Raw genomic sequence first — 142,349 nt, forward strand, 5'->3', positions numbered from 1 at the left:
CCTAGGGACCCTACTCGTGCACAACTTTCGTGCACTGGGCCACTAGTTAGAAATAATAGTAGACAACGTCAAATAAAACATTTGAATAAAAGTAGGCTATGGTACAGAAAGTAGGAGATGGTACAGAAAAGCATAAGAAATATTATGTAATTTATATTCCACTTCCATCCATGACAGATCAGGTGATACAGACTCAGCTTTACTCCATTAAGTAGAAAACTGGATAAAATATATAAAACAAAATTTTGGAGTCTTTTGTTAACTGGCCATCCAAGACTGCAGTCCCTGAGAGGCAGGAAATAAATTAGGTGGCCCGGTGACCAGCTCACCCCTTCCTCCTGGAGGTATTACCCAGACTGGGGCGCAAGCAGTGGGTCCCAGTGGTGCGTGGCAGCCTTGCTGAACTGAGGACACAGGTCAGAGTTGAGCAAGGTGAGGTGGCGGAATTCGCAGAGCAGTTCACCTGGGAGGAAGAAGCTAAGCTGAGAAAGGGCTCCAGAAAGTTTCACAGGATCCTCATTGCATATCTGGCTGAAGATTAAGCTGCACATTCACGATGTGGAACTCCACAAAGTTAGTGAGGGAGTATTGCTGTGTGGCTGTGAAATGAACAATTTCTGCTGCTCACACAGCTGGAAGATGTTTGAATTCTGAGTGGCCGAAGTGGCCTTATTTAACTCCAGACCATTCATCAAAGTCATAAGGAAGAATAACACAAACAGTTGTGGAGTTCATAACATGTAATGGAGTAAAAGGACTGAAGATAACGAAAGGGTGAAAAGTGAAAACTGAGTACATTGTTGTATGTTTTTTATATTAAGTGTAAAGCTGTATACTATTTGAAAGCTGACTGTGACATTTTAATTATGCATATTCCCTATAGCCTCTACTAAAAAACAAACAAAAGAAAAGGTTTTGCTAATAAGCCAGTGGGAGAGAGAAAATGAACACTAGAATTTCTCAATCAACCCAAAATAATGGTAAAAAAGAGGAAAAGTAGAAATAAGGTAAGAACAGATGGGGAAGAAAAAGAAATGATAAAATGGTGGACTTAAACCTAACCATATCAGTGAGTACGTTAAATGTAAATTATCTAAATAGTATTGGAAAGGCAGAGATTATTAGACTGGGAAAATGCAACATAACTCTATGCTGTCTTCATGGCGTATATATTTTATTTTATTACTAGAGGCCCGGTGCACAAAATTCATGCATGGGTTGTAGGGTCCCTAGGCCTGGCCAGCAATCAGGCGATCGGGGCCATCCTTCTCCCGGCTGCTGGCTGCTGGCCAGGGCCTTCCTTCATTCCACACTGCCCCCTGGTGGTCAGCACACGTCATAGTGAGTGGTCAAACTCCCGGTTGGTCGAACTTCCCAGGGGACAATTTGCATATTAGTCTTTTATTATATAGGATTTTTTAATTTAATTTTTACAATTAAAAGCATTACATATGTCTCCTTTTGTATATTTTAAATATAAAAAGTAGAAAGATGATGACTTATGTCATGGAACTCTTACTGATACAAGAGCTGGAATGGCTATATAATTACTAGATAAAACATTACAGAAGGAGGAAATATCTTAAGAGATAAATAAACTTTCACAAGAATAAATGATAGATTCATCAAGAAGACACAGCAGTTTTAAGTGTGTATGCACCCAATATCAAAGTCCAAATACTGGGAGAGTAAATACTCAGAATGTCATGGAGAAATAGAGAAACCAACAGTTATAGTTAGATATTTCTCAACTTGTCTCTAAGTTATCTAAGAACAGGTAGATATAAAATTAGTAAGGACACAGGAGACTTGAACAGTGCTAACAGCCAAGTTGACTTAGTTCTCATTGAATACTCCACCCAACAATAGCAAAACACACATTCTTGCCAAGTACACATAAAACTTTGCCAAAATATACTATACATTGGGCCAAAATGAATAAAAATAAATTTAAAAGGATAGAAGTCATACAGGTTATCTGCTCTGAACAAACTAAAATTAAATTAGAAATAAATAAGAAAAATGTCTAGAAAATCTCAAGTACTTGGAAATTAAAAACCTTTTGTACTCAATGATAACAGAGCATATCAAAATTTGTGGGATACAGATAAAACTGACATAGGAATTTAGAGTTTTAAATGCTTATATCAGGGAATAAGAAAGTTTTAAAATGATCAAAACTTCTACATTAAGAAATGAGAAGAGAAACAATATGAAAACAAAATATGTAAAGGAAAGGAAGTAATGAAGATGAAAAGAAGTAAAAATAAAAAATGAACAAAAACAGAGGAAATAAATGAAAAGTGATATTTAAAAAAAACACAATAGCATTGATGAGCCTCTACCTAGACTTATTTTTAAGAGCAGGAAAAATGTACATATTGGGAGTGAAAGAGGTGACATCGCTATACTAGGTAGCTCCTACAGACATTAATAGGGCATTAGTAGGAACAACAGTATTCCAATAATCATAAAATGATAGATAAAACTGTCAAATTCCTTAAAAATAGTAACATTCCAAAAATCATACAAAATAAATACCTACTAATATACTTGGATTTATAATTAAAACCCACTCACAAAGCAGACTGCAGACACAGGTGACGTTCATGGTGAATTTTATCAAAAGTTTAGGAAAGACATAATACCAATATTACATAAGCTCCCTCGGAAAATAGAAGATGGAACACTTTCCAACTCATTTATGAAAAGAAAGTTCACAAGAAAAGAAAGCGAGGACCAATATTCCTCATGAATATAGATATAAAAATTTAGCTACATATTAGCAATTCAAATCAAGCCATATATAAAAGAATAACATATTATCGAGTGGTGATTATTCTCAGAATGCAATTTAATTTGCCATGTTAAAAGAAACCTTTTTTTAAATTGACCTCAATATTATGTGAGAAATGCATTTCATAATGTCAATCCACATCCGAGCCTGGGACTCCTCGCCTACTGAAGGGCCTGATGCGGACGACTGCCCGGTACTCGCTGACCTAGCTCAATTCATTTAAAGTTCCCAGGCTTTCTCCTTTCCTGAAATTAGTGTGGGCCCTCTAGTTATTTTAAATTTCATACGATCATGCCACCTGATTTTAAAACTTACGATGAAGCTGCTTAAGAAACTGCAATTTCCGGGATGGATGAACAGATCAAATAAATGAAATATAAGGTCAAGCTAATTCAGTCTTGAGAACAAAGACTTTTAAAATATATATATATTTTATTGATTTTTTACAGAGAGGAAGGGAGAGGGATAGAGAGTTAGAAACATCGATGAGAGAGAAATATTGATCAGTTGCTTCCTGCACACTTCCTACTGGGTATGTGCCCGCAACCAAGGTACATGCCCTTGACCAGAATCGAACCTGGGACCCTTGAGTCCGCAGGCCGATGCTCTATCCACTGAGCAAAACCGGCTAGGGCGAGAACAAAGACTTCTTGGGAGCCTCGGCCACATTGAGGAGGCCCTCTGAGGTCCACCACTCCCCACGCGCTAGGAGAGCGCTGTGAAGGACGGTCCACGTCTGGACTCTGTAAGTTAACCTGGGACTGGAACCACCTCAGGAGCATCTGTCCAAGGAACATGGCCCTTCTCTCCTGGCCCCCACCCACCCAGCATGAGCTAGCTGTCCTCCTCTCGGCCCCGGGGGAGACGAGGGGTGGGCCTTTCACCTCAGTGTCATTCAGGGCACAAGACACACATAACACCAGCCCCAGGGGCTGCGCAGCTGGAGTGTGAACACCTGCGACGTGCCAGGCCCAGCGCGCAGGGATGCCGCTCCAGGTCCCAGAGCGAAGGCGAATCCGAGCCAGGACGCAAGTAGGCACGCAACCGAGTGTAGAACGTGGCGTCTCCTAAAAGGGACATTCTGCGTCCTGTGTAGTCAGACAGACGTGCGCCATTGCTCACAAGTCCGCTCGGAGACCGTCGGCACAACATCCTGGGAGGCTGTGTTGATGCCAAGTGTTCACTCTCACGGGCGGGCCTCCATGGTTGAGGTGGCTAGTTGTCATCCAAAAGCCCATTTCTTTCCTATGAAGTCATGGAGGTGTTTTCTCTTAAAGGTTTTGATTGATTTTTAGAGAGAGGGAGAGAGGGAGATAGAAACAGCGATGAGAGAGAAACACGGATTGGCTGCTTTCTGCACGGCCCCCACTGGGTCAAGGGCACGTACCTGGGTTGCAGGTTCAATCCCAGGCCCAGTTCCGGGCACGTGGGGGAGGCAACCAAACTGTGTGTCTCTCTCACATGGATGTTTCTCTCCTCCCTCCTCCCCTCTCTTCCCCATCTCCCTTTCCCCCTCTCTCTTTCTCCCTCTCTCCCTCCCTCCTCTGCTCCCTTCCTTCCACTGTCATTGAAGGATCAATGGAAAAAATGTCCTCGGGTGAGGATGAGCAAACAAAAATGGTGTGGAAAATCAGCACACATACTGTTTTTCAGTGCCTTTGGATCCCACCACCCGCCCCCATACATATTCTAAGTAACTTCCAGTGATCACACACCAACTGTCCCCGGTGCTGGGCTTTGCACAGCCACCCCTTCTTGGCACTTTGTGAGCGAGGATGACACAGCGTGGAGGCGGATGGTAATTAATGCCTCCGGAGAAGCCTGTCCTCGGCCTGAAGCACGATTTCCTCCCCATCAACGCAGGGAGTGTGGGTGCTGCGGCCCTGGCTGTGGGGCTGGGTGGGTGGGTCTCAGGAGGGCTTTTGAACCCTCCCACTTGATGCCCAAGCAGCTGGGAGACCCTTTTTGGTTTTGAAATGGCCTAATGAATACTCCGTATTATTGTTGCGACAAAGCTGATTTTGGCTTGCTGGAAAGGAATTGGGGTGTAGACTCCCAGATTAAAGGAAGAACAGTGCCGTTCACACTTTGCTGAAGGTGTTTACCTTTTTGTAAAAAGAGATTTTGCGTCTTGTTTATCGATAATTTCTGGGAAGGGCAAGAGTGTGCATTTACATGCTAGCCATGTATCACAGGAGTTACACTGACAGAATAAAATGGTTTCATTTGTTCATTCATTCATTCACTCATTCATTCATTCTCTTGTCACTCACTAATGTTGCACAGCGATGGGATGTGCAGCATTCCCGGGTCCTGGGGAATTGCAGGTCTTCCCATTGGGGTGGGAAGACCACCCTCTCGATGTTCCGTGGCCACCTGTGCCAATGCTCTGTGAGTGAGAAAGAGACGGTGGCCAGCTCGGTCTGGAGGTGCCAGGCGCCCCGAAAGCCACAGGGAGGTGGACCTTGGAGAGAGGGAGGGTTGATGTGGATGAAACAGCACATCCAGGACAGGAGCGCAAAGCCCCAGACTGAACCAAGGGCTGCGGGACGAAGAAACCGCCCTCTAGGACGTCCCCTGTGGCTGCCCAGGCCTCACCCTGTTTCTCCTGCAACGCTGCCTCCTCCTCCTCCTCCTCCTCCTCCTCCTCCTCCTCCTCCCTCCTCCTCCTCCTCCTCCCTCTTCCTCCCCCTTCTCCTCCTCCTCCTCCTCCTCCTCCCCCCCTCTTCCTCCCCCTTCTCCTCCTCCTCCTCCTCCTCCTCCCCCCCTCTTCCTCCCCCTTCTCCTCCTCCTCCTCCCCCTCCTCCTCCTCCTCCTCCTCCTCCTCCGCCTCCTCCCCGGACTTCTCACCCACGAGGCTGGACCACCCTCCTCTAAAGAGACTCGTCCTCTGCTCGCCTTTTCTGTGGGTCCTGTCCTCACTCACAAAGCTCGTGGGGAGAAGGTCTTGTCCCATGGAAGCATCCAGAAGAGGATGGAGGAGGAAGCCACAGCGCTGCTCACACCACGCCTTCTCCGGGACTTCCACGGCAGGCTCGCACACGCACGGGCCTCTCGTGGGGCGCTCCCGAGGGTCTCTCTCTCCCTCAGGAGCGTGTCCTGCTGCTCCCCGCCAGGTGCGGGCTCAGTCCCCTGAGCAGCCTGCCCCACACCCAGTCGGGGCCAGGATGACTTGGTCCAGGAGCCGCCTCCCTTCCGCAGCGAGCTTCAGGGCGGCAGGCACAGCTCCGAGGCCCCCCGGCTCGGGAAGGGGCTCAGGCTACCTGTGCCAGGCTCCGCCCTCCGCCCTCTGCCCCCCCAGCCGCAGCCAAACCCAGGGCAGCCATGGCGCTTGGCATCTTTTATTCATAGGATCTTCGTGCGGCAGGCTCCCACGGGGCAGCAGCGGCAGCATGAGTGATGGTGTTTAAAAGCGTCGTGCCACTTGATAGCAGAAGTGGAATTATTCTTGTAGAGCAACTCATCAATCTGTAAATATGGCTTTTTAATGCGTTTTCCTGTGGAAGGTCAAGTTTGAACGGAACAGCAGGAGTGGCGTCCTTGGGGGCTCGTTGTAGGTTTACTGATTGTGCTTCTTAAGGACTCTGAACGGGACTTGCTGTTGGACGTCGTCCAGCAGAGGGTCCTTCTGCCGCGACAGGGCCACTGCCCGGGGCTCCCGGAGTGGAGGAGTCATTCTGCAGGAGCCACCGGAGTGGAAGGACAGGAGCCGCGGGGCCGGGCCCTCCGTCGGAGCAGGGCATGGTCGCCAGCGGGAAAGGATCTCCCCAGGGCAGACAGGAGGCCCGAGCCCCGCCGTCCGGGGTCACACCAAGTACAGAAGGTGGGCCCGGACCGGCCTCGTGTGCTATTCAAATGCGGGTCAGAATGAATCATGGACTTAATGGAAAATGGGTACCATGAATCTTTGAGAATGAAAAAACGGCACAGGAGAACTTATTTGGTGTCCAGGGCTTGGCAGAGAGTCCCTCTTGACACCAAAAGTGCGGCCCACAAGAGGGGAAGTGAGACAATGGACGCGTCGACGTGAAGTGTTCCGCTATGAAGACCCTGTTAGGAGGAGAGAAGGTGAGGTAAACGCCGAGAGAAAATGTTTGCAAATCACCTGTTCCACGAAGAATTGTTACCTAAAAATATACAAACAACGCTCGAAACTCAACATTAAAAACACCAACGATCCCATTGGAAAGCAGTCAAAGATATGAAGAGACATTTAACCAAATAGCATGTACCGACGGCAAAAAGCACGTGAACACAGATCGTTTCTTGAAAAGCTGAGCTCTCAGAGGGCCCACTATCCCCACTCCAGAGGCGCATCGTCAGCCCCGAGCATGCCTTCCGGGAGCCCCCAGGGCAGCCGTGGCTTCCCGAGGACGCCCCTCACTAGGTCTCTTTCGGAGCACGTGGGGCCTGCCCTACGTCCAGAAACGGGGCGTTGCCACCTCCGTCAATCCCGGGAGATGTTTGGCCGTTGTCACCCGAGTATCGCCTCTCTCCGTCGTCTTTTCATTCTTTCATCGCTTTCTGGAACTCTCACTGGACATTCGCCTCTTCACGTAAACACCCATGTTTCTTGGCCTCACTTCACACCCCCCGATGCCGTCCCTCCGGTGGTGGTTTCTGGGTAATTCCTTCATCTCTCCCCGTCCACGAAGTACCTCTTCAGCGGGGTCTCCTCTGCCTTTCAATGCACGGGTTGTGTTTTAAACCTCAAACACCGTCTTTCATGTCTAAAAGGTTTATTAAATCAGTTTTAAAAATTCACCTGTTGTTTTTTATAATCTCTCTTCAGCTGCAACTTGAGTACATTATTTTAAAATATTTTAAAAGAGCGCACTAAAATATTTAAATTTTATTTGACTGTATCAAGCACACATATTTTATAGCCCATGTGCTGGGACTCTAACACGTTCTGTCTTTGGGGGTTTGGTTTTTCTGTTATAATTTTTCCCACAAACCTCCGTCAGGATGGCTTCTTTCCTCCTGGCTTTGGATCCGTCCCTGTGGTCTTCCTCGGGGCCTATGTCGGGGGCCTGGATCACCAATGTCCTCCTTCAGTGGGTGCCTAGTCTTACTGCCAGGGGCCTGGGGCCACCTTGCGTCCCATAGGGAATGTGAATTCTGACCCCAGCGCCCAGGAGGTCAGCCTGCGGTTGTAATGTTCAGAGGCGGCCTTCTCCTCCCGCCACCTGGGATCCGGTGTCCAGGGCCGCAGCGGGGCCTTGGTAAGGAGGTATGTCCTTGGGCTCCCGCCCCACCATCTCTGGGTGGATTTGGGAGCCACATGGTAGGGTGCCTCCTCTCCCGCAAAGTCAAGGCCAAGGCGGCATCCACCTGGGGGATCCTGGAAGGCATGCTCAGGGCTGGCCTGGGTTCTGGGGGGCACGAATCTCATATGAGCATGCGGAGGGAGCTCCCTCCGGGCAGAGAGGGCCGTGGGAGCCCAGACGTCTCACCTCTGCCCTCTCCAGGGGCTATTTTATTTATATTATTTTATTGTTTGCCTTTTCCTCTGAATATGCCCAGGAAGTTGTCCCTTCTGAGGCAGGGGAGGCCCCAGAGGGGTGGCGGAGGGTGGCCTGCGGGTACCTGACAGGGTACCTGCGGGGGGCAGGGCTTCAACCGGGCCGGTGAGGCTCTGAGCTGGTCGCTGGCTGGTGCTCTGCCCTCACACCACAGGGCAGGAGGCCCCTCGGGCAGTGCCGCTCCTGGGCCCCTGTGCACTTTGTGCTATTTTGGGATGGCGCTCAGCACGCCTTGCACACGCACTGTTCTGGCCTGATGTTTGTGTCTCTGCCCCCAAAGCCATGTTGAAACCCAGCCCCCAGTGTGATGGTGTTGGGAGGTGAGGCCTTTGGGAGGTGACTAGGGCTGGATGAGGTCGTGAGGGCGGAGCCCCCAGGACTGGCGTGGCGTCCTGCTAAGGGTCCCGGAGGACTCTCTCTGCCATGTGAGGATGCAGCGAGACGCCGCTGACGGCGGACCAGAGAGCAGGCCCTCAGCCGGCTTTCTCTGCCAGCACCGTGACCTTGGACTGGCCGCCTCAGAGCTGTGAGAAGTGAAGGGGTGTGTGTCCCCGTCTGTGGTACTCTGTTGGAGCAGCTGCAGTGGGCTCGGACACAGGACACTCTTTTGTTGAGCTACTGCGTCCCAGGCACCGCTCTAGACCGTGGGGGCACTGCCATGACCAAGGAACAGAGGAAGAGGTGAACACGGGACACCTGTAGTTCATCCACTTCAAGGACACCCCACCTCTGCGCCCGGCAAACAGCCCCATGCGTCCCTCCTGGTGCTCCCGTGGGAGCCTGCTGAGTGGCTGCGACTTACCTCTGGCTTCCTTTTGGGGAAACTGCACCACAGAGGTGGCAGGACTTCTCCAAGGTCACAGGTCCCCCCAGGACAGAGCAGGGCCCAGACTGAGGTCTTGAGGTGCCGCCTGCCGTGTGACAGCCATTGGTGGGGTCAAACCTCTCTCACGAATGGGCACGTGAGGTCCAGTGACATCAGGGACCTGGTCAGGTGGACACCTGGAGGGACAGCATCCTTATGACCCCCCATAGGGCTTGGAGGTGGGGCCATGAGGCGTCTGTCCCCCCCACTTCCCGTGGGCCCTAGGAAATGGCTGCGTGGAGGGAGGGTCTGCCACTTAGCTGAGTCCTCGCCACCTGCCTGGTCCTGGGGCAGCTCAGACGCTCACAGGGCAGGCTTCTCAGCAGCGGGATGGCCTGGCTGTCCCTCTACCAGCGTCTTCATGAAAAACCTCACTCTCGGGGCCCCCGGTTTCATGTATGCATGCCTATTTTACCACTTAGCTCCTTAAATAATCACAACGTTTGCCCTGTCTAATTTTGAACATGGAAAAAGGGCAGAAGTCGGGTGCCCCCGAGATTGGTCCTGGAGCCAGTATATTTCCATATGTTTATTAATGAGTGGAGAGTCAGAGGGAAGGTTAAGTGGCAGAATCGCTGAGCGCACAGAATTATTTAAGCTAACAGTCCAGGGAAGAAAACACATGCGATCTTCTAACAAATTCTATTTTTTTTTCTCTCACCCTAAGAATATTTTATCAAGGAGAAATATATTAGGACAATCAAGGGTGTGACGTTAGTCATTGCCTTATTTATTTATTTATTTATTTTTTCTGCTGTCAAGAAATAATTTACAATCAGGAGTAGGGAGTTTGGATGAAAGGGAGTCTGATTGCCGAATGCAGAGTCGTCACCTCGCAGGCGTTGGAGCTGGTGGGTCAAGTCAAAGACTCATGGCCCAGGCTCTCCGAGGAGGAGGAAAGCGTGGGAGCCTGTACGGAGGCCAAGGCCGGCCACGCCCACCTGGCTTGAGCATCCCTGGCCACTGGGTCTGTCAGGGGACCCCCTTCTGCCCTGTCCTTGGTGCTCTGAGCTCCGAGTGCCCCCGCACTCGGGCGGGACTCAGATGTCGATGGTCACGCTGCCCAGCGAGCCTGCGTGGGGACATCCGTCGGGCGGCTCACGTGCTCCACCAGGGGAGGCCTTTGGTGACCGACTCAGTTGTGGTCAGCTGGGCACATGCAGGCCGATGCGAACCGCCAGGAGCCCCGCATCCCGGCTGGCGTCTCCCCCAGATCTGCTCTCCTGGTGCCACTCACCCAGGTGCCCGGGGCTACGTCATGAGATCAGACCTTGCCCTTTGCAGTTGGTGCTGATTTGAACCTGGTTGGAGTCGGGGGGGGGGGGGGTAGCCAGTGCTGAGCTGCAGAGAGAAACGGGCGCCTTCAGTGCTCACGGCCAGGGTCTCGCCTGCTCCGCGGTCGGCTCCGCGGGGCTTCCCTTGATCTTGATCTCCCGTTACCTCATCACAGCGCGACGGCGTTGGAACGGCATCCGTCACCCACCCTCCTCCCCAGCCCAGCCCAGGCCGCCGCTCCCGAATTATTTCCAATTAGCGGATTTGTCGTAACACGTGTCCAGCCGTGGCCTCTCTTACATGTCAGCATGTGGCACGGCCACGTGTAATTAGGCTGAGTGACGGCCAAACGTGACTCCCCACAGGGACAGGAATGAAGGCAATTCCCACCCACGGGCCTCTGCCTCGTCCTTATCTGGGAGCCCAGCCACTGCCTGTGGGGTCTGATTTGACAGCGGCCTTACTCTGCCCCACACAGCCTCTACGCACTCCAGCGTGCAGGGCGCTCTGCGTCTGTCTTAGAGAGACAGACGGGAAGGTGATGGACAGACAGACACTGTAAACTGTGTGACAGGCTGTGGGGTGGGATGTCCCCGTGGTCTGTCTGTCCCACAATGGGCTACTGAATTTCCAGTAGAAGCTCATTTACCTGAACTCCTGGATGTCCCCAGTGAGGTATTATTCTGCTATGGATAAGGGGAGAGGGAGGGATCCTCTAAGAAACTTTCAAAATGAGGAGATACCCTCCTGCTATGATATCGAGCGAAAAATGAGATTTAAAGGTCTGTATAGGACAAGCTGGAATTAAAACTATTCATTATACAATGCAATTTTATTAGACAACCAATAACTAATATCTAATCTATACAGAATGTATTATCATATTATCTAGGGAGAGAGATTAATAGGAAAAAAAATACTGGGGAGGGGCGGCCCCCGAGGGTCCACACTTATCTCCCTGCACGAGTTCGATTCACTGAGCCTTCCCGCGTCTTCCACATATGCTGCCGTAGCGCACGGCCAGTAGAAATGACAATACCGCCCCTTTTCAAACAGCGCCCTCTCGTCCATCCGCAGTGGTTTCGTGGCCACCGCCTGCAAAGGTTTACCGTTCTGTGTCCCCATCTCCGGACCCCATGCATGGCCTCTCCTCTCCCAGTCTGTGCTGGCCGGCGACCCTGTCCACACCGTGACGAGGGACAGCCGTCCCACTCAGTTCCTGTGCCAATTCCAGTTCTGTCTCTCCATCCAAGGCTGTGCCCTGAGCCCCAGACGGAAGCTTCCACTGTGACCCCGGTGGCCCGGGGCTTTCAGAGTCACCACAACCAGCCTTCCTCTCTTTTCTGACATCCCGCCCGCCCCCCCCGCCCCCCGCCCCCCCCCCCCCAGGCCCCTCGCGCGGGGAGGGGTGCTTGGCCGCGCTTACTCCAAGTTGAGCAGAACTGTGGGATCCGCTCCCCCTCATCTCCTCACGCTGATGAGTCAGGTATCAAACTGCCAACTCTCCTCCTCCCGCGGAGATGCCTCCCGCTTGCCTGCATGGCTGTCACCCAGGGCTCCGGGTCCCACAGTTGGAGAGTTTTCAGGAGGGAAGAACCCGGCGGGATCAGCATTTGCTTGGGAAGTAGTTCTGGTGGAGTGGGCAGAAAACCAGCACTTTCATCTCTCTCTCCTTCTGATTCTTATATTTTACTTAAAACAACAGAGTAAAGTAATTTGAAAGGAAAACCTTCTACAGGCTGCAAAAATCTTATTTCGTTGATCTCTCCCTAACACCCAACATTATTTTTTCCACAAAGTAAAAAAAATGAGCATGGGTAGGTGTTCACGTGTGTGGATCTACGCTTGCTTGGGTGCTATTTGCTCACCTCAGCTGGGATTTCTGCTGGTGTTGCCTGAAGAATATGGACAGACTTCAGGTTGTTTTCATTGGTTAGAGGAAGCCATGGGCCCCGCCCAGGTCTGGCCCCTGGGGGTGCTGACAGGTCAGTAGACCTGCCAGCCAGCAGCACAGGTCTGCCCGGCACCGAGCCTTCTGCTCACAGATGGGCTGGCTCCGACCTCTGGTCCTCTGAGGCAGTGGTCGGCAAACTCATTCGTCAACAGAGCCAAATAGCAACAGTACGACGACTGAAATTTCTTTGGAGAGCCAATTTTTTTTAAACTTAAACTTCTTCTAACGCCACTTCTTCAAAATAGACTCTCCCAGGCCGTGGTATTTTGTGGAAGAGCCACACTCAAGGGGCCAAAGAGCCGCATGTGGCTCGCGAGCCGCTAAAATCCCCGTGGGGATGCGTGTCTCCCATCCACGGGGGGTAGGGCTGTTTCTGGGTGTGTGTAGGGGGTCCCTGAGATGAAATGAGAGCCAGAAGCAGGGGAAGAGCCCTTACCCCGGGTGCCCCATCATCTCACTTCATCGGTGGAAACGCCCTGCACGTGTCCCTGGAATTAGCACGCAGCAGGGTGCAGAGGGGTCCAGAGCACGGTGTTAAATGACACAGCTCAGCCCGCGGCAGAAAGGGGCAGAGCAGTGTGGCTGCTTGGAGGTTCTCTGAGCGAACAGTCACTCGCGACTTCCGGCTCTGGCTCGGCTCCGAGTCTAGCAGCTGCCCAAGGCGCCTTGTGCTCCGGGCACAGGGAAGCCAGGGCGGGCACGTGGATCACCCGCTGACAAACGCAGACTTCAGCAGAACCACCCCAAGGACAGCGCTGCGTGGGGATGGGGTGAGACCCCTCCCCCCCCATCCCCAGTGCCTGAGGAAGCCCCCACAGATGGCTGAACCCCGCCTTCCCGGGAGCTTGGGGTCCGTGCATGTAGCGCTTTGTGCAGAGAGCACCATGCAGGCCGGGCTTTGCCAGGGGTCCCCAGGCCCAGCTCCCAAATGAGGGAGAAGGGTAAGTAGCGATTACTCAAACAGGGGCCCCCATTAACCTGCCTAAAGATGCCCCCTCAATACCTCAGTCTGGCTGTGCCCATCAAAGTTAAGACACATCACATTTGTGGGCACTTACAAACATATGCACACGGATTAAAAGCTGAAGTTGAATAGTAACAGGCTTCAAATCTGCTGAGCTTTCTGATTTTAGGTGAGAGAAAAAAAACACAAAATCTTGCCAGTACTTTTACATCAAAGAGAGAGATAGATTTGCTAATTGAAAAATGGAGAAAAATATGGAGATGCCAGCTATGCAAATTAACATATGCCCAGATCTAAAAGAAATCATGCCAGAGCGGGAGGAAATTAAGCAAATTAGGGTTATGTGGAAACATCCCTAGAAGAAAAATGAGAGGACTCAGGTGACTTAGTTTGTACCTAGGAGGGGGGTGTGGACCAGCTCAGAGCCGGTGTATGGAGAGTCCGGCCCAGGTCAGGGTGAGTTTTTCTATGTGCTCTCGAATGCAAGCCTCATAATCCCCCTTGAAGCAGCAGGAAGCCCTTCACCAGGCCTCCTAAGGAGCACTGGGTTTGAGCTACAGGTAACTGGCTGGGCTTCTCCACTTAGCGACCTGAGGACCTAATTAGCACAGAAGGAAGTCTCCATCCCGCCCCCAGCACAAATCGTCCTGGACTGGGCTACATCCCCAGAGCTGCTGTTGCTGCCCAGGATCACAAGGCAGTGATTGGGCCTCCCAGGGACCAGGTCTGTGGCAGGAGGAGGGTCGCGGGAGCTATTGGGAAGCTCGCCGCCTGGCGGTGACTGTTCTTAGGCAGCGCTGAGCCAGGCTGTGGGCCAGCCAGGGTCCGAGGAAGGGTTTGTCCTTGGCCCCAGGCAGCTCATGGTGCACTGCGGAGGCCAGGTGCGGCGGGTAAAGCCGGAGCACAGCTCTGTGCCGGCGGGACCCCACAACTCGTTTACAGTGGGCTTCTCGCGAGAACTAGGGCGTCCCGTGCAAAGGCCCGGAGGCGACCTGCCTGGTGCGTTGCACAGAAGTTAACGGAGCGTGGGGTAGGGCCTCGGAAAGAGGACCCGCTGGGGGCTTAGGAGAGTGTTTGGCACATTTCCCCCAGAGAAATCCACTCATCCCCAGCGGCAATCAGCGCCGCCTAGCGTCGGGGTCTGCAACCAGCATCCCCTCGGGCCGTGCGCCCTTGACCCAAGTAAAGCCCGGCGGAGAGCGGACCTTGCGCGGTCCCGTCTGGCGCCCCCAGCCCCGCCCGGCGGCGGGACGTGCCCGGCTTGTGCGCGGCCACCTGGGCCTCGGCTCGCCACCGCGCGTGGATTCCGGCTCCGGGCTCCAGCGCTTTGCGCACCGTTGCGAAGGCCAGCGGCTTCCAGCGGCCGCCCGAGAGCCCGGGGGCGCTATCCGCGGGATCCCGGCCAGGCGCGCCCTCAGCTCCCAGCGCTCCCGCCCGCCCCGCCTGCCCAGGGGTCCAGAGGCGCGGGCGCGCCGAGCCGGGGAGGGGTGCAGGCGGTCAGGCGGGGGCCGGGAGTCTGGGGGCGCGGGCGGGCGGGCGGGGCCCGGGCTGAGGTCCGGGGGGCGGTGGCTGCGCTGCGGCCGCGCTCGGAGGGGAGGACGGTGGGCGGGGGGAGGGGCTCTCCGCGCGGGGCAGGGGCGGAGCGAGCGGCGGCGCCGCGGAACCAAGTGAGTTCGCTCCGGAGCCCGTGCTGTGGCCGGCCGCACCTCCGGCGCCCGCCGCCCCCGCCGCCCCCGCCGCCGCCGCCCGCGTGGGGATGTAGGATGCTGGTGGGCTCCAGGCTCCAGCGGCGGCGGCGGCAGCCTCTCCTTTGGCCGATGAATGCAGACCCGCCGCCGCCACCCTGGGTTTGGATGGTCCCCGGCTCGACCGGGCTGCTCCGGCTGGGCGCTGGGGTCGCGCCCCCGCCCGTGCTGCTCGCAGCGGCCCAGCCCCCCGCCGCTCCGCTGCTCCCGGGGCTGCCCGGCTGGCAAGCCCCCGGCGAGCCCCTGCTGCCGCTGGTGCCGCTGCCCTCTGCGCCAGACCACGCCGCCGCCGCCACCGCCGCCGCCGCCGCCGCGCACTGCTACCCACTGCTCCACGGGCAGGTAACGGGTCCCCGCCCCCGCCCCGGGCTCGGGTTCTGGTCTCCGCGCGCCCCTGCCCTGGGCGCGGCCCTCGCTGGCCCGGGCGGCCCCGGCCTGGGGCGCGCGCTCTTCCGCCCCTGGTGGTCCAGGCTCCCCAACCCACAGCACCAGCCTGGCAGCCGTGCATCGGCCACAAAGTTCATGCCGTGACGTCCCGCTCTGCCCCCAAGCAGTCTTTCCGTATTTTCCGCGGTCTCTCAGCCCAGCATTTTGGGGACCAGCACCCCAACCGAGGCCCGTGTTGGGACCGAGGCGGCCACAACTTTCGCGGGGCCGGGGTCGCTGTCCAGAGAGCGGTGCTGAAGTCGCCGCCGCCGCGGGAGCCGGCGTGGCAGCCGCGCAGCGTGGCCGGCTTATCGCAGAGAAGTTAATACTTTTACAGTCTCCGCCAGACTTGAAAATCAAGCTGGGAATCAATAGCTATTTCTGATTCTGATCTGGTTGGGGTTTGTGTTTTTTTTTTTTTCCATGTGAAAATAGACTCAGGACAATGCTTAAGAGAATTCAAACCAATGGAAGCTGCAGGGAAATCCTGCCTTTAATACCGAGAAATGTTGCCGGTGATAAACCGACGCCCCCACCCCCCAACCGAGGTCCACCCGAGCCCGCCTCGTTAGCTAGCTCGTGCCATACTGCACTTTGGAATACTTTGGCATTTAAAACCCGGAATTAAAAAGGAGAAGTGACTGTACCTTTGATGAATGGTGCAACCGAGCAAGGCAGGCTGGTTTTGGCAAGATCCATTGTTTGCTCTCTAACTATGCAGATGCATTTAAATCAGGGAAAAACGCATTTTATTCCAAGGATAGTCTTCATTAGCATATTCAAATAAGTGGTATGTTAGAATCCACCATTTAATTAATTTTATTCCTATATTATCTTGTGAGCTTTCCTTAAAGATGTTGTTAAACTCCTCCCACACTGGTCTTTAGACCTAATGGCACATCACACATGCAGTCCTAGGTACCTATTTTGATGTGCGATGCAGTTCATATTGGGTTTTATTGAATAAACGGTGGTAGCTTTTTTGGCATTTTCAGGAGGTTGCTGTATCAGAGTGCTACCACTAGAGGTATATGATGCCCAGGAACTACATTTTTTCTCCCCCCTATATAGAACGCTGCATTTTTTGGGGGTGTCCATTTAAAAATGTATTTTTAAAAATCTTATTATTCTTCTTTTGAATATTTTTGTGCCACATGTTTTCTGTGAAATGACAATATTTAGAACCAGAAGGACATTTTCACGTAACAGGAAAATTAGAAAGAAAAAAAATGCTTTTATGATCTGAAACGAAGTAGATGTGGAAGCATTCCACATCACGGAGCAACGATTCTGTCAGTTCTCTGCTCGTGACGATTCGGTTATTTTAACGAGGGAGCCTGTCTCCGAGACGGCCTGCCCCTTTCGGTGTTCGCTCGTTTCCTCTGTGCTTTGGGATCTTCGGTTATTGATGAGCTACCCTTTCATCTCCTTTGCCTTGGAATCTGTCTGCACTCGTGAGCCGTGGGCAACTTTCAATCTTAACCCCTTGATGAATTTCATTTTGAAAATATTATTTGTGTTTGTCTTTTAAAAAGATAAGTATAATTCATACAAAATGTTATCCTGACAGGACTATCATGACATACAGCTCTCTGCTTGCTTATGAAAAGAATTCAAGAACCATACAGGGACTACCCGGCATCTCCCCTTTCCATTGTGGTTCCTCCTATCTCAGGCAGAAACCCACTTCTTACCGGGTTCTCGTGGTTTTGTCCTTAGAAGTTCTTTCTCAGTATCAAAGAGTGCAATGTGGGTAATGCTTTGTGATGGTTCTGATGGGAAACCTTATACATTTTAAAAACGTGTGGTTTTTTTTTTTTTAAACTGGGGAAAGAGGAGGTTTTTCTCCTAGTTAAATACATATATTTTTGAATTTCCTTTTTAAAAAATTAAAAAGCAGCTGCCCCCGTAGCTTACGGGACAAACTAGAGTTGATTGACATGGGCTAACAAGCATTCCCTCTCTCTTCTTGGGTTTCAGTGGCTATTCGGTGGCCCTTCTCCTTCCATAGGACTCTCCCCCTCTTCCACTGTGGAGCTGGTGCCCATTTTCCCACATGTCTGCCCATCTGCTCTCCCACCTCCTGTTGGGAAAGGTTGGATAGACAAACGGATACCCAATTGTAAGGTAAAAATGCAAGTAGTTTTATTGGATAAGTGGGAGTGAATTATGAAGTTGTTGGGTATTTCCATAACAACAGAAAACAATGTGTTTTCTCTTTGCTTAATTGCACTAGATTGACCTTCTAGGTCTAAAAAGGGATCTTTTCAGAATAAGATCAGTCTGTTAAACGCCAGCGGACTGGGGGGTGGGGGGGGGAGGGAATGGCATTTCGTTTTAGCTTAATATATTTGGATTCCATAGAACAATATAGAATTCTCCATTGTGAATCAGAATCTACTCTTTACAATGTTCAGTTTTTAAATCTGTAACAATGGGTCAACAGCTGTCCTTAAACATGATGTAATTCAAGTATAAATTTTAAAAGCGAGCTTTTCTTGAGATGATCGCTTTAAGTGTTCCTCTTTCTGGTGGTTTATTTTGGCGTTTGAATTCAAATGTACTAATTACGCTTTGTTTGAAAACTAAAAAAAAGAAAAGAAAAACTATGTGGTGACTTGTCTGTGCCACACAGCGGACCTCCTGGTGGCGGTTCTTTAGTCTGTACACGGGCTGCTGTGCTGAATTAATCAAGTCAATAGTGGAAGCCCAGCGCAGACCACGGTACCTTCATGGTGATGGATATTGGAGCCCCGTGGATCTTTAGGTTGGAGAAGGATGCTTTTATAGAGTCCCCACTTATAGGCTCTCCAATATTTGATCAATGTAAGACAAGACAAATATTTTACAGTAGTCTTTAGTCTTTCTCATGTGCATGGTCTGAATTGTTACACTTGCTTTCTTTTTTGGACAGATCTTTTTAAATAATTCCTTTGCTCTGGACTCAACGTGGATATATCCCGAGGAATCAAGATTGTTCCATGGGTATGAAAAGCCTCATTTATTGGCAAATCAAGTAGCTGTGTCTCTGTCCAGGCCAGCGCCTGCCTCCAGGTCTCTTCCCACAGTGGTGTTAGCACCTCAGCCTATACCAGGTTGGTGCCCAATTAGCCGTGCCGGTGTGCTTTTTCCCCCCGCCCCTCCTTTTTGTTCTAGCCACAAGTGAGTCAGTTCTAGGTATGAACACTGCATTTGTCATTTTAATGAAACAATTCTTTTAAATTCGTTCAGTAACGTATCATTTCTTTTCATTGGCATGTTTCCTTTTGATAAAGAAATGGAGTTTGGGGTAACTTCACTGTGTTTGGGGGGGCATGGAATTTGATTTAAGATGAAGAGATGGCAGAAGGGATTTTCCAGGACCATATTTTTGGTGCTTTATTTTTAGAATTGGACCACAGCTTCTGCTGGTAGCTCTTAACAGGGGCACCACATGATCAGGACACTCATTACAAAATGTTTCTTGGGTGGGGTGAGGTGCATGCGTCAAAGCTGCCTGGTCTGCAGGACATGCGAGGTTTCTGTGACCTCACATTGCGGGTGATGCTGGGCATGCTCTAGAGAAGCACATACTCTTTGTAAGATGGGTTTTGTTCTGTCTTTGGAGTCTTAGTGACCTGGAAGAACACTTGTCTTGGAATAAACTCCCTTGAAATAATCCCTGCATGAAAGATTGTGTAATAAACCCATATAGTAACAGGAGAGTAAAATCATCTTATGAATTTTTAAATTGATTTTTAAAATCACCTTAACATACGATCATATTATAAAAGCAAATGTTGCCCGTGCCAAAATTACCTTGCAACACCTTCCATTATGGAATATTTTATGACTTCAGAATTACATTAGCTTCCTGTAATTTCCTACCTACCACGCTCATCTCAACGGGTGTCTCTAAAATTTAGTAATAAGGACATGCCCTGTGGCTAATGTGATGGCTGAGGAGATAGATCTGTGTGCTTCTCTGTTTGCCTACCTTACGTATTCTAATTTGCTATGGATCTTGTTTAGTAATAAGTCAGGAAGAACAACTCCATTATTTGTGTGGTTTTTTTTTTCATGGGCCTTAATGATTCTTGACTGAAACTTGCCTTCTGTCCTTGCCTGGTAACTAGGCATTACCGCGTTATTAAAATCCGTGTGAGCAACATCTACACGTGCATTTATAGACATTTTTCACTAAGATGATTATGTTTCCTATTTCATGTAATGATGATGAAAGGTGGTTAGGCTGCATGTGTTCACACAAGGATTCGTGGCTGTGGCTGCTGGTGGCTCTTTTGGTATACGTAAGAATAATATTTCCATTTCCTAGTGCATCAGCAATAGCTGTCACCCAAATAATTAGAAATTAAGTTTAAAAATAGATAAGTTAGTTAAACCAGTTAGGCAGAATCTTTGCGTCAGCTTTCCACCTCTCAGCTCCTCCTTGAGTTTCATGGACATTTTGCAGTGTGCCTTAACCCTCTTCCTAGAACACTCCTACTATGAACACACTAAATATCTCTTCAGTTGAAGAAGCTGTCGATGTAAGAGACGTCCAAACCTGTAGAGAATTTTTAATAAGAGTTTATTTGAGCGAAACTGATGACAGCTGCCGGGAAGCAAGATCTCAAACACTCCTGAGATAATCGTTTTGCAGCTTCTTTTTATGCATTTGAAATTACAGAGGGAACCCGGGGAAGATTAGAGAAAGCAAGGCGGGGATCGGATTACAGAACAGTTAATAAGATTATGTACTCTTTGGAGGGCGGTAATTACTTTTGTTATTTCAAAGGTGTACTAAGGTAGATGCACAAGAACAATGAGCAGGGCTGGCTTAAAACCTTTCACTAAAGAAGAGGGCAAAGGGGGGATAAATGGCGGCGGAAAGAGATGTGACTCTGGGTGATGAGGGCACAATGCAGTGGGCAGACGATGTGTTATTGAGTTGTATACCTGAAACCTGTAGGGCAGTGGTTCTCAACCTTTTTAATGCCGCGACCCTTTAATACAGTTCCTCATGTTGTGGTGACCCCCAACCATAAAATTATTTTCGTTGCTACTTCATAACTGTAATTTTGCTACTGTTAATGAATCGTAATGTAAATATCTGTGTTTACCGATGGTCTTAGGCTCTACAGCAGCGGTTCTCAACCTGTGGGTCAGGTTTTATTAACCAATGTCACCCATTTTTCACTAAGATGATTATGTTTACATAATCATACATTTAATAACAAAGAAAAAAAGAAGTTAGAGGCCTGGGGTGTTACTCCCCACCATGACCTACACAGTTAGGAATTTATGGTCAGTTCACTGTGTGAGGTTACTTTCTGTAGAACCCATTTATCTTTCACAATTCCCCTTTTCGATTATAAATCAATCTGAAGGATGCATTGATGACCAACCTTTGGTTGGACAATGTGGTCTCACAGGGCTCGGAAGGCTCAGTTCTAGGAAGTCTCAGTATCAACGCTTGTTGAGATGGTGGACCATTGGGCATGGGGCAATGCTATAACCATGAGATGTGAGGCTGAATTTTTCCCCAAAAGGGAAGGGCAGGTGAACAGAAGGCTTTTGGGTCCTATGGCTTTCACTGTGAAGAACATTGGACCATTTCTATCCTGTGAACTGTCATGATCTGAGTTTTGCCTTCTGCCTCATTTTTTTCTATATTTGGTACCTAGTAGTATGACATTTACGTAAGCCATGAAAGAGAGTATTAAGTTATTTTATACACGTTCAGTCATCAGGAACAGTTGGACTACAATGAAGAACCTCCAAAACAAGTATAACTATTATTAGGACTAATGTCCTTAGCAAACTGGTAAAGACAACCAGTTGTTTTTGGTGTTAAACATCTATCTGTAGGTGTACAGGCCTTGTCGATGTCGTGGGTCAGCTGTCTAACTCTGATGTGGGCAGTTTCTCATCCTCAAGGAGTCTTGGATGTCGTAGGCGGAGACATGTATGGAAGACAAGGCTAGATATTCATTCCCAGTCAGGCACCTGATAAGCCCTTCCAATGAGGTTGCAGAGTGTCTTTAATTTTGTCCTTTCCAATAAACAAAATCTCCAGGTAGCAGTCAATGAACCCTAAGTCTGTGTCTCCTGCGAGTTCACTGTGAAAGGAAGTGGCTACCCATTTGACATTTTCTTGAAGTGACTTTATTAAACCTTGATAATAGCTAAGATGGCTCCTTTCAATAATGTCAATTCATAAGTTACTTCACCCAAGTCCATCTTAAAAGAAAATAGGGTTTGCCAGTGAGCATGGGAAGAACCAAGCAGCTATCTTGGGTTTCCAATAACCCGACTATTCATTTAATTGACAACCATTATTTACCCATACAATATACCCTGGAAGTTTTCTATCACTTATTGTACAATGATTTCCATGCAATTTAACATAAAAACAGAACTTGGAGATATTCCAGGGGCTCTTCTAGCTGCAAAGGTATTCCTACATATATTGAGATTTTAACAGTTAAAATCTCAATCTCTAATGAAAACTAAGAAGTAAACAACTAGCATTCTTTAGCTTGGCAAATTTGTGAAGATATTTCATAACCTCTAGAAGCATATTCCATAGACATCAGAGTCAGTTATTGACATGGGCTTATTTTTATAAACTTGGGTAAAATATAAATATTTTATTAATAATTCAAAAGACACGTCTGTTCTTGAACCAACAAATTTAAAATAGCCTTTGTTTAGTACGGATTAATCTTAAGTTGTGAACTTGAAAAGCATTTGAGTTAGTTTCTATATTTCTGAGAATTTTAGAATATCCAATTTTTACCAGTGCTTGCCTTCCCATTAATTTTAACAATATCAGCAGAAGTTGAAAATTATCTGACATTTACAACATGCATACGTAGGCATACACAGACAGACAAACAGAAACATATCTTTTATCCATGAGAAAAACTCATTAGTTTATGAAAAAACAGTTGGCTCCACTTTTTGTATTGGAGGCATTTACAATTTATATCTGTCCTGGACAAGTCAAGTTCCAAATGACCATCCCCTTTTAACATAAGGACAGCCATTTTTAATACCTCAAAGAACTGGGTTGACACCTAACAACATCATTGGTTGATCTATTTATCTAAATCTTTCTTTTAACGCTTTGAGAGACCAATTCAATATGTTTTCCTAATTTTATAGTCAGTTTTTATTATGGTGCATACAAAAAGATTAATCTAGAAGTCACTTTAGTATTAATGAAAGGCTGACTGTCCTGGGGCTTGTCGGCCTTGAAGGCATGATTTCCCATGTTAATTTTAGTGTTGTGTGGTTTTTTTTTGTTTTGTTTTTTTTTGAGATCCATAGAGTCTGAACAAACTTCTAGGGAAAACCAGCTTTTATATGCATGTCTCCAGATGAGCCAAATGTGGTGGATATCCTTATAGGATTGCTTCACACCCCAGAGGGTGACAGAGATTCTCAGATACCAGGAATACCAAGGGCGAGGGAGAGCTTCTCAGACTCCACCAGAACCATGATGTTTTCCAAGGATGGGAACTCTCTCTCAAGGTGAACATCCATTCATGATTTTAAAAAAACAAACCCTCAACAAATTGGGCCTGAAAGAAACATACACACCTCAACATAATGAAGGCCATAGATAAGAAACCCACAGCTGACATCATACTTAATGGTGAAAGATTGAAAGCTTTTCCTCTAAGATCAGGAACAAGACACGATGCCCACTCCCACCACTCCTAGTCAGCATAGTATTGGAAGTCCTAGGTAAAGCAGTCAGGCAAAAATGAAAGGCATCTAATCAGAAAGGAAGAAGTAAAGTTGTCTTTATTTGCAGGTGACATGATCTTATATATAGAAAATCCTAGAGACTATACCAAAACACTGTTGGAACTAATCAACAAATTCAATAAAGTTGCAGGATACAGAATGAGTGTTCAGAAACCAGTTGAGCTTCTATACAGTAACAATGAAATACCTGAAAAAGAAATGAAGAAACCAAACCCATTCACAGTAGCATCAAAAACAAGAAAATACTCAGGAATACATTGAACCAAGGAAGGAAAAGATCCAAGCAATGAAAACTACAAGACTTGGCCAAAAGAAGTGGAAGAAGACACAAACAAATGGAAAAATATCCTGTGCTTTTGAGTCAGAAGAATTAATATTAAAATGTCCATACTACCCAAAGCCATCTATAGATTTGATGCAATTCCTATAAAAATTCCAATGGCATTTTCCACAGAAATAGAAACAAGAATCCTAAAATATTTATGGAACCATAAATGACCCCGAGGAGCCAAAGCAATCCTGAGAAAGAACAAAGCCAGAGGCACCACACTTCCTTATTCAAACTATAATGCAAAGCTATAGTAATCAAAACAGCATGGTATTGGCATAAAAATAGACACGTAGACCAATGGAACAGAATACAGAGAGCCAAGAAGTAAACTCCTGTATACACAGTCAACTAATATTTGACAAGGGAGCCAAAAGCACTTAATGAGGAAGGGGTAGTTTTTTTTTAATAATGATGTTGGGAAAACTGGATAACCACATGCAGAAAAATGAAGTTAGACCCCTATCTTACACTGCTTATAAAAATTAACTTGAAATGAATGAAAGACTTAAGCATAAGACCTGAAATCACCAAACTGCTGGAAGAAAACATAAAGAAAAATCTCCTTGACACTGGTCTTGGCAACAATTTCCTGGATATGGCACCAGAAACATGGGCAACAATAGCAAAAATCAACACGTGGGACTGCATCAAATTAAAAATCTTCTGCACAGCAAAGGAAACAATCAAGAAAATGAAAGGCAACCTAGGAAATTGGAGAAAATATTTTTAAATCATATATTTGATAAGGGGCTGTTATCCTATATATTAAAAGCCTAATATACAAATTGACTGAACAGCGGAATGACTAGTCGTTGGGGGCCGGAGCTGGCGAGCAGGCGGTGCCAGGTCAGCCAGGGTGGGTGCCAGTGGGCAGAGGGAGGGGACAGTGGTTGGGGGGCAGCGGCCACCGGCAGTGGCGGAGGGGCGATTGGCGGGCAGGGCCTCCGCTCATTGGCCAGTGTTGTCCCCGGATTGGCCCGCAGGTCGCCTTCCACAGAAGTGCAGGACTAAGCTGTCAGTCAGACCTCCCCTTAGGGCTTCTGATCTGTGAGAGGGCACAGGCCAGGCCGAGGGACCGCCCCCAAGTGCATGAATTTTCATGCACCGGGCCTCTAGTTCAAAAATATAAAGGACTCATACAACTCAATAACAACCCCCTAAAACAAACAAAACAATCTGATTAGAAATTAGGCAGAAAAACAAAACAGATATTTGTCCAAAGAAGACATACAGATGGCCAACAGGTACAAGAAAAGATTCTCAATATCACTAGTCATCAAGGCAATGAAAATCAAAGCCACAATGAGATATCACCTCACATCTGCTTGAATAACTATTATCAAAAAGATAAGTGATAACAAGAAGTTGGTGAGGATGTGGAGAAAAGGGCATGATGGCTGGGGAGGTAAATTGGTTCAATCATTATGGAAAACAGCATAGAGGTCTAAACAATTAAAAATAGAACTGCCATATGATTCAATGATACCACTTCTGGGCATATATAGGAAGGAAATGAAGGCAGGATATCGAAGAGGTACCTGCATTTCCATGTTCATTACAGCATTGTTCACAGTAGCCAAGATGTGGGAGGCAACCTAAGGATCCATCTATAAATGAATGGATAAAGAAGATATAGTATATGTAATACAATTGAATATTATTGAGCCATGAGATAGGAAGAAATCCTACCATTGGGGACAACATGGATGGACCTTGAGGGCATGAGACTAAATGAGAAAAGCCAGGCACAGAAAGACTAATCCTGGAAGATCTCACTTATATGTGGAATCTAAAAAAGCCACATCTAAAAAAGCAGAGTCCAGACTGGTGGTTGCCAGGGCTGGGAGAAGCGGACGTGGGTAGATGCGAGTCAAAGGTACAAACTTGCTGTTGGAAGACGAACACGCTCTGGAGCACTAACGCACAGCCCATGATTATAGTCAACAAGACGGAATCACCTACAACAAAGCTGCCCAGAGATTAGACCTCAGACGCTCTCACAAAAACAAACAAAACCCCAAACACCTCCCCCCCCCAAAAAAAACACAAGAAAATTCTCAAATCAACGAGCTAAGCTTCCATCTTAAGAAACTAGAAAAGGGAGAGCTAACCTGTAAGAAGCCAAATGGAGGAAATAGTGAAGATCAGAGCAGGAATCAAAGAACCTAAAACTAGAAAAATATAAAGAAAATCAGTGACACCAAAAGTTCTTTTTTTTAAGAATGATCAGTACCAGTACAGTCAAACCCCCCTGGCTATAGAGTATAAGAAAAAAAGAGAGACAACACAGATTGCTGAAGTCATGATGAGCAAAAGGCATCACTATAGATTTTAGTCCTAGAAATTTAATAGGAAAACCATACAGAGTACTTCATGATGATGAACTTAACAGCCTGGAAGAAACGGGCAGAGTCTTTGTAAGTCACCCCTACCTGTGCTTACTCAAGAAGAAACAGAAAGCATGGATAACACAAAAGCACTGAGTCAGTTCTGTTCTTCCAACAGAGAACAGCAGGCCCAGACAGCTCTGCTGCAGCCCTCCCCAATGTGTAAGGAGGAAAGAACACCACGTTTAAGTAAACTGCTTCAGAAAATAAATAGCATTTCACAAATTATTATTATTTTTTAGGTCAGCATCCCTCTGATACAAAAACTAAGTAGATATTACAAAAAAGACAATTACAGGCCCATATGCTTCATAAACATTAGTGCAAAAAAAAATCCTCAACATAATATTAGTAATGTACACAACTCACAGCACACCATGAGCCAGTGGGGCTTTTTCTAGGAATGCGATGCTGGCCCAGCGTTAGAAAATCAATGTCATTTACTTTACAGAAACAACGAAGAAGAAAAACAGCAGGATCGTTTCAATAGATGCGGAAAATACATTTGTCAAACTCAAAATCTATTCAGATATTAAAAAAAACACAAACAAACCTCTAATTCAACTCAGTATTAAAGGGGACGTCATCAGACTGACAAAGAACATCTATGAAAGGCCCACAGCTACAGTCATATTTCATACTGAACGCCTGATGTTTTCTGAGATGGAGAACGGGACGAGGATTTGTGCTCTCAACACTCCTATGCAGGCCTGTGCTGGAAGGCCTACCCAATGCAATAAGGAACAAGAAAAAAGAACGAGGAGCATGCATACAGATGGCAAAGGAAGAAATGAAACTGTCTCTCTGTGCAGACAAAGCGAGGCATGCAGACCATCCCTAAGAGTCTACTGAGAGCGGCTAGTACCAATAGGTTGTTTGTCAAGGTTGCAGGCTACAAGGTCAATGTGAAAATTCAGTTGCAGTCCTGTATTGCTGGTGGAGAACAATTGGAAATTAAAATAAAATAATAGTACATTAAAGCACCCAAAACATGAAATGTTTACAGATAAAGCTAACAAAATATGTACCCAGAAAACTAGAAAACATTGATTAGAGAAATCAGACATTAATAAATGGAGAGAGATTTTGTGTTAATGGGCTGAAAGACTCAATAATGTTAAGATGTCAATTCCTTCCAGGTTTACCTATAAGTTCCATGTGATCCTAAATAAAACCCCAGTGTCATAGTGGTTTACAAGCTAATTCTATAATTGGTATAGGAAGCCAAAGGAAGTAGAGTAGCCACAACAGTTTTGAGAAAGAAAACTAAATGTGGAGGAAGCATAAATAAGTGATTTGAATGCTTGTGATAGAGCTACAAGAATGCGGGCCTTGTGGAATTGGCAAAAGTATAAGAACAAAGATCAATAGAAATAGTAATAGACCTTCCAGAAATAGGCACACACATACGTGGTCAATTGATTTTTGACAAAGGCATAAGGGCGATTCAATAGAGAAAAGCTTGATTTTCCATAAATGGTCTGGGGACTGGTCTTTAAAACAAAAAACAAACCTTGTCCAATACCTTGTATCATCTACAAAAATTAACTCAAAGTAGATGAGAGGTGTGATTATAAAACCCCAAACCCTAGAACTTCTGGAAAAAAAAACACACCACACCACATAAAAGAGAAATTTGTGATCTTGAATTAGGCAAAGGTTTCTTAGATATGACACCAAAAGCATGATCCATCAAAGAAAACGCATGGACGGACTAGATTTCATCCATATTAAATGCTGCCGCTCTTTGAAAGTACTTCGAATCCAATGAAAAGAAAAGCCAAATACTAAGAGAAAATACTCGCAAAGCGTATATCTAATAAATAATTGATATCCAGAATACACAGAGAACTCTCACAAGTCAAGAACAAGAAAACAAACAACCCAACAAAGTGGGCAAAATGTGTTACCAGACGCGTCGCCAACACAGATGCGTGGACGGCAAACGAGCGCGTGCAAAGATGCTCGCTGTCCTCCTCGGGGCCAGGCACCCTGAGTCCGCAGCGAGAGCCCACACACCTCTCAGAGGGGCTGTAACTTCAGCACGCGGGGAAGCGGCTGGCCCTTCCAGAACTTGCTGGTGGGAATGCAGCCACTTTGGGGTCAGTGTGGGCGTCTCTCACAGGCACACCCACATCCGACACCCAGTAATCTCCTGCCTACACAGTCACCCAAGAAAAACAGATATGCCCACCCGGACACCTGTGCACAGCTGTTTACAGAGGCTTTGTCTGTAAGCAGCAAGGCCCAGGAACAATGTAAAGGTCTGTTACTTGGTGAGCGATGGACGATGACGGAGATAACGAGGCACGGCTTCTGGTACCAGCAGCCAGCGGTTGGACCCTGAAACCGTGATGCTAGGTGCAACCATCCACAAGCAAACATCCGCGTCATAGGCGCTGCCCTTTTCTGACTTAAGACCAGACACAGATGGGTGGTTTCCAGGGTTAGGGTTTGGAGGAAGGTATTGATGATGGGGGGCCCGGGGGGAGAGGTTAGGGGTTGTGGACAGGTATCTGACTGTGGTGGGTGGTTACATGACTGTGTTGATTGAAATTCTGAGAACTGTGCACCTAAATGCAAATTTTTCGCGAGTGCACCCAACATTTGTTTTTTAAAAGGAAGAGACGTAAGAGACGTACCCAGTACTACGTGCGAAGTTTATCTGACCGCGGTTTGAAAGAAGAAGATGGAAAGACAGCTGGAGAAATCCAGACGCGGACTATGTCTTGGATAATATGAGGGAATTATGTTCATCTTGTCCGTCTGGAGGTGTGGCAGGTGTTCTGTGCACTTGAGAGTCGACTACTGCAACGGGAGGATCAGCTCAATCCACGACGCGTGCGCTTGAATCCAGGTGTGCGGCTGGGGGGGCGCGCGTGTCATGAGGAAACACGCCCACCGCCAGCTGGTGACTGTGGATGGTTGTGACGCGATCACGGGGCTCCCGGTGCTGTTCTCCACTCCATTATCGTTGGAAGTTGCCATAATAGCAAAGAGAAAAAAAAAATAGCGCCATGAAACACACTTCAAAAAAGTGACAGAGTGATGGTGGGGATCGCACCTGCCTGCCACGGTGCAGTGAACGTGAAAATGAAAGATGAACCCTAAAGAGACACCCAGCCGCCTGGAAGTTACAAGAACACCAAAAATGAAGGAAGGAAGCACGCCACGATGACAAAACTAGACCTTTTACGTGAGAGGCAAGCACGATGTGTGCCTATTAGGAGTGGTGAGTTGTGGGCAGTGGTGCTAAAGAGCAGATCCAAAGCTCGAAGTGATGATGGTGTGAACTATGAAAGTGTGGGGACCAGCGTAAATGCACCTTCAAATCAAGGCAATAGAAAGTTAGAGAAAACTAAGGAAAACCCGAGGAAGCAAATAATAAAGGCAAACATTTATAGTTTTAAACACAAAAATAAATTCAATTGATTAAAAATGCTTTCCTCACTGATGGTTATAAAAACAGAAATACATTAACTGGAATATCTTTTCTCAATATTAGTAAATTTTAAATGATTAGGTTAGCTATTTCCTGGGAGGTGGTCAACTTGGATCAAGATGGACACCTGCATAAATGCCCACAGGACTCCTGCCTCCTCTGAGCGGACTTCTGCTCGGAGACCTCATTCTCCCCTGCCCCTTAGCCCGAGTCCCCTCTGAGCCTGGCCCCATCTCAGTCTTCACCGGTAAAGTCTCCCAAACTCCAAGGAGAACCCTTTAATAACTATAGTTTGTTTCAGGACATAGAAAATGGCGACATGCTAATATAGATTATAGAAGTTATTTACCCGTTTTACCAGTGTTTTTAGAAAATAGAAAACAAACAGAAACAAGTAAATTATATGGTCAGATTTCAGTTGTAAAGGGAGCTGTAACAATCCTAAAAGTATTACTGAAAATGTAACAGTATGGTAATGATAACACCTGCCAGGACTCAGTGGAGCGCATTTCATCGTTGCAGAAATTGTATAAAAATAAGAAAAGCATGGCAATGACATCACATATGTGGGTTTAATAAGAAAAAATATATTCTTTCATTAGGCTACTAGAGGCCCAGTGCATGAAATTTGTGCACTGGAGGGGGTCCCCTCAGCCCAGCCTGCGCCCTCTCACAGTCCAGGAGCCCTTAGGGGATGTCCAACTGATGGCTTAGGCCTGCTCCCAGTGGGGAGCAGGAAACAAAAAAACTAAGAATTTGTGGAATTATTTTCAACTGGAGAAACTCACTATGGACTTGAGTAGGAAAAATGGAACATTGTGAGATATTAATTATTTTTAAATTAAGTTATGGATGTAGTACAATGCTAATTATATTACTTTTTGAAATCTTTTAGAAATCTTGATCATGGAATATACACCTGAGATGAACAAATATAGGATGCCCCCCAAAACTGTGTACACACACTTTGAATAATTAGAAAGGAAATATTTACTAAAACACATTTAATTTTCAAAATCGAGCTACCAGCTGTTAAAGTGTATACATTTTTTGGGGATACCCTGTATATATTTTTAAAAAATCTGTAAGAGGGATTTAACTTATTCTAAAGTTACATCAGTTTTTAAAATGTGGTACTGATGTACTAATCTACATACAGATTAATGTAATAAGTTTTAAAAGAATTGTTAGGGAGGACAATGTTCTAATACCATAATAAAAAAATAGATACAAAGAGATGACTCACAGCATAATTATAAATTATTATTTGTAATTATGATTATTATGCAAGATGTGGTTTACTCACAGGTAATTCAGGAAATGCAAATTTAAACCAGCAAATATAACATTCTCCTATTATGTAAATTGGCACAGGTTTTCAAAAACCTTGGCTCCACTTCGTGTTTGCAGTAGAGAACAGTGTTTATTCTTCCACAACTATTAGAAGTAGTGTGTTTTGAGTCATGCGATTGGACTTTCAGATCCTTTAAAATGTTAATATAGTTTCACTCAGTGAAATTATGTATATGGCCGGTTACAGAAAGAGCATGTGACAACTTATAATCCCAAGAGGAAAATTTAATCTTAAATGTCCTTGACTAGATAAGTGTCAAGTGAATTGTGAGACATCACTATTTAAAATACCTTCCACTTTTAATAACATCACATTTGGAAGATTATTTAGACAAAAGCAAATGCTTTTATTTTAGTAAATTTTTAAAAGCAGGGAACAAACCATTTGAACCAGATGATCTGAATTCTTGGAGCACCAGACACACGCTCACACTCATGCGCACACTGACAACAGGAGACACACCAAGATGTTTTTTTTTTTTTTAAATATATTTTATTGATTTTTTACAGAGAGGAAGGGAGAGGGATAGAGAGTTAGAAACATCGATGAGAGAGAAACATTGATTAGCTGCCTCCTGCACACCCCCTACTGGGGATGTGCCCGCAACTAAAGTACATGCCCTTGACTGGAATCGAACCTGGGACCCCTTCAGTCCGCAGACCGACGCTCTATCCACTGAGCCAAACCAGTTAGGGCACCAAGATGTTAATAGTGGCTATTTCTGTTGCTGTATGCTGGGGTGAGGGGTACTTTTATTTCCAACTCTATAATATCTTTTATTTCCTTTTTTGTTGTTGTTAATCCTCACCCAGAGGACATTTTCCCATGGACTTTTAGAGAGAGTGGAAGGCAGGGGGAGAGACACACAGAGAGAGAAACATCAATGTGAGAGAGACACATTGATCGGCTGCCTCCTGCACACGCCCCTACCGGGGCTGGGGATCAAGCCTGCAACCGAGGGAATGGAACCTGGGTCCAGAATGGAACCTGGGTCCCTTCAGTCTGAGGGCCGACACTCAATCCACTGAGCCAAACCGGCGAGGGCTTATTTTCCATTTTTAATGTACATGTATTGCTTTTATAGTCAGACAAAAGCCATAAGATACATGAAAGTGCTTCTCTCATCCTCATGCCATTGAACATGAGAGTGTTACCTGCTGCTGGGGCTCGTCCCCCCGAGACACCTACAGAGGAGATAATGGAGCTGGCCCACTTGTCCCACAAGGGCGCCGCCTGGTGCGGGCGACGCGGGTGTATCTTTAACCACACGTCAGGTCAAGGGCAGCGTCCTTGAAGGACCAGGCGTCCGGGGGAGCCCGGGAGGGAGGTCTCTCACTGCTTCCTTGCAAACATCCCCTGCGGATCCTTGGGTTCCAGCAGAGGTGGCAGCACCAGCTTCCCACACAGAGAGCGTCCCCACAGAGCGCCCATCCTGAAGGCATCCGTCTGTCCCCACCGGAGACCGACCGTGTGTCCGGGAGCTGGTGACGCGTGAGAGTCAGAAGTCAAGTGTCACCGAAACCGGTCAGTCCTTGTCCGGAACCATCCAGCTCCCCGGAAGCCATCCTGTGACGTCGCGCTCAAACGGGGCGCCTGGTACCTGGAGATCTGGAGTCATAGGCTGCACAGAGAAATCTTTGGGAACCCCCCAACATTGCTTAGCGAGTTGGGGGAGACACGCTGCTTCTCTGTGATGGAAAAGCAGGTATTTTAGCAGAGGATGCAGATGTGTTTGAGTCTCAGAGCTGCCCGGAGGGGGGCCTTTCAGGCTGGTGGGGGCCGGGCCGGGCTCTGCCCTGTGGTCTGTGGGTTTGTTCGCGCTGAACTCCAGTTCCAGAGAAAATGACGGGGCGATCCCAGAGGCGCTGGAAACCGGGCCATCTGGGAGAAGTCAGAAAATACCGGCATGTGGAAAACGCTTACTCAGCCTCCCCTAGCAAGTGGTCTACAATTCTGCTTTGAGAGAAGGGAGAGCACAGCACATTCTTTGATGCCAGTCTGCCCGGGTTCAAAACGGTCCTGCCACTCGCCAGCTGTGTGCTAGCTGTGGGCACCTGAGTGCATCACATGAGTGGCATCTTCCGTGCTGGCGGTACCCACCTGCTCTCACAGATAATCCCCACAAGACGCTGCTCCGGACAGGAGGGAGGCGTCTACCCTCCCCCAAAGAACCGGGCGAGCAGTTCCCCCGGTGACTGCTTTCTATTTTGTCTGTATCACACGTACTTCAAGGCGCCATTTGTATGAAAATTGGTTGTGTCTCCAGACCCAGTGGTAAATTATTCAGGCATCAACCAAAATTGAGAGACTGCCTAGATAATGAAAAACTTAAATGAGGGCTGTGTTTACCAACACAACTTATATCATTTTAAAAAATGAGGAATTTATGTCTGGCGATCTTTTTTTCCCCTCTTGAATTTATGGGTGACATTCCACAAAGTAATGAATCAATTCGATGCAAGGTGACAGTTCTAAGTCACAGATGTGATTCAGATTCTTTATACTAGAGCCGAGATGGGGCCGAGGAAATGACAGAGATGTCAGAATTCCATAAAAGTGGACTTGGGAAATTAGGGCTATCGCCTCACTTTCATCTTATTGGAAGTTTCCAGATGTTGGCGCCTACTTTAAAGCAGCACTCTCTAGCGGAAATACGATGTGAACCACATGTGGAATTTAAAATTTTCTGGTACTCATATTTCAAAAGGTATAGCAAGCCAGGCCGCCATGGCTCAGTGGTTGAGCGTTGACCTATGAACCAGGAGATCATGGTTTGATTCCCGGTCAGGGCACATGCCCAGGTTGCGGGCTTGATCCCCAGTGTGGGGCATACAGGAGGTAGCTGATCAGTGATTCTCATTATTGATGTTTCTCTCTCTCTCTCTCTCTCTCTCTCTCTCTCTCTCTCTCCCCTTCCTCTCTGAAATCAATAAAAATATATATTTTTAAAAAGACATAACAAAACAGGTGAAATTCATTTTAGTCATTTACTTTATTTAGCCCAATATCCAGACCATATCACTTCACCATGTCATCAACATAAAATTATAAATGAGACAGTTACCCTTTCTTTGGTTTTGTTCTTGAAACCGAGTGTGTCCCAGAGCACACCCCAGTGCGTGAGCCACAGTTCCGGGCTCAGTAGCCACCTGTGGCCAGTCTCTCCTGGTGGGACCGGGTAGTATGAGAAGCTAAATGTGTCTGTGGGGCTCTCAACAATGTATCTGCGAGTGTACCTTAGAGAAACGGCTCCATCAGGAGTTTAAATCAGCATTTCAAAGAAATGTACTCAGGGCCCATTCTGTGAGCAGCGTGAATTCAAACCTCACGTGACCTCTCTCTGTCTAAGGTCTTATAAGAGCCCGCCTGCCCCCGCCCCGCCCCCTCTGTGTTGCTTAGGCCAGTGGAGGTTTCAGTAAGTGAGCATGCCAGCCGCTGGCAGGGGCTCCTGTGCATAGGGCCCAGGTGGGTGCCAAGGAGAGTCCTCCAGATGCTGGGGTGGCCCGGTGTCTCAGAGGGGAGGGGCCGGCCTGCAGAGGGCCTGGGGTCAGACACAGCGTCCTGGTGCTGGCATGGTCCCGGGCCTGCCTGAAGTTTCTTAGACCTCCCCGGATTGTCGTCTTTGGCAGCAAACAGGTATGGATGGCTACCAGGAGGTTCCTCAGGACAAAATGTGCCCACACAGCTCTTTGCGAGTGTGGCCCCGAAGGAGGCAGATGGTGATGATAAAAGGGCGGCGCAGGCCCAGCGCGGAGCTCGGCTCCCGCAGCCACCGGCCAGCTCGCCTCCCCAGGCCGCCGCCGAGGGAAGCACACGGTTAATCACTGTTTTGCTTAAAACATTGATTTTTTTATAAGTAATCCTTATGGGATAGCATCTCTGGCGTATCTCTTAGCTGGCTTAGCAGTTTTCTTATTTTTTCTTTGGCTGGACCTCTCTTATCTCCCTGTTATTTACTCAACTCAGGGATTGATTCTCTGCGGTCCTTGGGGGAAAGCGAGTTATGCTAATTATTTATCCTTCGGCACAATTTATTGAGTGCCTGCTCCTCTTCCAAGAGTCAGCTCAAGAGGCCCTGGTGGGGGGTGGGCAGCTGGCATCCCAGGGTGCCCTTGGCTCCGCGCACCGCCTGGCTGGCTCCATGGGCAGCTCGTATATCTGTGTGCATCGCGCTTCCTGCGGCATCGTCTTTCCGTCCAAGCCTTGCAGATGGGTGAGCAGAGGTGCTCGGGAGATGCCCGACCGTGGCGGGGGCGCAGGAAAACACCAGCCCCACCCCACCCCCGTTTCATCTTGCACACCCAGGAGCGGGAGTTCTCCAGCACCCGCCTCCCAGCGTGCCCTCCGCTCCCCGACCAGGCGCCCTGCGTCTGAGCGCACGGCTGCTCTCTGTGCTGGCGGTGGGAGCCAGGCTCGGCTCCCGCACAGGGCCCTGTGCTCATGTCAGCACTCCTCGCTCCTGGCCGAGGCCTGGGGCCCCCTCCCAGCTCACCCCCCAATTCAGAAAAGAATTTTGTCGCTATGGGTTATTGACTTTCTGTCTCCACTGATAATAGTCGATTCTGGGAACTCATTGGAGCGGGTTCGTAACCTAATGAATGCAAAACAAGCCCCGAACTATCTTTCCACGTGTTTGTTTTTAAACAGGCAGATCAGTTTGCTTCCTAATTTTCCTTTTCAGTTGACACATCGTTTTTGACAACAAAATCGTCACCCGGGAATAGGAATGTCCCCACACTCCCATTTACAAAACAGCTTGCGCCTTAGCATCCGTCCTTTAGAACACGGCGAGTTTATCCTTCACGGGCAAACCTCTGTGTGAACAGGAAGTGACGTCCATGCATGGAGTCCCTGGGTGGCAGCCCGGGGTCATCGGGTTTGGTGCTTACCATTGGGCCACAGCAGCAGACCTGTCCCTGAGCCGGGCAGGCAGGTGGGTGAGTCCCCGGGAAAACACCTGCGGGAGCCTGAGGGCGAGGCGGATCGAAGCAGAAGCGTTTGAATGGGGCTTTCACCACCTCACGGCATCGGCTGACACAGCACGCATGCCTCAGAGGCTGGTGCTGCTGTGCACATCACGGATGTTTATGGTGGACAGCACCTAGTGTGATGGGCTGGTTAGGGGGATGTGGCCAGTGTGTGTGGGGGGTCCCTGACCCGGGAGACTGGGCTCTGATTCATAGGTGGATCTGGGGAGGCCCCGGGATGAGCAGGGAAGTGTATTTTGTAACCCCTCATGATAAGGGCTTCCTGACAACCTCATGGAAAGCTGACGCCCACCTTCCGATGCTCAGTCCTCTCTCCCCACCCAGTGTCTCCGCGGCGCCATCAGCCTTCATGTAAAGCAAACCAACAAGAAGAGCGTGGACCGCGTGTGCGCCCCGCCTGGCAGGTGTGCTCCTGAGGCGGCCTTCTGTGGGCTGCGCTCTGTCCCTGGGAGTAAACATGCGTGGCATCAAGCCAGCCAACGAGGCACCGTGGGCCCAATGACATGCCCTGCGGGCAGAGGGTTTTTTTTTGTGATCTGCTTTGCTCACTGAGCACATCGGAGCCGTCCCTGTGCACTGTTCCTCCCCACACGACCGTACCGGCTGCTCAGTCTCGCTGAGTGGACGCACATACAACCGTGTGCCTTTCGCTGATATTTCTAGTTTCTTGCTGTAAACCTCTATGTTAAGGCATCAGGCATGGGGATGGATGACAGGAAGGGAAATGCCCGATTAAAACTTGTGAACTGTATTAAGATTTTTAAAAACACATTTCCCGATTGCTTTCCAGAGCTGAGCACACGAGGCTTCCACCAGCAATATAAGCTGGTGCCTACACAATGTTTCTTAGAAGCCACAGTTATTCCAGGGACTGAGGGTTCCTGTATTTATTTATTTATTTATTTATTTATTTATTTAAGCTTTACAGAGACAGCAGAGAAAAAGACGGCTTTCAAATTCTCCTTCAATGCCAAAAAGTCCCAGCTGGAATCTGTATTTGCAGCCTGACCCCTCACAAGGAGCTGCCAAGCCGAGAGGGGTTGGGTCTCCCCACGGTGGTGGCCAGTTGGGTGCCAGCCACGTGCCCAGGGCCCTCTCCACCCCAGCACAGCTCCCCTCTTTACCCCCTCGCCCCCCACTGCCTGTGCTGGTCCCTGGCCCCTCTCAGCTCCTGCCCCCAGCATCACCTCTGATTTTGCACAGCCCTGCATCCCGGCCGCTTCTCTGAGGAGCTGGTGACTGTCCGCGTGGCGGCCCACTGGCCCTCACAGAGCTGTGTCCCCTGCCACCTGGACAGCGGAGAACTCATCACTTTCTCTCTGGGACAGTGGCACACGGTGTCCACTTCCCAGAAAGAGGGCTGGCCTTCACAAAGCTCATGTTTTCTGTGCTCGTGTGTTGCATCATGAAATGGCATCTGTCTCCCCCGGCCCCTGGTGTCCCCTGCTGACCTCCTGTCCCTCTTCCGCAGGTGGTTGCCACAACAGCCTTAAGCCCGTCGGCAGCAGCCCCGCCATCGCCATCGCCGCCACTGCCGCAGCCATGGTCTCCGTGGACGCTGAGGGACTCGGGGGCCCGTCCCCCTCCAGCGCGCAGCCCTGCCACTTCCTGACGCTGGCGCCCATCAAAATACCCCTGCGGACTCTCCCCTTCCCTGGTAAGCAAGAGCACGGCTCTCAGAGCCTCGAATCGGTTCCAGAATCCACAGTAAGGAGCATGAGGTGGGACCAGCCAGCCCGCAGGTGCCCGGCTCCCTGAGTCCCTGAGCTGTGGGGCAGCCAGGCTTGCCCAGAGGTGGGGCGGGGCAGGAGGTATACAGGTTTGCTCATCATCCATCTACACAAAGGGACGCGGGTCCACTCAACAAGGCTTTGTTAGTCATCCCGGGCCTTTTCTGCCATGAAGCAAAGTTCCCAGTGTCTGTCTGAGAAATGCCACTTGCCTTGCTAACACGTTAGGGGAGGGGACACGTGGGGGACAGGGCACGGCACTGAGAAGTTGGAGATTTCCTTACACGGACACGAAGGGAAGCAGGGCAACGTGCTAGGAGGTAGGCAAGCGTTTCAGACAACACAACACGAAGATGTGCGCTGTGGGTGCGTATGGAGCGCTCAGCCGCCTGTGTGACCAGCTGGCCTGGCAGCTGGGCCTGTTCAGAGCGCAGGGTTGGGGTCCCGCCCACCAGGCAGGACCTCTGTGGAAGCCCCCCGAAGCCTGTGGGTGTGCAGGACGGGCCGCGATGGCATCAAAGGCGTTGAGTCCGGGCGCCGTGGGGGTGCTCTTCTGAAAAGTCCTCAGGTGGCTCAGGGGCGGACCTCCTCGTGTCCTGCGCGGTGCCCGATGCCTGATGCCTGCGGGGGCTTAGGAGGGGAGAGGGAGGCCTGGTCCTGACTGGTGGAGACTCCATTGTCCACACGTGTTCACAGTGTACGTGGGCGTCTGTGAACTGTGACCGCTTCGTCATGTGTCCACGCCATCCTTATGAACGCACGGTTAGGTCCCTTCCTTACACGTAGCAAAAGCCACGCTGATTTGGAATGACATTTACTAAGTACCCAAGTCTCCTGGGCAAGTGCTCTTTAATTTTAGCTTTTTATGGGATTTGATAAGACTTAAACAGAAATTCTGCAGAGTTCTAATATTGATTGTACCCTGGAGATAATGTTAGAATTCTTTTTTTTTTTTTAAATATTTTATTGATTTTTTTTACAGAGAGGAAGGGAGAGGGAGAGAGAGTTAGAAACATCGATGAGAGAGAAACATCGATCAGCTGCCTCCTGCACACCCCCTACTGGGGATGTGCCCGCAACCAAGGTACATGCCCTTGACTAGAATTGAACCTGGGACCCTTGAGTCCACAGGCCGACGCTCTATCCACTGAGCCACACTGGTTAGGGCTAGAATTCTGTTTAAAAAAATATGTATTTGTATTGATTTCAGAGAGGAAGGGAGAAGGAGAGAGAGACAGAAACATCAATGATGAGAGAGAATCATGGATTGGCTGCCTCTGCACACCCCACACTGGGGATCGAGCTCACAGCCTAGGCATGTGCCCTGACTGGGAATCGAATCATGATCTCCTAGTTCATAGGTCGACGCTCAACCACTGAGCCACGCCGGTTGGGCTAGCATAGTTGCTTGGTTATCAGTAATAACGAATATCACTAGATTGTTACATGTATGAGTTCTAGGTAGAAACAGAAATAGCCTCGCTGTCTCCGGTGTGGGGAGTGCTTCAGCTTTGCTCACCTAGTTTCTGGTAACTCTAACGTGTCCTCCTCAGCACGGGCCCCTGGCTTCCATGGTTCTCTGCCAGGTTGATAAGTTAGCTGGTCAGCAGAACATCGTACTCTCAAGAACAGAATCTTACTTCTATTTCGGCATGTTACTGAGCATGCATTTGGCGGGTGATGGGGAAATGAGTAAACCACAGAGATAATCTCTTGCGTGGAACATAATTTACAGCCGTGTCAAGATTTTGGTTCAGATCCAGCAATCCATTGGCGCTTATTAAGGACGACTTACTGTGTTTCAAGCAAGTTACTCTGAGAGAGAACTGAACACCGTGGCGCCCAGGGGTAGCTTCACTCCCGGGTCTCTCACGGGATTTATAAAGTGGCGCCCTCACCAGGCACCTCTCCTGGCTGCATCTTGTAAGGCCCTGTAATCACCTTTGCCATAATGTGCCTTCGGGTAGAAACCAGAGAGGCCTCGGCTTGGCGCCATCTGGTACATAACTGCCCAGACGCTGTCAGAGAGATGGAAGGGGCGGGCTCACAGGCGGCTTCTAACATGGCCTTTACAGTATTGGCCGTGGTCTAGTTCCTGCAAACCTGGCTTTCCCGAGGAGACACCTGGGTGATGCTGACATGCAGGCTGGAGGCTGGGTCTGGACCAAGGACCCCAGCCACGGCTGGTCCCCGGGGCTCCGGGGCTCCTCCCCAGCATCAGGGGTGCCAGGTGCCCCCAGTGAGGGGGTCTTTGGGCGATGCGACTTCCGAATAGTGTTTTCCTGGCTCTCTCCTCTTGGCCTCAGTGGGAGGCGTGGGAGTGAGACTGGCCAGGGTCCCGGTGAACACCTTTACACAACGTCCCTTGAGAGCCAGGGCTTGAGGGACATGGCGGGACCAAGGGGTGTCTGTCAGGGCTGCTTTGAACTGTCAGCAGCCCCACCAATGAGGTTCTGTGAGACGGAAGAGCTGACTCCCCTGGTGAACATCACCAGTGGGGTTCGGGCGGCCTGCTGGCCATCCCTGCCGCCCGGAACATAGGGGGCCTGGAGGGGGCGGGAGGAAGCGAGGACGGCGTTGCCAGCACAGCAGAGCTCATAAACCACGACTGTGCAGATCTCTGTGGGATTTGCTCCACATTCAAGCTGATCTTCTAAAAGCACGTGAACTTTAACGTCGCTGCGTGAATAATCCTGTTTGCACTTAGAAGATCACTTCCATGAGCCAGGTGGCTTTGGAGCCCCACACGGTTCAGCTTTGGGGTTCTCAGCGGGGCTGGGGGCTGGGGATGCTCCCCCCCCGGGGCACATTTGGCAATGGCTGGGGACATTTTTGGGGGGTTGCTATTGGGATGTAATTCTAGTGGGTAGAGACCAGTGGTTCTGCCCCACATTCTACAATGCCCAGGACAGCCCCCCCACCCCCCTCCTCGTGGTGAAGAGCTATCTGGCTGCAAATGTTAGCGGTGCCTCTATCGGGAAACGGCGGTGTGTGTTCTAGAATTCCACGTAGATGGTGGGAACCTGTATTGGGGTGTGGACGGTCTGCCCTCATCGGGAGAGTCAGTGACCCAGTGAGTGAAGGGCTTTGAAGGAAGTAGGCGGGGTGCTGGGAAGGCCAGCATGTTGCTCTAACATTACACGCCTCTAGCGTGACTTACAGTCCAAAGAGGGTACGTGTTGAAAGAACCCATGACCCGTTCTGGCGTCCGCCATCAGCTGTGCTTCCTCTGCCCGCGTGGCTGGCCCTGGCAGCTAAGCTCGTCCCTGCGGTTGCTCTGCTCAGGGACCCGTGCTTTCCTGGTGCCTGCTGGCCTCCTGCTCACCTCAGTGTGTTCACACCTGTCCCCCGCCCTAGGCTGTCAGTCACCTGCTGGCGGGCACACGTCGGCTCCACGCGTGACTCCATGGCAGCTTCCCGGCTCCCGTGACCACTCTCCACTTTGTACATCAGCAGGTTGTGTAACCTATTCAGCTTCTTCACAGAATTTCTTTTATTTTTTTATTTTTATTCCTCACCCGAGCATATGTTTTTATTGGCTGAGAGAGAGAGAGGGAAGGAGAGAGAAACATCGATGTGAGAGAGACACATCGATCAGCCAGTTCCTGCACGCACCCAGACCAGGGACAGAACCTGCGACCTGGGTGTGTGCCTTGACAGGGGACTGACCCCAGGACCTTCCAGTACACGGGACAGTGCTCAACCAGCTGAGCCACACTGGCCAGGGCCACAGAACTTCGAATGCTCCCTCAGCTAGAGGGGACTTGGGGGCCCGTCCCCCTCCAGGTCTGCCCCTGAATCCGAGGGGCGGTAGCAGGAGGCGGGCACAGCGGGGTTACCTGCGGGTGTGGCCTGTGACGGGGGAGCTGGCCGGTGGGGGATGGTGGCAGCGGGTGCCTCCTCTCTCTTCTCCTCAAGCAGGTCTCAGCGACACAGCCTTCCTCATTTCTGACCATTCCCTTACGCCTTAGAACTTCGGGTGCAAGCACAAACACTTTCGGGGTGAAACGTATCTGGCACCCTGTGTATTTGCTAGTGTGTAAGGGGAGGTGCAGTTTCCCGAGGGGAGGAAGACAGACCGCGGGAGGGTTTGTCGTAGAGCACGGCCCACTGTCCCATCTCTGGGAGGGTCCTCAGACTCGTCATGTTTACGTTGTTGTTGTTAATCCTCGCCCGAGAATATTTTTCCACTGGTTTTTAGGGTGAGTGGAAGGGAGGGGGAGAGACAGAGAGACAGAAACATCGATGTGAGAGAGACACATGGACTGGTTGCCTCTTGCACACACCCCAACCAGGGCTGGGGTTGAGCCTGCAACTGAGGCACGTGCCCTTGACCGAAATGGAACCCAAGACCCTTCAGTCTGCAGGCTGACGCTCTACCCATTGGCCCGCTAGGGCCAGGCCTGCGTCTTGAGTGTCCACAGCCGCCCTGGCCCAGGTAACAGAAGGAGATGACATCGCTGGGGCGAGCCTCGGGTTAAGAATGACGGTGGCTCTTTTTAACCCTCTGCCCACCATTTCGTCAGCGTTCCAGAGAAAAAGGGAGGATGTGGGGGGAGTGGCGGCCACCGTGGAGTCATTACCACCCCGCGCAGCGAGGAGGCAGAGCCATCTGCCCGGGAAGCCGCTCGCCACCTGTCCTCTGCTCCGGGGCGCGTGAGTGGCTGACTGTGACATCCTGTCCTGCCACCGAGCAGCTGGGAAGTGACTCTGTGTCTCCCCGTCTCCGTAACTCACCCACCGAGCCACACGGTGAGTCAGGAAGCCGCGATCCATGGCTGTCGCCGCCTCATTGGAGAACCCGTGGGTGGGCAGCAGGCACCGAACAGCCACAACCCGGCGCCGGCGGATGCAGCCTCTTCCTTTTTGTTTTTTTATTAAATCCAGGAATTGTTTCCTCTCCCCTGCAATGAAAAATGTCATAATACATATTAACATTTCAGAGAGGCTCAGAGATAAAAATAGCATCGCGGCACAATTACTCACACTCCGGAGTGTCTGAGCCTCAGCTGGCTCCTGTGGGAAGGACAGCTGTGTCTAACACGGGGAGGGAGCGGTTCTCGGGAGGAAAAATATTGGACTTAAACAACCTGGAAACAAAGACTGCGGCGAGCTTGTTTCCACGAATGAACTCCTCTTAAGGAGGCGAGCTCCGCGTGGCCACGCCGGCACTGCCACCCTTTTTTCTCCTCGCCTGAGGATGTGTTTTTGTTGATTTTAGAGAGAGAGGAAGGGAGAGAGAGAGAGAGAGAGAGAGAGAGAGGGAGAGAGAGAGAGAAGTGCACCTAAGGCTTGTAAGGTGCAGAATTTTCTAAATGGGGAGCCCCTTGCTGGAACCCAAAAGGACTGTCAGCAGGGGAGTCTGTTCTTGCTCACCCCCCTCCTCTGCCGGTGTCTGCCCGCCGGGCTCCATTCCGTGGTAACTTCCTGTGGAGGGAACTCCGGGCTCGGCCTTAGCCGTCTCCACGGTTAGCTTCCAGCCACTGTAGGAAAAGAAATTGGAACTACAGCACGCACGGAACAGCATGCACGTGCTTGTGCCAAGTGTACAAAACGCTGGACAACAGGCCCGAGCCGTCCCTCTGAGCCTAAGGAAGGGGCGACTCCCTGCCCTGGCGCGGGGGGCGGGGAGCCCCGGCTCCTGCAGGCCAGGGACAGCCGCTCCCTGGAGGTGCCGGTCACCTCTCCAGCCTTAGAAACAGCGCCCTCTGTGTGCGGCTCTAGCAATCGCTGCGGAGCGGCGGCTTTCCTGCGTTTCGCATCAGTGTGATCATAGTTCACGCGTTCCTCTGTGGTGGCCTTTTTTCGCTCAAAACGATGTGTCTTTAAAAAGCCATCGCCGCCCGTGCTTCCAGCTGTAAGGCGGCCACGTTCACGTTGGTGTTGCATTTGTTTGGTCCTGTGACTCCGCCCAGGACCTGGCCCTTCTGAGAACAGTTCATTCCCGGTGAGAGGTGAACCCAGGCTGCTACTATGGGGACCTCCAGAAGGAGAATCTGTCACCCCAACTAAACGGTGTGCCCGTGGGAGCACGCACGTCCTCACGTGCGCGCTCCCGAGTGTGAGGGTAAGTGCGTGGGCTGGGTGTGTTGTCGGGTGACTTGGGCCACGCGGGGCGCTGGTGACAGGTGCTGTGTGTGTGTGTGTGTGTGGGGGGGGGGGGGTGGTGGTCAGAGGGAGGCAGATTGGAGAACCATTGGGAGACGTGTGAGGGCCCAGCCCCGTGGTGGATCAGGATGGACGGCGGGCGGAGTCGGAGAATCGGCGCTGAAACCCGCTGTGGCGCCTGCTAGGGCTCGAGGCCTCGTCTCCGCTCATGCTCATCCCTGTCGTCGGATCTGGTGTCATTTCCGGTTGTGAACGCCTGTGTCACATACACCTGGCCTTGCTTCTGTACCTGAGGGGCTCACCCAGGTGGGCGTCCTGTTGGTGGTTAAGGTCCTTTAGGGCGAGAAGCGTATAAACACAGGTCAGGCGGAGTGGGTGCTGCTTTACACACACGTTTCAAAATGTGATGATCGTGGGCAGGAACGTGCCGATGTTCTTCCCACAGCTCACGCACAGGCCTCGCTCCCCAGCCCTCGCTGAAGAGGGGTGGACGGAAGTGAGCTCACCCGCGAGCCATGCTCACCTGCTGACAGCTGAGCTTCAGAAACGTGCAACCAGGGGCTTGAAGTAACACTGTGCCCATGGGGCCCAGACCAACTAAAGCACGGGGTGAGGCTGACAGGGGGCACCCTCAGTCTGCACACCGCCCGCCACGGGGGCTCCACCCCCAGGCCTCCCGCTGGGTCCTGGGCGGCCGTCCTGACGCCCCTCGCAGCCCAAGGAGCACAGCCCCCTTCTCACACGGGAAGGGTCGGGGAATGTCTCCCCAATTTCACAGCACGCATGTGCACACACACACATGGACACATACATGCACACACATGGACACACATGGAAACATGCACACACACACGCACACATGCACACATGTTGCATCCCTTCCATCAAGGCCGACCTCAGACCAGCTCTTCGCTAGGACACCAGGTTTAACTGTTCACCAGAATGACTCCCCACGGCCGCCTCGGAAGCCCCACCTCTGGTCGGGCTGTTGCCCTTGAAGGCGTGTCCTCTGGGCGGTCACGGCTGCTGACGTGGAGAGCCGTGATTCCGTGGGGTGAGCACGCTCATCGAGGAGGAGGCACCCCCCTCACAGTGAGCTCACAGTGGGCGCTTCGCCGAAGCCGATGTAAACCTCTCGGTGTTTCCCCAATTTATTATTTTAAGCCTGTTAGCAAGCTCCGATGTTGGCTGTTATTTCCAAAAATAATTAATCAGGGACGAGTCCAGAGAATCCCGAGGAGGTTAGGCTTGGCAGGACTGCCTGGCGGATTACACACTGCAATTAGCACGGCTCCCGCAGCCGCCGTCCTCGCGACCCTTTAATTACGTTTCTCCGACACGCTCTCTCGTCTGCGGTGGGGTCACGGTCCCTGCTCCGCACGCCGGTGGCGGTGATGCCCACGGCACCCCTCAGAGGGTGTGGGAGGCCCGCCAGCCCTTGGTCAGCGCAGATGTGTTCTGAGAAATTCGGGTCCTTTGCGGGGAGGATGGGACTGAAGTCAGGCTCAGTGCCAGGCCTGGGCCCGTGCGTGATTGACAGTGAGGCCACCACAGGGTGGCCCCGTCTCTAGGGCCGGAGCTTGTTGGTTCCAGGTACTCAAGAACCGGCCCTGGTGGGTTTCTCTCCACCCCATGCCCACCAGCAGTACCCGTCCTGGTCCCTGCAGAACCCGCCTCATCCTGTGCTCACCCCAGCTCCGCCACGCTGCTGCCCCAAGGCCGGAGTGTCCTTGGGCAGGAAGACAGCTGACCCTCCTGTGCTCAGGAGAAGGGAGACGTGCCAGGTCGTTCATGATTCCCAGCCTCACCCCGGGGACGGCGCTGAGACCAGCTCAGCAGCCGAGCAGGCGGGGCGGGGGCCACCTGAGCCCCTTAGTCCGTTAGCCTGTGAAGTCATGGAGGAAAAGCATGTTCAGATTGTGACGTGATTTTTCAAAAAAATATGTTTTTATTGATTTTTTAGAGAGAGAGGAGGGGAGATAGAAACATCAATCATGAGAGAGAAACATCATTGATAGGCTGCCTCCTGCATGCCCCCTACTGGCGATTGAGCCTGGCATGTGCCCTGACTGGGAATTGAACCAGCGACCTCTTGGTTCATGGGTCAACGCTCAACCACTGAGCCACAGCGACCGGGCGAGATTGTGACATGATTTTAGATGTCATAAATATTAATTAGAGTCATTCATATTAATAAGTGCTGTTCCACGAGAGTCCCAACCTCAGGACCACGCTTTGGCATCTGAATCCAGCGGACACCTTTCCTCGTCTCTCATTGTTAAAAACCCAGCAGCTGAGGCCAGGCTTCCTCCAAGTCTCCCTTTGGTTGTTCCTGATTCTGTGCTCTTGCGTGTCCCCAGGATATTCTTCCCCGCACCTTTCCGTTCAGTTCCTCTTCTCTCCCCACACCCCGGTCCCCGAGGGCCTTCCTTCCTCAAAGCATCCATCTTCCCGGATCATCCCTCCTGCATCCCGGCAGCTGCGATGCGGGCGGAGTCTGCTGGCTCACAGCCAGGTCTTGGGATGCGGCGTCTCCACTCCTAGTTCACAGCCACACTCGCCTGGAGCATCTGCTGCCTTAATGTCCCAATAAAAGGAATTTCCAATCTCTTTGATGTTTAAAATTCTCATTTGCCTTCAAACTTGACTGATAGGTTGTCAAGTTTGCACAATATTGGCTTGAGTAGTTTTTCTCTTTAAGAAATTGCTCTAACCGTCTTCTGTAATCGGGATTCGCGAAGGGAAGGGCGAGCTCTGTCCATGTGAGTGTGCAGGTGTGTTTTCTTTCTGGAAAAACACTGTGGCAAGGGCACCACGTTTCGCTTTGATCTATAGTGATGTTCTGAGGGTATCTACACATTTAAAAATATTAATTCTGTGGAAAAGTCTGTGGGCCTTGTCAACACAAAAATTCATTGTTCTTTACTGCGGGGAAATTCTCTGATTCACACACACACTCAGACATACACACACAGGTGCTGTGAATATAGATTATAGATTGTATTTTATATTGTGCTACACATTATACTATATACTAGAGGCCCGGTACATGAAAATTCATGCATTGGAGGGGGGATGGTTCCTCAGCCTGACCTGCCCCCTCTCACAGTTCGGGAGCCCTCAGGGGTGGGAGGCGACCTGGTGATCAGGGGAAGGCAAGGCCCCATCACACCTCTGCTGCTGCCACTGCCAGCAGCGCAAGCCTCGGCCGGCCCTGGTTACCTGAGCCTTAGGCAGCTCTGGGAGGCTGGGCAGCTGCCATCTGAGGCTTGTCTGTGCCTTAGGCCGGCCCTGGGCGGCTGGGGGGCTGAGGAGACTGGGCACCGCCATCTTGTGGCTGTGGGTGCCGCCATCTTTGAGGGCGTGACAGTAAATTAGCATATTCCCTCCTTATTGGCTGTGGGCGCTGCCATCTTTGAGGGCAGGACAGTCAATTAGCATATTCCCTCCTTATTGGCTGTGGGTGCTGCCATCTTTGAGGGCAGGACAGTCAATTAGCATATTCCCCCCTTATTGGCTGTGGGCACCACCATCTTTGAGATGGCATGAGGGTCAATTAGCATATTCCCTCTTTATTAGATAGGATTACAACATATGCCATATAGAGTATAATGTGAATACACGGAGTGTGATAGGAATGACATATAAGAGAGTATGATGTATTCACGTGATACTCACATCTATTACAAACATACTATATGTCACCCCCTCCCCCGTGGGGATGCTTTGTTTCTGGGGTCCCAGCAGGAGGCTGTCAGCTGTCGTGGATCGTCCCCCCTCGTGCCTTGTTATCTTCTCTCATCTTCTGTGTCTCTGACTTTCCCCCACTTCCTGGGAGGCCTCTGGACCTGTGTTTTCAAAGTGCATTGAATCGGGAGGGAGCCCTTTGCCCCTAGCACGCCTGTCTGCCCTCGATCGCCATCTGCTCTGCCTGTGGCACCTGGGGCATCTGCTCACCTGTGGATGCAGCATTTGCCCTTTCCTTTTCGCTTCTCTCTCTGACTCACCTGCCCCCACCCCCTCCCGGGGCTCCCATGGATCACTGTAGTCCGTTCTCTGTTGCCGTCTGGCTGGGATGTTGTCCTCCGTGATCTGGGAAGGTTCTTGAAGACCCCGGCCCTTCTGAGGGCAATCAGGAGCCCAACGTCTTTAATATGTGTGTGTGTGTGTGTGTGTGTGTGTGTGTGTATATATATATATATATATATATATATATATATATATATATATATATATATCTGTGTATATATATATTTAATTTCAGAGTGGAAGGGAGAGGGAGAAATATATAGAAACATCAGTGGGGAGAGAGAATCATCGATCGGCTGCCTCCTGCATGCCCCCTACTGGGGATGGAGCCTGCAACTTGCATGTGCTCTGACCGGGAATCGAACCCTGGTCTCCTGGTTCATAGGTTGACGCTCAACCACTGAGCCACTCCGGCCGGGCTCCCTGGGAGGGCCTTGACTCCCACCTGAGTCTGGAGTGGTGTCTGCAGGTGATAAGGGACTCAGCCTGGTCATGCAGAAGCTGGGCATTCGGTCGTGCGGAGGATTTCTGAGAGCTCTCTCCCGGGTGTGTGATGTCACGGTCGTCCAGGTCGCCCCTGAGCACGGGCAGGTGTTGCCCGCTGCCCTGCCCTCTCCTCCGGGCCTTGCTGGGCAGAGCCAGCGCTTGGGCCATCCCTGCGGGTGGGAGCCACTGAGGGTTTGGGTCTGATTATCACCCAACTTGTTGGCGCTGTTCGACCCCTTGTCCAAATCTGCAAACAGCTTTCTTTCGAGATAACAAATAAATGAACAGATAACCGAGGGACCTACTCATTGTCCCATATGCCTTTATTCTTAGGAGATAAGATGAATGTTGACATTTAATTCTCATTTTTATTCTGGGCGTTGCATGAACGCCTCCTCGGCGTGGATGCTATCTGCATATCTCCGCTTCCCATATCAGCAAACAGTTTACGGGCTGTTATTTACTTTTCTGTGTCCAATAAAGGCCGCATTCAAGCGAAGGCGTGAAATTACATTTCCTCAGGCAGCTGCAGATATGAGGTCCGCTCTGGGTGAGAGTGACAGGCCGTGTCCACGCCCCGCTCTGGGCCCCGCTCCGCCCCAGCTTCCCGGATCCGCAGCCGTAGTGGACTGTCCTTGGCAAGCGCACTTGGACGGGAATGGGCTGTCCTTTGGTGACATCAGATGAATAAGTACAGGAGGGGTGTTTGCTTTTTTTAAAAAATATTTTTATTGATTTCAAAGAAAAAAGGAAAGAAGGATAGAAACATCAATGATGAGAGAGAGTCATTGATCGGCTGCCTCCTGCATGCCCCACACTGGGGATGGAACCTGCAACCCGGGCATGTGCCCTGACCAGGAATGGAACTGTGACCTCCTGGTTCATAGGTCGACGCTCAACCACTGAGCCACGCCGGCCGGGCAAGGGGCATTTGCTTTTAGGTTCCCAGAGTTCAAGACTGCGGCAGGCCAGGAGACCGGGGTGCAGGGGCACCTGTGCCTGGTGCGTGGTTTGTGCCAGGACACCCTCCTGACCAGGAAGGATGGCTTCCAGGACTGCCGGGCAGAGGCTCCGGGCACCACATGCTGAGCCAAAGCTGCAGCCAGGCCTTCCCTCCCCCCGCCCCTTTCAGCCCAGCCGCCCTGGTGGCACGAGGGTTGGCTCTCTGGGGGCAGCTGCCAGGGCTGCTTCCTGAGGTTGTGCGGTGGGCAGACTTGCAGGGCAAGGCTGACCGCGGTCGGGGTGGCAGTGATGGGGGAGAGGTCGAGGCTGGGTTGGGGGGGGGGGCGGTGGTGGAAGGAAATAGGAAAACCCTGACATCACTAATGCTGCTTTGATTTTCAAAACATGAGAGTATTTTGACGAAAATAAAGCAATTTCCTGTACCCTGCTTGAGTTAGCAAAGCCCGGAATTAGGGCTTTCGGGGCGAGAGGGTTGCCCAAAATACTCTCGCTCCCGAGTCAATCGGATTCCCAAAGGAGGAGCCCAGGCAGCAGCAGCCCAGGCTCAGGAGAGAAGGGCGTGAGCCCTCGCCCTGGGGCCTGGGCGGGCCCTCCGCCTGCAGGGACCTGGGGGAGAAGCGCTTTGCGCGGCTGAACCCCAGCATTGGCGTCTTTCCACCAGCTCCTCAAGCAAAGCGGGCAGAGGCTTCCCGAGGCCGGGGAGGTGGGGAGCTCACACTCAGCCACACTCTTCCCTGGCCTGCAGGTCGGCGGCTTTCCCGTTGCGTTAGTGTGGCCCAGGGCCTCCGTGGGACTGCCCTCGCCCCCTCCGGCCTTGCTCAGAACATGGCTCAGCCAAGCACCACGCGGAAGTGCTTTTAACCCTCCCTTCATCCAACGGAGACGTACTGCCCGGTGGCCTCGCGTCGCACAGAGGGCCTTCTGGTCCCTGGCCTTGCCAAGCACATAGTTCTGCAAATAATGTCAACCTCCCCCACCACCACACACACACACACACACACACACCCATCACCACCAGGAGGGTCTGCTTCGGTGATGCTTGAGACATACATCCCTAATGTGGGAAGCATTCACACCGTGTGAAGACTGTGTGACAGGGTGACGTTTTATGCCAGCCCCTCCAATTACCCATCTTCACCAGGTACAATGCACCGACATGTTAAATTGGCAGATGTACTCATTTATCTCCCTTTATTTACTCATTGACTCATTTCAGCAAACATTCCCTAGGCACCTGCTGTGTGCAAGGAACCGTTTTTGGTACCTGGCAAACCTTGAGGAACAAAATAAAAACCTCTGTCCTTGAGGGTGTACACCTATGGGGAGAAGCAAACCCTTGACAAAAGATGGGGCACGCCAGTGAGCGATGTGGGCGGTGGACAGTGATCAGTGTTGGAAAACAGACATGGCCGACAAGAAAGGACGCTCGGCAGCAAAGGGGGCCGTCACGCTGTGCGTGGCGTGAGGAGGCAGGCTCACTGGGAAGAGACCTGTTGGGCAAAGCTGGGAGCGGGTGAGGGATCCCGCTGGGGGACTGTCTGGGGACGGAACATTCCAGCAGAGGGAACAGCCGGCGTGAAGACTGCGTCGGGGTGAGCTTGACATGAGTATGAGCCGCCGGGGAGGCGCCAGATGGGCGTGGTGGGAGGGGCTTGGGCAGAGGATGGGCAGCGGGGCCACGAGGGACTCACAGGAATGAATGTCTTTACAGCAGGTGAACTGGGACTTTGGCAGCGTTTGGAGCAGAAATGCGCCAGAGATGTCTTCTGGTTCAAAAGGGCCCCTGGCTGCTAAGAACAAGCCTTTGGGCCACACGATGAAGCAGGTGTCGTGTGTGAGCGGATTTTCAGAAAGTCCGGAGGATGGATCAGGCGACGTTATTTGCAGCAGCCCCTGGGGACGCACAGATGTTCTCCCTTCTCTGCCTTCGACTTTCCGGCTCAGAGGACAGGCTCCGGGCGGCGTCCCCTTCCGGGCACAGTGGCCTCTCTCAGGGTCCGCACTCCTGGGTGGTCAGCTCTGACCCCAGGTCCCCCGGGTCATCCTGTCCTCGGGCGGGAACCGCCGCTGTCTCGAAACTTGCCCGGAAAACGGTCTCACTGTGCTCCACAGGTTCCGAGTTTGATTCCGCGATTTCAACAACGTGGTGTGCTTAGGGGCTGAACTAGAGCCGTCACTCGCCAGGTGGTATTAGGAAAGTTAGCGTGTTTTACTACCAAGTGTATTTCCAACAGCGCGCGTGACAAGTCTCTTAGGTGCGGTGTGGCGGGAGGGGTGCATGCGGGAGGGATGAGCCAAAATAATCACAACGAAAACACTGGCCATCCGCTTCCAACAATCTTCCAGGAAATGAAGTGATTTTGTAAAAGTTTAATGGAAACTAGAATGACAGGTTCTCTTTTTAGTGCTCTTTATATTCCATAGCTTCAAAATTGATATTTTAATGTAGCACTAAATGGGTTATAAAATCACATATAAAAACAGCGCTAACTAGGGAAAATATCTGGACAGAAAAAAAAGCCAGTAAACTGTAGACAGGAGAGAAAAAAGTCACAGGAAAGACTGAGACATTGGAATGAATACTCTAAATTTTGTATGTGTGTATGTACACACACACATATAGATACACTAGAGGCCCGGTGCACAAATTCGTGCACAGGTGGGGTTCCTCAGCCTGACTGGCGATCGGGGCCAATCAGGGCCACCTTGCTCAGTCCCAATTGGGGCCAATCGAGGCCAGCAGCCAGGGAGAGGGACTGCAGGAGGTTGGCCGGCCAGGGGAGGTTGGCTTTGGAAGCACACTGACCACCAGGGGGGCAGCTCCTGCATTGAGTGTCTGCCCCCTGGTGGTCAATGTGCATCATAGTGACCGGTTGTTCGGTCGCTTAGGCTTTTATATATATATACACACACTAGAGGCCCAGTGCACAAAATTTGGGCACTGGAGGGGAGTGTCCCTCAGCCCTGCCTGCACCCTCTCACAGTCTGGGAGCCCTTGGGGGATGTCCGACTGCCAGCTTAGGCCTGCTTCCCACATCCTTAGTGCCGTGGAGGCGGGAGAGGCTCCCGCCACCACCGCTGTGCTTGCCAGCTGTGAGCCCAGCTTCTGGCTGAGCGGCGCTCCCCCTGTGGGAGCTCACTGACCATCCAGGGGCAGCTCCTGCGTTGGGTGTCTGCCCCCTGGTGGTCAGTGCGCGTCATATCGATCGGTCGTTCCGCTGGTCGGTCGATTTGCATATTAGCCTTTTATTATATAGGATAGATATATTATGCACCCACATATATGGACACTAGCTCTTATTTAAAAAACGCAATGCCACGAATAAAGGGATCCAGAAAGTAGAAATATATGACCTAATAAAGATACAGAATGGGTGTAAGCTTGTTACTAACAAAGAATGCCAATTGTAGCAATGGGACCTCAATGTTACTGTGTGACCCCCCTTCCTCCTTCCACATTATGTTACATTGTTACCCTGCGTTACGGAGACAGACTCAGACCCTGCTGTCAGCAGGACAGAGTATCTTTCTGAAGACGAGTGTGTATCATTCTCCTTCCTCATTGATGTCCCCTGACCTACCGTCCCCTTTAGGGGAATTTAGTCTTAGGATGCATGCACTTTACTCTGGGTAGAGCTATTTGTGACACTAAAAACATTAGCAGCGACTTGCATCTCCCGTGGTGTTGTAGGTAAGATGTTCCGTGAAGTAACTCTTCCATGGAGCCTGTAGCCTTTTACAGACACTATTTGTAAAGACCACAGTTTACCGTGAACTGCTGACCACGTCTTGTGTTTCAGAGGCAGAGAGAGACGAGGAGGGTGAGGAGATGTTCACGAGATGGGTCTTGCTTCCCCCTTCTTCTCTGGGAGACGAGGAGCGTCTGTGTGGACACCCCTCATCCTTTGCCCAGCCCGCCAGCCACGCTCGAGGGCTGGCAGAGACATGAGCGGTCGTAAGCCCACGGTGCCCGGGCTTAGGCAGCGAGCTGCCCCACATCCCCTAACGAGCCATCGCCCCACGTGACCGTAGGAGAGTCAGGGATGAATGTTCCAGGGGCATGTTGACAGTTGGCACGTGAGGGTGGGACGCCTAACACATGGGTGTGCCATTGGCTGCCAAGACTTTTCTCAAAGGTCTTGATATTCTCTGAGAAGGCATTTCACTTCCTCTCCGACCCGTCTATTTGGAGAGAAATAAAAAATCGGGGTGGAATTCTGAAGGAAGAATGAGTTCCCCAGGCTCTGTCCCCTCCCCGAGCGTGTGTCGGGCTGGGGAAGTGTGGCCCCAGGTCCAGCCTGGGAACACCCGTGACCCAGGAGTTACACGAGGAGAAGGGACTGGCGGGTCACGGAGCGGCACCTCTTCTGGACGCTGGTCCTTAGGGAACGGTCCAGGTGAACAGAGCTGGGATGCTACAGCCAGGCTCGGGGGCGGGCAGGAGAGGTGGTGGCCTGAGTGGGGAGGAGAGAGTCAAAAGTCCGGTCTCAGAGACAGACAGACAGACAGACAGAAAGTGCATGGTGACGGGGGTGATAGGACCGGCGCCTGGAATACGAATGAGCCGGAAGAAGGGTCTCCCGTCGGCGCTCGGGTCTGGTGCCGAGTACTGGCGTTAAGGATGATGGTGCTCAATGTAAACGTTATACAGATATACCGTAAGAGGCTCCCCGTTCTGTGAAAAAATGAGACATGAGGAGCGTGCCCCGTAGGTGATCAGTATCTGAATGAATGGCCGTAATCTCTGCACTAACTACAGAGCGTAGCTTGGACCCTGTGCTCCGGTCTGTCACCCATTCATCCAGTCGGCTGCAGGGACCAGGTCAGCCGGACCGCCAGCTGGACTGACGGCCAACCTGCGCTGGGCAGGAGGACTGGCTGCGCTGCAGGTCAGTTCGGGGAAGACCACAGGTGTGTGTGACGCAGAGGTTTCCCGAGCCCCCTCGGAGCTGAGCGGAGGACCCCAGGGGGTGCTTGCCTGAGGTGTGGTGGGGGGTACCCTCCTGCCCGCGCCCAGACAGGAGGGAAGCTGAGGTCGGCCTGGGACCAAGCAAAGCCTGAGGCCACTGTGTGGGGCTGACTCCGTCCACCTCTGCCCACACCCCTGGGCCCCCTAAGTGCACCCTGAAATTCCAGTGTGCAGCTGCAAGCCCAGCCCGGGGGAAGGAGGAATGGGGTACCTTTCGCTGGGCCACATGCACAGGCATAGAGATGGGGTCCCTTCCACCAGCCACGGCATGTCCGGCCCTGGTGGTGACTCCAGGCAAGCTCCCTTCCCATGGCCAGTGGCCACACTCACGGAAATTCTGGAAGGCGGGCCTCTGAGTGGGGTGTTGCTTTCTTCTGGGGCCTTGAGGGCAAAGGGCCAGGCCAGTTTTCAGCGAGGCTGTTGAGAGGAGGCCGGAGGCAGGGAACACCCTGAGAGAGCGGCCAGCCCCTGGGAGAGGGGAGGGGCCATCCTCGCTGCCCGGAGCCCACCTGGCCAAGCCGCGGGGCGGGGCCCAGGCTGGGGGCTGAGAGCCCAGGGGTGCAAGAGCCTCCTGCATCCAGGTCTTTGTTTTGCTTCGGTGCTTTTCCTTGAAGCAGGAAAGCCTCAGTTTCTCTACGTCCCGCACAGACATGAGGAGACAGCATTTTACCTGCCCCTCTTCCCCTGGCAAGGACGGGAGGCCTCTTTTTTTTTTTTTTCTGAATGAACGGATTTTGTTGCCTGGCTTTTACACTTATAAACCATCATTAGTTTTGATTACACGTATTTAGCAGGTGGCTCATTTCTGTCGAATGCCGCGAGCGTGAGTCTGTGGCTGCGTTTCTGTGCCACCAGCTGTCCCAGTGACGAGGTGTCGCCTCCTTGGCTTGTGGCTCCCAGGAGACCAGCGTCGGCTCTCCGGCCAGAAGTCTTCAGTTCCCGGGGCTGAGGGGCAGGACTGACAGGGAGCCCCTCCTCCGATGGAGATGGGAGCCTTCCCATGATGGCATCTGTGGTTCATGAGTGGGCTGGCATGTCAGAGAGGGCTGGAGGCATGTCAGGGAGCCCCTCCTCTGATGGAGATGGGGGCCTTCCCGTGATGGCATCTGTGGTTCATGCGTGGGCTGGCATGTCAGAGAGGGCAGGAGGCATGTCAGGGAGCCCCTCCTCTGATGGAGATGGGGGCCTTCTCAGACACTGAATTTCGTGCACAGAAGCCGGCACATTTTTCAGGCCCCGGGCCCATTGGCATGGCACTAACTCACATAAGAACCCAGCGCCGTTCAGCACGTAGCCATCGCTGTCCAAACAAGCGCCGTTTGCGGGTGATGTCGAGGCACGCGTTGGGGGCGGGACGCTCAGGGCCGCATCGGTGACTCATTGTTTTGATGGACGGCCGCCTCCGCGGCGCTCGCACCGCACGCGCAGAGAAACGGCCACCTTAATGGCCCGGAACCTGCGAGGCTGTGTCATATTTATCGCGTCATATGTTACACAGTGGCGCTCTAGACTGAGCGAGGCGATTCTCTCACGGGTTTGGGTTATGGATGAATATGACTTCTTCCGAGGATTGGAAGGGTTTGTGCGTTCCCACGTTCCCTGGAGGAACGGGACTTCAGGGCGCGCGCAGCCGGCTCCCAGGAACAGGCAGACACGAGGACACGCGTGGCCGCACGGCCTCTCCCCTCGGCCGCAGGTGGTGGTGACAGGACTTGGGTGACCACCCGGGGGCTGGGCCGCTGGACCCTGCCAATGTCCCAGAGGCGCGTGGTCTGCAGAGGCTCGGCCGCTGCTTCCCGAGGGTTTGAAGGCGGCAGGACCGCGCATCCGGACCGCCCTCCTGTGCGGGCAGGACCTGTCCCAACGCGTGCGTGTGTTTAGGGAGCCCCACGGCCTCGCGGGGGCTCGGCCGGCTCTGGAAAATGCTCGCAAACAAGTTAATTTTGCGGAGAACTGTAATGTGATTTTAATGAGTCATAATAACAGATGTAATTTTAACCGATGCGTGGCACATTTTTAAAATGTATTACTTTTCAACGCTACATCCCTGTTAAAAGCTTTCGGAAATTTCCCATTTGGAGACATGGGCCACGGTGAGGAGACCCCGTCTCTTGCGGGCTGCCCTCCCCTTTCGGGGGAGGGAGGCTTCCCGGGATCATGCGCTGACGCGGGCAGGGTCTGCGGGCCTCCTCAGGGCACCTCCTGGCGGTTTCAGTAGAAGAGGGCTTTGAGGAGACCTCGCTCTGTCCGTGTGCCTCCTCCCTGCACCGAGCCCCTTCGCACGCTTCCGCTCCCTGGCGAACCACAGTGCATTTCACAGAATAAAAGGAGCTTCGGCCCGGCCGGCGTGGCTCAGTGATGGAGCACCGACCTATGAGCCGGGAGGTCGCGGTTTGATTCCCGGTCAGGGCACATGCCCGGGTTGCAGGCTTGATCCCCAGTGGGGGCCGTGCAGGAGGCAGCCAGCGATTCTCTCATCATTGATGTTTCCCTCTCTCTCCTCCTCCCCCCTCCCTCTCTGAAATCAATAAAAATATACTTTAAAAAAAGGAGGTTTGTGTGTAAACTAGACTAGTGTCCCTCAGAAGGGCTAGGGTCCCAGTTGACCAACAGGACTCTCCCATTCCTTGCCCGGATGTCACAGCTGCAGCCCAAGGGACCCCCAAAGCAGCCTTTTGTGCTTGTAAATGAGTTAGCCTTAGACTGTCCCCAACCCGCCTGCAGTCCTCATCGCTCCTTTACTGAAGGCCCCGCCCACCCCTCGGGGTCTCCCCGGCCACCCGCACAGCCCTGGGTTCTCCGTGAGGGTGGCAGTTATGGGCATGTATGGCGGGGTCGGGGCGGGGGGAGGGGGAAGGAAGGGAGGACCTGGGTCAAGTGAGGACTGAGTTTAGAAGCCGTGCTGCTGGGCACCTCTGGGGCCCCCTGGCCACGTCCCTTCTCTCTGGGCACCGACTCCTTCCCCGCACGCGACTGGGACCCTCACCTGTCTGTGTGCACGGCTGGAATCACCCCACGTGTGACTGTCAGGGCGCCGTGTGTCATAGGCCTGTTGTCATGGCTGTGCCCTGTGGCCAATGTCCAGTACAGGGCTCCTTCCCGTGATGGCATCTGTGGTTCATGCGTGGGTTGGCATGTCAGAGAGGGCTCGTTTGGCCGGGGCCAGTGGGCGGAGGGAAGACCCCCCTCTCTCTGGAACCCGGTCCTGGACCCACAGACACGGGATCACAAAGCTGAGTGCACCCCGTGTTGCCTTCCAGAGCAAGCCAGGCAGCACATGAGCAGGACTGCGCGAGACAGGCGGCGTGTCACGCCCTCAATTATGGACGGGTCAGCGTGCGGGGGAGGGAAACGTCGCCGGTGTTTTCTGAATGGCCAGCCCCGCCCCCTGCACACGGCCCGTCCGGAGACTCGGGCTGTGTCCTCTCCAGTCCCCAAGCCGAGGGCCCCGGGACAATGCTGGCCCGTGTCAGGCACCCTCCTTGGCGGGCTGCTCCTCTCTCACTGCCCGGGTCCCGAGGGCAGCAGGCGCCCTGGCAGCGAGGTCCCGGCCTCAGCACTGCACGGTCAGGGCACAGGACGCGTCCCCACGTACCGGCTCAGAGGCTGCAGGAGCCACAGGGCGAGTGGGGAGCCCGTCCTGGGCTCTGTCCTGTGCCCACAGGGGGGGCCTGTTCCACCCCATGGGAGCCATGTGGAGCGCCTGAGGCCCCTCATTCTTCCTTCCATCCACCTCCCAGCGAGCAGACAGTCCTAAGGACCTCTTCCGTTCTAAGCTCTGGGCTGGGCCCGGGCCATCGGAGCTCCATGAGCTGGGGTTCCACTCACATCCCTCCAAAGAGGGGCCGAGGCGGGCAGCGGGCAGCGTTTCAACGACAGCAGTTATTGTAACAACGGACTCTAATTTTACCTCTCCACCCATCACATGCACTGTTTTCTCTTAGCAACCCTGGTGCAAATTGCTTTTCGAGGAATAAATGGACAATTCTGGTTGATGAGTCTTAGCTCCCGTGGCACGGAATTCGTCCTTTTAGAAAAGCCACCAGGCTCTACTTCTCCGCCGTGGTCCGCGGAGGTGAAACCCAGCGTCCTGGGTGACGGGCAGGCTGTGTCCCGTTCACCCTCCTGCGGTCCCCACTGGGGCCCAGTGAAGCGGAAGAGGACGAGGGAGGTCAGAGAAATGGGTTCTTGCCCCGCCTGTGGCTGGGAAGACTCAGTTTCCTCCTCTGTGATAGGACAACGGCACAAGGAAGCCGGCTTCAGAGTTTCCAAAGCGGGTAGCTGTCCATTTCATCCAAGATTCTCAAAACAACCCGCGGAAGAGGAAGAACATGGTCGAAGTGAAGGCCTTGCTGTCGTGGGCGAGCCGGCAGCTACAGGCCTGGAGGCTGAGTACTTACGGAGAGGCCCGAGGCTCTGCCAGCCCCACGCTGCCTCAGTCCCCACCCGGCCCTGATGTCTCACACCCGACCCACTTCTGACTTTAGGTGTCTCCTCGGGCTCTGTTCATACGGTTGGGACTGCTTTTTTTCCATTTCTTCATCTTAATCAAGGGGAGACTGAACGGGAACGGACTCATTGATGACTCCGGGCTGGATTTTGCCCAAGTCAACTGTTTTACCTTCCAGTGAACTGATCTCCTCCCGTCCGCCTCCACCTGCAAGGCCACCAGGGACAGAGCCATCCGCCCGCGTGTCCTGCCTTTCCCTGTGGCCTGTGCGGGTCTGTGTCTGTGTGGGGCCAGGCAGCACAGGCTGGGCCGGGCCGGGTCAGGTCAGGCTCAGGCAGCAGCGATCTGGTGTTGCTCTTTGCACTGTAGGCCGGTCCCTGTTTTTCGTGGGCGTGTAATTTTGCTGTGGGGAGGTTTCTGTGTTTCCCTGCAACCCTGGTTTCCCTTCTCGGTGCCGTTTCTGACCCACGAGAGGTCAGAGGAAATGCTTGGCCCGACCACGCTCTTCCGAGCCTCAGCGACGTTCTCGACAGCCCGGGCCTCAATGTCCTTCCCGTTCACCCTCCATGGCCCCTCTGACCGCAGCCAGCCCTCCCCCGGGGGCCGCACTCCCCGTGGGCTCGTGCGCCAGGCGCCCTCAGAGCCTGCGTCTCCATTGGTGTCCTTACGAGCACCTGCCCCCTCGGGCCGGGGTCTGCACAGCTGGGGCTCCAGCACCCCCGCTGGTGACCCCTTTATCTCCTCCGCAAACAGGGAGCCTCCAGGAGCGGGGGGGGGGGGGGGGGGCGTGCTTTCCCCAGTGATGTCTATTCCTTTCTAAATTGGAGTTAAAATTTCCATTTATATTTAAATAGACATTTTAAGGTAATTTTCTCTCAGCAGCTCATATGCTGATCTAGTGGTGCGTCCCCCATTTGAAACGCTGCGATGGGCTTCAATATCATCGGGTCTGATTAGCCGTTCGTTCCCGGCTCCCGAGGGCGATGTGGGCCCAACATGGGAGCCAGGGAAGGCGGCGGCAAAGACCTCGGGCGGCTCTGGCCCAGAGGTTTGCGAAGGATCAGACATCGTTGGTGGGTCGGGACCGGCACTGGCTTTACATGAAGTAGCACCGCTATTGGGGTCTCCCACTCAGAAATGACACGTGGATGTTGGTTCCAGGGGAGGATGCGGAATGGACCGGGCCTGGCTGGGCCCCCCTGCTTGGACCACCACCTCAAGTGTTCGAAATCCTTCTTTAACCCTTTGCACTCGCTTGCTTTTTTCTCGATTCCTGCTACTGATGCTAACCGTGTCGAGTCACACTCGACATCTGAGTGCAAAAGGTTAAGCTGAACTGAAGCCTGCTTTACCCCCCTCACCCCACCCCCCATTAGTATTTGGCACTTCCTGTGACCCAAAAGCAGTGATAAACTTCGTGGGAAACGTTGAAATGACAGACACAATGCTTTTCGCTCCCGACGCTCACTGTTTGGGGATCTAGAAGGTGAGGACCAGGACAGCAAACCCTTATGAAATAATACGAAGACTCCAGCTTCCTAAAAGAGGGGTCCTGACTCAGGAGGGGCGGGTGCTTCCAATCTGAGAGGCCGATCCCACGGGTGAAGGTGTCGGAGACGGACGTGAGCTGAGCTGAGGCGCCTCCAGGGGAAACCGGATTGGGTGGGGAGGGGAGAGATGAATGGGGGCAGCCGTTCCCCCATTCGACAGCCCGGGCCTCACGTCCTTCCCCTGCGAGGTGTGTCCGTCCCATGGAGGCAGGCTGGCTAGGCTGGACCTGAGTCCTGGGCTGAGGAGCGTGTGTGGGGACGATGGGAGGGACCCTGGGGCTGGGATTAGCTGGCTTCACAAGCGAAACGCAGCCCCTGCCCAGCTGGCCTTGGCCTTGGGCCCTGGCCGAGCTCCAGGCCCTCGGGCCCCAGCCCTGGGCACAGGCCCCAGGAAGCCAGGCTTTTGCAAGGAGCTGTGGACGCGCCAAGTGTGACGGGCTCTCCAGCCAGCGGCTCCTGGTTGGGTTTGGTTTTGTATTAAAAACTTGTCCTCATCCTGACACACGGGCCTCTACCAGGTTCAGTTGATTCCCTTCCAACCGTCCTCACGGGTGCCTGTGAGAGCTTCTTGGGACCTGGGTAACCTCAGGTCTCCACTGTCCGGGGTCCTGTCGGGCAGGGGTCTGCCTTTCTTCCTGATTTGTCCGGCGCAGGAGCAGAGCTAAGCACAGCAGTAGCCTAAGCTTCTGCTGAGCCGAACGCTCACGTCCATGTGTAAATTGCTCTCTCAATTAGGCTTTGCCTGGGCAAACAGAGCAGAGCAGGAGACACAGATCCCATTTGTTCAGGGCTTACCTGGAGCAGGTGCTGCTTGGAGTGCTCGGCATAAATGTGCCCCTGGGACCGGCCCAGCGGGGTGGGGGAGGGGGAGCAGCCCCGGCTATTGTCTCCAGGCCGTGGGTAAGGGGCAGGAGGACAGCCCGGCCAGGCCGGCAGGGGGTGGCCAGCTGAGCTGGAGTCAGAGCTGAGGCTGCAGGGCTCTCGAGTGCGTCGCTGCTCTCTGATATTTTCCTAAGAATCTGAAGAACAGAATTACATTTCAACACCTTCTGGGAGTTTACAACCATCCGATTCCAGTGAAAAGTAATTTTATAACATGAACTACCGCGCCAAGTGTGTCTGTTTTCTCTCTCTGAGTTTCTGTACAAATGTCCAACAAGTGGGCCGCCTGGACTACCAAGGTCGTGGGAAGGTCATGTGCAAGTGTTGATTCTGCTGAGAGTCTGGGTGTTCCTTCTGCCCGCCCTGAAATGTGCCATCTTCCCAGGCGCCGGGGCTGCACTGGCCACCATAGGAGCCCACGTAGCCTCTAGGTCCGTGGTCGGCAAACTGAGGCTCACGAGCCCCATGCGGCTCTTTGGCCCCTTGAGTGTGGCTCTTCCACAAAATACCACGGCCTGGGCGAGTCTCTTTTGAAGAAGTGGCATTAGAAGAAGTTTAAGTTTCAAATATTTGGCTCTCAAAAGAAATTTCAATGGTTGTACTGTTGATATTTGGCTCTGTTGACTAATGAGTTTGCCGACCACCGCTCTAGGGGGCTGAGGACCAGCCACAAGAAGTTTCCCATCATGCATTTGGCTGGATGTCACACTCCCTTGTTGCTGATGGAGCCTCTGATTGAGGCTGATTAGGAAACAGTTTTCTGGGCCGTCTGCCTTGCAAGACAAGAGAAGGGCACGTCCAGGCTGATTAGCGATTGAAGTCCTCAGCTCCAGCATGCCGCTGCAGGTCGCACTCGCCAGCGAGAGGACAGTGCGTTTGGAGCCTTTCTGTAAATAGGGGCTCCGTCGTGTGGCCCAGGCGGGGCACCTCCATCCCCTGTTAGAGCGCGTGTCATCTCAGGCCTGGACCAACAGCCTGGCTTACACCATCCCAACTACTCTCGCTCGCCTTAGCTCCTTTCAACTCTCAGTGTAAAATGATATTTTATTTGCATCTGTGTTCGCTCACAAACATTTCATGAGTTAATTAGTTGTGTTATTAGCCAGTGGTAAAGAGGCCTAATTTGTTAGCTTCAGGTGTAATTAAGAACCTTGCAACGGCAGACCTTGCAATTCCTGAGAAACCTCAAAGCATCATCTACATGCATTTGTCAAATCACCCGAACCGCCTCGCTTTTATTTACTGTTCCACTTTGGAGTCTAAATGTAATTATGGACTCATTAGGTGAAGTCTAATACTTTTGATCTTACAGATGCCAAATCTAAATTAATGGAAGTTTCCATCCTATATGTAGCTCGATGCATGATGTTTCCCGTCATGCATTTGGCTGGATGAATCAAGTTTCCCATCATGCATTTTGTTGGATGAATCAAATTTCCATCGTGCATTTATTTGACTGGATGATTGACATTTCCCATCATGCATTTAGCTGGATGAATGAGGTTTCCCTTCATGTCTTTGGCTAAATGAATGAAGTTCCCCATCATGCCTCTAGCTGGGTTATTGACGTTTTTCATCATGTGTTGGGGATACTCTTAACTTTACGGCATGAACGTGGACACTGAGAAGGACTTTGAGAGGCCTCCACTCAGACCTTGCAGAATATACTGCACCCGGGGGGGTGGGGGGTAGGGGCGGCTCCCTTGGCCAGTCTATGAGTCAGCGGCAGAGGGAGGGGACGAGGCAGACACAAGCTCAGCTGAGCCTGCCCGCACTCCTGTGCATCACTCGGAGGATGAGACGGACGGTCTCTCATCCACCAGAGAGGTGAGGATATCTTGGCCACACTGCACCCTGGAGTCACCAAGTCTTGGTTCTGTTTGTCTTTGAGTTTTGCTAGACTGAGGGAGAAGCCAAGAGTAGGTCTGGCTGGGAGATTTTAGCAGAGGGTGCAACTGTATGCTTCCAGCCTGGGAATAGAACTCTCTGAGCTAACTCGGGCTGCTCGGCGGCGTTCTTACATTGATCTAGGTTTCATTTGCGAATGTTTTTACTGACCCCGCCCAAGAATAACAACAGTAGTAAGAGCAATCCTTGGGCAGGCAGGGATCCAAATGCTCCCCCACCTTGCTCTCCTTGCACCCGCAGGGAAGGCATGGTGAGGTATCTTCTGATGCCCTCTCCAGATGAGGGATGCCCTCTCCAGATGAGGGATCTGAGGCACAGAGAGGGTGTGCCTCTCTCCTGCAGCCACAGAGCCAGAGGGCAGAGCAGCTTCTCTGTGGCGTCCCTCCCTGCCCTTGCGTGTCCCTGAGTGTGTTGGGTACATGTCTGCACAGACCCTAGACAGCGAGTGTCATACCTGCCATTGCCTCATAACCTGGGAACGAGGAAGAGCTACGAATGTTCCCAGACCTTCTCAGCAACAGCAAAAGGATGGTCTGGCGTAGGCTGAACGCAGGGGGAATTTCGGTCCATTCGGTTACTTCGATGGCTTACAGTTCCCACATAATCCTTCTCAGTCAGAGGAGAAGCGCGTCCTGCCAGCCGCTGCGCTCTCCAGAGGCGCCTGAGGGCCAGTGGCCGGGCGGCCAGGTCACCGGCGCGCCGTGGGCTGGAGCCCGTTGCCGGCCCCGAGGCCGCACGCCGGGGCCCCCTGCGCCACCCGTGTGGTTCCCGTGCTTGGCTGTGCAGTGCGGAGCTCTAACTGCTGGTGATGTGCACTGAGTGCGTGGAAGAAGCCGCCCTTCTCATCTTTCTGCCGAGTTTCCTCCGGCGGCTGGAAACTCGGGCGCAGCCTGGCTCTGCCTGGGGGTCTGGGAGGTGAAGGGAGGCGGTCTGTGGCCGGGCGTACTTGCCATGGTGTTCGCCAGAGGTCGGGAAGCTGGCTCCTGAGTTCTGGGCGCTGCAGCTTTCCATCACCAGGGTCTCCCATTGTGCTGCACCGCCCGCACCCCGGCTCTTGCCGAAGAAACCGTAGCAGAGTCCAGTTCCTTCTTTAATGCCTACTGGTCTGAACTGAGCCACAGCGTTGCTGCCCCTGCACGGGGCCTCCGCGGGGGTGAGGGCCGGGCTCCGAAACAGGGGAGACAGCCCGTGAGACCCTCTCTGCCCGTGGCCTTGGGCGCTCTGGTCCCCCCGTGGGGAGCCCTGCTCTTTCGTGTCTCTTACCTGGAGATGCTGAACCGACGGCACGGCTGCATCATTAGCAGCTGGCGCGCCTCCAGCAGTCGTTTGTAACTCGTCCAAATGCAGGTGATGGCTGGCTTCTCTGTAGCACTTTGCATGTCAGCTGATTTTATTCTAAAACTGTCTCCTTGCTCCTGGCGTGCGAGGCTGTGGTGGAGGTGGCCGCCTCCCAGCCTTCTGTTCTTCCTGATGTATTTGTGTCCACATGTGAGCTGATGGGGCAGGGAGAGAGACAGACAGACAGACAAAGAAGCAGAGTCAGAGACACACACACACACGGTGTGGGGGGGAGAGAGACAGAAATGCAGAGAGACAGGGAGAGAGGCTCGCTGGGCACGGGGACCGTGGGAACCTGGCTCTCACACTTCCCCCCTCACAGCATCCTTGCTGGGTCTTGGCGGAGGGTGGGCGCTTTCTCCCTGGGCACCCCGACCGCAGCCGCCCTGACCCTGAGGCTGAGGGCCGGCCTGTATCTGTTTCCAGTTGCGTTTTCTTCTTTGGCCCTTGAATCCTCCCCGACCCCGTGGCTCTGTATTCGGTCCTGGGCCATGTGTCCCTGAAAACCATGCCGAGCGTGACAGTCACGGGGGAGGGCAGAGCTCAGGGAGTCCAAGGGGCTGGGAAAAGCCAGCCGAGGTCGGCAGGCATTCAGAACCGGCTCGCGGATCTCTCTCTCTCTCTCTCTCTCTCTCTCTCTCTCTCTCTCTCTGGGGATGCCAGCCACTGCCCAGAGGACCAGGACACTGTAGTGTGGGTCCAGGGCTCACAGAGGGGAGTCAGGGTGGCAGCCTTGCTTCCCGCAGTCAGGGCTGGTACTAGAAGCAAGGCACCTGGCCCAGAGGCCAGAGGAATGAACGGTGGGCACTGGGCAGTGTTAGGGCCTGGCAAGTGGTTTAGGGCTTAGAAGCCATGGTCCATGAGCCAGGCTCAAAATTAAGCTTTATCCCGTAAAAGCTGTTGATCTTCGGAAAGTCACTCAACTTCCCTGTGCCTGTGTCTTCACTATAAAATAGATGTTAAAGGTGTGGTTATTTCTAGTGCAGAGGCTAGATGGAAGAATGACATGAAACGCTGGATGCAAGGATGCTTAGTGGCAGGCCTTGTACAGAGTAAGGCGCAAAAGCATTAGTAGTTGTCGAGAGGATGGTGATGGCGGCCGCAATGGTGGTGATGGTGGTGGTGATGGTGATAGTGAAGGTGGTGGTGGTGATAGTGGTGGTGATGAAGGTGATGGTGGTAATGGTGGTAGTGATGGTAGTGATGGTGGTGGTGGTGATGGTGATAGTGGTGGTGATGAAGGTGATGGTGGTGATGGTGATAGTGGTGGTGGTGATGGTGGTGGTGATGGTGATAGTGAAGGTGGTGGTGGTGATAGTGGTGGTGATGAAGGTGATGGTGGTGATGGTGATGGTGGTGGTGGTAGTGGTGGTGGTGATGGTGATGGTGATAGTGATGGTGGTGGTGATGATGGTGATAGTGGTGGTGGTGGTAGTGGTGGTGGTGATGGTGATAGTGGTGGTGGTGGTGGTGGTGGTGGTGGTGATGGTGATAGTGATGGTGGTGGTGGTGGTGATGATGGTGATGGTGGTGGTGGTGGTGGAGGTGGTGATGATGGTGATGGTGGTGGTGGTGGTGGTGGTGGTGGTGATGATGGTGGTGGTGGTGGTGGTAATGATGGTGATGGTGATAGTGATGGTGGTGGTGATGATGGTGATAGTGGTGGTGGTGGTGGTGGTGGTGGTGGTGGTGGTGATGATGGTGGTGGTGGTGGTGGTGAAGGTGGTAATGATGGTGGTGGTGATAGTGATGGTGGTGGTGGTGGTGGTGATGATGGTGATGGTGATGGTGGTGATGGTGGTGGTGGTGGTGGTGATGATGGTGGTGGTGGTGGTGATGGTAGTGAAGGTGGTGGTGGTGGTGGTGATGGTGGTGGTGATAGTGATGGTGGTGGTGGTGGTGATGGTGATAGTGGTGGTCGTGGTGATGATGGTGATGGTGGTGGTGGTGGTGGTGGAGGTGGTGATGATGGTGATGGTGGTGGTGGTGGTGGTGGTGGAGGTGGTGATATGGTGGTGGTGGTGGTGATGGTAGTGAAGGTGGTGGTGGTGGTGGTGATGGTGGTGGTGATAGTGATGGTGGTGGTGGTGGTGATGGTGATAGTGGTGGTCGTGGTGATGATGGTGATGGTGGTGGTGGTGGTGGTGGAGGTGGTGATGATGGTGATGGTGGTGGTGGTGGTGGTGGTGGAGGTGGTGATATGGTGGTGGTGGTGGTGATGGTAGTGAAGGTGGTGGTGGTGGTGGTGATGGTGGTGGTGATAGTGATGGTGGTGGTGGTGGTGATGGTGATAGTGGTGGTCGTGGTGATGATGGTGATGGTGGTGGTGGTGGTGGTAGTGATGATGGTGGTGGTGAAGGTGGTGATGATGGTGATGGTGGTGGTGGTGGTGGTGGTGATGATGGTGGTGGTGGTGGTGGTGGTGGTAATGATGGTGATAGTGATGGTGATGGTGGTGGTAGTGAAGGTGGTGGAGGTGGTAGTGATGGTGGCAGCAGTGGGCGATATGTGGCCGTGCTGGTAGGAATGTTGTGGTTAAGAGCAGGGCCCCCAGCACAGCACGGGGCCAGAACAGTAGGAAGCTCTCCTCTGCCTGCTCCCGGCACGTTAGTGGGTAAGACAGAGCTCTGGTTGCCGGCATATGCAGGTGCCCAGTCTTTCCCCGGGGTCACCAGACACTGTCGGATTTGGGGGATCTAGTCTAATGCTAGTCCTACCTGCTGGGAACTCAGCATGGCTCCTGATCCCTCCAGACCAGCCTGGTTCTTGCGTTTGCAGGGGAGGGCTGTGGGGCCTCCAGCAGGACGGGCCCGGCCATGCTGGGCGGGACTGTGGAGTTCTCCCCCCACCCCCGCCCACACAGCATCCCTGCCTCTCTTCCCCGCCTCTCCATGACCCTGTGCCGCTGTCCCCAGAGCTCAGATGCATTTGCCGTGGGCCCTGTCCAAAACCCAGCACTCAGAAGGCCCCGGAGTGAGTCTGCATCAGAAAGAGAGATTGAACGGAACGTCTCTGGACATTTTATTTTGATTAAAACATTAAAGTGCACCGCAGCTCTCATGGAAATTGTAAATCTTTACTGGAGGAAAATGAGAAACCAGGACCGACGTGGAATAATGGCTTGCAATGCCTCCTTGATTTTACATGGGAAACTGCGTGTTGTCGCTGCCAAATTAATTTTTGGAAAATGAGTTATTGACTGCAGTTATAATTTATTACTAATAACAGAATATGTTTGTAACCTGGGCCTGATGGGGTAGTTAGCAAAGCAGGGGAGAGGAATAATAAGGGGGAGGGAGGGGTGGGAGGGAAGGAAGCCCAGGGCCCCGCAGGACAGACCTGACAGGCTCCTGGTGACACGTAATGTCACCCTGGGACGCTCTGGGAGCTGAAGTGCATCTTCGGGGCCCTCAGTTTACCTCCCGGAGATTAAGTGACTCGGCAGAGCATCGTTTAGCAGCAGAGCTGGAGGCCACAGTGCCCAGGGCTTCCGAGGTGGCCCTTTCTCCTGTTTGACCCCCAGCACGGCCATTTGGCTGTCTCCCTGCGGAGGGCGCTGTGCGGGGAGCCTGGGCCAGAGGCAGCTCTGGTCACAGCAGCGACTAAAGCAAGAAGTGGGGCGGGTTCTGGGCTCTGCTCAGGGCGCCCTGGAGGCACACTGGCTTTGGTGTCTGAGCTGACATTCCCTGCAAAGCTGGGGACCTCGAGAGAGCCCTCGACCAGTCTCCTCCTCTGCAGGATGGGCTCAATGACAGCCCTCGTTGCTTCTGGAAGTCAGGGAACAACAAGAGAGAGAGAGAGAGAGAGAGAGAGAGAGAGAGAGGAGGATAGAGAATATGACTATGGAGATGTTTGGAGATCTGCAGAGCTACCCTGAATTGCGGGGCGGGCCTTCTAGCTCCTCCAGGTGGCCTTCATCTCACTGGCGCTCCTTGCTTAGCCAAGCATCCATTTTGAAAACTCGGAAAAGAAAAGCATCCTGTAGATTTTAAATCCTCACCTTCGTGGGTCTGACCAGCCAGTGAGGTCTGGGCAGCTCCAGGCACAGTCTGACCCGTGAAGGCTGCCGCTGTAGGTGTGAAATGTGTCTGTAATCTGGCGATTTTGGTTATCTCACCATTAAGATTCTGGCGTGCGAGGCAATAATATTTAGAAAGCATTTATCTTTGACAATTAATATTAAAACATAAAGTCTTCTTCCAGCTTCAACTGGTTTAAATACTTACATTTAACCAGATAGTTCCGAATGGTTATGTTATAATTTATTTTACTGGGGTTATATATACTGGTTATGTTATAATTTATTTTACTGGTTTAAATACTTACATTTAACCAGATAGTTTCGAATGGTTATGTTATAATTTATTTTACTGGGCGTTTACACAATGATAACAGTAGTGATCATGGGGTGCTCTTCTGTGGTGTCCGTGGAAGGAGGACGCTGGGCTGGTGGGGTGGGTGGGGCGGGAGGTCGCCTCAGCCCTAGTCATCAACCGCGACCTGGACTCTGTCCGGGGCCCCCGCTGCCTCTGGCGACTCGTGCAGGATAGAAACAGCCAGGTCTCCGCCGCGCTGGGCCCGCAGGACGAGGCCTTCAGCGAGGAGGCCCTGGGGGAGCAGCACCCCTCCAGGGGGTGGCCCCTCCCAGGCTCCCATCTGGGCGTGGTCTGCACAGCGAGGCCTCAGAAATCGGGCCCTGCCGCTGGAGCTGTTTTGTAGGAAGTTGTCATTTCCCCCCCGAATAACAGTTCAGCCTGGGAGAGTGTCGGGGTGAGGGACAGGCTGCAGGAGGCGGCTCCGCGGGAAGTCGCGGGGGACGAATTCACTCCTACCGTGGCTCCTGGGGGAGGCCGCCTCGGCGCCCCGCTCCGTCCCCCTTCCCTCTCACTTTCTGATTTTATTGCCGTTTTTTGACATCAGAAGAAATTGAAACCCTGTTTAGGTTTCATGGCTTCACATTTCAGAAGTCGGTGCTGCAGCCCGGAGCCGGGACGCGTCTAATTTATGCCGCGCGACCCCCCTTCTTAATCCGGCAGCCTTCCACCGAAGGGGTCTGCTGGGACGGAGGGGAAAGTGCTAAGATGTACATTTTCGTTCTCTTTTTATGGGAACCACTTATCAGGCACAAAAGGCAATAAAACCAGGTGTGATGAGATTGGATCGAGAGGATGGGCCTGGTTAGGGAATGAGCCATTTGACGTGACTCAGCGCGGCTCTCGGAGGGGCCCCGGGAAGAGCGAAGGGGCAGAGGCCCAGGTCCCCGACCGGATCCCGACACAGACTGGCTGAGCCCTCAGCCCGTGGGCGTGACCCTGGGCTTAGGGGCCGCGATGTTTCCCTCCTGGGCTGGGAATCTCTTCGCCTCCCTCGGATACAGTGAGCCCGGAGTGGGTGAGACCGACCCCCACCTTCTTCTTGGTATAAAGGACCAAGTAACAGCCTGACCTTCGAATATTTCAGTGTTTCCATCTGTGGCTGTTTTTTTGTCTGTTTAGTTGTTAATCTTCACCTGAGGATATTTTTCCCATTGATTTTTTAGAGAGAGTGGGAAGGAGGGGAGACACAGAGAGAAACATTGACAGAGACACATCGACTGGTTGATTCCTGCGTGAGTCCCACCCAGGGTCGGGGATCCAACCTGCGACCCTTGAGTCCACAGGCCGACGATCTAACCACTGAGCAAACAGGCTAGGGCTGCTGTTTGGTCTTCGTGAGCGTATGTGACTATGCGTGTCAGGTCCAGGAACAGACTCAGACCCACGGGCACCTCTGGCGACGAGGAAGGCACTTCGCATAGGGTGGAAGGGGTTAGTGGGGTCACGGAGTGGAGGAAACAGGGACGCCGCCTGGTGGAACAACGTCAAGGTGTGTCCATACCACGCACCTTCGCCTGGACAGAGCCCGGATGGACATGGGAAAATTGCACCCTGGAACGTCTAGAGCAAATCGTGGCAGAACTGTGAGGTACTTTGCAGTGAGGCGGCTTTTATCCGACACCACAACACAGACCCAGGAGCCCCCAAAGACCAGAACAATCCACGTGCCCCCTTACCAATAAAAACCTGGGCACGAAACCATGATCGCCACGCAAGTCAGAAGGACAGCAGCGCCGTGCTGGTCTGTCCCAGCCCAGAGAGCCTGCACACCTGCCAGGCGGAGACAGCCCCGCCCGGGAGGGACGCGGGCGGAGGTAGGAATGAAAGTCCCCGGAAGAGGAGAGACAGCACAGGGGTCTCTTCACCACGGGGGAGGAGGTCGGAGGCCGTCACACTGATTGCCTGTCTCCATCAGCAGTTCCCCGGGGCAGGGATGTCACCTCTTTGGTTTCCTCACCCTCCCCACACCACCCCCACCCCCGGCCAAGAACGGTGCCTGGCACACAGTAGGTTCTCCATAAACATTTGCTGACTGGAGGCACCCAAAGCTGTGCAGCCTCCAACCCAGCCACTCCCCTGTGGGATTCACCCTCACGTGGACTCCCCGGCTGCCAGGAGAGGGGGACGCAGGGCTGCTCATGGACAAGGACTGTAACAGGAAATGACTAGAACGACCTTTGTGTGCACCCCTGGGGGTCGGTGCAGATGCTGGCCTCCCCTGGATATTGTTAAAAAGCACGATGCGTGCGTTACTAACCTGGCTCTCCAAGAGATACCACTAGATTTCTGAAAAAGGTGCGCCCTCGCTGGTTTGGCTCAGTGGGTAGAGTGTCGGCTTGCAGACGGAAAGGTCCCGGGTTCGATTCCGCTCAAGGGCATGTACCTCAGTTGCAGGCTCCTCCCTGCCCCAGGCCCTGGTCGGGGCTCATGCAGGAGGCAACCAATTGATGTGTTTCTTGCACATCAATATTTCTTTCTGTCTTTCTCTCTCTCTCCCACTCTCCCTAAAAATCAATGGAAAAATATCCCTGAGTGAGGATTTAAAAAAAAAAGAAAAGAAAAAAAAGGAACAAAGCAAGTATTTATAAAGATATGTTTGTGTACAGAAAAAAAATAGAAAGCATGTGTACTCGTATTTGTCTGAGAATGCATGATTATCTGAGGCAGCTCACCCGGGAGCGTGGGAGCATTCATTCATTCTAAGGACAGATGCGTGTCTGGATTTCGGAGCGCAGGCAGACAGTTCACGCTTTTACATTTTTTGAAATTTGAATAATTAACAATGGATGCATCACCTGCTAAAATTTGCATTGATTGGGAAGGACACGCACAGAGCCACGTCCCGTGTGTGTGTAACTCGCACACACAAAACATCCAGAGTCAAAACCATTGAAACGTGTGTGAAGCATCTTCGGAATTTTCTGTGATAATTGTCCTGAATCGATGTAAATTACGTGCGCATTATTGAACGCAGAAGCCACTGGAAAGAGAGATTCGGCTTTGTTTTCGCGGTGCTAATTAGATGTTGGCTGCTTGCGAGTGGAATTGTTTGTGCATATATTTGCTGTTTGGTTCGGAAGCTCATTTGTCTCCGACACGGCCCGTGTGTTTCCGTGTGGATGAAGGGACTGTGCAGGCAGGAGGAAACGTGTTTCCTTGTGGGGACTTCGGGACCCGTTTCCTAGTTGCTCTGCGTGAAGCGGGCCACGCACCCTCGTTCCATGGTGTCCCTCCTGTCAGAGGGACTTTGAGTCCCACTGTTTCAACTCATAAACTTTCCTGTCAATAGAACGACTTGCATCGGAAACAGCCGGGGAGGGGAACCTCACAAGCATTCAGAACACGTATGTAAGGCCACCGGTGAACCTTCCGGACGGCCAGGCCTGCCTCTCCTTGTCAGCAGCCCAGTGCTCCCGGCGCTGACCCCGCCGGAGGCTGGCGATGGCGGTGTCTGCCCAGCTCCCGCTGGGCGTGTGCTGGGGACAGAGCGGAGGAGAGGCCGCCTTTCAGGACAGCAAGAGCGTCCGAGGTGCAGAGCCTGCGTGTAACTCCCTTCCACAGGGAGCCCTTGCCCTCAGGCGGGCAGCGACCCTGGGCAGGTGCGGGGACTGTGGGGACCTGGAGGGAGGCCACGTGGCACCTGGTGGCATCCTTCCTCTTCTCACCTGTCCGTCCACCCCGAGTTCCCCGGACTCAGTGCTCTGTAGGGGCAGCGGTAGGGCCTGCAAGACAGCTCCGCGGCAGGACCCAGTGGCCCAAACCTCGCCGTGTAGGGCAGTTTTGTGTTTGCGGGACAGTGGAGGGAGCAGGCTGGAAGCCGGGAAGCTCAAGACCTAAGCGGGCACAGCAGACAGCACTGCCCGCAAAGGCAGATGCTCCCAGCCTTCGAGTTCCCATCAGTGAAGGACAGAGCTGCTCCGTCCTGACCGAGGCCGTCGGGCTGAATGCCAGCAGAGCGAGGGCCGGGTGGAGTGCTCTCCGAGGCCTCTGGGATGCCCCTCGTTGTGTCCTAGACAAGGGAGAGTCCAGCTCAGGTCAGGATTCGTTTGGACGTAGCCTGAGGTCATGTAGCCCTAGCAAATATCTGCTCCTCACTCATTGCGCTTTTCTTCATCAGACCCTCCTGGGGTGGGGGTGGAGTGATAGTGAACTTGACCTGTGACCCTTGTCATCACTGAGGTCACTGTCTTTGGTATCTTGAGCCTCTGCTCTCTATTCAGCTTTTGGCCTGTGCCTCTCTGTTATCCTTGGATCTGGGGTGTGTACCCCGGTGGACTTGCTGAGTCATAAGGATCAGAGCTGTGCGTAGGACAACTGAGGGCATGGGCAGAAAGGGGAGGACCCGCGGGGGTAAAGGGCAGCTGACCACGGGGTGGCAAGTGTGTGGTAGGGGTCAGATGGCAAGTGGCTGCGCCCTCGGATGAGGTCTCATCCCCAGCTTCCGACTCAGCAAACCTCCCCCACCCTGTGTTAGTCTAACAGCACCTGATTAGTCCAGTGGTCGGCAAACCGCGGCTCGCGAGCCACTTGCGGCTCTTTGGCCCCTTGAGTGTGGCTCTTCCACAAAATACCACATGCGGGCGCGCACGTACAGTGCGATGGAAACTTCGTGGCCCATGCGCAGAAGTCGGTTTTTGGCCTTGGGCGAGTCTATTTTGAAGAAGTGGCGTTAGAACACTCAAGGGGCCAAAGAGCCGCATGTGGCTTGCGAGCCGCGGTATGCCAACCACTGGTCTAGTCTAACAAACGCTCTGTGGGGTAAGCAGACACCTCGCTTTATCCCTGGGAGGGCTGCTGAGAAAAGCAAAAACCAACCCAGGAGCAAAACAGAAGGTGAGAGCAACTCGGAGGTGAGGGCAGTGCCCAGGGCAGAGTCGCAGGTGGGATCTAGAACATTCCGTGCCGCAGCCCTTCCACCTGTCCAACCAGATGCCCAAAGACGAGTGTCTTCAAGGACAAGTGACCATGTTCAGTGCTCAGCTGTCCTCATCCTTCGGTAGGAAGATCAGGTTTTCTTTTTCTTCCTGGAACTTTCTACATGTCCCTGCAGAGCCTCTGGAGACAGATTGTACTGAGGTCGGCGGGCTCCCAGCTATAGAGGGCCTTGCTCTGGAATGGGACCCCACCAAGGCCGCAGCTCTCGCCAAGCGTGTGTCCAGTGTCTTGTTTATCTGCCATTTGTTTCTCTGTGGTTTGATGGCTCTGCACGGGGGAGGGGCAGATTGACAGGCCTACGGATGTCTTCCAGTGGGTGGCTGATCATTCATTGATGTGCACATTTGGCCAGTCATCCAACATTTATTAAGCATCTATTTTGTGTCAATCACACAGTTGGTTTAGAGCAGATTTAAAGATGAGAAGAGTGGCGTCCGCTCTTAGGGAGCTCGCAGATACATAATGAGTCATTAGCTGTGTCGTGCTGGAGTGGAAATATGCACACCGCGTCGTAGAGCACAGGAGGACAGTGAGGGCCGCGCTCCGTAGTGCTTGGGGGCGGGCTTGCAGAGGGCGGGGCGCTGGGCCTGCTTCTAGGAGTGGGGACTGTGGGCAGACAGGGAGGCGGATACTGGGAACTAGAAACGTCCGGTGTGGAGGTGGGGGGTTGGAAAAGCCCACAGCTCGGCCCAGCCAGGTGCAGAGAGGATGGTCATCCAGGGGGGGGAATGACCATGGCCAAAGGGGTCTGTGGGTCCCCACGGAGCACCATGGCCGAGTAGGCGCACGGCAGACAAAATGCTGAGGTTTATCTTCCAAGGAGGAGAGATGCGTCAGCCAGGAGTGTAGGGCAATCCTTGCAGTGAGGAGGAGCAGACAGAGTGGAGGGCAGAGCAAGGACAGCGTGGAGAGCCGTGCACAGCGCCCCAGAGGGGAGGGGCCCGAGCTCAGTTTGGGGGAGCGGTGGGGAAGTTACTCCAGACAGAGCAGGTGCATAAAGCTGCACCCTGGGCTTGATCTGAGGGGAGCGGGGGCTCCAGGCAGTGGAGAATCCTAGAGAACTAGGTACCAATGGGGAAGGGAGGGGTGAGACTCTAACCCGCAGAGGGTGAGGTGCCACGGAAGGGCACGGAGGGGCCAAGGTCAGTGCACGATGGAAGTGCTGGCTTATGGTTGACCCCCGTGGTCACTGGCCCGATGGAACTGGGGGAAGGACAGTCTCAGACTAGAACCTTCCTTTGAGTTATTTCTGAACCAGAGGGTCTCTTTTCACCAGATGCTTGGTGGTAAGTGTAGGCTTGGCTTTTAAGTTTTTAAGACCTTTTAAAAGGAATAGGCATGAAAAACGCAGGTTCCTTGGAAGATTCCTAGTATTCGCTCAGCCTGCGCACGCCCCGTCCCCACCCTGGGTAGCAGTGAGCAGAGCAAACAGAACTCAGACGCGTCGGGTCTCCCCCTCCCTGTCCTCCAACAAAGGGCACCTGCCCTTGTCATGAAAAACCACCCTTGTGTGCACACGGGCCAGCGTCCCCACGGCCTCGAAGCGGGGTTGCTCTGCCAGGGGAGGGGCGGCTTCCCGAGGCCACGGGGAATGGGATCGCGGGCCCAGGCTGCACATCCATGCCCCGCGCGCCCACAGCCCTGCTCCTCCTCTCGGCACGCAGAGCTCCATCCCAAGCCTGTGTTTGTTCAAGGTTGTGTTTGCCTAGAACTAATTAAAGCCATTTGTATCAAATGGCTGGAATGACCTCCCTTTTGGAAAGAAAAGAACGGAAAGAAGCTGCTTAAAAAAAAAAAAAAGTCCGAGTTAATTTCATCAACTGAGAGACGAGCCCGGCACCGTTAGTTCTGTGGCATCGACATGTGAAAGCAAGCCAGCCGGGTGAGGTCTGCACGTCCACATCCTGGTAGGTCAGCCGGCGGCCGCCGGTGCTGGGCGGTGGGGAGGCCTCAGAGGTGGCTGCGGTCCAGTGTGCACGGGGCTGGGTAAGGTTCCGTGAAATCGCCTGGTTCGGTCCCGTTCCGGCAGAAGAACCCAGTGTACTTCTGTGCGTCGGGCAGGCACGTCAGTCATGCAAATGGGTTAGGTTACGATGCATGGATCACAAATCGTGATTTACATAGATTTTAAAATAGATGCTTATTCCTCTTAAATGAGATCCCTCCTGAGGCCGTCCTGGTGCCAGGCCCAAAGACACTGAGCGAGGCTCCCAGCGGCCCGCGGACTTGACGCCCACATAACCTTCCTGTGCGCTTTCCTCTCTGCCAGGCAGCGACAATGCAGGCGCGTTTCCTAAGAGGCGTGTGCACTCACACGGGAGGCTCGGGGACCCGTGAAGGGTCTAGAACAATGGTCGGCAAACCGCGGCTCGCGAGCCACATGCGGCTCTTTGGCCCCTTGAGTGTGGCTCTTTCACAAAATACGACGGCCTGGGCGAGTCTATTTTGAAGAAGTGGTGTTAGGAGAAGTTTAAGTTTAAAATATTTGGCCCTCAAAAGAAATTTCAATCGTTGTATTGTTGATATTTGGCTCTGTTGACGAATGAGTTTGCCGACCACAGGTCTAGACTATTCAGGAGGGCGGTTTGATGTAAGACAGGAAACAGACACACACGCGCGGACAAATGCGCTTAGATTCACTGCTGTGTCCGATGGGTTGATTGGTGGATGAGCGACGATGCCGTGGGAGCAACGGATGGTCTTTCCCAAAGTATGTGAAGGAAACTGTCCAGTGTTCCCCATCAAGTTGTCACGAAAGAATAAATGCAACCGCAACTCTTGAGAAGACCCAGCTGGATGAGCAAGCCGTGCTGCACAGAAAGAGAGCTGGACCTGGGGGGCTGCGTTTGCACAGGCGGGGAGAAGGGTCTCCTTCTGGGCAGGGGCCCTCTCTGCTCGCTCAACCACAGGCACACCCTGCGTAGTGGGTGAGGCTGGATGCGGATGTTTGTGCCCCAGGAACTGCTGGAACCCTGTCCCGTGAGCACCCCCACGGCAGACACTGTGTGCGGCACTGTATGCCTCGTGTCTGTCCGTAGCCGGAATCTCCCCTGTGGCAGTGGACTGAATGCTCGTGCCCCACTCCTCGAGTTCCCAATGGGGTGGTACTTGGAGGTGGGGCCTTTGGGAGGTGATTAGGGTTAGATGAGGTCATGAGGGTGGGGCCCCTGTGATGGGATTTGTGTCCTCAGAGGAGACACCGGAGAGCTCTCCCCCTCTGCCATGTGAAGGCACAGCGAGAAGCGGGTGTCTGCACCCCAGAAATGGAGCTCTCACCAGGATCCTAGAGGGTATTTTGTATGGCAGCCCAAGGTGCCCTGTTTTTCTCATTCTGTTGGGGAAATTGAAACTCAGAGAGGGTAAGAGAGTGCTCCCATGCTTCAAGGTGGTGCATGGCAGAGCTGGGTTGATTCCCAACCTCGCCTCTGCGCTGAGCTCGACACTCATCTGGTCCCGGAGGGAGAGCTGGCGACTCTCTTACCCTCCCTGATGCCTGACCCTCCCAGGCCAGGTCTCTGACCGAACCCCACAGCAGCTCCCTCCTCCCAGGCCGTGGCTCCATGGTGGGGGAGGTCCCAGCACATCCAGAGAACTGGAGAGTCGGTCTCAAGGCACGCGGACCAGGGACAGCGTAGAGCCTCCAGACTGGGGGCTGCTGGCCCAGTTCCATGGTGGGCAGCGTGTGTGTGAGCAAGCGGGTGCCTGAGCCCTGACGTTCCCTGCCCTGGGAATGCACTGGACCCAGAGGCCCAGCGGCGAGGCTACCCTTCAAGGCATCGCTCGTAACACGCACACTCAACGGTCGCAACTCCTGTTCCGGAACTCAGCCCTCACAAACCTCACTTTTATACAACAGCTGCTTTAATATTGAATCCCTTTATTTTTTACAGAAATGTTCCTCTTCTGATAAAATTGAATGATGTAATTTAGAGTAGAATATATGCAATCGTGCGTTTCTCGTCCATGTATCAGTGAAGGTTATGTAAAGAGGTACTTGGAGAAAGGTGGAAATCCGAAGCTGTGACTACTCATGCTGAGGTAGCTGAGGTATTAAGCACAATATCTGGGGCCGCAGCACTTAATTTCAGCGTCTCACAATGTGCCTAAGAATAGCACAGCCCCTCCTGAGTCCTTTCTTCCCTGAACGCATAGTAACAGCAGGAAGCGGCCTTGAGAACCGTCCTCAGTGTGAACGTGAGAGGCAGTCATTTGGACTGCATGTAAAAACACTACATACTATGCTACATATATTATGGATGACATTATTTACAGCCAAATTTCATATGTCATTGTCCTTACTTCTACTGCTCCTTGCAATGTACAAACGGGGGGGGGGGGTTTGAGGTGGGGGGAGGAGAGGGAAAGGGCGAGAAAGAGGGGTGACGGTTCTAACTGAGCCCGACCTGACCTTGGCTCCCCGACTGGTCCCATCTTGACCCTCACTGAGGAGGCCGGGCGCAGGGTGGGTCCGAGGGCCTGGGGGACCGAGGTGGGCGGGAGGCCTGTCCTGGGCCGGGGGCTTCAGGCGACAGGGGCTGTGGAGATGCAGGTTCCTGAGGGTGAAGGTCTCCAGGCCAGTTTCCAAGTGAAGGCTCGTCTCCCCGAGAGCAGGTGTCCTGTGCCGAGAGGTTGAGGAGCCCGCTTCTCAAGGAAGCCCGGGCCGCACGCGCAGCCACGACGTGGCTCTCTCCAGCCTGTGGGACCCGCTGTGATGCCCCTGATCACACTGTCCCTGCCCAGCTGGTGGGGACGAGGGACACTCAGCTACAGGCCCGCACCAGCCTTCCCCCAAAAGCACTTCGAGGCCTCTCTCCATCAGCTTGCTTGTTCCTCGGAGCTGCTGAGATGTCGTTCATGCCTAGGTCTTGCTTTACATTCATAATCCTGCTCAAGTAAGACAGGTGGCTGCGTGCCCCGGAGACAGCTGGGCTCTGAGGCAGAGTTCTCAGGGGTCAAAGGCAGGTTTGTGCACGTATGCCCGCCAGGGTCTGCACCCGCCGGGGTCTGCACCCGCCGGGATGTGCACCCGCTGGGGCATGGGCCTCGGGGCCTCGAGCTTTGCTGTTCCCACTCCAACAACTCCAGGCCCCTGTGGAGGAGCGGTTTGCTAAAGCTCCAGGGAGGACTCGGGGAAGATGAAAAGCCGGAGGTGAGAGGGGAGACTCCCTCACTGTCTGCCTGGAGAGGCTGGGAGATGAAAGGCGGCACACCAGGTCTATTGCCGGGGGAGAAATAGTGGGAACAGGCCTCGTGCAGGACCCAGAGGAGCGGGAGTGGGCGAGCGCGGTCCGACTCCGCTGGGGGCAGGAGGCGTGCAGGCTGGCGTCCCCGGGAACTCCGTCCCTGCTGCGGGGCCGCCCACACTGTGGCCTTGGCAGACCAGGCACAGCACTCAGCCGCCCCTGGCCGCCTGGGAGGGGTTCATGCCGGCGGAGCAGGAGATGAGAACGTGCTGTTGGTGGCAGAGGAGGGAGGCGGGCCCCGATCAGGGAACGAGACACTTTGGGGCAGTTTCCGTCCCCGTCTCGAAGCAGCCTGGTTTGCAGAGGTTTTTATTATAACGACGACTTAGGTTTTATGTCACCTTTAGAAAAGTCGCAATGCTGACATTTCGCTTGTTTGTTTTTTGCATACATACATCAGCTCTTCTTCCATTCTAACTAAGCAGTGGATTTAGAGAAATCCATTTATCTATCGCCTGTAATCGCTACAAACCCATCATCATAATAACAGTCTTGTCTTTGTGCGCGTGTGCGGGAGGCGGGTGCAGATGGAGGGTCCCTGAGCCCCTGGTGTCCGCTCCCATCACAGCCGGCAGCACTGCCCGGTGCGTGCTCCCCGGCACCCCGAGGACCCCTCCTCTCAGCCCCCTAGCCCTGTGCTCCCAGCAGGACTGGACAGTGACCGTGTCCAAGGACAGGGGGGCCTGGGCGCTGTGCCTGGCTCCCCTCACTCAGCTGTAGCCAGGGCCCTCTAGCACCCCATCAATCCCAGCCCCTGGCCCCCCACAGGCTTCTCTGGGGCTGGCTGTGTTTTTCTAGCCTCTCCCCTCCGTTGGCACCTGGGTCAGCAGCTTGTGCACTTCACCCCTCGGGCAGCGTGAAGGCTGGGCTCCGGCCACTTTCCCCAGGACCCCGTCCCCTCCGTGTTTCAGCTCGTTCAGAGGCTCTGAAAATCAATGCATTCTTCAAGCCTCATTGAGAGCCGCAGACAGTGGGCCTGAGTGTGTCATCTCTATTATCTCAAACATAAATTGCATTTTCCCTTATTATCACGATTCTCAGAGGAGCCCGTGCTGCTTAAATGGACAGATAATCGTAGCCCTCCCCGGAGGCTGGCCTCTCACCTGGAGCACAGCGCCCACGTCTGTTTTCCTTCTGTGTGAGCGAGGAGGTTGTCCTGCTCGCGGGGCCTTGCGGAAATTATTCTAAGGTGGTGCTTACGGCGAGACCGCTGGACTAAAATGCCGCACATTCTTCTTAAGGCGTCTCTGTAGGTGGACGGTTCGTTATGTGTTCTTGGAAGTGAGAACATCTACACATAGAAATGGGGCCCCTGGATTGTGGCCAACAGGAAATGGGCCCCAGAGGCTCCGGGCTTGTCCCCTGCCTCCCCCACATCCTACCCGGGCCTCTCCAAGAACAGAGGTCACCGGAGAGTCACCTGTCCCCTGCACGGGTCCCCAGCAATGACCCGTCTGCCGAGCTCGTCCCAGGGGGTCAAGGCCAGGTGCACAGGTGTCGCCGTGGATTTTCTTCGTAAACCCTTCCCGTAAGAGCCAGTGGTTTGCCACAACCAGGAACTCCTCATCCCACTGCCCCCTCCAAGCTACGGCACCTCCAGGGCATGTGGTGCGGATCATCTGTGGGTCGGGGGTCCTCTTGGTCTAAGGGGAGGCTTCCCACAAATTCTTCGGAGAAGGTTGGTTCCAAAGGGACAGTCCGTCAGAGGTCACTTAGCTTTTCAGAATAGGAAAGGTGAATTCTCTCTCCTGCCTATTCCTTGGGGCTAATCCGTGTCCTTGAGTTGGGAATGAGCCCCTCTTCCCCAGCAGGATATAGATGAAGAATGTTCTTGCCGGCCCTCCGAGGTCACTGTGTTCGTCTTGTGTTGCTTTGGGGTATACACCAACAGTTCCAGTTGTCCTGTGGACTTACGGAATCCCAGAATTGGAAATTACTTAGGAGATCATTTTATAGACTAGAGGCCTGGTGCATGAAATTTGTGCAGGGGGTGTGTGAACCTCAGCCCAGCCTGCACCCTCTCCAATCTGGGACCCCTCGAGGGATGTCTGACTGCCCGTTTAGGCCCGATCCGCTTCTGCCTGCCAGCCTGATCACCCCCTAACCACTCCCCTGCCAGCCTGATTGATGCCTAACTGCTCCCTGCCAGCCCTATTGCCCCTAACTTCCCTCCCCTACAGGCCTGGTTACCCCCAACTGCCCTCCCCTGCTGCCCTGGTTACCCCCAACTGCCCTCCCCTGCTGCCCTGGTTGCCCCCAACTGCCCTCCCCTCCAGGCCTGGTCCCCCCCAACTGCCCTCCCCTGCCGGCCATATTATGGTGGCCATCTTTGACCACATGGGGATGGCCATCTTGTGTGTTGGAGTGGTGGTCAATTTGCATATTACCTCTTTATTATATAGGATGAGGAAACTGAGACCAGGAGATGTCAATATTATTGAATTAAAATTAGATTGAATTTCAGAATCACTTTTCGAATTAGGAGATGCTGATATATTTCTCATATCTTGTTTTCTTTTCTTTTTTAAAAAAATCTATTTTTATTGATTTCAGAGTGGGAGAGATAGAAACATCAATGATGAGAGAGAAACATCATTGACCGGCTGCCTCCTGCACATCCCACACTGGGGATGGAGCCAGCAACCTGGGCACGTGCTCTGCCTGGGAATCGAACTGTGACAACCTCTGAGCCACATTGGCCGGGCATCATTTTGACAAGTTAGACCATTTTGACTTGTCTGCAATAGTTCTTTGTTTCAATAATTTTAAAAAAGCCATTTTTTGAATGTTTAAACACTTCCTAGTGCTTTATTCGACATAGGTCTCCTTCGCTGCGGCCGGGACACACAACCGCTCCAGGCCTGTCCCCTCCTGTCACGTCCACGCTGCCCTTGATCTGGGGCCTGACCCCAGGGGATGGCAGGTGCCTTTGAGTCTTCACTTCGGAGACTTTCAGAGAGCAGGTGCCTTCGATCTGGACTCCTGACCAAGAGGGGACGGCTGGACAGCTGGCCGTGGAGTCTGGACGCGGGCAAGCCCACCGCATTCTTCTCTTACGGGAACGAGGTTGATGAATTGCTGAGCCGCGAGAGTGTACAAAGCTATGTTTTGCCCCAGAGAAGGAGCCCGGCCTTTCCGTCCCCACTTTTTTCAAGGGGATAAGGTCCTGCCATTATCACCCCCCCCACACCCACCCCGCAAGGGCTCCTCTCCTGCACTGCCCTTGGGTCAGCCTTGCCAGGTCCTGATGCGTTTTGAGGGAAGAAGCTGATAGCTCCTCACAAACAACCCAGGCTGTTCTGGCTCCCCGTGAGCAGTCAGTACATACTCGTCAGGTGGTCCATGTGGAGATTTCCCGTCTGGACCCCATTTCCCCCCGAGACTTCCAGGCGACCTTCCCTGTCCTCCTTCCCCAAGGCCAGTTGTGAATCGGGCCTGTATTTGGCATGGCCGGGCCCCGAGGCGGGCCTCTTGGTCGTGGCCACAGCTGCTCAGGAGTTCTGGGGCCAGTGCCGCCTCCGCGTGAGGAAATGGTCTGTTTGCCACCAGCCTGAGCTCTGGGCCCCCTTAACAGCCTGACCTGCCAGCTGGCTGCTGGGGAGAGCCCGCGGGGTCTTCAGAGTGACAGCTAGTGGGCAGCAAGCCTCACTGTGGTCATAACGTTGCTGTCCACCCATCGATCACTTGACAGACGAGGGGGCCGGTCGGCTCAGTGTGCTTCGGCCTTGTCCAGAGGCAGCAGCCCTGTGGGGACCGGACATCGGTCCAGGCCCAGAGCTGTCCCCGTGGCACTGCCTGCAGCCACGAGGGTCCCCGGTACAGACGCCTCCAGAGGCATGATGCTCGGGCCCCACGTGGGGTCCAGCCTACGTGGCCCCTTCCTGCAAACCTCCTCCCCAGAATGGGGGTCAGGGGAGGCCAGAGTGGCAGTGTCTTGAGGAAAAGGGGGTGCAGGTGGGATGGGCTCTGGCCCTTCCCCCACCTCTGCCCTCCAAGTGCAGATGCCTGAGTTGGAGGGGACCTCGAGGCAACTTCCCGCCACTTCCGTGTGTGCGTGTGCATTTGCAGAGGAACACACGTGTGTAAAGGGATGCCACTGTCTTCGTGTCGTCCCTTCCGCTGGGCTCTCCCTGGACCTTCCTGGGCTGGACAGAAGCTTCCGCAGGGTCCTGACCTTCAGGGCCCTGAGGCGCCTCCTGGGCTCCTCGATGCCTGTGGCTGTGAGGTGGGCGTGAGGAGGCGTGGTTTGGACTCCTCTCCTAATTCTTGGTATGAACAGTGGTTAATCCGCGTCTCTCATGGCACCTCTCTCCCACGCACAAACAATTAAGTTCTTTATATACATTTTAGAACCAGATGAAACCAAAATCGTTTTATGTTCAGGATCCATGTTTTTGACATTTCCCCTTCTGCCTCCCAAACAACTACTCTTCGAAGCACTGGGTTGTCTGGTCCGTGATGAAGCCAGCGCCCACATTAGCGATGAGTGCACAGGAGTGGTGGCCACGGGCCGTGGAAGCCTAAGAAACCTGGTCCCCCGTCGGCCTCTTGTCCTTGTCAGGGAGCCCGTGTCCCCTCCACCGGTAGCCCACGTGGCCTGGCCGTGAGTGTGGCTGACCGCGTTGGGGGTGGGGCTGCGAGCAGGCACAGATGGAGGCACCAGAGGAGCTGGGCGTCACTGGAGGGACTTGTCACGAGACCACCGTCCAGGCCTAAACATGTTGCCCTTGTTTAGTTCTCTCCAAACTGACGTGACCACGGGATGCTAATGCCGATTGTTTTGGTCCAGCAGAGAAAAGCAGGGCCCGGGTCCGAGCGCCCCGCCCTCCTGCCCTGATGCTGCGCGCGGAGAGGAAGAGCCTGGCCAGGGACCAAGGACACAAGGTGGGTCTCGGGACGTGAAATCCTGGGTGGGGGCCTGGGCTGCACACCCTTCCCACCGGCTTTCCCACGTGGCGGCGCACATGGAGGGTTGGCCAGTCCCTGTGCGAGACGGTCACACCCAGAAACTGCAGCGGACGCCCCGGGAAAGATACGGCGTGGGAGAGCAGAGCTCGCTGGGTGTGACCCTCGCTCCCGTGTCCTTGTCCCCACATTTCAGGGGGAGCTGTGCACGCAGAGTGGCTGGGCTGCGGCAGGCACCCCTCGGGCAAGGCCGGGTCGGTGTTTGGCGTTGACTTTTGAAGAAAACCCAACGCACATTTTTTTTTTTTTAAACACGTCTGGTCTTAGACCTTCTCTTTGCCCGATTGCCAAGTGGCATTTTAAGGGCCAACCATGAATGCCTGGGGCACGTTGCCGTCACGTGAAGAACCCCAGAGCTCTGCCTTCATGGCTGCATTTGAAAATCACAATTGGGGCTTGTGTTATCCCGATCTGTCAGATGGCCCGGAGGCCCCTGTTCCACCCGGTGCATTGCTCACACTCCCTCTCACTCAGCTTTCGTCGGCGGTCCCTGCCTCGGGCCTGTGACGGCCCCGTTCGCTGGTTTTCCTGCCAGCCTGGCATTCCAGGCACCGCCACGGTGTCCCCGGCCTCCTCCCCATCTCGGTGCCCAGGAACCGGTGTGAACGGATCCCGGATGTGAGTGCAAATGAACGTTTTGGTCCTCGATGGAGGGTTTCGCTCTGAGAGAGCCGAGCTGTACAGGGTGACATTTATTAATCAGTCTTTCTAGGGCCTTAACTACTTTCTTTATCACTCTGCTCTGCGTGTCTAATTCACTTTTATTACCTCGGCGTGGAAGGGGAGCTTGGCGCCGTGATTAGCCATTTTTTATCACCAACAGGAAGCCATCACCTGCGCGGGCCTCGGGACGAGCGAGGGCCTCGGCAATTAGCGGCGCACAGTCCCAGCGCCACCAAGTCTGAGTGTCCGCCCCTCACAAATCACGGCCCACCGTACTTCCCCGAGTAATTAGCAGGATTGTCTACTACCCCGCAGCCCCTCATTGGGCTGCGACTGTTCAATTAGCCCCCTAATGAAACTTTCCCCTCGTTTTTCTAATTGGATTAGTAATATAAACTCCCGTCTTAATGTATTTTTCAATGCAACCCCTTCAGAATACTCCCTGTTCTGTGAATTATGCTTCTCGGCCTCGTTGGATCACAGGAAGTGAAGGCATTTTCTTCTATCCCGAAGTTCCAAGAAAGATTGCTCTGACGCTTATAAGCAGAGGGGCAGCCATATACGTTACAAGTCATTTCTGTAGGGTAGTTACTTGTCGCGAAGAATGGAGGGGCGTGGGGAGACCCTGGACAGCACCGAGGCGCGTGCCTGCATGGATGACCCCTCCTTTCCGGGTTGACTCGTCGGGTGGTTAACAGACGCCCCGCCCGGTGTGCCCGCCCGGGGGCCACGCAGGAACGCTCCCGGGGGAACGCTTTCACCCCAGGGCTTCTTGTCCCTCCTCGCAGCCGTTTGGTCCGGATGACATGAGCCCTCTCGGTCCTCAGCTCGCGGGTGGACGATGTCCACAGGCCGCAGCCTCCCTCTGTCGCCCACGGTTGGACAGAGCACAGGTGGTGTACGTGTTGGAGATTTATCTCACCTCCGGGCCTTACAGACACGTGGGTTTTCCTTTTTTTAAAAAAAAAAAAATATTTTTTTTATTGGTTTCAGAGAGGAAGGGAGAGAAACATCAATGATGGGAGAGAATCATTGGTTGATTCTCCTGCACGCTTCCTACTGGGGATCGAGCCTGAGACCCAAGCATGTGCCCTGACTGGGACTCTAACCATGACCTCCTGGTTCCTACGTTGACCAGCTCAACCACTAAGCCACGCTGGCTGGGTTTCTTTTTCTTTTTAAGTTTAGGGAAAATAAATCTCCATTGTCTTCTAGGTGTTCATGGCCTCTTCTTTATTCTGTAAACAGAGATACAGACACACGGTGTTTTTCAAACCACCTGCACGTTGCCCCGACCCTTGAACTCTGACCCCACTGGGAGCTCCAGGAGGGGACAGTCAAGGGCGCAACCAGCCTCTGCACGGACCTGGCTGGTCGCTTCCTCCTGCCCTCCAGGGCCGGGGACGGGCCAGCCCCGGCTGCACCAGGGCCTCTCGCAGCTTTCGGTTTCTCTGCCACCGACTGTAGTGTTTTGGTGGCACGGTGACTCCAGCCGCTGGGTCACCCTGTTTCCGGAGATGAATCCGGAGGGCTTGTCTGCCGCCAAGAACTGACGGCACCCGGGAGCCACCTCTGGCTGCTCGGCCCAGCAGACGGGGTGGCTCCTTCGGGATAATTAAGGACGCCCGTGTCTGAGTTACTCCCCACGCTCTGCTGCGCCGTGAATTCCATCTTCGCAGCCTAATTGCCTGGCTCCTCTGGCTGTGCTGCTCAGAGCAGGTCATTATCTCGTGGGCACTGTGGGCAGGTCTGTCTGCAGGAGACTTGTTATTCTTTACTTGGGTGCCTGTCATTGAAGACGAGTGTTTAAATAAAAGCATAAAACGGCGCTCTCCTTCTCTTTCTGCTGAAAGGAGCCTCCATCGATCCTCGTGACAGGAGAGGACAGCGCGGCAAAAGGCAGACCCGTGGCCTCCACTCCGGTGCCCGGCTCCCCCTGGTAAGAGGCCCCGAACCCCGAGAGCAAGGAGCTAGAGCCTTGCCTTGTCACCAGAGAGAGAGGCACGCTCCTCAGGTGAGACTGGGGCTTAAACATTGATTGGCAGCTCCTGACAGGTCCGGTTCTGCACGCGCTCACATCCTGCAGGGGGAGGCGGCGGTTCCGTGGTGCGGTTCGGCGGCAGTGCGTCTGCGAATGTGTGTTAAAATAAGATTGCCGGTGCGCGTGCGTCCGTGAGCCCCGGCGTCTGCAGAAAAGGCGTGTGCGTGCCTCCAGCTCCAGAGGGTTCCCTGTGCCCAGGAAGGGTAGCGGGGTGGCTGTAATAACGACACCAGTGAACGTAAAATTGCTAAAAACAAAAAAAAAGGTGAGGACTCCTCCCTGGAGTCACACTGCACATGCCTTTGGGAGCGAGCATCATTGGGTTCTTAGAATGCCCTTTCAGCGTGGAGTGATTTGGAGGCAGAATGAGAAGGTTATTCCAGGAAAAAGCAGTTTTAGAACCGGAGCGTAGAGAGCAGGATGCGGCGGGGTGGGGGTGGGGGGGTTGGCGGGGCGCGCATTGAGAGGGCGGACATCACAGCCACAGGGGGCGCTAGGTGCCGCCTGCCGTCAGCCGAGCGTGTCCCGGGGACCCCGTGGGCTGTGCCCTTCCAGTCCTGCTCTTGGCAATTTTGGTTCGTCTCCAGGCAGCCTCGCTCGGATCCGGAGACGGCCATGGGCTCACCTGTGTGGGCCGGTGGGCGATGCCGCCCATCTCAGACCGGGCGGAGAAGCCTGCAGTGGGGATCCCCCCGAGATTGGCCTCCCCTGGGGTGTGATGAGCCGGGGCTCTGATGGATGCCATGGCGAAGGAGGTGCACTTTGAATCTCTATGAGGGTGGATTCTTCTGGAAGCCCTCGGCCACCGTCAGATGGCGCTCCCCGGAAAGCTGGTGTGCTGGGGAGACAGGCTGGGTCCTGGTGTTGAGCCCACGCCGCCTGAGGGTTTCGTGTCTCCTCTCTACAGAGCGGGGCCGCCAGCAGCTGCGGGCCCCTGCCTGGCGTTTCCCTGCTGCTCGTTATTTAAACACGGAGACGTATGTTTCTGTGCAACAGCAGAAGAGGTTGCAAGAGGCCGTGGAGTTGAGGTGATGGTGGCTGGGCGCGCAGGCACGTGGCCCGGGTCTGGTTGAGTCTCTGTGGCCATCAGCTGCGCTGCCTGGCGGGTGGGGAAGTGAGGACTGTCTCGGTGGCACCGGGGTCAGGCTGCCACCCCTGTCTCCATCTGCCCCTCAGGGTGGCACACCTCCCACAGCAGGAGGGGCTAGAGGAGGTCCCCCAAGTTAAAAGGTGCCAGGCATTGCTCCCAGCTGCCCTGGCACCTCTCACTCTGTGCCCGCCTCGCCCTGCTCCCGAGCAGCCAGCAGGACCTCTGGGGCTCGGTGCTCTCCACTAAGGAAACACTGTCGGCGGGCGGGCCCTGGAGCTGGGGATGGCGGGGTTGGAGGACGGGCTGGGGAGGGGAGGGAAGATACACCCCTGCGTATCTCCTCCCCTCTCGAGTCTCTCCTGCAACACGTCACTCCCGACACGGGATGAGCGGGTTAACACACGGAGCGGTTCTTCTACGCCAGCTGGGTGGCCACCGTTTAACTCGGTGGGACACTGTCTCCCTGGGGACAAGTCCAGGTTGTCACCTGGGGTTCTGACCCATTGGCTGTGGATCCAACAGCCCCCTCCTTGGGTTTGATTAATTTGCTAGAATTAACTTGTTCGTTATTTAAGTATGAACATATGGGGACATATGTCTCACGAACTCAGAGACGGTTTACTCATAGTTCATTATATAAGGATGTAACTCAGGACCAGCGATGGAGAGATGTGCAGGGCGAGGTCTGGGAAGGGGCACGGAGCTTGCGGGCTCTCCAAGAGCGCCACTCCCCCAAATCCGTGTGCTCCCCACCCACAAGCTCCCCGAACCCTGTCCTTTGGGCTTTCATGGCAGGTTCATTACATGGGTGTGATGGGTGACATCACTGGCAGGGGTGATGGGCCCCAATCTCTATCCTCTCCCCTCCCCAGAGGTCTGTGGTTCCAACCCTCTCGGACCACGGTGGTTTTCTGGTCGCCATCCAGCTGATCCTCAGGCACGTCCCAAGCTGCCTGTGGTGAGAATAACCACACACCATTTTACCTTGGCCACGCCCACTCTCTTCCTGAGGAAATTCTGAGGGTCTGGGGAGCTCTATGCCAGAAACAGGACAAAGGTCAAGTACATCCATCCTATCTTACCTTATAATAGACAAATATGCAAATTGACCGCACCTTCGCTACGTCCAAGCCAAGCCCACCAACCAAGCCACGCCCACCAACCACGCCCACCAGGAAACCGTTGCAGGGACGTTGGGGTGTGGCGGAGCCCAAGGCCGGGAAAGCCTCAGGCGGAGGCTTTCCCGGCCTTGGGCACCAGCGGGCAGCCTGCACGGATCGCAGGAAACCACTGGGGGTCGGCTCCTGCAATCGGTAGCAGAGATGTTGGGTGCGGCCGAGCCCAAGGCCACCACCCAGGGCCAAGCCCCGACCCTGAAAGAAGGCAGAAGGCGGTGGCCACAGCCAAGGCCTGGGTCCCCGGTGCCGGCAGAAAACTGGTGCAGGCAGCCAGGTGAATGAAGGTCTATTGCACGAATCTTTGTGCAAACGGGCTACTAGTAATATAATAAAAGCCTAACATGCAAATTGTCCCCTAGAACCGGGAGTTCGACTGGGGGATGGTGGCGGCGGCCTAGCAGGCAGCCGGGAGAAGGGAGGCCCCCTGGCTGGCAGCCGGCAGCTGCTAGGGACCCTACCCGTGCACAAATTTCATGCACGGCGCCTCTAGTTTCATTATAAACCAGGACATCACAGGAAGGAAGGTGGGCAGAGGTTCTACTCTCTCCTCCCTGAATCTTTGTCTGCAGACCCCATGGCCCCTCACCCACCTGCCTGGGGACCAGCCAGCACTGCTCAACCAGGCTGCCAGGTCAGCCTCTCTCCGAGACAAGAGGGCGGGGAGGATAGAATGAGGAGAGGAGAAAAGACAGCAAAGGACATACGGACACTGCCTCTCAGCTCTGAGACCTCCGCCCTGGGATGTGACCCTGTGAACACCAGGCTCTGTCCTTCACAGGACACTTGTCCTGGGACAGGCCACACAGGGCTGAAACACGGAGGGTGAGAGGGACCCAGCGTGTCCTCGTGTGGGTGGGGAGGGACGAGGCATGTTCCTCTCTCCCTCCGGGGCTGAGGTCGGAGCTGGGAGAGAAGCTGACATGTCCCCCACCCTGTGGAGCCTGCGCCTGCTGGGCTTTGCTACCTGAAGGTGACCGTGCAAACCCTGTTCCCCACGAAGCAGCAACTCCGTGTTTGATGACGAAATCCGGATTTTACGTGTCAGGGCTGCTACGTGTGGGTGCTCTGTGCTGACTTAAACCTGGTGCAGGGCCCAGAGCCTCTGGGGCGTGGGGACAGAGAAGAGGGAGCATGGCCGCCATCCAGGAACTGCGCTGTGATTAAGGGAGGGGACCTTGTGTGTATTATTTAAAACGTGCATAAAACGATACATGAAATTAACTTCGCGTAGTACAGCGGGCTCGGTCTAGTGGGAACCAACTGTGACGAGTCGATGGCCTGTGTCTCCAGGGGAAGCTGCTGCTGTCGTTGCCCGCCACCAGCCATCTGGCTCAGTGGCACCGCGTCCCGCTGGCCCGGAGCCGGGCTCTCTGTGCCTGGATATAAACGTACTGAGTTAATTGTCACTCCGCTCCCTCGGGGAACAGTCCCCTAGTAAGGCCCCGACTCACTGCGCTGTTCCCTTGCTTGGAAGCTCGGTGGCGAAAGGTAGGGAACCCCCGCCTTTGGAATCCCCCCGGCCAGGATGTCCAGGGAGCGTCTCTGGACCCAGCGTCTCTGGGCTTAGAGGTGGTGCATGCCCGGTGCAGCAAATGTGCAAGAGACAATCGAGAGAGAATGGGGCCAAATAAATCCCCAACTGTAAAGCTTCTTCCATTTTAAAAAACTTTTTATTATCTTTTTGTTAATCCCCATCAGAGGACATTTTTTCCCATTGCTTTTCAGAGAGAGTGGAGGGAGGGAGAAAGGGGAAGAGAAACATCCATGCGAGAGACACATCGGCTGGTTGCCTTCCATATGCACCCTGACTAGGGGGCAGGAGCAAACCCACAACCCAGGTACGTGTCCTTGACCGGAAAGTGAACCTGAGATCCCTCGGTGCGTGGGCCGATGCGCTGACCACTGAACATACGAGCCAGGGCTCGAGCCTCTTTCTTAGTAAAATGGACTTTTCCTAAGTTGTCTGGCACCAACGGGGAAGATCCCCCAGGAGATCGGGGAAAATGCACATGTCCACCTGGTACGGAATGTCGGGGCCTCACGGTTGGGGGTGGGGGGAGCTTTCTGGAAGCCATGCTTCCTGGTGTCTTAGCACCCCCAGTTCTTCAGGGAGAGGGCAGGCGGCAGGGAGGACCCTGGAGGTCAGGCTAGTGGCCTCAGCGGAGGCGCGTGGGACAGCCGCGTTCCCTGGACGTGCTCTGGCCGGAGGTGAGGTGGTCCCTTTTCTTTGGAAACCAGACCCCTGGGAGGACTTCGGGTGGGACCCACAGACCCACCGCGTCCTACGTGAATGTCTGTCACTCAGGTGGGCTTTTCCATTGGAACAGGTGCGTGGTCTGGACGGGCGATGACCGGGTTTTCTTCTTCAACCCCACGATGCAGCTGTCCGTGTGGGAGAAGCCCGAGGACCTGGAGCACCGCGGGGACCTCAACAGGATCCTCGAGGACCCGCCGCACAAGCGCAAGCTGGAGGCCTCGGCCGGTGAGCGCGGGCTGCGCGCAGGCCCCCGTGCGTGTCCGGACCGAGCCTTCCCAGGGAGCGGGCGGGGAGGTGTGCTGTTCCTGGTTGTGGGGGACACTGACTTTTAAGGAAGCGTGCTGAGTGCTTCAGAATGTAGTAATTGCGTTCTTATGGCACTTTCTGCAGAAACATCGATGCTCCCGAGGGTCAGCTCTGGCTTTCTCTCCGTGTTAGTTTTTAACCCAGAGAAGGCCTTGCCTCCCTCGGCCGCTCCTCATGTCCTTCCCGCCTCGGCGTTAGGCAGCATTTAATTGTCTCAGTGGCTTGTGGACCCCACTGGAGAGGCCAGGTGTACACAAATAGCGTATTTCCTCCCCCGGTGGCACGAAACCACCATTGCTTCTTTGGAGGGCTCCTGGAACCCGGCGGAGCCATGTGCTTGGCGAGGGGACGGGTGCGGGGCAGGGGGCCAGCTGTCCCAGAGCCAGGGGAGAACATTCCGCATCTTCAGTCTGGATCCTTCTGATTAGACTGCCCACGTTTTTTATTAGCTCTGTGTTGGGTGAGCCCCTCCCTCAGTTCGTGGGCCACATTGTGGGGGCACTTGAGGTCAGCTCTGGGCTGACCTGACAAACAGACGCTTGACCCCTTGAAAGAGGGGTTTTGTTTTATTTTGTGGGTGTTTTGTTGGGTTGGCAATGACATTTTTGTCTCTGCTGATCGAGGGCTAACAGATGACAGTGGCTCACTCTTTTAGTAAAACCCAGAGGCCTTTGACTGGACTTCAGAAGAGGGGGTTGACATTTTCACAGCGCTGAGTAGAAGCCACTGCTCCTGGGAAGCCAGCGGTCATCTTTCAGGATGGAGAGATGACAAGTTTAATATGTTTGTTTCTGTTAATATAATAAGAACATTCTCCAGAGAGCTGGAGCCCACGGATGCGGAAAGAGAGGCGTGTTCTGGGTGCCTATTGAACCGAATCTATAAAGTCTTAGTCCTGTGGGGGAGGAGAAAATAATTTTCCTCCCACCTTTCTAAGTTCTGGCTGGGCTAACAATCAAATTAGCATGAGCCAGATGAATAGGAGAGAATGTCCCAAATTTCTTATGGATGTACGTATGGGGTCCCATAAGAATGTGGGGCCCAAGGACAAGTCAGGCCGAGGAGGTTTATACGCCATTCGTAGCTGGAGAGGAAGTGGGGGTGGGGTTGTGGTTGGGAATTCTAAGGACAGGAGGGCGCTCACGTGGGCGTGGAAAAGACAGTGTTTGGTAACTGAGTGTTTGCTGGGCCCTCAGTCACCACAGGGCCTGGCCGGGTTCCTCTGTCTGTGACACTTAGTTCTTAGTACCAGTGGTTAAGATGATGTAGCTGCCTTCCTGGACAGAGCCTCGATCTAAATATTAGGGGGAAGGTCAAAAGTTCTTTCTGCATCTTCTGTTTCTTAAAAATAACCAAATTAAAGTGTTCCATATCCTAAAGAGGCACACGTTGGGGTGATGAGCTCTGCTCCCCCTCAGCTGATTGCAGGTGCAATAGAAATTGGGTCTGGGATTGTTTTCTCCTTTGATAAGCAGGCATCCATTTTTAAAATGTTCATTTTTATTGATTTCAGAAAGAAAGGGAGAGGGGTAGAAAGATCAATGATGAGAGGGAGAGAGATAGAAAGATCAATGATGAGCGAGAATCATTGATTGGCTGCCTCCTACACGCCCCCCACTGGGGATTCAGCCTGCAACCCGGGCACATGCCCTTGACTGGAATCAAACCCGGGACCCCTAAATCCGCAGGCTGCCGCTCTATCCACCGAGCCAAACCAGCCAGGGCATGGCACCCATTTTTCAGAGGGATATTTAACATGCTGAATGAGGGCTGGAGCAAGAGACCCTGATAGAAAGCCACGTCTTGAGGTCCACCCCCTGGGATGGAGAACTCCGCACGCCGGGGAATGTCGGGAGACCACGCAGCCCATGAGAAACCTTCGGTGCGACGTGGCAATGGTTTTATTTGCTTGGTGGAAGGCGGATCACGCAGGCAGGCTCCTGGCTCCTTGGTTAGCCTGCATTCTTGTAGATAATTGGGTGCTGCTTTTACTTATTTATTTATTTTCCCCAGCGTCGGTCGCCACGAGAAGGCAGCTAGCTCATTAGCAGTCCACGCATAGTCGCTCTCCTGTTTCTCTCATTTGGAACAAACCAGGCCAGGGCCAACTGAAACGGAAGCACGTCCGCAGACGCCCCACCGAGGCACCGGCCAGTTCAACGCTCAGGAGGACCGCAGGAGGGGGAGGGACAGTGGTGAACGATAAACTGAGGCACGTTACGCATTTCCACAGTTTATTTGAGCAAAAATGATTCTAATCGGGGAGCACCGAACCAGAAGTGGCTAGGAGTGCCCTGCCCACAGGGAAGGACTCAGGTGGTCCAGGGGCAGACGCCAAGAGAGGAAATTGTTGGCCGGCTGCGGTTTAAAGCCCAGCTGGCTCCTTGTGAGTGGTTGTTCGTGGTGTTTTGATTGATTCCGTAACCGCCAGGCAGGCCCTGGCTGAGATTTCTGGTTCTTTGTGGAGATGTCCCCACATGGAGCCTCCTTTTTTCGCGAACTTCATGACAGGGACCTGAATTATCGGGTCCTGGGTCAGTACTCCATTTCACTCTAGACCACTCGTCTCCTTGAATACTAAAAAAGGGGGAGAATGGAGCCTCAGATCCCACAAACACAGCCAGGAACAACCAGTGAATCCAGCTTCAATATATTAAGGTGTTTTTGTCTTCCATCCACTTATTTCAGTGGCCCGAACTACTCTACCTAGATAGATATGTGATAATACAGTTACAGGTCGTTACGAAAGTTTTACCCTTGCTTTCTCTTTTAGAAGAGATGTTCTTAAACCAGTAATTTTTAAAACCTGAATCCTAAAGCTATGCCAGTGACCTCAATTCTCAACTTCCTGTTGCCGGGTAGAAACTGACATTTGAATGCACAGCTTCTAATTTCCGGAGATCCACCCACATTGTTTTGCTGGCGGCGGAATTAGGACGGGAGGTGCTCGGGCGGATAAGCAGGGATTACCCAGCAGAGTTGGTGACCTTCAGCCGTCAGCCGTGGCATTTTTCCTGGCTGGTCATCCATCAGGACTCATGAAACCATTTGACCCTAATGACGATAAGAACCAGCTCCAGGAGGGATTGTGATTGGTGGAGACTTTGTTAACTATTATAGATTTTAATGTAGTAATGCCTGTTTCTGGTCTGAGATGGAACAATCAAGCATTCCAGTTGATAGCCACTATTTTTCAAGAGGAAGCAAAATAAATGAATTCTATAAAACAACTGCCACATTTAGCTGCCATTAGGTTTAGAGGTGTGTGTGCACGCATGTGTATCCCTGTGTGTGCATGCACGTGTGTATGTGTGCGCACATGTGTGTGTATGCACACGTGTGCATGTGTGTGCACATACGTGTGTGCGTGCGCGTGTGTGCACGCCTTGGTGTTTACTGGGAACAGCAGGCACTGAAGTGGGAGCTGAGAGTGTGTGGCAGCTCGGGGTGCAGCAGACAGAGCTGCCCGCAGAACTGAGCCACCCATCATTCAGCAGGTCAGCAAAGGGCCCTTTTTTCTCTCGGCTAGCAGGGCTGAAAGATTAAGGCGAAGGCCTGAATTATTTTCTAATTATCTTGCAGAGCATCCAGATTTTTTATGGCTCTAGCAGCCGTGCTGTTAGCTGAGAATAAATGCTTGGGAGCGAAAGTGAAATGGAAAGTGCCAGCCCTCACATGCATCCCTTACACGTTGCGGGGTGCTCAGGCTATTACGAGCTCTTCAGTGTAGAGGGTGCCGATGCTCCTCGACCTATGCTGGGGTTCCATCCACATAAACCCACCGTAAGTCCCAAAGATCATAAGCCACAGATGCATTTAATGCCTTTAACCGGCCAAAGGCCATCGCTCAGCCTCGCCCCCCTTCACGGTGCTCAGAACATCCCATTAGCCCACAGGAGGACGCTTATCTCACGTTCCATCTCGAGCCATTGCCTTCCTCTCTTTCTCCCCAGAAGCAGGGGACACAGGTGGGTGTTTTGTAGACATGACAGGATGTGATAACTCAAAACACAACACCGAGAAAACACTGGCCACGCTGAGCGTCAGAGGGTCACCCTTGTCCCCGTGCAGCTGACGGGAAGCCCGGCCTTCCCCACCACCCAGCATCCGAGAGTCGCCCACCCCGCCGCATGTCACTAGCCCAGGAGAGATCAAAATTCAGAATTTGAAGTGTGGTTTCCACTGAACGCGTGTCACTTTCGCTCACAGTCAAGTCGAAAAATCCTAAACGGAACCATCGGAAGTCGGGGACCACTGTACTCGCTCCTGTTTTCCCAGGTCAGCTTTCTTCAGACCTGTGGGGAGGCTGCCCCTGTGCTTACCTGCACCCACAGCCACTCCTCCAGGTGATGGCAGAACCCTCCCGCTCCGGCCCCACACCGCTGCCCCGTGGCCTCGCTGTTTGGCCTGCGCTGTGCCAATGGGGAATCCAGGCCCTTCTCTGGAGGGGTTGGTGCAGCCTGGGGGCGTCCTGGGGACAGTGACAGTGCCGGGGCTCATCCTCCGAGTGGGCAGGAGGAGGGGAGGTGAGACGGGCGATGAGCACTGCCCTCTCCCGCCTCTCTGTCCCTGCTGGTGCCTCCCAGTGGCTGCGGAGGACAGGAGACCCTGGGTGAGACCTGCCGAGGTGGAGGGAACTCGGGAGGGACAGTGGGGTACATGGATGGCTCAGCTCCTCGAGGTGGGTGCCTCTGTGTGAGCCTCTGTGGCTGCTGGAACAAAGGATCCCAAACTCAACAGCTTAAAACCACGCAGAACTGTTATCTGACAGCCCTGGAGGTCGGAGCCCAGCAGAAGCCTCCGGGCCGGGGCGGAGCCGTGTTCTTCCTGGCGGCTCCCAGAGGAACTCGCTCTGCCTCTCCCAGCTCCGGTGGCTGCAGGGTGGCCCCTTCGCTCGCAGCGCTCTGGCCCACTCCTTGGAGTCCCCCTTCCCCTCTTAGGGTCCTCGCGATGCCGGGGGGCCCGCCTGGAGGATGCAGGGTTGCCAAGGGCCGCTGTTTGGCAACCTTCATCCCCCTCGGCCTCATAACTAACCCATCCCCAGGCTCCGAGGGTTAGGGCGTGCACGTCTTTGGGGGCCTTATTCTGTCGTTACCCCCATTTTACAGGAGAGGGAATGAAAGAGAGGAGGGTAACCACTTGACCAAGGCTACTCTGCTATGAAGTGGGGGGCCAGGACTTGCACCCTGCGGGTCTGACCCCACAACAAGGGGGTGCTTTGAGGCTGTGATTCACACGAGCTCGGGGAGCGCCGGGCCCTGAGCCTGCAGCAGGGGCAGCCAGGGACCGCAGCCTCGGGCTGCGCGCCGATGGATCCCACCGTCACTGGCTTTCCTTTCTCTGTAAACGTCTTAGTCTTTTACATTCGAGACAAACGTCCAGACATGTCCCCCCGGGTGAACACGGCTGTGGCATGAAAGGGTGCTTTCCCAAGCTGCGGGTGCCCAGGACAGTGTACACGATCTCCAGCCGCAGGGCACCAGGGGCCACACTCAGCACGATCCGAGACCAACCAGGGCCAGTGGAAATGTGGACCCCCCCCCCACCCAGAACTCCCCCACCCCGCTCTTTGGGAGGCACCCTGACCTTCCCATGGACCCTGTCCCACCTCCGACCCCTCCGGCGGCCTGGCCTAAGCCTCCTCTTCGCACACTGAGTGAATCAGGCCACTTGCCCCCATAGTTCTGTGTCAGCGCCCACCCTGGCCAGTCTCTGCAAGGCGGCCCCTGCACCCGTGCCCACACGGGGACACGATGGAGAGAGGGTGGCTTCCCGGGGAAACACACGCAGAGAATGAGAAGCAGGGCGCCAGGCCGTGGCGATGCCGGGAAACCGCTCCGCCGGCCAGGACGGAAGTCCTAATGTTCATTTTCCCTCTCTTCCTTCTGGAGGCAAATATGAAACATCCAGGCACCGTTTCCCTTTTCCATTCCCAAAGCTCATCAGACGTTTACGGAGCCGACCTTCTCGGGGTGGGGGGAGGGGAGCTGTCTTCAAAATCAGTTTGGCTTTTTGACGTAGATGCTGAAGGGCAGGCAGCCTGCGGGAGGAATCTGAGTACCCATCGCGGTAGACAAGTGGAGGGGTCAGGTTTGGGGGTTCACGCACAGGGACGCCAGGCAGACGTGGAATGGAAGGGCAGGGGCGAGGGGGTGGACACCCACCCCATCTCCGTCCTCTGGCCCTCGGAGGGCCTGCTGCCGCGCTGGCCGGCTGGCACGACTTGTCCGCACGAAGGGAGTGGGGTTTCTCTTTGGCGGCCGTGAAGGGACGCGCTCCCAGAGAATGCTGGCGGCAGGGTCGGAGGTCCTCATGGAGGGGAACCTGCCCAGTTTGCCGATGAGGCTGCAGGGAAGCCGCCTGGGGGTTTGCCGAGCAGAGTGCTGACGCTCCTCCGTCCTCACCCGCCTTTCTTCCAGCCGACCACAGCGACGGGTCGGGTTCCGAAGACGGCCGGGAAGACCCGAGCGTGAAAACCAAGAGGAACCGGTAGGTGTCCCGTCCTCCCCTCCGGCTCTTCCGTCGGTGGAGAATCAGGTGGCGGAGAAAGAAAAGGGCTGTGGGGCCCTGTTGACCTAGCAAAGCGGGGATTCCACACTAAACAGAAGGCGGGAGGTCTGAGGCTCATCTCAGCGAGGACCCCTGGGGCAGGAGTCTCGGTGGGCCTGGCCGCTGGAGCCTGGAGGAGTGGACGGGGGTGTCCAGGGGCTGGGCGGTGCCCTGCGCTGTGGGAGGGGTGGGTTTGGGGTCTGACAGCTCTGGGTGGGCATTCAAGCTCTGTCTCGCTTGCTTTGGGATTTGAGGCAAAGCAATTCCCCCTCCATCTCGGGGTTTTCATTTGTCAAAGGAGGTGGCAGAAGCTTGAGGTGGCGCCTGAGTGAGCTGACCCCATGTGGCTTCCTGTCACCCTCGGGGAATGGTGGCTCAGTGAAGCCCTTTCCCCAGGAGAGACCGTTCCCACCCCACTCGGCCCGGATGGAGTGTGGCCTGGAGGACACCGCCGCTCTCCCTGGGGACCAGTATGGCCGGAGCTAGCTTTATGAAAAGTGTCTGAATTTACGTTTAGTGGACGGCACCAAAGTCATTCAGCCACGAGAATATTCAAATGTGTTTAGCAAGTTCGCATTTGCCTTTGACCCATTCTAACTGAACCGAGAGCTGGGGCTGCAAGGCCCCCGAGCTTCTGCACCACATATTTCGTTGAGTGAGCTTGAGCGTGAGATCGGCGCCGAGCTCCTGGCGCCCTTATTCATCTCGTTTCAAGTTACAACAGTACCAGTCTTGTTTCCACTCTTCTATTTTTAACCAATGAAAATCGATTACGAAGAAATCCTAATTATACTCTTTGGAATATACAATTGCAAATCCACTGGTAATTTTCTTTTTTCAAAATTCCACACAATCGCCTGTGAAGCAAAGCTTGTACGTTCTCCCGAAATAGTTGGTGTATAAATAAGATTTCCTAATGGGCTGAGCAATCATTTCTTTTCTTTGCACATTTTGCATTAGTAGGATTCTTCCCTATCGCAACCCTCGGGCGTGAAAACCCTTGTGAGACATAGAATATGCTTAGCAGCCCCCCCCCCCCCCCGCCCTTGGTCTTATGGATGCTCACAATACCCTGGACAGATGGGTAGGAAGGCCACGAACTTGGAGGGTGTCGGAAGGTGGGGACGCGCCTGGTCCTGGCCACTAAGTGACCATATGACCTTGAACAGCCCCATCTCATCCTCCCCAAATGCAGTCGTGCAGACTTCCCGGCGTCCTGCACGTCCCCAGGTAGGCGCACCGTCCCCGAGGAGGGCTGTCCTGTGCATCGCAGGGTTAGCAGCACCCCTGACCTCCACTCCTAAGAGCTGGTAGCACCTCCCCAGTGTGACCACCACAGATGTCTCTGGACACTGCCCAGCGTCCCAGGAGCAAGTCACCCGGGGGCGAGCCCTGTGCTAGACGTACGTCAGAAAGTCCGGACATGCCTGGCCGGTTTGACTCAATGGATAGAGTGTCGGCCCATGGAATGAAGGGTCCCAGGGTCGATTCTAGTCAAGAGCATGTACCTCGGTTGCAGGCTCAATCCCTGGCCCTGGTAGGGCAAATGTGGGAGCCAACCAATCGATGTGTCTCTCTCTGTCTTTCCCCCTCCATTCTACTCTCTCTAAAAAAAAAAAAAGCTCGGATGTGACTGTGAAGGACTTTACCCCAAACCCTAGGGTCCCGGTCTCCCTGTTGTCACTGAAGCTTCCGTTTTGGGTTAGAACTCAGGACAACACGGGCCATACCCTGAGGGGTGACAGAACGGTTTCCCCATAACCGTCCTCCATGCGTTTGTACAGACCCAAGGCCTCTCCCTGAAAAACGGAGCCAGGTGTGAACCCCGATGATGTGTGAGGCGGTGACACTCGGCTTCTTCCCCGCGGGCCCGCGGTTGCTCGGCCTCCGGTGCCCTCCACCAGCTCCTCTCCGGCTGCCCATCCACTAGGGTTTCGGTCTCAGCTTTCCGCCCAAAATGCAACCAAGCAGTTTGCATGGCAAGAGCAGACGCCTCCACCTCCGCGGGGGTGACTGCACCAGGATTTAAAACGAGTTTCCGAGAATACGTCTTTGTTGACAAAGAGTTCCTCCGAGGGCTTCGGAGGCCGCGATGGGGTGCGTTTAACTCTGTGTCTTGTGCCCCAAAGGACCGACGGCCACGTGAGCCCTGGCCCAGAGGAGGCGGAGAGAGAGGACAAGGGCGCCAGGACGCTGCCGCCCCAGATCCTCCTGCCGCTGGAGGAGCGGGTGACCCACTTCCGAGACATGCTGCTGGAGAGAGGGGTAAGCACTGGCGCAGGGGCGGCTCTCGGAGCGAGGAACCGAGTCGCGTCCCCCAGGCACGGAGATCACTTCCAGGAAGCTCCTGTCTGTGTTAAGAGTCCTGCTGGCGCCCGGCCAGCTTTCGGGGTCCACCCCTCCCAGAGGGACACCCCGGGCTTCCTGACCCAGGTAGGGTCTCCACGGCTATGGGTTCGTTGGACTGTTTTTCGTTTCCAAGATTTCTTCATTGCGGTTGGCTACTCATCCCATGTGAACTTAATGGGGGAAAACACGTTATAATCGATTCCCCTCCCAGGGCCTTTGATGTCCTGCTTTGGCCTGTGGGTAGAAAACGCGATGAAACACCAGGTGAGCCCAGTTGGACTTCTTTCTAAGAGACTGAACGAGGAGGCAGCCACGGGACCCTGTGGGTGAGGGTCATTGCAGTGAGCGCTGTCGGTGACCTTGGGGATTCCAAAACAAGTTCCCCACAATCAGCTCCCCGGGGCAGGGGCAGTGGGAACTGGGGTGCGGGGCCATTGGGAAGAGAGTTCCCCCAGAACAGCGGTCTGAGCAGGGCCCCGCAGAGCCGGGCTGGAGCGCGGGCACCAGGGAACAGAAGGTCCCCGCTCTCAAGAATCAGAAGGGGGTTCTCGCAGCCTCTCTCCCCGGAGACCCACCCTCCTTTGCACCAGGACTTTTAATGTACCCCTCGCTTCCTCTACCGACCATTCACTCCCCGGGCCACAGGGGACTGGGAAGGAACGCGGATGTGGGAACTGAAAGCCACAGTGCAAGGGGTTTCCCTAAATGAGCACGCCACCCAGTTCCACTGAAGCCCAAAGCAGGGAATGCCGGGAACACGTGGGAGGAGGTCCTGGTGGGTGGAGGTCGCTCTTTGTTTTTTAAGGACATGATTTTAAAACTAGATGTATCTATTCAGCTACACATTCATTTTAGAAAGGGCTGTAGTCCCTCCGACCAGGAAGAAAAGAACCAGGGCAAGGGCGGGGCTCGGGGTGCGCCTGGCGTCCTGCCCCTTCCCGCTCAGCCATCTTCTCTGGACGTCCCGGAGGATGTCAGCCGTGCAAGGCCCATGGACACGGAGACGCCTCCCTGCCATCCAATGGCGTTGCTCGTCTGGGGCCATCAGACTGGCCTCATGGTCCTGGAGACTAGTACCCAATGTCACCGCGGGCCACCAGCTATGGTGGCCGCCCTGCTCGCCCCTCCTTCCCCTCTTGGCACGGGCTCCCTTTCCTGGCCCTGCCCGCTGCCTCTGCCCTGGCTGCCGTCTGATGCTCTGCCCCCCTTCAGGTTGCCCAGTTACTGAGCGAGCCACAGCTCCTGGAGCGTCGGGGCCTCCCGACATTTCTTGAGGCTTCATCTTCCTCAGATCTACATTTTCATCTCTTTGCTTTGGAAACCCCCCAGCCCCGATTCACACTGACCTGCGTGAGCTCAGGGCTGCCCGAGGGACCCCCTTCCCTTCCCGGGGACGCTGGCCGGCTGCGTTTACATGGGACTGGATCCCAGTGGCCTTGGTAGAGCGGTTTTCCTAATGGGATTTCCAGAGCATCCCTGCCTCACGGAGGTGGGAGGCTCCTTCCGGCCTTAGATCCTCACCCTGGAGCATCGGCCATGGCGAAGGAGAGCCCCAGCCCGGGGGTTGAGTTCCGGGGAGAGAGGCTGCGGTGGAGCCTGAGCCCAGACCTCAGGCCTCCTGGGCGGTTCAGAGGAAGCCCTCACGGGCAGCAAAGACCGACTGAATGACTGCTGATGGCATAGAGCAAGGCCGCTGTTTACGACTTTGACTTTATAAAACATGCCAGCAGACTTCCTAAGTGACTCGTGCCCATGAGGATGCTGTAGCTGAGCCTGTCATATTTCTAGTTGCTTAACAATGAGGCACAGAAAGGTCACTTTTTCATGAGCTGCGTGATTAATACGGTGTTTCATTGCCTTTGTCCACAAAGGCATGTGCTTAAGGAGCAACGAGGCGAGGTCCTGTGGGTTTCCAGTTTACAAGGGGCACGGTTTGAGGTGGGGGCGGGGCCTTCGCTTTGTGGTTTGGTAGCACGTAATTGATGGCTCCATGGAAGCTTTTGTCTTTATTTTGTTTCCCTACACGAACCACACTCCAGCCTTCTTGTAAACCTCAGCGTCTTAAAGGGGCCGGTGTAATTGAACCACACGTTACTCATCTCATCCCGCCTACGTAGGTGAATGCATTCAGAGCGGTTTATGGGGACCTTCTTCCTTCTGCAAGGCGTCCCTTAGAAGGAAGTATGGCTTTCCCAGGAGCCAGGAAAGGAACGGCCTCTCGGGAGCCCCCACTCTTCATTCTGGGACTCGGGGCTGCAGGCACGTGGGGTCCCCGCGGGGCCCCTCTGTGGGTGACCCTGGGCCCGCTTCCCGGCAAGTGGGCAGCCTCTGGGAGGCTCGGTGAGCCTGAGGCCACCAACACAGGCCAGCTCCCAGGGTTTGGCTCCGAGTGTGTTAGAATGAGGACGTCACCCAGTCTCCACCGGCACTAAGACAGCCACCGACCTGAGGTTGTCGGGGTGAAGTTGGTACAAATGAAGCAGAGGCTCGATATGGGGGGCCTGGGGCTGACGGGGCAGCTGGCGCCTTCTCCCCAGCAGCAGGAGGGCCTGCCTGTGAGTGACGGGTAAACTGCGTCGCGGTTCGGGGCTGTCGTGGCACTTGGGCCAGCACGCATGCTGTGAGGGCTCGCTCGCCCTCAGGTGCAGGTGACCGGTGGCAGGGAGGTGGCCCGGGGCGTGAGGGAGAGGAGCGATGTGGGCGCCGTGACGTCTGCCCCACAGGGGGCCTCTCTGCTCTTTGGGAAGCTTATCTGCCTCGGGTTCCTATGGCAACGCTTCAGAATCTCACAAGACACATCATAATACCGCTAATAAAGTTATGCTATAAAGGAATGCATGCTTATTATAGAAAATGTGCACGATATTAAGAGTATAAATAAGAAAAATCCCCCTGAAATGCCACCCTAGGAGACCGTCAGTACATTCACTGGGTACATTTTCTCCCAGCCTTTCTTTATTAACAGAGTTTTTAAAAGTATCAAGAATGAACATTTGATCTCACAGCATAATGAATAGTGAACTATGCCATAGTTAAATGTGGCTGAACATTAATATCTTAAATATATGTATTAAACATTAATATTTTACCTAGTTTATAAACTTGTATACTGTTTCCTCCTTTTAGTCATTTAAAAATACTAATATACTATTTTGGAAAACACTTTTCGATGAGGCATAAATTGTCGGTTCAGAAATCCTGCGTTTCCTTTATTTAGTGCATCTCCCATTTGGCTGTTTTGAATGACGCTCCGGTGGTACCCTCCCCACCCCCCACCCCCCGCCGATCTTGGTGGCTGTGAGGGCGTGTTCCCTGCAGCCTTGAGCCCTTGCCCAGCATCCCCGCTCACACAGGCCCTCCCGGCAGCGATGCTTGAGGTCCTGGGACCCTGCGGCCAGCTTGCTCCGCCAGCGCCGGGCAGCGAGGAGCTTGGCGTTTACTGTTGATCGTTTTGGGAATCTCCTTGTTCTTTTCCTCGGAATGAGGCTTTCTCCCAGCTTCTCTGCTGTGGTTCTTCCTTCCCGGATGGGCCGCCTGGCCCTTGGGATGCAGCTCTTCAGACAGTCACCTCTCCGTTAGCATTAGGCTCTGCTCGCGAAGACGGTCCGGGCTCCTAGGATGGGTTACGACCCCGAGTGTGAGAATAGCCTCAAAGTCAATGAAATCAGCCATGTATATGGTGGAATAAGAGTGTAAAATTTTATTTATCCATGAAAATAGAAAACAACAACAACAACAACCCTGAATTAGTAAAATACTATGAGCACCGGGAGATGAGGGGTGGCAGTCGGGGTGTCCCAGGCCCCTGGCTTCCCTCTGCTTCACCTGCAGGAACCTGGCTCACCGGGCGCACCTGGACTCATGGAACTTTCCACAGGCCGACCACTCCCACCTCTAAATTCAGGATTAAGCATCTCGGGGGGCCATGCTCAACCCAACAGGGGTGGGGACCGGGGTGCAAACCCCCACTTCCCTGTTGATTGGTCTTCCCTGGAGACCAATCTCAGGCAGGTTCCGGCAGGTTCTCCAGGACCTGCCAGGGCTCCTGGACCACCCGTGGCTTTCTCCTTCCAGTGCCAGTCTCCGTGAGCCGCGATCACCTCCCAGGTGCGCTGGCTGCACCCAGGCTGCTTCCCAGAAATTCAAAGAATGACACTGTCTCACTGTCAAGGACACGCCAAGGGCACAGCCTCACCCGCCAGCCTGTCTGCTTCCTCCTGGATGGTGTCCATCTCCCGCTGCCTGTAATTGCCAGGAGCGCCCGCGCCAGAGCCAGAAGACACGGGCGAGCGTTCCAGGAAATTGGGTAAAGAGGGTAATGGTGTGAGTGCTAATTACAAAGCACAGTGTTTGTGATCAGCCTGAGCTTGCAGACGGGAGGGGGGCTTAATGGGAGGGCCGAGGATGGCCAGGCAGCTCCTCAAGAACGGAATTGGCAGCATTGGGGCTCGGGGCGGGGGGGGGCGGCTGTGGGGTGCTCAGGCCACAGGGACGTTTAAGCACCTTCTTCAGGGGCCGCTGGGTCTCCTGTGTGGCTAAGCGGCTGTCACGCCCGCCTGTCCCCAGGGGCCTTGGTGCCCCTCAGGACCCGGCACCTGCTTCCCCACCTCCCTCCACCAGGTGAGAGAGGCCCTGCTCCTCCCGCCCGAGGCCTGTGGTCCATCCCCCCGAGACCGGGGGCGACCAGAGTTGGCAGGCAGGGAGAGAACCCGTGGTCCATGGGTCACCCATCAGCACAGCGTGTTGGATCATAACATTTGCCAAAAAACATTCGCTTCCGAAGTAACTGGATTTTTGTTTGAGATGGAGATTGGCCCTTTACGGAGCGCTGGGCACCCGGTGCCATGGTCCGGCGCTGAGGCAGCAGCAGCTCTGGCTGGGCCCCGATACAGTCAGGCAGGAGGCGACGAGGACGAGGAGGGCGGTGCAGACAGACAGTCGCACGGATGCACACGGAGCCAGGATGGGGTTCCCAGCTGCTCAGAGGGGAGCCCCTGCCTCTCAGCTCTAACCGAGTGAGCCAGACGGCGCTGACCCCCCTCCCTCTGCCCCCCTCCCCTGGAGGCAGACAATCGATCCTGCGATTCAGAACTTTGGCGAGTCGTCCTTGGCCATCTTCCTGCCTGTCCTCCTGTCTTTAAGTCCCTGGCCTCTTCTGGGATCCAAGGATTGACAAAGGCTCAAAATAGCCTTTGGCTTTGAAGGTAAAAGCAGCGTCTGCCTCCCGCAGGCGCCCCTGCCTGCCCAGGTCTGAGGGGACCGTCGCCGGCATCGGGAGCTAAGGGACTTACACGATCTCACCTTTAGCCAGAGCTGACCTCTCAGACACTTTACTTAAATGGAATCCATTTTCCTCCAGAACGGACTCTCCCCAGTGGCCACGGCGGCCCTTTGCTCAGTGCTCGGACGGGCTCTGGTGATGCTGGGACTGAGGCGGAGCCGTTTCATCCGTGACTTGGCTCCTTTGTGCTCAAGACTGTGCACCCCACCCCCATGGCCTGCTCACCCCCGGGGGGTTTTGGTGAGGGCCTAGACCTCTGTCCCCTGTGCGGACAGCTCAGTGCTCGGCTGGTCAGGAGGCAGACGACGAAGCTGTTTGTTCTGACACCACACGCCGGGGCTCCCAAACGAGGCTGTTTCCAGGAAGCGGCGTTGAAACAGCTGTGGAAGGAAGGGCCGGTCCCAGGGGCTGCAGACGGTACCAGCTTCGACCTTGAGCTGCAGCCTCCCTCCGCCTGCCCTCCCTCCAGCCGTGGCATCTGCAGGTGCAGATGGTGCCACACAGGGACGCCGTGCCAGCCAGCCACCACGGTGACCTCTGGCCCTGCCCGATGTGGCCACGTTCTGGCGGTGGCATCTGTCAGGTGGGAAGTGGGCCCTGCCACTCCTCCTGTGCCCGTGCTGTAGACGCCAGCTCTGGTGCCTCCGCTGGAGAAACGGCAGGGAACAGACAGCCACTCCGACACAGTGACGTCAGAGGACCGTCGCCAGCAGGAGAGGATGGCGGCTGCAGGGGCGAGGGCACGCCGGCCAGCACAGCCCACAGTGGGGGAGGCCGCATCCCACGACCCCGGGGCCCCTCGGGGATGAGAACGGCCCCAAGAAGCACTCAGCCAGCTCCATGGGGGGGGGGGGGGACTTGCCGTCCAACCTGTGGGGACACAGACCTGGGGGACTGGGCATTTATCAGAGGCGATCATGGGACTGATTGTAACGAGTCATTGAGAGTCCCTATGTCGTGCTCTCTGGCTCCCACCTCCATCCTGGGCCCCACGCCCTGGCCACCCTCTCAACTGCTCAGGCCCTGCAGGATGTTAGCTTGGCTGCCCGGAGGTGTGACGACGCCTGTTTTATCGCCGTAAATTACAGTCGCTGTCGATGTGGCTCATCTCAGATATTCACAGATTGTAGATTTTGTCAAAGGCAAGGATGATATACTGGTAATTTTTTAAAAATGTATTTTATTACGCATCTACAACTCCGAAGAGGGTCAGCAAACTGGTGGAGTGAGTTCTGTGACACCGAGTCCCTGGCAGGGCCCACAGGAGACAGACTAAGTGTCACGTGGTTCCTAGGTAGGAGCCTGGGGCAGGAAGGGAGAATGAGGTGGACATTAAAGACCTCTGAGTGCAGTGTGGACTTTTGTGAGCAGTCGTGTAGAAGAATCGAGAGAATGTGAAGAAGTTGACAATATGGAAAACTGGGTGTAGGGTACATGCTGACTTTGCAATATGCTTGTGACTTCTCTGTAAACCTTAAACCATTGCCAAATAAAATAGTTAATTGAAAAAAATAGAACCCACCTCAAAAAGGGGTAAGTGTGGGTTAAAAATCAACTAAGCCCGGCCGGTGTGGCTCAGCAGTTGAGCATCAACCCAGGAACCAAGAGGTCACTGGTTCGGTTCCCAGTCGAGGCACATGCCCAGGTTGCAGGCTCGATCTCCAGTAGGGGGCGTGCAGGAGACAGCCGATCAGTGATGTTTCTCTCTCGTCGATGTTTCTATCTTTCTATCCCTCTGTCTTCCTCTTTCTCTAAAAAGCAATAAAGAAAAAAAAAGTGAAAAATCAACTAAAATTACACTCAACTCAGACCATTTGCAGGGCGTGGCCTCTCCCTGGGCTGCGTGCACTGAAGTCTTATGATGCCCTTTCTCCCTTCAAGCTGTGACAGTCCAGCGTGTCACAGCTCCAAGGATGTACGGGGCTTCGGGTCAGAGACGCGTGGCCCTGAAAGACGTCCCGGGAAGAAATAGGGTCAGGAGAGTAGACGTGAGACTTCCTAACGCCCTCAGCATTGACTTCTTAGAAGTTTGACGCGTCTAACACTTTCAGGCAGCACCGCATCCCGCCCCGGCGGCCTGAACGCTGTCCTTGGCCCGTGACCTTGTCAGCGGGCTGCAGGCTCGGCACAGGTGCTAACAGCGACTCTGTTGCCTCTCCCCTGCAGGTGTCAGCGTTTTCTACGTGGGAGAAAGAACTACATAAGGTCGTGTTTGATCCCCGCTACCTCCTGCTGAACTCTGAGGAACGGAAACAGGTACCGGGTGGCAAGGCCGGGGGCCGCGGCATCGGAATGACCCACCTGGGAGCACAGCTGGCGGACAGATGCCGTTGCCCGGGGGAGGTGTGGACGGGTGCTCCATCCCGGGAGTTTGTGGCCGGCGGCGCGTGGCGGGGTGTGGAGGAAGGGTAACCTGTCACCTGCTTACCGAGCTCGCCCTGGATGACCGCGTTAGGGAGATGTAAGGTCTGTTGTACGAACGGGGAGACGGGAGAGGCCCCAGGGAACAGTGTCCCTACGTAAAGGACGGACGTCCCCACAAAGGACAGGGCTGGATCGCGGGTAGCTTGCCTGGAGCACGTTACTCAGGGAGGCCTGACCGACTGGCGCTTGGTCCCCAGGCCCGAGGAGGAAGGGAAGGAGCCGGTGGCCGATGCACTGGGCATGGGAGTCCTCAGATGGTAGACGCCAGCATTCAGGAGAAATCACCCCACCTCAGGGGAGAGGCGGCAGAGTCTAGGAGGCGTGGAACTGAGGCTGACCTGATGGGGGGACGACAGTTGGCCCCACTCAAAACACACAGTCCTGTTTACGAATGGAAGCATCCAACTCAGAGTCTGTGAGGGGCCTCCCGTCAGCGGCGTGGTCGTGGCGAACCCCAAGGCTCTTGGGGTGGTGGAGGGGAAGCGGGTGAGCCTAGACAGGGAGCAGGGGGTCAAGGGCCTGCAAACAGACCCGTTTCTATGGTAACGCGTGGTGTTTCATCTGGTTACATTAAAACATGCCATCCTGGGACGAGAGCCAGCAGGGTCTCTGTGGAAAAGCCATACCCCACTCTGAATAAAACTGGTCCAGTTGCTAAGGAGGGACAAAACCTGCGACATTAAGTGGCAGCTGCGTAAATAAAGTGGCAGAGCAAAGGGAGAGGGAAGAGGAGCACCTGATCAGGTGGATAAACGGCTCTGGGCAGAGAGAGGGCCAGGCTCTCTCTCCAGATTTAAAATCAATAGAGGAGGATTCCCAGGAAGAATGGGGCCGCACGCTCCTGATTGGATAATATCCCGCGTTCACCTTCTGGATGAGCTAAAATACCAGGCAACCGGAGAGATTACACCACCACCTGCCGCCAAGGGGGAATAAGCCGGTCACATCCCGACGTGGTCCATATGCGCGCGTTCTCCCTTTAAGTCCCCTGCGTGGAGTCTCTGCTGCTGAGTCTTCAGGGGGCGCCCAGCATTCCGTGTGTCTAATCCCAGAGGCTTGTGAGGATGGAATCCGGAACCAGAGACAAGCCGCAGCGTTCGTCAGCCCATCCTGTCCCCTCAGCCCTGTCCCGGTCCCCTCCGCCCCGTCCCGGTCCCCCACGTTGAAGTCCGCCCTCCGCCAGGGCCACTGATTGGAATGGCACAGAATTGCCCGCTATTGGCCTCATCGGGTCTCATGTGGGATTTTCATGCATCTTTTTATCTGTCTTTGCACACACCTTCAGCTGATGCTCTTTTTCACGTTCTTGAGGCTTCGAGGGCATGGGCAACCAACAGCCCTGCTCTGCCCGCTGCGGCTTTAGCGTCTGGAACGACCCTTTTCCTGATGTTAGAACCAGGATCCACCTGAACCTACCGAAGGGCGGACCACCCCAGCGCCCCAGAGAGACCGTCCCCGCTCCTGAGGGGATTTGCCTTCCAGGGCGGGGCGGGGCTTCCAAACACACCGCTTGTCAAACTCGGGCAGCCGGTGTCCGGGTCAGGTCTCCTCCTGGTCCTTTCCGCATTGACGACCCGCACCAGTGACCTGGAGGCTCCGTGACGCCCCCGGGAGAGGGTGTCCCTGAGCCCACCCTCACCGGTGGGTCTCCCTGGAGGCCAGAGTGGGCGGAGCCAGGTGCCGCACTGACTCAAAGACAATTGCGTGGCCATGAGAATGGACTAGAGCAGAGCGCGTCCTCGGCGTGTTTCTGGCTGTGATGTGAGAGTTGGCGGGACGGGCTGCAGGCTGCTCCCCGAGACCCAAGAGGAGACTCGCGGTGGCCTCAGGGCTGGGCGTCCACACTGCCGGCTCTTCACAGCCCGTCACTCCCCGGCGATTGGGTGTCGGAGGGACGCTGCCCGCAGGGGCCGCATGCTGCCTCCCAGGGGGAACCCAGGTGGCGTCCTGGGCAGTGACCCCTTCAAGGGCCGTGGCTTGTAGCTGCAGCCCGTGAGGAGAAAGGCTCGCCTCCGTCCTGCTGTCCCGTGTCGTGTCTGAAACACACGGTTGCATGTCTGAGACGCAGCCCCCTCATGCTTTTTCTCTTGTGTGTGCTTGCAGATATTTGAACAGTTTGTCAAGACGAGGATAAAAGAGGAATACAAGGAAAAGAAAAGCAAATTGCTGCTAGCCAAAGAAGAATTCAGAAAACTTCTAGAGGAGTCGAAGGTGTCACCCAGGTATGGAGAGAAATACGCCAGGAATGTGGGGCGGGGGGGGGGGGCGGCTAGAGGTGCCCCTGGACCAAGGCGGAGCTTTCCCCCGCATCCCAGGAGCCCTACCCGCTCAGGCCAGCGCCCCTCCAGGCTCCGAGGGAGGCAGGTCTGAACGCCTGCACGCGGCCCCGGGGCCTCGGCTGCTCCGTAGCTGTCACTGCTCCTGAGCTTCAGGTCCAGGCCCGGGAGGAGCGAAAGCCCTGAGGACCCCGTGCTGGCGAAGGTCCCATGACCCCTCTCCAGTGACCTCACAGGGACTCCCTGGCCTGGCAGTTACGGGTTCAGTCCATCAATATCTGGGTGCTCACTACACCCGGCCAGAGGGCCAGCCCTTCAGGATGTCCAATGGAGAACAAAGCCAATATGGCGTTTCCTCCCCGTGAGGGAGGGTCGGGTAAAACTGCACCCTGGAGGCTTATGGAGGTCGTAACCTTGATGAAGGTCATGCCAGAGCCACGCACAGGTCTCTGGCCCTCCAGATAGGGAGCGTTTTCTCGAGGAAAACATGGTCGGCCTGATGCCTAATGATGAGTGGGCTTCCCTACCAGACGGCTGTACTGATTTTTCGGTAATTTCCGAATCTGCCGCTATACCGCTGTACCTAATTTTTGGTACTTTGCCTAGTACCTATTTTCTACAATGTCTCCATGTTCCATCTTATTCTAACCACTTGTTTGCATATAACTAACATTTTTCTATATCATGTTGATTTTTTTCTCTTTAATGCTCAGGAGCCCAGGTATAGGGGACAGTTAGGTTCAGGGCCTCAGGTTTGGTAGGGTGAAGAAATAAGGGAAGGGTGTGCCAGGCAAGGGAACAGCAGATGCCAAGACCCGTGGCAGGTTGGTGATTGGTAAGAGCAAGGGACGGAAGAAGAAACAATGATGGGGGCAGGTGGGCAGTAGCGGGCTCAGAGCGAGGAGGTCGGAGAGGCAGGGAGGCCAGGCTCATTTCTGGAGGCCATTGGATGTGCCGATGGGGGGGTCGGTCTGCAAGTGAAAGTAGGTCAGGACCCTGCCAACCCCAGTGGGAGTAGCCCAGTGTGGGGAGCAGGTGGGTCAGCTGTTGGAGGCCCAGAGCTACTCCCTCTAGCCTGTTGATCCCCCCTAACTCCCCGCTCCCTTGGCCCTGCAGCTGGCCCTGGAGAAAGGGGCACCCTCCCTCTCAGGCATGGTTCCAGAACACCAGGATTCGGCTCAGGGAAGGGCTTACCACTACCCTCTTGCTTTCCAGGACCACATTTAAGGAGTTTGCCGAAAAGTATGGCCGGGACCAGAGATTTCGACTTGTTCAAAAAAGGAAGGACCAAGAGCACTTTTTCAACCAATTCATCCTTATGCTTAAGAAACGGGACAAGGAAAACAGACTCAGGCTGCGGAAAATGAGATGAGTGTGTGGAAAATGCAATAAGACTGAGCTTTGCGGGAAGGGGTGGGGCGGTGGGGGAGGCCCAGGCTGCACAGCGGGGGGGCCTCCTGGGCCGGCTCAGTTCTCAGAGGATTACTGTTTCATATTGAAGCTTTTTGTACAAGGTGCAGAGATTGATGCATTTCTAATTGCCATGCCATGTGGATCCCTTGGTTGTTTCAATTATGCAAATGACTTGTAATATATACAGAGGCTAAACCCACTGCAGGTTGGTAACTCGGCAGAAGTGGGGGCCATCTGAAACCATCCCGAGTTGAGCCGACTCTCTGCAACTTCCCTGCAAACCTCCGTGAGTTCCTGCGGGCCCCCAGGAGTTCCCGGAGCCGGGGCCCGCCTCACTCAAGTGTCCTCACGTCTCGGTCTAGTTTCCTGCGTAGTAGCAATAGGTACTTTATCATTCGTCATAGTGACATCTGTGAACACCAGGGCACAGGGACGGGGGTGGGGGACACCCCCAGGTGTCGTAGGGTAATCACCTCATACTCCCGGGACATCCGGCCCGGAGAGGGGGCTGCACTGCCTGTCGGAGGTCCCACCGAAAAAGAATTATTTTGTACAAAACCATCCAATAACGTTTGAGTTATTTTTATTGTATGCCCAGAGTGTGCATGGGACTTTTCTCATCATCTTTGTATAGAAAAAAAATTTAAAATTTTTAAATTAATAAATATTTTAAACCAGTGTGTTTTTTTGTGGCTGAGTCTTCCGACACAACCTTAAGCAGCAAAATTGTGTGATGACTGAAGGTACTCTGTTTTGAAACATTCACAAAAACATTTGTGATGGCACATGTGGGCTCTCTATATCCTACTCAAACAAAACTCCTCCTTCTCGACGTACAAGGACGCGGGATAAAACCCCGGATAATGAATCGTGTCCTTTAAGTGATGGGGCACCCACCTATTCACTCCCAGGGGCAGGGAGTGTCTATTCAGAGACGCGGCCTCTGTCCCTGGCCCACAGTCGCACCACCTCCCCGCATGCCTCTCCGTCAGTCCCCACAACCACACAGATTAGGACACACCTGGGCACCGTGGGTTCCCTCCATTGGGCTGTGCCCTGGTCTTCATGCCAGCACTGTTCCCAGGTCACTCTCTGTGCGGTTCTGGGCCATGGCTGAGGGGAAGGCCGGGGCCCAGTGGGGTGCCTTCTCGGGCATCACTGGGGATTGAACCTTGACCTCCTGGTTTATAGGAGGCTGCCCCCGGGGAAGCCAGTCCCACTCGAACAGCCAGGGTCTAACGGGAACTAGAAACCACCTTGTGATCTGAGCAGGGCCGTTCCGTGGAAAGAAGACTAACGGTGACGGATTCGTGTTAAGGCCAGGAAGGACAGACACGGTGGCAGACGGGAGTAGTTGACCTAAGAAGCAGCCATGACCCCCGGGGCTCGGAGAAGCCTCTACAGAAAGTGCCTCCCCGCCCGGCAGGTGTGGCTCAGTGGTTGAGCATTGACCCATGAACCGGGAGGTCGGGGTTCGATTCCTGGTCAGGGCCACATGCCCAGTTGAGGCTCGATCCCCAGTAGGGGCGTGCAGGAGGCATCTGATCTGTGATTCTCTCTCTTCATTGATGTTTCTCTCTCTCCCTCCTCTCTGAAATGAATATATTAGAGAAAAGACAGAGGTTCAGACCTCGCCGGAGAAGGCGCCTCTGCTCTCAGCAAGTGGCAGGGATGTCACGGCTGCTGCTATGCTGGAACCCCCTCTACGGGCCGGGAAAGCCCCCTGTGTCCTCAGCTGCTGGCCACCCAGGCCTCAGAGGAGGGGTGCAGGGGAGCTGCCGTGACCCCTGTGACGTAGTAATCTACAGGACGGGGCTCGCGGGGGACAGGCCCTGGCCAACCAGACTTTTTCTTCCATGTTCTGTCCTCTGTCCCGTAACAGGAGTCCGACCCCATCTCCTGCCACGGCAGCAGGACGGGGTGTCCAGGGGAGCAAAGTGAGGTGAGCTGGCTGGTGGCAGTGAGCAGACATTCTAAATGTTTTTGTTTCCGGGGGTGGGGGGGAATATGTTGGATTATCAAGAAAAACATCCCCTCGGTGTGACCAGTGCCCGAGCATGGAGTTCCCAGAACTGAATGGGGGCAGAGCAAAATGGTGAGCCGGCAGCCGTATGTGTGTGTTGTGCACACGTGTGTGTGGTGTGTGTGCACACGTGCATGCAAACAGCCCGAGGTGGTACCTGGTGCTCAAGTGTGGCTCCAAATAGTCCCCTCTCTACGCCTTCTGTCACCACGCCCTGCTCACAGTCCCTCCCGGGAGCGTCCGAATGCCTCCATTCCCACGAGCCCCTCGCTGCTGCTGGTCATGTCTGTTCTCTGAGCTCCTTGTCATCAAGTCGTCTTCCTGGGCCCCGTCTCGGCCCCGTGGGGACGGTCCTTCGGGGGACGACCTGCAGCTCTCAGAGACAGGAGTCAGGGCCGTGAAGAGGAACAGGCGCAGCTCACAGGAGAGGACAGAACCCCTTCTGCACCTGCAGCATGGGCTGGCGCGGGCTTCCGTGGGCGGCGCTGCTGGCTCAGCGCCGTGTCCACCCGCGATGGGTGTGTCCACTGTGGGCCCCTAACTCTGCCTGTGAGGTCTCGGATGGGGGCGTCCATGAGTCACCTTCTGGCAAAGCGTGCGGAGGAAGGAATGCTTTTTACCATCCTCCCACCTTCCTCACCTCGGCAACACGCGCAGTTAACACAAAGCCCGGATGTGTGGCTCAGACTGGCCCAGGCGAGATGCTCTCTGGGGCCACACGCGTTTGCACACTCACCTTGTCTTCCCACAGCGCCCTGCCCGCAGGGATGTGAAAGGAGGAATCCTGATCCAGTCGGCCTCCCAGTGCAGAATCAGCGTGCTGCATGAAGCGGCCATCTCCCGGCTTCCAGGAGCTGTTCCTTGCACGTCCGACGGTTTCGGTCAGCGCGGGGTCCCTCCAGGACAGCGGTGGCGCGCGGTGATGGCTGCCCGGCGTCGGGGAGCGTGTCACTGTAGCTCATGTTCACCGCCACTAAATTTTGGCTAAACCACTGGACCGGGGCCGTAATGTGAAGACATAAAAGGGGCCCGCAAAGCATTCAGGATTTTTCTGTTTTATTTAGGATATAAAAGCAATATTTATTATGGTCCTACACACGATAAATATTTCTTGCCACAGGCATCATCGCTTTGCAACTGATGCCATATTTTAGGAATGGAATGGCTCATAACGGCCCAGTGATCCGACCGTGTCCACACCATCCGTGTCCACTCCGCCTGTTGGTGGCCTCGGTGGGGTGGCCGGCAGGGAACTGTTCCCGGAGCTGATTTCCGAGGTCGGCCTGACCTTGGTGGCCACAAGGCCTGGCCAGCAAAGCCTGGGTTCCTGATGTGGGGCATCCTTTGTCCAGAGGGGTCACTGCTGCTGAGTCCCCTGCCAGTGTCCCTCGTCTCTAGCTGGGCAGGGGGGGAGGGGGGCAGAACAACAGGTCGCATGTGGCAATTGGCCATAGCAGACACTGAGCCCAGCAAGGCCGCAGCCCGGCTTCTTCCAGGGGCAGCAATGGAGAGACAGCCCTGCCCGCCGGGAGCAACGAGTGCGGAGAAGGCAGAGGGGCGAAGTGGACCGTGCTGGCTGGGTGCAATGGCCCGAAGGCGACAGTGGCACTCCGCTGTCCTCAACTCGGACCTCTGCCAGACATTTCCCTGCTTCCTGCCTCCACAGGCTGCTCACTCCTGTGCTCCTCGCAGGAACCCACAGGGCAGCCAAGATTGCCCCATTTTACAGACGGACAGACTGAGTCAAAGAGAGGCAGTGAGCGATCGGGCTGAATGCAAGCAAGTAGCCTCGGGGCCCTGGTCTCTCACCACTGCTCAGCAAGACCCCGCATAGTCACGCTGGGAGGTTAAGCTAGGACCGACCGGCTCTGAGCTCAGTGCTCCCTGCACCCCCTTATCTCCTCCGGGGTACGTGGGCCCTCAGGAGTCCCGGTCCTATGCCTTCCAGGTCTCAGGCGGCAGAAGTCACCTCCCCAGGCCCTTGGAGCTAGCACATCTATCCCCGTTTCTCTCCAGGGCAGGCAACGCTCAGCGCTGTTTAAAACAGAGACGTGGGGTCCGGGAGCCTGGCGCCAGCGGCCGAGCCTGGGCTGGTCTTTAAACTGAAGACCAGATTCCGCTCTTTCCAAATAGCCCCCCCGTCCTGTGGGGGCTGAGGGTGAGCAGGGCCAGGTGAGCCACAGAGCAGGCTTGATCGATGCCACGTGCGCCATACCCTTATCCCAGAGAGAGCGTCTTGGTCCGGCTGGGCTGCCCCAGGAGTGACTGGTACCTGGGCCTGTGGGGCTGAAGGGTGGGGAAGGGAGGTCAGGAGATGGCAGGTAGGGGAGGGAGAGGCCCCCCAGGCAGCTGGAGCTGGGAGGAGGCCGACCTTGCCCCAATTGCTGTACTTAATCACCCGACAGAGGTATTATTATCCCATCTTCTTATGACTCAGGCTGAGATCGGAGAGAGAATATACCGCCTGATTATGCACCGTATAATGTATGAAGCCAGGAAGGTCTTAAAATTAAAACATTTAAGCAGAACTATCTGGGGAGGTGGTTAAAATCCATTTAAATCCTTATCAAATAATGAAAATATCTCGGGGGTGGGGGTGGGGTCAGCCTCTTAGCTGTGTTCACTTCCACGATTTTCGCAGAAGACAAATGTCCATGAAAATATTTAGGATTTGGACGTCCCTTTTGGCCACGGGCTGAGAACACAGGACAGGGACAGGGTGAGCTCCATGAGGGGTCCCTACCCACGCAGGGGAGGGTGTCCTGGTCACAGACCCGCTGGCTCCCCCCGGGGGTGCCGGCAGCTGCTCGGGCTCCTTCCCTCAGCTCCTCTGTCCCTGGGCCAGGCACCTCGGGTGCACAGCACACCGGTGTGGTCCAGGATGGAGGCCATCCCCCAGTCCTGTGGTCCCGTCCCCCTGCAGGCCCAGCCCCTGTGCCCTGCCAGCCTCAGCGGGCCTGCGGCTGGGCTGAGCCCTGACTCACACACCTGTCCCAGGCGTTAGCCATCACCTATGTCGGAGGGGACAGCAGTGGTACAGAACTGGTTTCTTCTGCTCAGAAAGCTCAGAGCCCAGCCCACCCATGACCGGTCATTTACGGGGTCACTCTGTGTCGCTCCCCAGCCACGTGGGCAGCCGGGCCATCCCTTACTGCGCTCCTCCAGGATGGGGCGGCGCAGAGGCCGGACCCCGCCTGTCTGCCACCAGGTCCCTGAAGCCGGGTCCCTACAGCTCGGAAGGAGCCCTGGATCTGTCTCAGCCTCTGAGGCAGGGGTCCTCAAACTTTTTAAACGGGGGGCCAGTTCACTGTCCCTCAGACCGTTGGAGGGCCGGACTATAGTTTAAAAAAAACTATGAACAAATTCCTATGCACACTGCACATATCTTATTTTGAAGTAAAAAAACAAAATGGCAAAAACACCCGCATGTGGCCCTCAGGCCGTAGTTTGAGGACGCCTGTCTGAGGCCTCACCCAGGCCGCCGGCTCCCCCTCCCGTTAGGAGACACCCTCCCTCATGGATTTTGCTTGAGTCCTCACCCTGGCTCTGGAGGAAGCCCAGAGAGGGGGTGATGGTCAGGACAGAGTCGGGGTGCAGCAGGGCCCCCACTGCTGCGGCTCCTCCCCGCCTGGAGCTCCTGGTTGGAGGGCTTTGGAGAGGGCCCAGGGGCATCGCTCGGTCGGTGGCCTGGCCACTGCTGGCCATGTGGGGGCTGTGCGGTGGCGGCTGCTCCCGGGAGGGAACAAGGTCCGGGGCGGCCTTGCTGAAAGCTTCATGCATATTTCATACCTCCATCTCCTCCTCAGCAGTCCTGGCACCAGGCAGACAGCGGGTGTCGGAAAGCACAGACAGAGAGGCGAGGGGCCCAGACCAGCCTGGTGACGTGGGAGGTCGCGTTGCCAACAGGCTCAGAGGAGCTCTTAGCGGGGAGCCCATGAGCTCGGAGAAGGAGCCAGCCCGGGACTGGTCGGTGAGTAATGGCCCCTGCCTGGCCGTGGCCGACCTGGTGGAGATCCATGACTGAGACCCAATGTGGGGAGACCGGGACCACAGGGTGTGAGCGCCCAGGAGGGGGTGCAGCTGACGCGGCCCCAGGATAACAGGTATCACCCTGGGGGGCAGGCAAGGTGACTGAGACGCCGCACGTTCTGAGCCTCTGTCCCTCCCTGTTTGATAACCAGGCTTCCCTGTGCTCAAACTAGATGAAGATCTGGGAGGAACTAGGCCTTTAAGAGGCTTGCATGATGGAATTTTCCAAAAGCATAGACGTGGGGAGAGAATAATGGCCCCCAGGCACCCTCCTGGCACAGCAGGAACCAGGCCTAGAGCTGGGTCCCTTGGGTGTCTTCCCCGCTCCAGTCTCCGACATCACACTCCGCAGAGGTGGGCACCTGGCTGATGCTGGCAGAAGAGGCCCAGCCCTCCCTCCCTCCCCCAGGAGGTCGGCTCACACCTGGGCATCTCCTGCGTCTCGGGCACCTGGACTCTGGTTCCTGCCAGGGGTCTCAGAGCGGGGAAGCCCCTGTCCCAGTGGCTGTGACATAAAGAGAGAAAGCTCTGGCCCTGGCTCTGTTGATTGGGTTTCTTCCCGGACCCCGAAAGGTTGCGGATTGGATTCCCAGTCAGGGCACACGCCCAGGTTGCGGGCTTGATTGCTGGTGGGGCTGTGCAGGAGGCAGACGATTGATGTTGTGCTCTCCCATCGATTCCTCTCTCTCTCCCTCTTCCTCTCCCTTCATCTCTCTCTAAAAATCAATAAACTATTCTTTTTAAAAAAATCAACACTAGAAGTAATTAAGAGAGAGGGGGAGGGGGGTTGTCTGGCTGGGGACACCCTTTCCCCCACGGCCGCCATGGGGCCGAGGAGCCCCTCCGGGGGCCGGCTGGGTGCCAGGGTGAGAGCCCAGACTGCGTCTTTAGGGCGCGGAGCTGATGAGCTTCCTGGGAAGAGATGCCACGTGATACCCAGCCCGGGCTGCCTCCTGCAGGCAGCTCAGACCCCACACCCTCCGCAGCGACCTGTTCCATGTTTCTCATTGTTTCTGACTTAATCCTCATTGGTTGGTTAGGTTGCCACGGTGCGGGGTAGACCTGTGTCCATGGAGATAAAACCTGGGTGTGGGGCCCACACCTGGGCTCACCCCGGGAAGACAAGGTTCAGCACCTGCGACCAGGGCACGGCCTTTGGGGCGCAGCTGCGTCCTGGGTCATCCGGGCCCGGCCCCACTGCTCTGGGTCAGCGGCCTCCCGTCCTGTTCGGGGCTCAGGACCTTGACATATAAATCTGTGATGAAAACCCAGTAATGAGAGGAGGACAAAGGGATTTGCATGTTTGGAAACGCTTGTTGATAGCCTCAGCAGAGATGTATAAAAGTTTGATTCATGGAAAGACTTTTTTTTTTCTGCAAGAGCAACACAGTGAGAACTCCCGGTCGGCCTGAAGTGAGGGCGCGGGAGAAGGCTGCAGCCCCCAGCCCTGGACCCCAGCTCGGGTTTCCGGTGGACGGTGAGGGCCAACTGTTCGGCAGCCAGGCCTTGCTGAGCTCCCCGCTTCATGACCAGGCCCTTCAGGGGGACACAGGCCTCCCACCTGCTCCTGGGGAACGGAGTCCCAGGCTGGCTCTCGGGGTCACATCCCGAGGTCAGGGTTGTGTTTGCCTGTTGCTGGGGGTGGAGGGAGAGTGCTGGTGATGGGTGTCCAGCTCCAGCCTCGGGAGCCACCTGGCTGGTGGGGGGTCAAGGACCTACTCTGCCTGTGACAGGTCTTTAGGAAGACGTGCTGGGGGGATGTCACCCGCAGGACAGGACGGGCTGTGGAATTCTGGAGAAAAGCCTTGGGCATTGGCAGGAAGCTGGAGGGCGTGGTCTGAAGATCAGGGTCACACGGCCGTGCAGGCCCTGCCCCTTGAAGCTGCCTGACCCCATGCACAGCACGCCAAGGGGCCGGCCGGCCACAGTGGAAACATGGCCCTTCCTTCTCTTTCTAGACGGCTCAGGTGCCAGCCCTCCGGGGCCTCAGAGGTCCCTTTGGCTTTGCAGGACGCATGCCACCCTTCCCTCCAACAGCGTCACTGGGGGCTGAGACCCCGGCCAGAGCACCTGCTCAGCAGGGACCTAAGTCAGCCTTCCTGGGGAGCGTCCACATGGGTCTCTCCTACAGGGTCAGAACCATTCTCTGCTCAGTCACCTGTCGCTCTGGGGCCTCGTTGTCCTAAGTCACCAACCCAGCGATTTGATTCTGCTGTCCTCAGTTACCTGGACGGCACTCAGTGCGTGTAGCCTGGGCAGGTCGGCAGCAGAGGCCGGGCCAGGCTGGGTGGAGGGGAGGGCTGGGTTGGAGGTGGAGGCAGCAGGGGCCCAGTGTGGGCCATCGGGACCCAGGGCCACAGCCCCACTGGAACCACGGACGTGGGACATGCTTTGAGCTCTCTGAATTGGAGAACAGGGATGCTGGGTGGTCTGAGCCGTGTGGGTTAAATGTGCCCCTTACAGTGAGAAACACTCGGGAGTAAGGGTGCATGTGTGTGCGCATGCGTGTGCATGTGTGTGCATGTGTGTGCATGTGTGTGCATGTGTGCATGAAAAGGAAGAAGAAGCATGGCTTGCGGTGGGTGATCTGTCCACAGGGGACTCAGGAGTGGGTTGCAGGCCGTGGCACTGCAGGACCCCTGGGAGCTTTCTCCAACGGGAGGCCCACGTGTCCCGTTTCTACAGTTGCTGGAAAATGCCAGTGCTCGACAATTTGGGCACAGAAATTATTAAATGCATAATCTCCTTTTGAAATATTCATTTTATTTTGCTATAAACATTTTTGTAATGAGCACATAAACATCGTGTGTCATGGAGCTGGTGTACAATGCGAGCTGAGTGAGTGGATTCGTGCCCAACAATATTACAAGCATATTTTAGGGAGTGTGGCTCGGGGAAGGGGCATGTCCCTGAGGAACCCCGATTGGGCACTGACGAAGGAGCACACAGCCAGGGGAGGAAGGGCTTGCCCAGGCAGGGGTCCTGGGTGGGGGGGTGCCCAGGTTCATGGGCGCTCTCCCTCTCCAGCCTCGGAGTCACCCATTTCTCCAAGGAAACCAGATTTCTTTTAATGGACAGATAGAGGAGGTTATATATACAAGCATATGCATACATACTTTCATTACACTAGAGCAGTGGTCGGCAAATCGCGGCTCGAGAGCCACATGCGGTTTGCCGCTCTGTTGACTAATGAGTTTGCCGACCACTGTTAGACTAAATGTTACCGTGTAGTTGGAAGCTGTGAGGATTAGGCAATTGTGGCATATTGTGTGCAAAGAGGTAAAGGGTAGTATATGACAGTGGTCGGCAAACTCATTAGTTAACAGAGCGGCAAACCGCGGCTCGCGAGATGCAGTTTGCCGACCACTGCACTAGAGAAAGAAGGATTGTTACATTTTAATTAAACACGTCATCTTTGCAACCATGGGTCTGCAGTGATGGCACGGGTTCAAAGCCAGCATCACATGTGTCCCCACACCGCCTGCCTTTCGCATTTCCCCTCCCCCTCCCGCAGTGAGGCCACCTCCCAGTGTCGTCCACCGTGACTTGCTCATCCGCTCGCTCCTGCGACACAGGCGATTTCACTCTCACTGCGTCATCAGCCCGTCCAACACGCCCAGTGAAAGGCCCAGTTCCCTCGCTGTCCTCAGAGTATGTCCCACGAAGCGTGGACACTGAACGTATGCTATTTACAAGACATTTGAATTGTTTGTGTGAGTTTCATTATACATTTGCTGTATACTTGCTTGGGTCCATGGAGTTCTGGTTTGGATTCAACTCTATGGCTTGTCGCTTTATTCCCTTAATTTTGTTTTAGGCAAATGTAAAATATGTACGTGGTGGAATAGAAAATTACCCGTCACCCCATGTCTGCTTCTACCTGTGACATAAACGATCATGTACTATGCTTGCTCTTTTGCACTTAGTCTTTTTTTTTTTTTCATTTAAAAAATCAAACAGGCCATCCCTCATGTCAGCACAGAGCCCCCATCATCTCTCCAGCCTCCTGACCACGTGACCCTCCACCCTGCGGGGCTTCCCATATTCCCAATGTAAGCAATGAGGGCATTATTACATTTTTGCCAATGTTGGATCATAGTTCAGGGCATTGGTCGCTGAGGGAAACTCCTAGACGTGTGACACCAGGCCATGGTGTGTGCTCATCCCATTTTCCGAGGTGTGTAGTTCCCCTCCATGGGACAGTGACTCTCTCTACACCCACCAGCATTGTCAGGGTGCCCATCCCCCCATCTTGTCAAGCTTATAAACTGTGTTAATCTGAAAGGGGAGAAATGGGATCAACATGCAATTTTCACATGTTATTCTCCATGATGAATAAAGTTGTAAATATCTTCTCACACTGTGCTGTTTATCTTGAATTCATTTATAGTGATTTGTGCCATCTAATTTTAAAAGTATGCCATTCTGCTTATCAATCTTTCATGTTATTGCTTCCAAATTTGAGTTCCAAACAGGAAAGCGTTTCTCATTTCCAGGTTATAGTCACTCCTGCTTTCTCTGGCATTTGCACATTTCTATTTTTGCCTCCAGATCCAGTTGAAATGTGTTAGGGTGAATGCTGTGAGGAGTGGGGGGCGGGGGGGTGGTGGTGGGGGGAGTCCACTTTTCCAAGTGGCTGCCAAGTTTCTAACACCACCAAAAAATACGTTTATATTTTACCCGTGGATTTGAGAGATGCTCTCTTTAATATGTGTTTAGTTCCCACATGTAATTGGGTTTATTTATGGATTTCTACTTTCTTCTATTGATCTGTGGCTTCTTCTATTGGTCTGTTTATCATATTTTTAACATCTAGTAAGCCTCCCTTAATTGCTCAAAATATGCTAAGGTATTTTGCAGTAGTTTCCATATGAGGTGTAGAATCTACTTCTTTGGTTTCAGAAAAAGATAAATCCATTAGCCTTTTTATCGGTATCTCAGGAAATTTGTACATTAACCTGAGGAAACTGGCCTCTATCATTTTGGATATTACTACCCAAGAACAGGAGATGCCTCTCGGTTCAGGCAAGCCTAATTTTCGTTTTAAAAGGGGTATTTTGGCGTTTTTCTCATATAAGTTTGTAGTTTTTCAAAGTTTATTTTATGCATTTTTTATTGCTAATTAAATGCTCTATTCTTATCCGCTGTCTCTTCTGTTTGGTTATTACTGTGCAAAGGCTATTTATAACTATGTTCATTTTATACCATGATACTTTACTGAGTTATTTAATTTGTTACACTTTGTACATGTAGGTTTTGGTTTTAGCTTAATAACTTTATTTTAATTCCAACTTTCTTGGGGTTTTGGGGATACTCACATATCACAGCAAACAGAAAGGGTTTTCTTCCTGCCCTGCTGTTATTTTTTTCCTGTCCGATTGCATTGGCTAATGTCTCTAATGTCTCCACTATAATGTCTCACAGGTATGGAGATGTTTTCTGATGAGGTACAAGCTTGGCTTCAGTACTAAGGAATATTTTACCATGTCAAGGATATGTCCCTCAATTCCTACTTAATTGAGCATGTTTGTTGTTTTAATCGGGGTCTTTGGGATTTTGTCTTTTGTTTTCTGGCAAAGCTGCTGAAGGAATAGTAGGTTATTTGCAAGGGAAGTATTGATAAACACAAACATTATCCAAATCTGTGGTGATTAGGGAGAACCAATTCACCGCAATAGTGAGATATTCATTACTTACTGAACTAGAAAAGTTTAAAAACAAGGACGGTAGTCATTGCCCATTAAGGAATTGAGCAGTGATCCTGCTTCTGCTACTTAAGGACTAGCTGTTGCAGACTTTCTCGACTTCCATAATTTGATTCAGTGATTCCCTTTCTTAGTAACTAGTCCCAGGAAACAGTCATAATGACCATCAAAGACTTCTCCGAAAAGGTGCTCATCACAATATTAGCCATAATAGTGGAAAAATGCAAAAATCTCACGTCCAACGATCGGGGAATAATTAAATGGTGCTGGATCGTACAACAGCTAAATTACAGAACCATTCAACGACTTCTTGAAAATTGTCAACAACTGGTAAAAAAAAAAATTGACTATACAATATTCAGTAAAAAAATCAGGATATAAAATTTCATGTGCAGTATAAGCTCAATTATGTAAATATGTGTGCATAACACTCGAAGAGAATGCAAATGCCTCTCCCAGCGCTCACCCCTGGGTTACAGCAGGCAGGTCTTTAAAATGTGTTTCTTCTTGGCAGTTTCTTATGAGCATGTATTACTTTCCAAAAATAATAATAATGACAGAAAAGCAATAGGTGGTCTCTCCATAAAGAGGGGCCCTGGGGCCCCCCAGGCTGAGCTAGGGGGTGGTTTCCGAGCGGGGATCGCCTCGCCTCCTCCTCCGGAGCCGCAGCCTTCCTGAGCCTCCTGGAAAATCAGATATTTCTATTCTGCTCTCTATTGACTAACGGAGCACCTCATCACACATCATTACACATTTATAGATCTTCATTTTCCAGTCTGTTTTCCTCTTCTCTTGGTTTATTGTTATTCGGTTTGTTTTATGTGTATGACTGAAATACAGTTTTGGTTTCTTTATTTTCCTCCTTGGAAATTAAGTGTTAGCTGCCACTGCTAGGTGTGGCTCATGGAGTCTTGCTAAGGGCAGTTCCAGAGGGAGGGGGGGCTCGCTCCTGTCCCCCCAGGACTTGCACCCTGGTCCTCTGCTGGGCATCCGCTGTCCTTTCCAGAGAGCCCAGGGGCGTGGCAGTGTTTTGTAACCTCTGATGTGCTGCTGCCGGCTGGCCAGACTGGCTCCGTTGGTTGAGCATCATCCTGAGCACTGAAAGGTTGCGGGTTCGGTTCCCGGTCAGGGCACATGCCAGCATTGCAGGTTTGATCCCCACTCAGGGAGCATATGGAAGGCAACCGATTGGTGTTTCTCTCTCACATCAATGTCTCTCTCTCTCTCTCCCTCTCTCTTTCTCTCTGCAGGCATGTCCTTGTGTGCCGCGCCAGTACGGCCAAGGGTGAACCTGAGTCGGGGCGGTGAAGGATTGAGAAAAGACAGACAAGAGAATGAAAGCTGGGTCTGGGTGGGACTCTGTCCTCTCTGATGGAGAGACAGCGACAGCGCCACAGACTATAAGCCGTGTCTTTATTTTATAGCCAATGCTACGAGGCAAAGTAAGGGCGTGGTCAAGATGTTTACACCATTCTTGTGAGTTTTGATCCTACTCAATTACATGCACCTGAACTCTATCAAGCCCACATCACTCAGGCACGTGGGGCCACGTGTTCGGACCATAGGCTCACGCTGACATCTCTAGCTGTTGGCTATCACTGTGCTGGGAGGGCTCTGCCCTCCAAGCTGGGACTTGCACGTGGCCGTGAGAGGACTGTGCCCTCTCGTCAGTCCGAGGCTTGAACCTGTCCAAACACTGTAGCCGCTCTCCACATCCTTGGGTGATAATAATAATAATAATAATAATAATAATAATAATAATAAAAGAAGATGCTGCTGCTGGGGTACCAGGTGGCGGTCTTGTGACTCCAGTGAAGAACAGAGTGAATCTACTCTGTGGTTTGTCCTGGAAAACAACACATGTGCCCGAGGGAGGGAGGCCAAAGCTCTGCCCGCCCCACGCCGGACACCTGTCTCCGGGCCTGCAAACCCCGGCATGGTGGCCTCTGAAAGGGCTACTGCTTGTCATCAGGCCAGCTGGACCCTGCAGCAGACCCTTCGAGAAGGCCTGGGCATGGGGGGACGCCGAGGGGGACCCGGCCAGCTACCCCTCCGGAAGGTCAGAAACGAACCCCCCAGGGCCTGCCCTGCTTCTGAACCCCTTCAGCTGGCCCTCCGCCTGCGCACCCCTTCTCCTGTCCTGATGCTTGGAAGCCCCCGGACCCCTGGTCTGTTTTAGCGGAAGAGCTGATGATGAGGAAAAGGCGGAGACTCCCACCGTGGCCCCGGAGCAGGGCGTCCTGGCCTGGGTGGACTAATGGGCATTCCCTACCACTGCGCCTCCAGCGGCTGGGCACACGTCCCCGCCCGCAGCCTGGTGGCTCTGTGTGTGGGCCTGTGGTCTGGACAGTATCCTCCAGCCACACTTCCCTCCTCCTCTCCTCGTAAGAAATGTTCAAACCTGCAGGGAACTTTTATAAGTTTATTGGAGCCAAACTGACGACAATTGCCGGGAAGCGGAATCTCAACGGATTGAGAAAATGCTCCGGAAAATGGCAGTTTTGTACCTTATTTCACACATTACAATCAAAAGAGAAGACGTAAGTGGGTTACTTGAACGCCATTGGAGATAGATTAGGGAGGCAGGAGGAAGCCGGGCAGGGAAACCTCTGGGATTGGATGAAAGGTAAAATGGTAGGCACATGCTTCTCTGACACAGGTGGGTGCAGGGTCCTTAGCCGTCCACGGTGAACCCGAGAACGATGAGGGGGTTGTGGCCTCTGCTCTGGTTGGTGCTTGTGCTTTGAGGGGCACAGAGAGAAGGAAGGAAGTCACTTCGCTATTGCCGAGGCATGCTTTCCAGGTGTGTTACCCTTGGTGCAAAGAGACAGGGGCATCTCAATTAAGGGGAAGATGGACTTTTGTTGGGGAAAATATCACCCTAGGACAAGACTCCCACCATGAACTGCTTTAAGCTGAAAGGTCTTAACTTCAGACCATTCTAGGTGGTTACTTCCCGTCTCTGAGTTTGTGAGGCTGCCGCGCAGGCCTCCCCTGAGCTTGTCAGGGTATATGTTCCTTCCTTCCTTCCTTCCTTCCTTCCTTCCTTCCTTCCTTCCTTCCTTCCTTCCTCCCTCCCTCCCTTCCTTCCTTCCTTCCTTCCTTCCTTCCTTCCTTCCTTCCTTCCTTCCTTCCTTCCTTCCTTCCTCCCTCCCTCCCTCCCTCGAATACCCCAAGACCTTCCTGTGTAGCAGCCAGGCCTCACCTGGCGGCTATCCCGTGGAGGGAGGCCCTTCCGTGGAGGCCCTCAGCTGCAGGCCCTCATTTAGATCCTCGCCCGGAGGCCCGCTGAATCCACGGTGAGAGGCAGGCATTTGCCTTCAGGGACGCTCTCTGTGGAAGTGAGGGTGTGAACCGAGTCCCTGGAAATGGCGAGGAGGACACGGCAGGCAATGGGGAACCGGGAACGCTCTGTAAGTGAGACTGTGTTTGCGGCGGGTCTTGGGGTTCAGTGGGAGTTTTCCAGGTGGAGGGGGATGGGCCAGAGAGTCCCGGCAGAGGAAGAGTGTGGGCTGAGTGCGGAGCCCAGACCTCAGAAAGAGGCCCCTGAGTCCGAGAAGGGAGGGCTCTGTGGGCTGGGCTGGGCTGGGAGGAGGGCAGCAGGGGCAGACCAAGCACCGGCCCTTTGCTCCATCTGGAATGCGTGCACTCCCTGCCGGCGGGCGTCTCCCTGCCCCCCAGCGCCTGCCCTGCCTGCTGGAGGTGTCCCCAAGCCCCTGAAGCTCTCTCTTTGGGTGGGGCCAGAGGGGGGCTGTCCAGGATGGGCACCGCCTGGGGGTGTGCGGCTGGGGCTCCCAGGAAAGCGTCCGTCCTTGTGATGAGCAGTGGGCATCTAGCCTGGTCCCTGCAAGAACATGACCCGTGCGTGCCCTCCAGGGGGCGGGGCACGTGGGGGTGCTGACCTGGCAGCTGGAGTTGTGTTTCTAGGCCAAGCCCTTCTTGTTTTAAGGCCCAGAGGCCAAGGAGACGGTGCGGAGGCATTTCCTGAACTGAGCTCAGCGCCCTCCTAACCCCTCCCCCCATCCAAACACTCAGGAGCCAAGCTGTGCTCTTGCTTAATGAGCGAGAGGAGGCTTCTGCTATTCGGGAACGCCCATCTCGGCTCATTAGCCCCGGGGAGACCTTAGTGGTCGTTCCTTCCGCCCCTCATTTCACAGCTGAGGAGACCAAGGCCCGTCCTCACACACTCCAGGAGGCATCATCACCCAGAATAAAAGCTTTCCGGTTTCGGTAGTTGGGTTGTTTTTAAACAGTGACCAATGCCAATGTCCTGGTGACCTGAGCACGGGGGTGAGGGACCGTGCGGGGATGCGGGCGGCGGGGCCTGGGCTGTGTGCGTGAGTTTGCTCTGACCCCGCACGGGCACCTCTGTTTTGTGAGGGCCGCAGTGCTTGGTCGTTGTTCTTTTCTTTAATGCGTGTTATTTAGACGATCTAAAAGGAGCACTGCAAATAATTCCTCTGGGGAAATTTGATCATCTCTAATAATAAAAGCGTAATATGCTAACTAGACCGACAGCTGAACGACCTTCCGGATGAAGCTGTGGTGGTGGGGCCGAGGCAGAGGTGGTTAGGGGCGATCAGGCAGGCAGGCAGAGTGGTTAGGGGTGATCAGGCAGGCAGGCAGGCGAGCAGTTAGGAGCCAGTGGTCCTGGATTGCGAGAGGGATGTCCGACTGCCAGTTTAGGCCCGATCCAGTCGGACATCCCCCGAGGGGTCTCGGATTATGAGAGGGTGGTGCAGGCCGGGTTGAGGGACACCCTCCCCCACCGCCCCCTGCACGAATTTCCTGCACTGGGCCTCTAGTATAAGTTATAAAAGTTCAGAAGGTCAGTGGTTCTTCACTTTTTTTTTTTACCATGGACTCTAAAATTATGATGAAAGCTATAATCTCCTGACTCAGGCTCATAGTAATTTGCATACAATTATGCTTTAATTGAAAATGAATATTTTTAATAAATAAAAGTGAATATATTTTGAAGGAAATATCTTTAAGCTTTAATTTGCTGCTGTAAAAATTGACTTCTAGTTTATGTAAAATAATTCACACAAATCTTAGTTGAGCCAATAAAACAAAAAAGTGAATTTTAATACTGCATAACAGGAAAAGTCTATGAGAGGCTGCTTCAGCCGGGCTTAATGAGAGTGAGGTGGCTTGCCCTAGCTCAGTGGTCGGCAAACTTCATTAGTCAACAGAGCAGCAAATCTCGGATCGCGAGCCGCAGTTTGGCGACCACTGCCCTAGCTGGTTTGGCTCAGTGGATAGAGCGTCAGCCTGCGGGACTGAAGGGTCCCAGGTTCAATTCCTGTCAAGGGCACATACCTAGGTTGTTGGCTCGATCCCTGGCCCTGGTTGAGGCGTGTGTGTGAGGCAACCGATCTGTCACATTGATGTTTCTCACTCTCTCTCTCCCCTCCCTTCCACTCTCTCTAACAACTAATGGAAAAATATCCTTAGGTGAGGATTAACAAAACAAACAAAAAAAAGGAAAAGAAAGTGAGGTGGCCTTGGACAGGGCCACTTGTCGGCTTGGACATTTCATTGTTGATTTTCACCTTCATGGCAGAAAAGAGTGAAAACGCTAATTTTCAAAAAAACCCATTTGCAGCAGACTTAGAGCTTCTCGGATCGAATTTGCCCGGTGAGCGCACACTTTTGTCCAGGAGCCAGCGTTCTCTGAGCTCAGTGCGGGCCAAGTGGCTCTGAGCGCCCAGGTCCGGTCTGGAGGTCTCATCGGTAAGACCTGCTCCCCTCGCGGCTGGCGCAGTCTTCTTGTCTTTGTCAAGACCTCCCGCCGGTGTCAGCGGGCCTTCCCAGGGTGCATAGGGAGCATCATCGACCCCTTCTTGCCAGCGGGACTTCCCAGGGTGCATAGGGAGCATCATGGACGCCTTCTTGCCAGCGGGACTTCCCAGGGTGCATAGGGAGCATCATCGACCCCTTCTTGCCAGCGGGACTTCCCAGGGTGCATAGGGAGCATCTTCGACCCCTTCTTGCCCGAAGGAGCCCCAGATTCCTCTGTAAGAGCTTTTCACCGGGTTCCACTGGGCTCTTGCCTGCAGGACTGTGGGAGGGGCAGGCTGAGGTTTTCAGGAGCAGGTCGCCCCCCTCTCCCAGGGAAAGCTTTTCCGTGGCTCTCCACATGGTGATGGCCCTGAGTCCTGTCTGCCCTCGTCCACGTGCCAGCGAAACCCACCCCAGGAGCCCCACCCGCCTCGCCTCCCCGCCGCGGGCCGTTCCCAGACCAGCTCTTCTTTCACTCCCCAAAGCGGCCTCCTGGCATGAAGTTCAGGCCAGCCCCGAAGAACAGATATTCCTATAAATCAAAAGGATTTCTGCGGAGAAAAATCATATACCCTGCTTCCATTTCTTAACAAAAATCTCTCGAAAGGCAGCCATTCCAGGCTCCGTCGTATGAATTGGATCCATCCCACGGTAGCGGCGGAGACCTCTTCCAGGTTATTGATGGTGGTTGAGAGCAATCTGATCCCGGGGACGAGAGAACATGACGGCTCCTTTTTACACGAAAGCGCCGCCGCCGGGCGCGGGCAGCATGGCCTGTGCGCTGAATACTAAGGCTCCCACAGCCAGAGCGGCTCTCGGAAAAGCCCTTTCCACGGTTTGCGAGGTGTGCACCTCCTGCAAGCTTTAGGAAGGAGGCGGAGAAGGAAGCGTGAGCAGGAGGCACAGGGCTCGGAGACTGCCCAGCGGGCAGGACGGAGGCGGGTGCGGGCCACGTGAGCAGGTGCCAGTGGAGTCACCTGGGTGCACAGTGCGGGGGGACCTGCCTGGTGGGTCCCAGGAAGCGGCAGGGATTCTGGAAAGGGCCACACCTCTGGGCGAGGAAGTCTCCCTCCCACCCCCACCCCAAGCCACACCCCCACAGCTTCTTCCCAGGACCTGGGCCTTGGCCAGGGTTTCTCACTTGTTACGAAATGTTTTTTATCGATTTCTAGTAAGAGAGGAAGGGAGAGGGAGAAAGAGATACAAACATCAATGGGAGAGAAACATCATGGATCGGCTGCCTCCCGCACGCCCCCTACTGGGGGATCAAGCCTACAACCTGATCGTGTGCCCTTGACCGCAAGGGCACCGAACCTTGACCTCTTGGTTGCCGGGTTGACGCCTAACCGTTGAACCACACCGGCTGGGCCTTTTCTCCCTTTTATGTGGCTCCTTCTGCTTGGCCTTAGATGAACAGCTTTCGCCTCGGGGCCAATTTGAGTTTTGTTTAAATGACAGCCTTTGCAAAAAGAGCAACCCTCGAGCACAGTTATGCAGATGCGTCAGCCTAAGTTACGGCTCACGTGGCAACCGTCAGCAGCCTCAACCGAAGGCCGTGGCCTTTCGTCCCCTTCCACTCGGGGACCAAAGCGAGCGGACGCGCACCAGCACTCAGTGGGGCCCTCCTGTCTCTGCTGCCTGGGTGATGCCAAGAGAAATGTCAAATAAAAGCATCAATAACGGCAAAGGCGTTGTCTGGATTCCTACCGCCGGCCATAAAGATGATGAGAGGCCTTGAGGCGGTGGTAATGGCAGCTGTTTTGCCGGGTTCTGCGCTGCAGCAGCCCCTGCTCCGAGGGAAACCATATGCTAATGAGGCTCTTTGACACTGCAATTTGCAGGAATCCCAGCTGCCCTTAGGGAAGGGCTCCCCTGATCCTCTTTGGAATGGTACTCGGCCTCCAAGAAAAGCTTCCTTTAAAACTGAGCTCAGGCAACGGGAGCCTGAGGAAAATGACTTATTTCTTTTCTCTCCCAAGCGGAAGTGGGACCTAGAGAGGGGCGCTGTCACCGAAGCCGAAAAGCTGGTGTTTCGTCCTGGAGGGGGTTTGACCAAAGCCTCCGGATGGAGACTTTCAAGGAGGTGCGGGGGCACCTGGACATTTCACACGTGTTCACGGCAGCCGGCCAGGCTCATGGAGCTTGACACGCCCTACCTGGCCAGAGCCGTCAGGTGATAGAGGGGTTTAAAAAAAATTTAAAAATTCGATTTTCCATCCTAACAGAAAAGTAAGAGTCTAACCTGCAGTGAGTCTGGGGGGAAATGCAGACCTGGGGTACACGCTCTTTCCTCCTACATTTCCTGTGACGTGGTCACAGTGAACCCCGACAGCAGCGGGGACACAGGCCTCCTCCCCTCGCCCATCGGTTCGTGGAGGGGCAAGCTCGCTGTCTGTGCCTGCGACCTCCTCACTAGGTGCTGATAGAGGCAACCTGGGAACATGATCCTCTTTAGGTTCAAAATATACAGCCACTACCGGGATGTTCTATGTCCGATGCGCCGTATTTTTGTGTTTTAAACATGTGTGTATGTGAATTCCAACACTTTTCTTACTTTCTTCTGCGTAAAGGTGCAAAATTCTGTTTTTATTACCTATGGGAGCTGGGATCATTGTAGTATAAAAATGGTGTGCCTGTGTGTAAGTTTCATTTCACAATTCTAGAGAGAACTTAGAACTTCATAATTTTTGATTTACTAGAAATAACACGGAACAACCCAATTTCCAATGCATTTTGAATATCTAGCTGTTGCCTAATAAATCAGGGGCCGAATCTTCATCCTGGGTTCTGAGAGCAGCTTCTCAACCCTTTGGCTTTCCTAAGTGACGGGAGCGAGCCTCTTTGTTATTCATGGTGGGCCCTGGACCACATCTGAGCTCATGGTAACTAGGTAACTCATGGTGGGACCCTTGGTAGCCTTGGGGTGGGGGCCGGCCGTGCCGGAACCACCAGCTATGTAATCTAAGGGCTGGGGCTGTGAGCCATGCTAGAGTCTACCTTGTGAGGAAGGAAAGGGGCTGAAGACCGAGTTCAGTCACGTGGCCAACAGTCCAATCAATCATGCCGACATAATGAAACCCCATCAAAACTCCAGCTACCAGGCTCAGGTGAGTTCCCCGGTTGGCAGTCTCATCCGGAGGCTGGGAAGTGGACATGTCCTGCTCCCCTGGGGTGAGGACACAGGAGCTCCGTGTCTGGGCCCATCTCAGACCTCATCCTATGTGTCTCTTCACGCGGCTGGCCCTGAATTGTATCCTCTGTCCTGGAACGAATCATAAGAAGAGCACCTCACCGAGTTCTCTGAGTCGTTCCAGTGAATTATCAGAACGGAGAGGGTCAAGAAACCCTCACATTTGGAGCCAGTTGGTTGGAAGTGTGGGTGCCCTTGGGACCCCGGAATTTGCAGTTGGCATCTGAATGAGGGCAGTCCTGTTGGGGACTGTGCCTTTAGCCCCTGGGGTCTGCTCTAACTGTCCATAGTTGCACCAGAGCCACACTGTAGTATTGCACTAACTATGATGCTCGTCTCCAGTGATACAGCCGCTTGGAGTCACGTGCTCAAAGATGACTAACTGCCGGGTCCAGAAGATTTCTCCTAAGCGCTTAATATGCATAGGCACCATTATGCCAGGCCCTGGGCACATCACTCATTCGACGACTCGGTGATGGATAACACGAAATCACTGAGTCCTTGGAACGTAGGGCAGGGAGCAATCCTTTACAAGCCTTTCACTCGTGTTGGAAATAGATGCCCATGTTTCAAACACAGAGGATGAGGCAGAGACAAATACTAATATAAGAAGAGGGGATTTTATCAAGTTTTAGAGCAATTCAGGAAAGAGAAGGATCTGTTTGACTTGGTGTCACATGAATTCCTTAATGAGATAATAGTAAGAGAAACCGTAGGACTTCAACCTGGTGAGGGTAAGGTTGGGGGTGGGAGGAGGGCAGCGTGGGTGGAGAATGAGACCAGCAGGTAGTAGTGTGTGTGTGTGTGTGGGGGGGGGTGATGATGTGAGGGGACAGGGGACAGATGGGGCTCTGTCCTGGAGTCGTACCGCAGAGATGTCCATGGTCTTATGGTACTTGTAGGGGTGAGGAAAGCAAGCCTTGGAGATGGGACACAGCCTTCCCAGGTCACCGCTGAGGAGGAGGTGGGGCAGAACCTACCAGGTGGCCTGCCTGCCCAGCCCTCCCTCAGCCCTGAGGAAGCAGCAGTGAGGGAGGCTCGGAGCCGGATGGTGATGAGTGACGGTGATGAGGGGCGCTGTGACCTGTGAGGTTGCTGAGCATTTGAGATGGGGCGGGGCGCACCGAGACCCCGAGAAAGGACTGGAGTGCTTGGAGCACAGATGCCTAGCGGGAAGAGCATGCAGAGCGTTTCATTAACAATTCATAGTCGATGGCATGTTGCCACGAGGATACCTTAAATACATTGGGTCATCTATTCCTAACGTTGTCTTTTTAAGAAGCATGGCTGTTAGAAACGCCTTTAAATGACCCGTGTGGCCTGCCGCACTCCTCGGCAGGTACAGTTGTGTTGTGTTTCTGTTGTTCAGTGAAGTGCTGCTTTGAAGCCCCAGGGGAAGGGCCTGGGAGGGGAGGCCCAGCCCCCAGTCAACAAGGGCAGCACCCATAGGGGTCCCTGTAAAGCCAGGAGGAGGAATGGAAAACCCCGTCCTGGGCCCCCATCATCATCTCCCCACGCCCTCCTGGGCCCACTGGAGTGTGCCCTACCCCCGACAGCTCTGCAGATGATCCCTGTGGGGCGGGGGGGGGGGGGGGAAGGGAGGAGGTCCTGGCTCATTATCGTTTTTGATGCTACAGAGATCCCCACACTGACTCTGCTTGGCGGGGTTAGGGTGAGGGCGCAGGAACCCCTCTTCAGGGAGCAGACAGGCTGTCTTCCGCCGGAGCAGGCACACCCCCTCAGAGAAGAGGCCTCCTTCACCTACGAGGTTCCTGCTTTCCTTTTTCTTTTAAATGTATTTGTATTGATTTCAGGGAGGAAGGGAGAGGGAGAGGGAGATAGAAACATGGATGATGTGAGAGAAGTATTAATCGGCCGCTTCCCACACGCCCCCTACTGGGGATTGAGCCTAAAATCCGGGCATGTGCCCTGACCTAGAACCAAACCATGACCTCCTGGGTCATAGGTCGACGCTCAACCACTGAGCCACGCCGGCCGGGTAGAGGGTCCTGCTTTTCTGAGAGGTGGAAGGGTACAGGCCGAAGGTAGGCCGGGAGCCTTCCTCCCACCGCCGTCCCCCTTATCTGCGCTTTCTCTTTCCACGCTTTCAGTCAACTGTGGACCAAACATATAAAATGGAAAACTCCAGAAATAAACAGCCTTTGGGAGAGACAGTAACATTGCAAACATAAGTTAGGTACTAAAGTGCCTATGTACAATGAAGACAGAAGTCACAACAAATGACCAATTTACAAGTTTTGACAAATACCCGACATCACAGGCCCCGAGTCCATCACCCGTCTGCCAGCCGCCTGGCGTCCAGGCATCCTTCTTCTTTTTGCTGCCTTTCTGGCTGCGCGCTCACCCGGCGCTTTGTTTCACGTGGTTTTGCAAAAATGTCTTCTAAGTAGGAGAGAAACGTGAGCCAGGGCAGATCAACGCTAGTGTTGTTTGTAATGGACCGTTTAGGAAAGCGTCCTCGGCTTCCCCAGTTTGGGGGTGTCGTGTACACGTGCAGGGCGGTGGTCTAATTTGGGGAAATCTCTTTAGGTTTCTTCCACGTACAAACTGTAAGATTTCAGGGCCTTTCTGACGTCGTAAGCGGCCACGACTCCCCACGCTGGTGACTTGTCCACTCTTGTTCACCAGGTTACCCCGGGTGGGCTCCTGTGGTGGGGTGTCATTTTATCCTCATCGGTGGGAGCAATTCCTGTCATGTCAGTGGACTATGTCAGCTCGTGGCTTCCCACCTTCTCCTCGTGACCCCAACTCTCAGTTCCGACTGGCTGCTGCTCTCGAGCCTCATTTCTAGCGACCTGCCGGGTAATTTCACCCACAATCTCTCAAACTCGGGGGTTCAAAGGTCTCCCATCTTTTTCCTGTGAGACTCACTCCACTTCCTGGATCCCCTGCTGGACAAACTGTGGCTTCTGGGATCCCCGATTCCCGAGTCACCCCTGCCTCTCCCCTCCGACCCCCCGAGTCTAATACCGGCCAGCCTTCCTGCCCCTGGGCTTCACGTCTGAGTCGGAAGGCTCGGTGCTGGCCATGCCCCCTCTGGGATCTGGACACCGACCACAGGCGAAAGCATCACCCATTTCCTCCCAATTCTCCTCGGTGCTTTTGTTTGCAATGTATTGAGGTCATACCGCGTCCCTAGTTCGAAATGCACCAACGCATTTGGGGTTCTCACGTGTCAGTGCTCCACAGAGCTCTCCTGCCGCCCACAGCTGAGCCATCGGTCCCCCTCGCCCCCCTCGGGAACGATGTCCATGGACACCCGGCCTGTGCTCTCCCACGATGCACTGCGGGCTCTGCGATTAGGCCCGTGGAGTCTGATTATGGGCCTTTGACACCATTAGCATTAATATTCAGACTTTATTTCCATCCATTGTGCAAAGTAATCTGAATTGCCCTGTGAAAGCCGGGCCGGGTCTTTGGAAGCCGGCCATGCTGAGCTGAGGTCCCCAGGGCACGAACCCCGGGCAGCCTTGCTATTTGCAAAATACTGGCTCATGTCCACCTCCTTCCTGGGAGCCACAATGAACCGTGCGGGGATCCCGCCGGCGTCTCTGGCGCTGCAGCCTGGTTTGCGAAGACAGCACTCACGTCGGAGCCCTTTCGAGTCCGTTATACATATACCCCTGAGGGTGTGGGCGGGGTTCCCACAGAGCCCATTTCTGGAAAGTCTACGTGTTTCCTGGGGTTTGTAGCTGGTGGGACACCAGAGTGACCCAGGCTTGTCCACAGTCCTGGCCCCAAGAATGGCTGGTGAGGGATCCAGGCCTGAAACTCCTGACCAGAGAGCCCAGCGGGGCACAGATGGATTCAGCTGCCCGGTGGCTGCCCCGTCTCTCTAGCTTATCATTTAGAGGGGACTCCGTGTCCCCTGTGGTGCATACTCAGCATCTTGCTCCGTTCCTTGGTGCCTTTCTATTTCTATTTAGGAATGTTGGGTGGAGCCAAGTTCATGGTGGATTGATTCCCTCTGACGCCACTGAAATGAATGGCAGCAGACACAGAAACCCCTTAGGGAGGGGAGGATGTAGACAGGGGGGGTGCCGAGCCCTCGGGGAAAGAAGGACAGCAGTCCAGGCAGGAGGATGGAAGCTGCAAGGCTATGGAGGTGGGAGGGAGCATGCGCAGTGGGAAGGTGGGAGGGAAAAGCAGAGGGCCACTCGTTTGGTGTGATTTCAAAGGACCGAAAAGATGTTTAATGTCATTAACCAGGAGGAACATGCAAAGCAGATCCAGGATGAAATAAATGTACGTACCTATTAGGATGGATGAAATAAAAACTACGGGCAGTAGCAAGTGCTGACGAGCACATGGAACAGCCGGAATTCTCCTGCACTGTGGGGCCGGAGTGCAGAACGGCACATCCGTTCTGAGAATTGTGAGGCAGTTTCCAAACAATTGGCAAGATGCCGAGAATTGGTAGGCAGACGTGGCTTTACGATCAGCAGTAACATGGGTATTTATCCTGGAGAGATGAAAACTACGTTCATACAAAACAACATTCACACATGTTCCTAGCAATTGTATTGTGTTTGTGTGTTTTTTAATTCTCACATGGGGACACGCTTCGAGAGAGGAAGGGGGAGAGAGAGAGAAACATCGATTGGTTGCCTTCCATATGTGCCCCGACCAGGGATGGAACCTGCCACCTTTCGGTGCACAGGACGATGCTCCCACCAACTGCGCCATCCCAGCGGGGCAGCAGTTGTGTTTCTATCGCTTCACGTCGGCAGCAACCACACGTTCTTCAAGAAGTGAGGGGCCAGCCTGCGGCAGACCTGCAGGACGGAATGCTACTCGGCCATGAAAAGGAACGAGCTGTTGTTCACACAACATGATACCCAAGGATAGCCCTCAGCGGTGTCATGCGGAGTGACGACAGCCCGTGTCAAACGGCTACATGTGTGTAATTTCACTGTAATTTTCAGGCTGTGGCGGAGCTACCGCGGTGGAGAGCAGACGACGGCCAGGGGTTGGCGTGAGGGCGTGTCCGTGGGGTGCTGGCACAGGCCACCGCCCTGGTTGTGCGACGGGAACTTGACTCCGTATATACGGTAAGTTTTCATGGTATGATACACCAAACGTTTTAAAACAGGGCGAGCCCTTATGAGAACTGATGAAACCCCCAAAAGACTGTATTTGAGTCTATTATATGGCAAATGCCCATTTCCTGCTTTTGACAGCGCACCATGATGACATAAGGCACCACGCTGGGGTCCACGGGGAAGGGTGTTTGGGAACTCACTGTTGGGTTGCATTTTGAGGGGGAGCAGTTTAGAGAAATGTGGCATGCTGGGTCACGTTCTTGCCTGGGAGGACACTGCACCTGCACACCAGCATCGTCTGTCACACACAGTGCCTGAGGGCCACCCCGGGGACAAACACAGAGCTAGAGGGCAGGTCATTGCCGGTGTGACACCCTGGGCTGCCAGCATTGCCGTGTCGCTGGTGCAGGAGTTCGGGTCGGTGGTAAGTGGCACACGCCTTTGAGTGCGGGATTGAGCATGTCTGCGGACCAGAAAGGGTGCGTGGAGATAGACTGGGGATGGGGCCCCGCTGGGGACTCTCCAGCCCGCCGGGTGTCCTGGGAGCTTTATTTTAAAGAGCGGCTGCTGAGAGCTGATGGGGAAATTGGCGCCGTGAGTCTGCGTCCTGACAGAAGCCCAATTCCCCAGCAAGAGCAAGGTCAAGGCTGTTGCCTTAAGCAAGCCAGACAGATAAACGCTCAATACCCACCAAGCACGCAGAAGGAATGAGCCGCTTGGGCAGACGCCAAAAGGCTTCTGTTGATCTTGGGGATGAAACGGAGGTCGGGCAAGGGAACTTCACTGCAGATTTAAGCGATCAGGTCAAGGGCAGTGCTCACCCCCTCCCCGCTCCTCCCGCACCAGCTACAAAGCAGCTGCGGTCCCCGAGGACGGGCGCTGACTTGCAGCAGGAGGGGCTGCGGGCTCGGATCGCAGACGCACCACCGGCTCCCCGCACAGGAAAGGGGAGCCAGGGAAACACAGCTCGGCTCTAAGTCATTTTATCACATTTCTGAGTGGCAGAAATAGAGCAGAAACCGAGGTGTCAAAGACAGGCTTTTAAAGGTTTTAGAGGAACTTTTAGGAGCGTATCTTTGACTCTGGGCTCAGGAAAGGTTTCTTGAATAAGACATCCAGAGCAAAGATCATGGAAGAAAGGGCGGATAGTGTTACCTTTCCGACAGTAGACAATTCCGTAAACAGAATGGAAACACGGGCCCGGGCAGGGAAGGTGTTTAAAGCGCATGCCATCAACCTCGAAGATCCATAAGGGCCACAAAGCAATTCACACAGGAAGCAAAACCTGATAGACGAGCAGATAAGTTACGGAGGAGGAGCCCCGGGCCACCACCCACACCCTGCGTTTGGGGCCTCACGGGTGATGGGGAGATGCATACGGAGACAGGAAGCCATCCAGCCGGGCGGGGTGAAGGTCCGATGGGGAAACGTGACGGGAGCCATCGGGCTGACGGAGGACAGGAAACTGGGGGACCACGCGGTAGAGCAGTTTAGCCCAAACTAGAGAAGTGGAAGATGCCCTCAAAAGTGCATTTCTGAGCAAATAACTTTTAGAGAGAAACTCCCACACATGCACACGGGCACATGGATTGGGATGTGTGTTGTGATGTAAACTGGGAATGACTGGGCTTCCGTGAATAAGAAAATGCAGGGGTGAACCACAGTAGGCCTGGCCGGTGTGTCCCCCCACCCCCGGGCCCTGAGGGTGGGTCCCCGTGGGAGGACCAGTGAGAAGCACATTGGTCCCTGCACCCAGTTCTGAAGGGGGACGAGCTGGGCAGGGTCTCCCCTCGAGGCGAGGGCTGCCCAGTGCTGACCGGTCAGGACCACGGACAGAGCTGTCTGTCATCTCGGAGCATCTCCTGCTTCACATCAGACCAGGACACTTTGGAGAGAGAAGGGGGCTGGGACCCGGACAGGAGGCATCATCACAGGGGCACCGTGGGCATGAAGGCTCTGTCCCTGCACGACAGGACGTGGGACGGCCGGTTGTAAAGCCACAGCCCTGGCCCTGCCCTGTGGTTGGGGGTTGGGGGCGTAGTGACAGATGTGCGCTGCCTGCAATCAGGATCTGACAGGCTCACTGGACACAAGGCGGGTCGCAGCGAGAGGTGGCAGTACCTGGATATAAAGCGTAAAGGTGGGTCCCCGGGCCGTCCTCAGAGCCAGCCTGCGTCCAACCAACCCCAGGGCCTGGGCCAGGGCCGTGGACTACGGCGATGGGACCCAGGCCCACACAGCCGCCTCCAGCGCAGGCCTGCCCACTTCCCGTAGGTCAGCCTGCATGGAAAGTCGCAGGGGGCTGTGACGGTCCTGGGACTTGCCTTTACGCTGTGGTCCATGAAATCCGTGTGTCCCACCGGGCGCGGGTGGGCTGCGGGGTGGGCTGCGGGGCGGGCTGCGGGACGGGCAGCGACAGCCTGGGAGCCCTGCCAGGACATGCTGCTCTGAAACGCTACCATCAAAATCACTTCTTCACAGTTTATTGCCCTCCCAATTTGAAAGGAGAAATCTATTGATAGCTCCAATTTACTCGCGTACCTACGCAGACTCCCATTCTGAGCACCGACTCTCAGATGTGTCTCCAGGAGGAAAATGTCCAAATGGTGACGGATTTTCTGTGCAAACCATCGAGGCCGGCGGCAGGCCAAGCACGGCTCGCCCAGTGCCCCCGCGGAGCAGCGAACCTCCCCTGGTGCAGAGCGCCTGTCCCAGGGAGGGTTCTGTGCGGCGCTGGAGAAATCCCCTGCGTCCCGTGTGGGGGGCCAGGAGCACGAGTCTGAGAGGCCCACGGGCTCCTGGGCGAAGCCAGGTCTCCTCTGTGCCGGCTTCTCTGGCCTTGGGTCCCCCCTCAATCGCCTTGATTTTTGTTCCAACACCTGGAGCCAGGAATCGGCCTCAGAACTGAGTGGGGGCCGGTCCTCCCGCCCGGGTCCCAGCTCTGTCTGCAGCGGCTCTTATCGCCGCGGGCGGGGGAAGCCCCTTGTGTGCCATGGAGGCTGCGTGCGAACGTCACACCGACGCCAGGTGACAGCGGCCCTGGCTCCGCCCTTAAATGAGCGGCAGTGGGGTGGTAGGTGCAGGGGGTGAGTTTGACAGGGTGTTGTGTAAAGAAATGATCTTTTGGGGATGAGTGTCACCCCATGAGGCTTGGTAGTGAACTGTTAGATACAACAGGCTCTGAGTACAGAATCCTGAGCTCAGGGCCGCCAGGCGTGAACTCAAAGAGCCAGCGGGCCCCCCGCGGGGCCGTCCTCTGGGAGCACCACGTCCTTGGGGCCAAGGACCCGGGGAGGACATGGACGTGGGGAGCGGCATGTGCACCCTGTTTCTCCACTCCGTCCCCCTCTGGGGCTCCACCCCCAGCTTGACCTCTTGGGCTGCGGGGTCCCCGCCTTGGAGCTGCCCCTGGGGAACAGGTTCTCAGTCTCTGCCCACCCAGAGCGGCAGGTCATCGCCCGCCAGCTCGGGGCTGAGAGCAGCTGGAGCCCCGAGCCGAGCCGCCCGCTGCAGGTGCCCTTCGAGAGCCCTGCCCAGGAGGCCACCCACAGGGAGCTCGCTGCTCCCCTGCCCCCCCCCCCCCCGAAAGCCTGGGCGCGCCCTTTAATCTCCCTGGGACTTCGGTGTCTTTGTGGGGACCCGGGGGACGCAGTGGCTGGCTGGGGGGGAGGGGGCGGGGGAGATGATGGAACACGGGCCTGGGCTTCCCCGGGCAGCTCCTGGGAGCACGTGCGGGCCTCCTCCCGGAGGGACGCCCACGGCAAGTGCGGGCGAGGCTGCCGGCTCCAAGTGTCACTTTAAATGAAAATGAAAGCTCCCTCCTGAGGCCGATTCCCAGGCTCGGTGACACCGCGGGGAGATAATGGCGAGGATGCATTAGCGTGATAAATATGAAGCTGCTGCCGCTTGAAAAATGACAAGGCAACCATTTGGGCCCTTTTTACTGAGCGCAGCCGGCGCGGGGCGGAACCGTCGGGGGAGATAATGGAGTGCGGGAGGCTGGCCTGTCGCCATCGGCACTCCGCGCACGGGGCGGGGAGGGCAGGGTGGCTCTGCCCCGACAGCCGTCCCCCCGCGTGGCTGAGGCCGGGGACCGTGGCGGGCACCAGGCAGGGAGCGCGTGGTCACAGTTGAGAAAGATGGGGGCAGTGACCCCGGGATTCCAACTCTCCACCATGGGAGGGGGTGGAACTTGCCTTTGCTTAATTGGCAAGAACTTCTTACAAATGAACCCGAATTCACAGCCCAGCGGTCAAAAAACATTTGTTGTTGTTGTTGATCCTCGCCCGAGGATATTTTTTCTACTGTTCTCAGGCCTGCGCTGGTGGGCACTGACCATGGTAAAAACGTCCAAAACAAATTAAACCAGAATTTTTAGAGAGAGTGGAAGGGAGCGGAGGAGACGGAGAGAGAGTAACATCAATGTGAGAGAGACGCATCAACTGGTTGTCTCCTGCATGCAGCCCGACCAGGGCCAGGGACAGAGCCTGCAACCCAGGTACGTGCATTGACAGGAATTGAACCCATGACCCTTCTGTCTGTGGGCTGACGTTCCAACCACTGAGCCACACAGGCCAGGGCAAAAAAAACCCACAAAAACTTTTTTTAAATTAAAAACGGAAACAAGAACCAACAGTAAACCAGGAAGCAGGGCTCTGGGCTGTGACCTTCATGCAACCTTCACGCTGGACCTGAAGCTGCTGGCCGGGGCTCTGGGCTCGGCCCAGCAGGCCTCTGCCTTACCTCATTCTGGGTGGGAGGTGGAGACAGCGGGCTCAGGGTCACTGACCGGAGCCCACCTGCTGTGTTCCCGAAGTCCACTGGCATCCCTCTCTCCTGAGAAACAATGTGTGTGAGCGGTGAGCTGCCTCATCAGATGGCAGGACTCGGAAGACGTGGGTGTGATGCCCAATAAATACTCAGGAGAGTTGGGGGGTTTTGCTGCCTTCATGTCTGTAATTGTCCTACAGATTTGCTCGTGCAAG

The 142,349-nt window shown here is 54.2% G+C and overlaps 1 protein-coding gene across 1 annotated transcript; it reads left to right on the forward strand.

Annotated features, from left to right (window-relative positions):
• Positions 1–15,176: 15,176 nt before the first annotated feature.
• Positions 15,177–111,529, forward strand: TCERG1L (transcription elongation regulator 1 like; the record flags this gene model as incomplete). The annotated part of the gene is made up of 12 exons (XM_079794206.1): positions 15,177–15,467; positions 17,532–17,678; positions 18,466–18,646; positions 37,283–37,468; positions 83,571–83,662; positions 86,260–86,345; positions 91,043–91,197; positions 97,698–97,767; positions 99,957–100,092; positions 107,624–107,713; positions 109,985–110,103; positions 111,373–111,529. Exons 1-12 carry the CDS (start codon positions 15,198–15,200, stop codon positions 111,527–111,529), a joined length of 1,689 nt encoding a protein of 562 aa, XP_079650332.1. The 5' UTR covers positions 15,177–15,197.
• Between the last annotated feature and the right edge of the window lie 30,820 nt (positions 111,530–142,349).

The sequence above is a fragment of the Cnephaeus nilssonii genome (genome assembly GCF_951640355.1).
Source record: "Cnephaeus nilssonii genome assembly, chromosome: 16".
NCBI lineage: Eukaryota > Metazoa > Chordata > Mammalia > Chiroptera > Vespertilionidae > Cnephaeus > Cnephaeus nilssonii.